This window comes from Alnus glutinosa, chromosome 3 (assembly GCF_958979055.1).
Source record: "Alnus glutinosa chromosome 3, dhAlnGlut1.1, whole genome shotgun sequence".
In the NCBI taxonomy this organism is placed as follows: Eukaryota; Viridiplantae; Streptophyta; class Magnoliopsida; order Fagales; family Betulaceae; genus Alnus; species Alnus glutinosa.
Genome location: NC_084888.1, coordinates 18,452,087 through 18,596,265, shown reverse-complemented (window position 1 = coordinate 18,596,265; position 144,179 = coordinate 18,452,087). Strand labels below are relative to the sequence as shown.

At 39.9% G+C, this 144,179-nt stretch overlaps 2 protein-coding genes across 6 annotated transcripts; both read left to right on the top strand.

Moving 5' to 3' along the window:
• Nucleotides 1-1,724: 1,724 nt before the first annotated feature.
• On the top strand, nt 1,725-10,983 carry LOC133862413 (beta-amyrin synthase-like). Its single transcript, XM_062298217.1, has 18 exons — nt 1,725-2,011; nt 4,969-5,154; nt 6,281-6,370; nt 6,440-6,637; nt 6,722-6,797; nt 7,231-7,397; nt 7,539-7,727; nt 7,914-8,027; nt 8,295-8,414; nt 8,619-8,741; nt 8,840-8,938; nt 9,074-9,130; nt 9,428-9,474; nt 9,552-9,695; nt 9,850-10,027; nt 10,178-10,258; nt 10,376-10,459; nt 10,567-10,983. Exons 1-18 carry the CDS (start codon nt 1,811-1,813, stop codon nt 10,687-10,689), a joined length of 2,277 nt encoding a protein of 758 aa, XP_062154201.1. The 5' UTR covers nt 1,725-1,810; the 3' UTR covers nt 10,690-10,983.
• Nucleotides 10,984-32,838: 21,855 nt separating this feature from the next.
• On the top strand, nt 32,839-101,686 carry LOC133862416 (cycloartenol synthase-like). 5 transcript variants are annotated; one of them, XM_062298222.1, is made up of 16 exons: nt 32,840-33,274; nt 34,928-35,113; nt 35,439-35,528; nt 35,835-36,026; nt 36,121-36,205; nt 36,476-36,642; nt 37,700-37,888; nt 38,145-38,258; nt 38,477-38,599; nt 43,872-43,994; nt 44,067-44,165; nt 67,583-67,639; nt 71,791-71,837; nt 71,925-72,068; nt 72,236-72,413; nt 101,406-101,686. In XM_062298222.1, the coding sequence occupies exons 1-16, from the start codon at nt 33,044-33,046 to the stop codon at nt 101,442-101,444; spliced, it is 2,064 nt and encodes a 687-aa protein (XP_062154206.1). In that variant the 5' UTR covers nt 32,840-33,043; the 3' UTR covers nt 101,445-101,686. The 5 variants fall into 5 exon arrangements, 4 of the variants coding, with proteins under 4 accessions (XP_062154205.1, XP_062154207.1, XP_062154206.1 ...); XM_062298221.1 differs by lacking the exon at nt 101,406-101,686 and having other exon boundaries at nt 32,839-33,274; nt 72,236-72,643; XM_062298223.1 differs by lacking the exons at nt 36,476-36,642; nt 101,406-101,686 and having other exon boundaries at nt 32,839-33,274; nt 36,121-36,168; nt 72,236-72,643.
• The last annotated feature ends 42,493 nt before the right edge of the window (nt 101,687-144,179 follow it).

The window sequence follows — 144,179 nt, the reverse complement described above, 5'->3', positions numbered from 1 at the left end:
GGGAGGCGGCTCTCAACTCTCAGGTAGTGCTTGGCGGCTCTCATAAGTGAATGAACTTTAATTTAATGACTAATTAGTCAACATATATATATATATATATATATATAACCTAGCTACGTACGTAGGTAAGATTAATAGTGTACGTACTTACTTTAAGATCAAAGGAAGTGTATATAAATAAGTTTTAATAAAATTGATAATATTAAATAATAGAATTAAATAATGTTAAAAATATTCATAAATAAAACACATTCTCTAACTTTAAAAGTTACGTTCTTGAAAATAATAACAATAATATTCGATTACGTTTTGGGTAGAGATTTTTTAGGCCTTGTAACAAGCATTGAGCAACAAAAATACAAATCAAATTTAAGTTTCTTAAATTGTAAAACATTTTCCCCCCAAAATAAACAAATGACGTGGGTGTGTGATGTGGAGGTGTTTGGGTGATTTGGAATTTAAGTGGATGCTGATGTATCTGACTGGACAGATGTCGAGTTTCTAGTGGTGCTAAGTGTCAGTGGCGTGGCGGGCCGTTAGTTTTTGGACAGAGAAGTTAACCGATATACTAATTTGATCATTTCACAAAACTTATGTATCATCTGTGATGCATATTGAAACTCATGGATTAAAAAATAAAGTTTCCAAAACTCAGGGACTAGAAAGGTGCGTAACCCAAAATTTAATGACTAATTTTCTAAAAATATTGTATAAAAGAAGAACAGGAGAATAGAAGGACATTTAAACTATCTCTTTTTTTCTTTTTCTTTTCTTTCTTTTTTTTTTTTCGATCAGGGTATCGCACAGTACCTATAGCTATGATGTACCTCGTTCACTGAACGACTGGCCCACACAAAGTGGTAGTCGAACCTTCCGAGCGTAGTGACCACCTACCAGGAACTACAAACTAATCACCGGCTCAATGTCCGACGCCATTTCTGGCATTGGGCCTTAAATCGCAGGCAGATGGTCAGAGGACCGAAGACCCCCCCCACACAACCTCAGTGGTTGGCCCCAAAAGGAAGTTTGCACCTACAAAGTTTCGAACTATCTCTTCTTTTAATTACCTTTAGTACAATTAGTTTTTTGACATACTCACGTTCAATCATTTTATCGATCGATTTGGTACAGCCAAGAAGAATAGTTGTGCCTGCAAGTGTTGGTACAACCAAGAACAATTTTTAACCCCATTGGTTGTCACGTCTATACTAATGGACGTTAAATGTGTGCATAACTCGATCATCCTAGCTATCTAAAAACTACTAATTTTTTATTAATTTTTTTTGTAAAGAAAGAAAAAAAAAAAAAAAAAAAAAAAAAAAAAAAAAAAAACTACTACTTTATTAAAATGCAACCATAATTTATAGACTTGCTCCACCAGTTAGTTACCAGCTAATTTACATCAATTACTGGAAAAATAACTATAGCAAAAAAAATTAAAAAAAAAAATGGTAATGGTGTTAATAAGTTGGTAGCTGGCTAGCTAGCTAGTTTCCCTCCAAAGCAAGCAAGATAATCAGCATTAGGAGAGGCGGCTCTCAACTCTCAGGTAGTGCTTGGCGGCTCTCATAAGTGAATGAACTTTAATTTAATGACTAATTAGTCAACATATATATATATATATATATATATATATATATATATATATATATATATATATATATATATATATATATATATAACTTAGCTACGTACGTAGGTAAGATTAATAGTGTACTTACTTACTTTAAGATCGAAGGAAGTGTATATAAATAGAAGAGCAATATTTTGTGAGTGATAGGAGGGGAGATCGAGTAGTGCATGCTAAAGAATGTGGAGGGTGAAGATTGGGGAGGGTGCGAACAACCCTTACCTCTTTAGCACAAACAACTTCGTGGGGAGGCAAATATGGGAGTTCGACCCTAATGCCGGTACGTCTGAGGAGCGAGCCGAGGTTGAAGATGCTCGTCGACATTTTTCCGATAACCGCCATAACAACAGGAACAGCAGCGACCTCCTCTGGCGATTGCAGGTCTCTCACCTTCATCGATCTTCTACATCTTCTTTATATAATTTGTGTTTTCCAACCAACCTATAATCTTAATTAATTATAATGTTGGTGTTAATTATATGGAAAAAAAAAAAAAAAAAATTGCATGCATGAGCTAGCTAGCTTTAAAATTAACTAAAATTCTGTTAATTTGTGAATTGAATCATTTAAAAGATCATAAATAATAATGATTTAAACACATTATGTAATTTATTTTGAAATATTAAGTATATGTAATGCATATATGTAATTATATGATAAGTGCTATATACTGTAACTTAATCCAACAATGTTAACATGATCGTAGGACGGACGATCCATTCTAATCATTCCCGTCTTTTGTTTTTTTTTTTTTTTTTAGAGGAATCTATCTCTTGTAAGATTGCAAACAATTCAAGCCAAAATTCTTGGACACCTCAAATCTCAATTCATTAATTCAAGCTGAAAGTTAAAACAAATGAAGCCCGGCCGATTGAACAATCTAACACCAAAGTATAAAAATGTTTTAATTGAGAGTCTCATGTGGTATTCAAAAATAACAAATAGATGTACCCAACTTCTGTTTACTTTTTTAACCGAAAGTATTAAATGTCACATTAGAACCACTTAGATTATGAAACATGTCACCCATCATAATATATATATATGTGTGTGTGTGTGTGTGAAAATTACATTTAAGCCCCCCAAACTACCTACCGTTTTTAAAAGTAGCCCTCCAAACTACCAACTCTTGAACTCTAGCAACCCAAACCACAAAAAAGTTTCAAAAGTACCCATTTTTACCGAAATATTCCTATAATACCCCTATCACGTGTCATTTGTCAATTAAAAAAATAATAAAAATTAAATTTTAAAAAATAAAAAATAAAAAAATTAGGGGTGGCTGGCCACCCCCATTTTGGCCTCAACCACCCCCAAGACCGGTTTCGGGGTGACCGAACCACCCCCAAGGGCCATGGGGGTGATTCAGCCACCCCCAAAGGCCAGAAAGAAATAAAGAAAAGAAAAGGAAAAAAAAAAAACACAAAACAAAAAATGTTAGGGTTTGGCCGAACCACCCCCAGGCCTAACGGGGGTGGCCGAGCCATCCCCAAGGCTCTTGGGGGTGGTTTCGGCCACCCCCATTTTGCTCCTTGGGGGTGGCCAAACCACCCCCCAAGGGCCATGGGGGTAGTTCGATCACCCCCAAACCGGCCTTGGGCCACCCCTTGGCCAAAATGGAGTGGTCGGCCACCCCCATATTTTTTATTTTTGGTTTTTTTTTTTTTTAGTTTTTTTTTTCTTTTAATATATATATATTTTTTTTGAATTTTTTTTTTAATTGAAAAATGACACATGGCAGGGGTATTATAAGCATATTTTGACAAAATAGGTTTTTTTAAAACTTTTTGATAGTTTGGGGGGCTAAAGTCCAAGGGTTGGTAGTTTGAGGGCCTACTTCCAAAACGGTTGGTAGTTTGAGGGTTAAAATGTAATTTTTCCAAAAAAATATTTATAAATATATTAAAACTATAAAAATTGTTATGTATAATGTTAAAAATTGATATGTGAACCTCCAAGAAGAGAATGGACTTCTCTGAGTCCATTTGGCAACCCACTTTTTTTTCCTTCATTAAAAAGTCAAACTCATTTCTTCACGTTACCAAATAACTTTTTTCACTTTTTTCTCACAAAAAATTCATAGCTCTTTTCACATTTACATCACATCAATCAATTCTTACTATTTTTTAAAAGAAAGTCAAATTTCTTTTTTCTCATTTACAAACAACTTTCTTTACTTTTTTTTTTTTTTTCATATTTATATCATATCAATCAATTTTTATTAATATTTTTTAAAAAAAAAAAACAAAAAAAAAAATAGAATGGTTTGCTATACACACCCAATATTTATCCCTCTCTCTCTCTCTCAGGTGTGTTTGAGATTATGATTTTGTAAACAAAAAGAAAAAAAATGCAATTTTAAATCAAATCACAAAAAAAATGAATCGTTTGGAATTGTGTTTTTAAAAATTACGATTTGAAAACTTAGAAAATTTACTTTTTTAAATCACAGACAATTGGGTAATTTTTTCAAAACATGTAATTTTTAAAGGCTAAACTACAATTTCAAATGCCAAAACACTTAACAGCGTTTTTATAAATTATTTTTTCAAATCGTACTTTTTAAAATTGCAAATCTAAACAGTCCTTCAATCTCCTGTACGATGATCAAGTCAATTTTGTCGTTAGCATTTAATCGGGCTTCAGTGTTTCACTTATAATACCCTTGAGCTCCATACGACATGAAGTCCAAAAGAGTGTGGTTCCAAAACTGGACCCCAAGAGTTTATTAGCCCACCAGCTCCAAACCCAGAGGATAAATTCTCTTTATTCTATAGCAAATTTACATCTATCTCTCTCTCTCTCTCTCTCTCTCTTTGTGCATCAAGAGTCAAGACATTTACATCAGACATAAGATTCAGAGAAACATATAGACACAATGTGGTCAGATAGCCGGACAAGCACATCCATGATCCAAATTTCCTTTCCTTAATTCTAGGGTTTCAGAGAAACAATCCAAACACTAGGGCTAACGACTGTGTCGTTACTAAAAACTGTATGAGATACGACATTGATGACAATGACTAGGGTTGTAATCTAGTTGAACCCAGTTAAGTATCGAATGTTCAAGTTTAATTCGATTAATTTATTTTTTTAACACGAGTCGAACTCGATCTTATCACCGAACTAGATAATCTGTTCAAACTCTGTTCATTTATTTTTCGAACGAGCTTCTTAATTAGTTTAGTCATTCCATATATAATATGTCGTGATTGTTTAATGTTTTTTAATTACGGTTAAGATTTATACTATATCACCACAATCTTCCAAATTTGTTCGTCAATTAATTAAGGATGTCCTTTTTGTTACGATTAAATATTCTATGATTTATAATGCAGTTTTTAAGAGAGAAAAATTTCAAACAAACGATTCCCCAAGTGAAGGTCAAGGATGGTGAGCAAATTTCAAATGAAACCGCCACAATCGCGATGAGGAGGGCCGTCAACATCTTTACAGCCTTGCAGGCCAGCGACGGCCATTGGCCTGCTGAAAATACTTGTGGAATCTATTCCCTTCCTTGCATGGTATCTTCTTTTCATCTCCATTATCAGAAATAAATAATGGAGTACGTCGTTTTTAAGTTTTATTAATTAATTAGGTTATTAGTAGGGGTACGTGTACATGTGGACCGATCGATATTAACCCACAAATGCGGATACGGTTAGTAAAAATTATTATCCGCATATGCGAAATGCGGATGACAGTTTTAGAAACTGCGTGCATCCTCGTACTTATTATATTTAATAAATTCACTAAAATAATGTTGTTTTGGAATAGCCTTACATTGGTTTAATTGGTTGGTTGTGTTGCTTTCTAGCTCATGTAATACTTGGGCAAAAAGGTAAAAGTAATGTGAAATCAATATATTTTCAAAAGATTAGGGCTTTTAAAAAATAATTAAAACAATCCCAAAAAATACTAAAAATTAACCTAAATTATTTTTAAAATCGTTTAAAATATGCTATAATAGAGATCTAAAGAAGGCTCAAAAGACTAAAATAGGTCACTTACTCAATATGCGGATACCGGATAACAACTGCACGGATGCGGTTAGTAAGCCCATAATGCGGATGCGGATATCTAAAATTGGTATCCACATTTTGCGGATGTGGCTACAAATATTGCAAATATCTGCATCCGCATGTACATTATATAGACCTCTAGTTATTAGTAGTATTTAATTTTATTATTATTTAAAATATAAATGTTATTTTGTAATTCCAATAGTTGACTTATATAGCCAAAAATGATCAGTCAAATTAAGTTAGAATTTTGTGGGTGTATATTTAAGTAAATAAAAGACAATATTTAAGTAACTAGTATATATGATAACATAATTAATATTTTCCTTTTAGCTCTAGCATATATAATTAATAGGCTTAGTGATTTTTTTTTTTTTTTTTTTTTTTTACGTGTCCACACAAGAGAGAGAATGAGAATTCAAACTAGTGACCTCCACTTCATGAGGCGTGATACCCAGACGATTGAGTTACCCTTTAAAGACCTTAGTAATCATTGCTCAATGTTCATGTTTGCTCAAATATTTTGTTCTGGGTTAAATCGGCATAACTTTTAATTTTATCCAGTTGATATTGCAATAATTTAATTAATTGTAACTAGTATTAATTAATAAAAAAACAAAAAATGCAGATCATGTGTCTATACCTTACAGGGCATCTTGATGCTGTGTTCTCTGCAGAACATCGTAAAGAAATCCTTCGATATATATACAATCAACAGGTACATTAATTATACGATTGATTTGGAGTTGCTTAATTAATTTAAAGTTAATAACGTCCGTACGTACAGCACGAAGACGGTGGGTGGGGGCTGCATTTAGAGGGTGAGAGCAGCATGTTTAGCACAGTTATGTGCTACGTTGCTATGCGCATACTTGGAGAAGGAGCGGACGGCGGTCAAGACAATGCTTGTGCCAGGTCCCGAAACTGGATTAGAGACCACGGTGGTGCAACTCATATACTCTCTTGGGGAAAGATTTGGCTTTCGGTACATATATATATTTTGTGTTTAATTATTTCTTACTCATTAATAATTACCAATTAATTCTAATTAATTACCATTTTCTTCTAGTTGCTTGGTGTCTATGAATGGTCTGGATGCAAGCCGATGCCCCCAGAGTTTTGGCTGTTCCCTCCGATTAATCCTGGTTAATTTGCACCCCATCTTGATCCTTTTATATATATATATTGTGGAACCATTTTTTTTTTCTCCTTTTATCTTCTTAAAGTTCATCTGGCTTTTAAAATTATTATTCGGTTTGAGATATATGGGTTATTATTGAATTTTGATTCAATCATATATAATTTTAAAAGCCACATCAACTTTATGAAAATAAAAAGATAGTAAAAATATGATTTTTAAATCGCTATTTTTAGATTATAAGTTTTGAAATCGCAAACTCAAACGGATTCTTAACAGAAAATTCGGAGGGAAAGAAGACATTGTAAATTTTTTTGGAAATTAAATTTGACGTTGTAACTTTTTAAACTTAAGAATATGATTACAAAAGTGTCGAAACATAAAAGAGGCAAGTGAAGTTTCCATTGATAATTATACATTTATCCCATGTATACATGCAGCAACACTTTGGTGCTATCTTCGAGTAACTTATTTTTCAATTTCATATTTGTACGGGAAGAGGTTTGTTGGGCCGATAACACCTCTCATTTTAGAGTTGAGAGAAGAGCTGTATGTTGAACCTTACCATACTATTAATTGGAGGACAGCACGCCACTTATGTGCGAAGGTGATGATCGATTTTTGCATATATATACCATTTAATTTTTACAACAATATTTATTAATTAATTTGATTATACATATATATAGAAGAAAATGAAATGATTTTTGTAAAATTAATTAATTAATTAATTGTTGTACGTACGTAGGAGGATATGTATTGTCCTCATCATTGGATACAAGATTTGGTTTGGGATGGTGTTTACATGCTCACGGAGCCTCTTCTAACTCGTTGGCCTTTTAACAAGCTAAGAAATAAGGCTCTTCAACTAGTGATGAAACACATTCATTATGAAGATGAGAGTAGTCGCTACATTGTCATTGGAGGGGTGGACAAGGTAATAAATAAATAAATAAATACACTATTCATTTTTATATACAAGGAATACATAGAGATCGATCAAGGATATATATATATACATATACACCGCACGCATACACTCCTCATATATATATATATATGATCAAGTTATATATGCCTACTCCTCAACTTGAGAGACTCTTATGCCCCTTCAATTGGACAGCCATTTTTTACGCTAGCTACTTGGATCGAAGATCCACATGGGGTTTACTTTAAGAAGCATCTTCATAGGATACATGATATCTTATGGGTTGGAGAAGATGGAATGAAGTTGCAGGTTAGTAGACATATATATTAGTCACAACTATCATATATAGAATCTTGAGAGTTTACAGCTTTTATTTATTCTTGTTTCTCAAATTGAAAATAAATAAAAAAAAAAAAAATTTACTTAATTTTCAATCACATTGGAAATGCTTCCCAAGTTATACTTTTCATTCTATATTCAGCCAGGCCTTCTCTTTAAGTAATAATTTTTGTTTTGAAATTACTAGTTGTACGTACGTCTACCCAATTTTCATACTTCCTGTTCATATATATGCAGACTTATGGTAGCCAGGTTTGGGATGCTAGCTTTGCCATCCAAGCTTTGCTCGCTACTAATCTCAATGATGAAATTGGACCTACCCTTATGAAAGGACACGACTTTCTAAAGAAATCCCAGGTTTTTCTCATTTACATTCTCCAATTACGGAGTGTCAAAGCTAGCAATTTATAAATTATTTTGTAGTAAAAGTTATATAGTACCTCAAGCATTTTTCATATGTATTAATAAACGTATGTCTCTTCAGGCAGTTTATACACATGGGTTTATATCCTTTTCATTAACATTTTGCCTTGCTTTGTCAACTAACGTAAACTTGGGAAGGTCAAGGATAATCCTCTTGGCGACTTTAGAAGGATGTTTCGTCACATTACTAAAGGGGGATGGCCCTTCTCTGACCAAGATCATGGATGGACTGTTTCTGATTGCACTGCAGAAGCTTTAAAGGTAACTCATTATGTTCAACTACAATTAATTTGAGACTTGAACCTCACCTCATCCACATTTAAAGGGGTTAATGATCATTGAGCTATCTTATATGCCAGTGTATACTGTTGCTCTCTATGCTGCCACCAGAAATTGTCGGTGAGAAAATGGAACCTGAAAGGTTATATGATGCAGTCAATTTCATAATTTCTCTGCAGGTGAGAATTAGACTGTACTGGAATTGTGTATTCCAACTACTTTATGTTTGCACAAAGTAGATAAACTTGTGTTTCCTTTTGTCTCTCCAACATATTACTGTAATAAGAAGCTCCATCTTATGAGTACTATTGCAGAGTAAAAATGGTGGTCTACCAGGCTGGGAGCCAGCAGCCGGCTCGTCATGGTTGGAGGTAAATGCTTCAACATTTTGAATTAACTTATTGTTTGAACCAGTGGAAGCCATCGACACCACAATCTAACAGCAAAATGATAATAAATGATATTCAGAGACTGGAAAAAAAAAAAAAAAAAAAAAAAAAAAAAAATCCATATTTCATTTTCCCCTATCTGCTTTAATTTCCATTTCCACTTTAGAGATACTTCCAATCACATATAGTGTTAGTGGAAACCTTGTACAGTATTATTGTTTTGATGGCATCTTTAGCAATAATTGACCAAAGGTATTCTTTTTCTGTGTTGTTCTTCAGCTGGTTAATCCTGTAGAATTTCTTGAGGACACTATGGTTGAGCATGAGTAAGACTTGGCACCTTTTCTTTCTAACAATTGTTTATGTTGTAAATTACTTAAGGACTAAAAAGCAGGTAATTCAGGTATGTTGAGTGCACTTCATCAACAATACAGGCATTGGTTTTGTTCAAGAAATTATATCCAGGGCACAGGAAGAAAGAGATCGAAATTTTCATCACAAAAGCTGCAGGGTACCTTGAAGACACACAAGAGCCTAATGGTTCATGGTATGTTTCTTGAGTTAATTAGATTCGTTTGAATCGTCAAAGTTCGAACTCATGACCTTTGTTTTGATACCAAGTTAAATCATCCCTTATTCTAAAAGCTTAAGCTGATAAAAACTGAAAAATTTAATCATTTAATTTATATTCTAACATGCAGGTACGGAATTTGGGGAATTTGCTTCATATATGCAACCTGGTTTGCACTTGTAGGGTTAGAAGCTGCTGGCAAGACTTATCAGAATTGTCTAGCAATGCGAAAAGGTGTGGAATTTTTACTCAAAACACAAAACGATGATGGGGGTTGGGGAGAGAGCTATCTTTCATGCACAAACAAGGTAATTTCTTTCCTTCAAATAATCTTTCTTATGCCCTCATTGATGCCTAAATTTAGTTAGTTAGTGCAGTAACAAAGAGCTGATCTTGATTAGTTGCTGACTATCTCCAAAAGCAAAAATAGAAAAATATTTTTTGTCCATGGTTTACAGGAATATACGCCTCTTGAGGGAAATCGATCAAATTTGGTGCAGACTGCAATGGCTTTGATGGGCCTAATTCATGCTCAGCAGGTGACTTCATGATTTAAGCACTCTGTACTTAACTCATTCATAAATCATTTTAATTTTCCATATACTTTTTTCAAAAGATTTGAAGTATAAAATTTTATGTCATATATATAATAATAGGCAGAGAGAGACCCTAGTCCTCTTCATCGTGCAGCAAAGCTATTGATCAATTCTCAAATGGAGAATGGTGATTTCCCCCAACAGGTACCACTCCTTGTCTTAATTAAAAATTACACCAAAAGTAGCTTTTATTTATATTAGAAAATGATTTTGTCATATAACCATTTACTGCATATATATTTTTATTGCAGGAGCTTATTGGAGCTTTTATGAAGAATGACATGTTGCACTACGCGCTTTTCAGGAGTACCTTCCCGTTGTGGGCACTTGCAGAATATCGCAATCATGTTTCATTGCCTAGCAAATCTGTTTAAACTATACATTGTGGATTATAGAATACAGCAATTCTATATACCCATTTCTCGCCTCACCTTCATATCATTAGATTGATGTGGCACTGTCTATCAGCTCTTTAATTTTTTCCATTTTTAATAAAGACGGTTGATGAAAACTGTCACTTCTACCCAATGATACGGAAGTGTAATGAGAGATGAGTATTGAGACACAGCTTGAAAACAATGAACTAGCTTCAAAAACATGTATTCTTATTGAATTGTTATATTCTAGTTTTTAGCATGTTTTATTATAAAGTTTTACAATTAATATCATATTATCCTCCATGCTAGGACTAGCTAGCATGCATTTTCATGTACGATGTTGTTGCAAAAGTGCGGGTGCATGCCTTAAAGAAAGAGTCGACATTAGCAAATTTTCTATCATTTGTAATTATTTCAATGCTGTTTTAGTTTAGCTTGGGTCTACTATTGGAAAGTCTATAAAATTTATGATTGTTTGATGTTTCTGCCTTCCTTAACCGTAGTTCAGTGATCTTCATATATAGCAAATAAGAGTTAGTCCTTTAATAGGACTTTACAAGATGGAAGCTCAGTAAGACTAGAGGTAGAAACCTATACAACGACTATCAAGATAGTTTAGATAAACTAGAACTCATATTCAAATCTAGATAGATTAATCTTTATCAGCTGATAAAGATTTATCTAGTCTAATACACCCCCTCAAACTCGACGTAGGTGGCCTAACGTTGAGGTTGGAAGCAAGGAGAAGAAACCAGCTGGCAGGTAGAGGCTTTGCGAGGACATCAACAATCTGATCTTTTCCAAAGATGAACCAAACATTTAATAACTTATCTGTAACTTGGTCACGAACAAAATGATAGTCTATCTCTATGTGCTTTGTACGCGCATAATAGATAGGATTGGAAGTGAGATAGGTGGCACCTATATTGTCACAAAATAAAGTTGGTGCACATGGAGGTGAGATCCGAAGTTCATTTAGTAGAGTCTGAATCCAAACCAGTTCTGCAGAAGCATTTGCAAGGACCTTATACTCCGATTATGTACTAGAACGTGACACAGTGGGCTGCTTTTTGGAACTCCAAGATATCAGATTTTTACCCAAGAAGACGCAATACCCAGATGTAGATTTGCGGTCATCCAGGCAGCCAGCCCAATCTGAATTCGAGAAGGCTATTAGTTGATGAGATGAGAGCTTGTGGATGCAAAAAGTGTACTCAATTGTGGCCTTCAAGTAACGCAAGATGCATTTAATAGCAGTCCAGTGAGGTTCTTGGGGATCTTGCATAAACTAAGAGACCTTGTTGACAGCAAACGCTATATCTGGACGTGTGAGAGATAGGTATTGAAGAGACCCAACCGTGCTGCGATAGAGTGTAGGGTCTGTAATGGTTGATCCTTCAAACTTGCTAAGTTTAGTAGATGAGGACATTGGAGTAGAGACAGGCTTAACAAGCTCCATATTAGTCTTTTTGAGGATACCCAGAATATACCTTTGCTGAGATAGGTGAAGTCCATTCGATTTCCAAGAAGCTTCAACACCTAAAAAGAAGTTTAAAGGACCCAGATCTTTTAGAGCAAAAGAGGAGTGTAAATCTTGTCTAAGTTTAGATATAGCTCCTCGATGCGAACTAGTGATGATGATATCATCAACGTAGATTAACACAAAAATTTGAATGCCATTAGCCTTGTAGATGAAGAGTGATGAATCAGCCTTGGAGCCCTTGAAGTTGAGTTCTGTAAGCCAAGCACTAAGTCTTGAAAACCATGCCCTTGGTGCTTGTTTTAGTTCTCTCTCTCAGTCTGTCTAGCACAAGAAAGGTAGAAGAAGATCAGAAGAAGCAGCAAGGAAGATCTCTTTCTCGTGGGTAATCTCTCTAGTTCTCTTTCTCTCTTTCTCTCCCTCTCTCGGTTACTTGCAGTGAAGAAGAAGAAGAAACAAAAAGAAAGAAAAGAAAAAGAAAAAGAATAAAAGAAGGAAAATGATATTTAGTTTTAAATAAGGGGTAATTACTTTTTCTCCCCATTAACTACCAGTCATTGTCAACATGCCCCCATGAACTGACACCTCGACCAAAAGAGAGTATCCAACTACCAACTTTACACACTTTGCCCCCTTCCGTCAAGGAATTCCGTTAACTTGGACGGAATATTCCATTTTTGGGCGTTAATTTTGGTTTAAAGACCAAAATGCCCTCCAACAGTAATTAATAAAAAAAAAATATTAAAATTAATATGTTTAAAAAAGTTGAGGTCATTTATGTCTTTTTACGAATTAAACTGACGGAAGGGGGCAAAGTGTGTAAAGTTGGTAGTTGGATGCTCTCTTTTGGTCGATGTGTCAGTTCATGGGGGCATGTTGACAATGGCTGGTAACTGATGGGGGAAAAAAGGTAATTACCCCTTTAAATAAAGTGTTATTTTAATATTTTGGTGATTTTATAGTTTTTATTATTTTAAGTACCTAATGATTTTAAGATGTGTTTTAAACATGGTATTTCAAGCGGAGTATTGAAATATAAAAATACGCCGTTATGATGCCCGAGTGAAAATATAATATTTTACAAAAGCGTCGTTATGCTGCCCAAATACTTTTAAAGTATTTTAAGCGTTATTAACACTAATGCCGTTATGCTGCCCAGATTTTATAGGAATAAAATAAGGTTATTATTCTGAAACATAAAGCTCATTATTTATATTTGGTAAGTTGTTACGTTTATTTGATATAAAAATAAATATATATGATTTTTAATGTTAAAGCTTTTATAATGCTATTTTAACTAAAATGGGTATTTTGGTTATTATTTATAAATGCTATTATAATGCCCGCGTGAAATATGTGGCATTATAATTAATCAATTTTATATGCCGTTATAATGTCCAAATGACATTATATTTATTAAAGATAAAAAACAAAGGCAAGAATATTATGCTTAAGGATCTTAATAAATGCCGTAATAAATCCCGCATAAAATATTAGAAATAAAATGTAATTGGACCGATTTTATATGTCGGGGTTATGCTCAAGCGAAAATAGGAAATTATGGTAAGGTTTAAAGGTTAGAAATGAGAATAGAGTTAAAGGTATTTTTAGTGAATTATATTAATCTATTATTGTTTGTATTAAATTATATTGCAGAGAATATTTATTTGTAAACGCTTTTCCTGAAACCAGAAGAATTATTGTTAGTATTTCTTACTTACTGAGGATGATACGTGTGGTTTAGTCTTTAATGACTAGTGATTGCTGTTTTTATTTAATTGTATGCATATGGTCTGGCATTTGATATGGTTATCATGTTTTGGTTGGAATTATGCATATGATGTGGTTTACATGATTATATTGTAGTAAAGTTATGAGTTATGAATGGGTTAATAAAAAGACCGGAGGTTTAGGTACCAAGGCGTCAGTGATTGAGGAGACCAACGGATGAACTGAGGTTTACAAACCAAGGCGTCAAGCAATTGACTAGACCAACGGGTAAACCGAAGTTTAGGTACCAAGGCATCAATTCATTGATAAGACCGACGGATAAACCAAAGGTTGAAGGAATGAAGATAATAAGCTGGCGGGCACAAGGCTCACAGTGGGAGCTCAAGGCTCCGTAGTAGACTGGCGGGCATGAGGCTCACAGTCGAGACACAAGGCCCTAAGAACCAATATGCAAGTATATAACTTAAGTAAATAAAGAATTAAAGCAGATAAATAAATGTGATTAAATGTATGTGAATATAACTATCATCATTTGATTGCATTGCATATGGTTAAATAAATTAGTGTATCACTGTGGTTGAGGACTGTTGACTCACTCGACCATAGCATGAGATTGTGGTGTTAACCACAATCACATGCGAGTTTTGCAGGTATAAAGGAAGCAGGTTAAGGAGGAGGCTTTTAGCATATAATCATTATTTGGAGAAAGCAGTAATTATGTATTTATTAAGTGCCGCATGAGGCACATATGTTATTATTTTGGATGTAATTATTATATCAGAACAAAAGGTTATTATTTTTATATTAAGGTTATTCAGTCAGCTCTAATGTGTCATTATAAAGAAAGAAAAATATATTCCGCTGCCAATATTTACAACTCTGATGAGTTAGTAATGTCACGTGGAAATCGAAAAAATTTCACTTACGCTTTTTGTAAAAGCGAAGTGTTACAACAGGGACTTCATGAGGCTTGAGCAGAGCAAGCAATTGTTGACACTGCTCTTGAGTCACAGAAAGTTGAACAGAATCGGATGATTGAACCGCATTCTAAACCTGATGAGCAGAAGCAGGTCACGGCTTAGGTTTATAACTTGGAGGAAAGCCGTGTAATTTGTAACACTTGTCAATATTGTGGCCAAGAAGACCACAATGAGTGCAGGTGGGACGTTGCTTGCGGAAATGTGGCTGTTTGGGATATGAAGTTGAAGAAGACGAATCAGTCTTGGATAGTAGAGCTGCTGTATCGTGAACAAAGGAAGAATAGGCACATAGCTCACGTTGCCTCTCTTCTTGGATTACCAGGGAAAACACCTTATTTATAGGTGGTAAGGATCTACCAGAAGAATCTACCCTCTAACATTAACAAAAAATTCATTTAAGCCCATAAGAAAGTGAAACACATACTCTTGGTGATGATGATCAACGAGAACCTTTGATCCTCCAAAAGTGCATTTTGAAACTGGACGAAAGTTCAGCAATTCATCCCAAAGGCCCTTCAATTGAGTATAATACACACTAACAAAATTGTTTCCTTGTGCAAGAACATAAATCTTCTTCTGTAACTGGAAAATTCTAGGGCTATTGCTTTGTGAAAAGCGTTCTTGCAAGCCGGACCACATAGCAGTAGCAGAATCAATGAAAATCACGCGCTTGCTATCTCAGTGGAAACCGAATTGAGAATCCACGATAAAACCTTCGTGTTACAACGCATCCAAGCGTGAAAAGAAGAATCAGTAGGAGATGGTTTAGGAATAGTGCCATCGATGAAACCTACCTTATTCTTGGCAATCAAGGCCATTTCCATGGTACGAGGCCATGTGCTAAAATTATCTCCATTCAGCATATGAGAAATGAGCACTACTTCGGGACTGTCGCCATGGTGGAGAAAAGACAGACTTGAGAAATTCTCATTTGAGAATGGAGGAGGTGGAGTGGAAGAATCATTCATGGATGAATGCTCTGATACCATATCAGATTTTGATTATGTAGAAATTCAACAGATGAAGAAGAGAGAAAATAAGATGAACTTTGAGAGAGAGAGAATCCAGAGAGTGAAACCTTATCTCATTAGAGTTAAGAATGAATTATTAGAGTTGAATCTGTATTTATACAAGCTAGAAACCAATAACATAATTACACATGTTTAACTAAGATAACAAACTGAACTAATTCGTAACAGATTAAAACTAATCTAACTAATCTGTAGTATGATATTTTTAGACCATTAAGAAAGAATTATAAAATTGGGTCAAATTTTAGCTTGGGATTTGGTGATAAATTGAATATATTTTCCGTCGTATCCCCAATCCCTCCTAACACCATAAGGAGAAAATTGGAAGTGTGGCTGTAATGCCCAGCCAAAACATGTGGCAAAAATCGTCTATGGAAATAATTTGTTAATAAACAAAGCAATAAAACTGAGATAGATTAATATTGTTGATTTTCTAAATCACCCAAAATAGATGGTTGAAATGCAAAGAACACCCAAAATTATAAATGCTTGGCCTTAGAGAGTACATAGAATTTGGGAATCAGGAAAAAGTTTGGACTATCTGTGAACTATTTGAACGATGCAACATCAACACTAAAGAACGTTCGGACGATGCCACGAAGGAGGTAACAAAATTTTAGGAACATCGTCTGAACGGTTTGAGATAGCTGTTCGAATGGTCATAGTGTTGCATGCAATAATAATACATCAAAAAGCTTAGAAATGTGGGAACACTCTATTTAAGGGCTAGGAAACCCTAGCAAAACCTCCCAGCTAGCCACCCATCAACCCTAGAGTGAGAGAGAGAGAGAAGTAGATAGAGAAAGATAAAGAGCTTGCTTGGCTTGGAAACCAAAAATTGTCTAAAGTTTCTTCTTTGAGATAAGAATAATTGACTCTAGTCTTGTATTTTGTGGTTTGTTCTAAGGGTGAAAATGCAGGCGGATAATAACCACTAGCTGTCCGCTATTCGGATGTGGTTAGCAAAAAACACTATCCGCATATGCGGATAGCAGTTTTAAGATATGCAAATATCATTATTAACTGCATATGCATACCCTTAATAATATATTAAATTAATTAAACAAAGTCGTTTAGGTATCATCTCATATTCGAATAGCGGTTTTCCAATTTTTTTTATCATTACCAACTATAAATAGATTATGCAGGAAGCTGAATAATCTATGAAGTTAAAATTTTATGGCAAAATGATTAGCAAGTGTGATTTGAATAATAATGTCCAACTATAGATAATGTCTTTTTGTATTTACTAGAAGCGGGAATTGCAATTTCAATGCCTAAAACGCTCATTACCTCATATGCAGATAGCGGATAATAACTGTACAGATGCGGATAATATTCACATGATATGGATGCAGATTCGGATATGTAAAAGTGATAACCGCATTATGCAGATACAGACATTACTAATAACCACATCTACATCAGCATTTTCAACCCTAGTTTGTTCTATACTAGCCTTTATAAAATATGATCATTAAAACAACCAATAATTGTGTTGTTTGTAGATCCTTAAGCCTTAGTGTTTTAATATCTTGTTTTTCCTTAATTTAAGCTATATTTTGCCAACCAAATAATTAATTGTTGCAATTTATCTTTAATTCAATTTTATTGTTTTAATTTAATTATGTGTTCTAGATTCTTGGATTCGATCTCGAATTGATTGAGGTATTACTTTGCGACAATCTTGTACTTTGGAGCATTATTAAAGTTGCAGCAAACATCTCATTATCTCCAAGGCCCAATTAATAAAAGAGTAAGTGCATTATAAATTCCTAAATAAATGCGCGATTTGAATTAACTCCTTCGCTTTTTAATTTTGGAAATTAAATGCATGAGTTTTCAATTATTCGCAATAGATCTCTCTATGTTTGATGTCCAAGTTTATTGTAGACCGTTAGTGTCACTTGGCAAATCAAATTAAAATAATATTTTTTTATTCAAAATTAAAATATAAAAAATAAAAGCTAAAAATATAATGTTTGGTTTAGATTTGAGCGCGGGTGATGATCTCTATTTCCATCATCTTCTCACACAACGAAATTATCAGTAAACAACGATAGATTTGAGATACAATACCCTTTTCGATTCTCTTGGTTTTCCCTATTCCAAACCCTAACCCTAGATATTCATTACCAAACTCTGCAACTGCAACGCTCCAAATTTGAACCAGCAAATTTGTAAGCAGAAACCTTTGGTTTCCACATGACATTACTACTACATTATAAATGAATTATCGCAGCGGAATATATTTTTTTTCTCTAAAGATTTAAGAATTGATAACACAATACATAAGAACTGACTAAATTACCTCAATATATTAATTAGACACGTAGTTTTCTCTTACACGTATTAAGTACTCTAAGTACATCAAAACAAGTGCCACAAACGGCACATACACATACATAAAAACCTACCGAAATACAAACGTCTTTCTAAACATGTTATATACAACAATGGTTGTAACACAATTAATTACAAATAAATATAACTGGCTATACAAATGTTAGCTTAAAATATTAAAGTCATCAAAAGTAATCTATAGATATCAGGATCAACATATGAGTCCTAGCCAACCTGATCTCCTTTCTTTAGACCTGCATGTTCATCAATCCTATACCGTAATTAAGTGAGTCAACTATTTCAATAAGATAATAATTATTTATTTATTTAGAAGCACATAATACAATGATGTAACATTATGTCTCTCACACACACACACACACAAACACACACATATATATAAAGCAATGATATAATGACAGTTTTATGCAAAGTCTTATTTATTTTCTTTCTTTCACTCTACTTGTTTAGAGCCATTACTCAGTTAACGGTTATCCTTAGAGCTATTACTCCTTCCACACAAAGTTTATTTGTTTGCTGCTAGAAACCTACGGTCTCAGTCTTATTATTATTAAATCTTTCACGGGAGCCTAAGGTTCCGTTGGTAGCTGTTGCCTCTTGCTACTTACCAGCTTTGTTATTAACAAATTCATTAGTCACAACAGTATAATATGCAATGTTCCATTCACACACATACAATTTAAACAAATCTACAATCATTATATTATGGAATTCAATATCATGCTCAGTAAGTAATTTATACTTACTCCATTTTCCACTTTCAGAGAATATCCACACAAGTGATCACTGCAATACAGTTTTGTACATGTGATAGTGAATTAGTACAAATCACTAAAAACCTATTTTAACACTTTCGTCACTTCTGACTTCTAAAGAACTTAATATAGGTTCCTAATGTCGCTTGATATTATGACAGGATATAAAAATAGATAAGTTACATGACCACATATTTTCATATGGTCATTACCACGGCATTTGTCTAGCTAATGCCTAAAATACTTATAAAGTAAAACAGACATTATAAGAGCATTATTATGCTAAAAGTGTAATACTTTCTGTATAAAAAAGGGACATAATAACCCATTAATATAAATAATGGGTATTATATTTTAAAAATATATGGACGATATAACGACATAAATATAAATAATTATTTTTATCATTTTGTGAAATTTGGGCAGAATAACGACATTAGTGTAACTAATGCTTAAAAACATTTTAAAAAATTTGAGCAGCGTAACAACGCATTTACAGAATATTAAAATAATTTGGGCATTATAAATATAACACTTTTTGAACATAGATTTTTAAAATACCCTTTAAACATAAAATTAATCTTTAAACTAAAATCAAAGCTTTAGGGACTTACCCAAAATATCTTCAAAATGTTATTGGGATATTTTTGAAAAGATCCAAGCTTAAAAATATCCTTCTGGCCGAGAGAGACAGCGAGTGAAAGAGAGAGAGAGAGAGCTTTGAGAGAGAGTCTTCCATTTTTCTTTAAAAGCAGGTGGGCTGACCGAGAGAGAAGGAGAGGAGGTTATGTTTTTCTTTGGTAATTGATGAACGCCAAATATTGTATATTTGGATACCTTAATTTGCATTTATTAAACCTTTAATTATGTTATTTTTTGATATTTTTGAATAGTTTTAGTGTTTTAGTGTTTTGTAGGTCATTGAGAGAAAATAACGATATTTATGTGAAATTGCAAAGAAGTGGAAAAACCGGTCACATAAATGTACCTCAAGAGTTTGATCTTCTCTCAGAAACTCTTACTCTCAAATGTGGAATATATATATATATATGGGAAAGACAAAAAGAAGGAGACACACGTTGGACCTTTGAGCTGGCAGCAAAAAGAGACAGCACCGAAGAAGAGGCACGATTTTTCATCCAGGATCATAGCAGAGAATCACGCCTGACTCCTTTCCATACCTGAAACACGCCCGATTCTTTACAAAGAAGGAGCAGCTGGCAGCACCAAATTCTTTCCAAGTCTGGACGTGTGATCATGCGGCGCAAGGAGGACCTAAAAACTAGACCACATCTTTCCAAATCCTGGCAGCAACATGTGAGGTGGAGGCGCCAATTGATGAAGGGCAGGACATGCAGCTATTTTACACGTTTCTTCTCACACGTTCTTTTCCTGTTTTGGCAACAGACGAGCTTAGCACAAAAATGAAGACACGTTCATTTGAGTTTTGCCAGCACCGAGACCTAGAGCTGCGTGTAAATTATTGAAGTATTTTCTTTCCTCAAGAGGGAGCAGCACGCGTCTTCATCCAGGAAACCAAGCTCCACGATAGACCAACACAAGTCTTGATTTCTTCCCAAAAAGGACAAGGCAGCAAATGATTTCTTTCCAAAGCAGCAAAAAGGAGACAACCGATTTATCTCCATAACTGGCGCACCGAATCCAATGCAAAGAAGGAGCAGCAGCTAGCGATAGACACGCATGATTCTTTCCAAATAAAAGACCTAGCAGTGCACTAAAACGTGAAAGTGCAGAGGGCAATTAGATTTTTTATATATTTCCTTTAAGGGAGAGGGGCCGAAACTAGGGTATTAGCACTATATATTTTAGTGCTTTTCTCGTGTAAGTCAGGCTGAACGGAACTGAGGAGAAAACGTGAGTGGGCGGAATTGTTTAAGTCCTGTTCTCGCACCTGTAGCCTATTTTGTTCTTCCTATATATATAATGCTCAGGGGATCTTCAAACTTGAGAGGGATTCTTCCCATCCTTAGTTCTGCAGCATAATCATTAACTGAAGGATTAATGAGAATGCAATGTTTAGCAGGCTTAACTTCCATGAAATTACTTGGATCAAATTCTGGAACTGTACTCCAGATTCTTAGAATAATATGACTGTTGGTGTTCAGTCTTCTTCTCAGATGCTCATCCTAGATGCTTTTGACAGTATTACGGACTATATCAGGAAAGTCACGTAATTCTTCCAGGTGCTTAACTGGGTAGTAAGACAGAAATCCTTCTTCAAAGAGCTGAGTTCCTAATTTAGGACATCCAATCTCGAAGTGATCCTAGTCACCATTCCAAATTTGCCTTGAGAGGCCATATTCTTTGTCAGGGACATAAATTAATCCTGGAAACTCACAATGTGGCTCAAAAACTCGAAGAGTCTTTATCCCAAAGACTTTCTTGTACTCAAAATCCTTTCCATTAGTAATCAGCATCATTCTCTAAATCCACCTGTCAAAGTATTCAGTGTATGCTGGACTTAGGAAAATTAGGTTTTGGATCTCGCCAGGAAGGTCAAGAACCCTTTGTCGGATTTTTCCCATTTCCTTAGGACTGACCCTTTGGATCGGGTAGATCTCAGTGGGAGATCGAATCCGCTTAGAACTTGAGGATGCAATAGATTGTAGCAAAATCTTATTGCAGCTTAAATGATACTCAGTGGCTTTCATAGACTTATCATGAAGACTCTTATGATTTTTTAAGAAAGCTTGAGTTAAATTATCTAATAGTATTTGAATATGAAGAGGGTAATTGTTGAGATCACCCTTTGAATATTTGGTTGAAGTCTGAAGGACTTCTTCCAGGATAATACTATTAGTCTTTTCCAGATTGAAGAACTTAATCTGTTGAGGAACTTTCTGTTTAATCTCTGCTGGAAATTCTTCGTACTCATTCACCTTAGCTTTCCCCTTCTCCGCTGGAGTCAGGCGCTTAGGATTTACCAGATTGAAGGGATCAATCTGTTGAGGTTTTTTCTGCAGACGTTCCGCTGGTCTTTCTGCATACTCAATCACCTTAGCTATTCCTTCCTCCGCTGGAGTCAGGTGCTTAGGATTTTCCAGATTGAAAAATTCAATCTGTTGGGAGACTTTCTGCAGACTTTCCGCTGGTCTTTCTGCATAGTCTACCTTAGCTTTCCCTTTCCCTGTTAGGGTTAGGTGCCCAGGATTTTGAATTTCCGGTGGGAAATTCCATTTCTTAAGAATCTTAGCTGGTTTAGCTTTTCTTTCTTTTGTGGAAGAAAGAAACTTAGGAGGGGTCATTTTATCCTGAAAAATGAAGATGTTAGAAACAATCCAGAATTCAGAAATGACATTATGCTTAAAAACCATTTTTGAAATATACTTAGATATATCTTTCAAATGATCAAAGCATATCCAATAAATGGAGTGTTTACTGGAAAAGTTATTACTTAGATCAAAGTGTATGACAAAAGCAATTTTATGCTTACAAATTTGGATTTGCCAAAATTCACTTTTCATGTCAAACTTAGAGAAGATCATGGATCCGCTTAACCTATTGATTAGGTCTCTCTTATTTGGAATCGGATATCTTATCCATTCCAGGACTTTGTTGAGGGGCTTATAGTTAATGACTAACCTGGGGGCTCCTCTCTCAAGTTCAGCGTTTTTCTGGACATAAAAGGCTAAACATGACCAGGGGGACTTACTCTTACGAATTATGCCTTTGTGTAATAGGTCTTCTATTTCTCTTCGGTAGAATTCAGTAACTTCTGCACGCCTAACAAGCCTAAGCTCGCTGGCATCCCGTGATTCCAGCCCTAAGCCCTTCTGAAGCCTATTTAAGGAGCAGAAGTCTGAAGTTCAAGGCAGAGCTCATTTTCGGAGTTTACTCCTTTTGTAATCTCACCTGAACCTCTCATAAGCCAAACACTTGTAATGTTTCATTCCACTGTTGCTAAGTCTAAGATTGTAATCGCCAGTTGCATTCTGGCCTAAGTTCATTTGTAAGTTTTACATTCAAGTTATTTTGAATCTAAGCATTACTTTTAAGTTCATTTCATGATCATTGTTGAATACTCTCTTATTTTGTGTTCAGATTTTGATATTGAAATCATTATGCATATTACTCTCTTCTCTTATGCTCACCATCACTCTATCCACACTAGCCTCACCACATACTACTATTAAGCCCCCACTCTCTGCTTCCGCCCCCCTTTTTGGTATCAGAGCCATAAGTGTTGTTGAGTTGATTCCTGCTTGATCTGATCATCCGCCCAAGTGGCTAGTTATTAAGCTTGTTCTGCTATTGTTTCAGTCTGTTTGTTACACCACTCTCTGTTAAGATTCTAGGGTGAATAGGAATAGGACACTAGTTGAGAGTCGAGGGAAGGCCAGGTAAGTCGGGAGGACACACGGATAGGACATAGACGTATGACCTAGGAAACCTAGTTGGAGAACAGAGATGAAGTGTAATGGAGAGATGTCTTGCGGTAGAGAGACCGAAACAGTAGAAGTCTAAGCCAGGTAACCCTAAACTTGCAAAGATGAATAGATTGTTCAGATCTAACTCATCTGTAAGCTCTAGATCCACTCGGATCCCTGAGATTCCAGAGGTAGTCAACGAAGAACATGTTGAATACCACGATGAGGATTCCTTCATTGATGTCAATGATTGGAATATACCTAAGGTTCCCAGTAGAGAAATCTACAGAAAGAAGTGGTCCATGACATCGTTCAAGACTGAACAGCATGTCAAGACTGTAGAGCAAGTCTATGCTCTCAATAAGGAGCATGAGTTATGCCAGCTTTTTAGCCCAGAAGCCATTAAGCGACATAGAAGAGAAGGAACCCTTTGTCGGATTTTTCCCATTTCCTTAGGACTGACCCTTTGGATCGGGTAGATCTCAGTGGGAGATCGAATCCGCTTAGAACTTGAGGATGCAATAGATTGCCAACTGGTCAAACCATGTTGATTCAAAGTAGCCAGAGTAATGCGAGTATTCACGTTCCTCGAACTATTAATTGGTCTGACATTGAGTTACCCAAAGAATGGAGTTTGACCAATGAAAGTTTTAAGCCCGATCTCATAAGGCATAATCTAGGAGATCTAGATTATATCCAGCAGTACTTGGATGGTACTGTTAAGATCAATTTCGATCGAGGTTCTCAGTCGACCCCTAAGACAAATCTTCTCATAGAAGAAGTTGCAAGATCTAGTACATCTAGATCTGAAGTGCCAAGGTCTAGATCTTCAAGACAACCTAAGGATAAGACTCCAGCTAGGCATTCGTTTGCTGGTTCTACCTCGACGGAAGAACTAAAGCGACGAGATCTAGAGTTGGAAAAAGAACTAAGAAAGCTTAAGTTAAAGGGAGTTCAGACAACTTCCCAAGTGAGTCATCCATGTTATACAGCTGACACACAACTAGAAGATGAAGAATCCCAGGAAGGAAATGCCTCTCCCACGGAATCTGATTTTATAGTTGAAACAGTTGTAGACCCCCAACTATGTACCCTAAGGAAACCTTTTGAGATAGATTTCGATTTGCTCAACAAGGATTTTGAGTTAGAAGCAAATCTCGAAAGAAGAAAAGCCTATAAGGAAAGATGAAAAGCCTATAAGGAAAGATTCAATCTTGAGCAAAAGAAAGGAATCTTAAGTCACTTTAAGAAACACATAAGTGAAATAGAGATGCATATCTCTTATTTCGATTTTGTTGATGAGTTTTACCCTGTAGAAAACCAGATCCAAACCATCTCTAAAGAAAAATGGGTAAAAGAAGACAACACAGTTGTCTCTTCTAGCCACCCTCCATAAGAAACCATAGTGTTCCAACATAGAACCACTACAGTTAAAGCCTCGCCTTTTAAGGTTGCATCTGAGAACACAGATGTAAAGAAAGTCATTGAGCAAGCCAATTACACCAACCAGTACCTAAACTCCATAGGAAACCAGTTGGATAAGATTGAGGAAAAAATCGATAATAAGCCTCTTTCAAAAGAGAAACATAAGCCTTTTAAGCAAGAGAAACCAATAATCAAGTTTCCTGACCTAAAATCAGGAACTAGTTTAAAGTTTAATAAGGAAAAGCCCTTTATTGATAAAATAGAGGATATGCTTAAGGATTTGGTTAAAACAAAACAAGAACAGCCTAGTAGTTCCAAGACTCTGTCTGCTACTAGGATCCCTGAGTCTTCTGAAAATTCATCCGAAACAGAATCCTCTTCGGAGTTTGAATCTGATGAAAATATCAGAAAAGTTGAAAAAGCCCTTTCAGCTCTAGAGTTGAATAGGATCCATAAGCCTAAGTTTTCACCAACAAGTTTCACTAAGAATTGGTATCCCAAACCTACCCCTCCAGATATCCAATTTGAGGAAAGAAACTTCCAAAGTCAATTTGCAGTTTCTGCTGATAAACTATACGAGTGGAACATCGATGGTTTAGCAAAGCAGCAAATCCTTGATAAGTTAACCCATATGACCATGGTCTCTAGCAGTTATGTTATGAACCATGATTTGAGCCAACCAGAGGTTGTTGACCTCTTAGTTGCGGGTTTCACAGGAACCTTTCAATCGTGGTGGGAAAAGCATCTCACCGATGAGTCTAGAGCCAGCATAAGAAGTGCTGTCAAAACCAATGAAGAAGGAATCCCCATATTCAATGAGCAAATTGGATTAGGAGATTCTGATGCTGTCAACACTTTGTTCTATACAATTGTAGAACATTTTATTGGCACGCCAAGTCACCTTGCGTCTAAGGTTCATGATTAGTTGAGTAACCTTAGATGTCCAACCCTGAGCGACTTTAGATGGTATAAGAATGTATTCCTTTCTAGAGTCATGCTAAGAGATGATAACAACCAACCGTTTTGGAAAGAAAAATTCATTGTTGAAGATGATGTATGGGGTTCTCCTACCCATTATGATCCCTATGATGATGAGTACGTCGATGATGATTAAACTGTAAAATCTGCATTTTTCACCATCGGTATAATAAGTCAGAAGTAAATAGTGTCGCCGACACTAAAAGACAAAAGTGAACAGTACTCGGTCGGCCACCTAACATGGTACTATTCATATATATATATATATATATATATATATATATATATATATTTTCTCTTTTTTTTTGCAACCGGGACGAACTGGACGTGATTGTGGGGGTTTCTTCATGCACGTTTTGGTAAGTTTTTCTTTAGTAAGTGATTCAATTTTTATATTTGTAATTTAAGTGAGTATGTTGTCTTTAGCCTTGAAAGGCTAAATCTTTGACTAAGGTTGAAGATGAAACCTCGCATTTGATATCACTTTCATTCTTGTTATTTTAGTTTATGCAATTCCGATATTTATCAAAGTATTGTTCAAGTCCAATATTCAATTAATTGATTTATGTCTTTTGATTGAATGATTGTTTATTAAAAGTTGGATATTTAATGTGTTTTAACCGATGGACACATCAAATGATTTGGTTGAAAAAGAATATCCATTGTGATTTGTTTGTTAAAACGGATACATTAGATGATTTGATTTTAGTTGAGTATTCGTTGTGATTTGTTATTGAGTTGAATTCATTGAATAATTTAATATATTTTTTACGGAACCTTGAACAATGAATAAGACTTAATTGTTTATCAGGTGTATGAATAAAATACAAGAATGTGTTGTTTGACTTGGCGAGGTGGATTCTAAAACCTTAGTGCCTTTTTTTTTAATTGTTCTTATTCAGTTTTAATTTAGTTTATTATTTTGCTTGATAAAAATCCCAAAAGTTCAACACTAGGTTAAAATATGATTAATTTAATTAGAAATTAATTTTTGCAACGTAATTCTTATGGATTCGACTTCACACTTGCACATACTATATTGCAAACAATACGTGCGCTTATGAGTAATTTAAAACTCACAACATTACTGACCGAGACATACATGGAGAGTTTTTCTTTTAGTTTTTTGCTGTAAAGGACTGAGAGAGAGAGAGAGAGAGAGAGAGAGAGAGAGAGGTTGCTACTATTTAAGAAGAAACCACTGCTGCTGGCTAAGAGAAAGAGAAGGAAGAGAACTTTTAAAGGAAGGAACCTGCTAGAATAACTGATGCAAATCCACGCAGTAGAGATAGGAAAATAACATAAAATAAACATAAATCTTACGTTAAGTTAGAATCTCACCAAAATAACGCAGATGATAGGATGAATCAGAATCTCACTGGCCTTGGGTAGCCTCTCACCACCAAATGAACAGAGGAATCACACCTCAAAGAAACAATCATATGTTTTCATCAAAAATCAACTATCTATTACAATAGAATATTATGTTTAAATAGCTTCTAACTCTAACCCTAACCCTAATGTGACTAACTTTGGGCCAAGGGCCAAGCCCATTAAATTACAAATAAAACTAATAAACTAAATAAAACTATAGACCAATTTATTGTATCTCATTATGCATCAATAACATACCCAGAACTTACGCCTCTGATCGAGAGACACATAGAGGAAGATTTTTGCTCTGTTTAAGTGCTGGTCGAGAGGAAAAAACATGGAAAGGGAGAGAGTTTCTATTTACAAAGAAAACGGGATGAAACGTGAAAAGGGTTTCACTTCCTTGTATAATGGTTTGAAGGGTTGAGATTACTTTGGCGAAAACTGATCCACGGCTAAGGAGGTTGCAGCCTTGACAAAGGCCAAAGTGATTTGACCAAAAATCAAACCCATAAACTCAATCAACAATAGCAACCCAAATGAGCAAACCAAAATCACACTCAGGCCAACATCTACCCACAAACACCAATTTCAATTGCCACACACACAGATTTTAACATAAGAAATCCACAAACACTAACCCGTTGAACCTGAAAACTTTAAATCCATACTGTAGGAAGCCAAAGCCATTGAAAATGAACCTTAACTCGGTAGAATATAAGCCTCAAATCACCACGATCAGCCACGCACAGGGGTTTTCTGATGGGTCACGGAACAGAGCACCACCCATGGCATCTCTCTCTGTTACGGGTTCTCATCCCTCTCTCATGAAGACCCGAACCAACAAAGGGGAAAGAAGGGATGGGAAGAAGCTTCGTGACAGGAATTGATAAATCTTTTAAAGCAGGAAAATTCACAATCCAACTGAAAAAGAAACAAAAATGAATAAACATACCGAACTTTTTGGGTCGTGGATTACTGCCACTGGAGAGATGCTTGAACCACGGCCCACCATTGAATAGAGGCTTGAAGACGTTGAAGAAGAAGATGAAGGAGTAGAAATTGGGATCTGACCTGATATTATTTTTTAGGACAAAATTTTCTTCCGACCTGGTTAGAGAACTTCCTCCAAACTAGTCTCTAAAAAATTCGTGTGTCTCTTTTATGTCTTTTATATGTGGGAAATACAAGCTTTTTAAATAGCAAGGACATAGTTACTATTTTTTTTTTTTTTTTTATTGAAAAAAGCATGTGTATCTTCCAACTTTATCATTTTTATTTAAAAAACATTTGCTTATTTCATGCAAAGTAGACGCATGTTATTTTTATAGATTGGGTCGGAAGAAGTTCCGACAGCCCAGTTTGAAAGAAATATTTGTCATTTTTTAACATTTTTCCTTTTAAGATTTATTTTTAGTTTTTATTTTTCAGATTTTAATAAAATAAAATAAAAAAATATTTTAAGATGATTCGACAAGTGGCTCTAAGGGTGCGTTCGAGATTGCGATTCATAGACAATAAATTCGATTTTAAACCAAATCGCAGAACATAAATCATTTAGAAACTGCGTTTTTAAAAATTATAATTTGAAAACGCAGAAAATATGTTTTTTCAAATCGCAGGTAAGATGGTGTTTTTTTGAAAACGCATAATTTTAAAGGCTAAATTACGATTTTGCCAAACACTTAAGTGCGCTTTTAAGTCCCCAAGTGATAGTTCAATCAGCTGGGGACCATGGATCATGAAGCGAAGGTCATTAGTTCAAATCTCCCCTTCCCCCTCTTCTGTAGACATGTCCCAAAAAAATAGTGCGTTTTTAAAAACCATTTTTTCAAATCGCATATTTTGAAATCATAAACCGAAACGAATCCTAAGGGTCTATAGTTTTACTTGGACTGCAAACTCAGATAAGGATCTATTGCGAATAATGGAAAGCTCAGGAATCTAATTTTCAAAATAAAAAAAAATGAGGGGGAGTGAATTCAAATCGCTTATTAAAAAATTTATGATGAATTTATCCTTAATAAAATGAATTATGAACTTTTATGGTGTTAAGTTCTGTCTTGGATTTATTTAGTTTAGAAAACTGTGTATACCCATTAGAAACACGTAAAGTTATTTTCGGTATGCATAGAAAAAAAAAAAAGAAGGTTAATTTGGGATTTTGTAAGACATATATAATATATCAAAGACAATTTTGGTATACTTAGAAGTTATCACACATACACATATACATATACAGTTATGGGTACGTGTGTGTTATGTATGTGTACTTTGAAATTGTCATGAGTTGTGTCATACAACACATGAAGGATTGCCCATGTTTGTCGCACACCATGGCTGTAACACCCCATATTTTAAGATATTAAATAAAATATTTTAAAATATGATTTATGACCTATTAATAAGGTAAAAGAATAAATATGAATATCTATGAAGTTAAATATTCATTTATTAAAAAGTGTTTATAGTTTTAGTTTAATAAAAGTTCAAACGAACCTTAAACTTTGGAATAACGGAAACAGGGTCAAACGAACTCCGTTTTGGTCGATTCAAAAGCCAGAACGCTCGTCTCGGAGTCCTCTATCTACATATAAAATTTCATAAAAATCAGAGTTTTCTAGATTTGCCAAAAGTGACCGTGACTCTACTGCCCCTAGACTGGGTAGCATGCATGTGTAGATTCTGTCACGTCATCGCCGCGTCACCCTATTGATTTTGTGATATTTTGTAACCAATTAGTCCTATTTATAACTTAGTTTCATTTCTTAGTAAACCCATGTGCCAAATCTAGTTAGGATAGAAATATTTGCTATAATTGGATTTGATTTTATTTGATTTGTGATGATTGAGATTTTAAGATATTTTGTGGGGTGTCAAATTTAGTTAGAATAGAATTTATTAGATTAGATATTATTTGATTTTATTTGATTTAAGTATTGATGAAACTCATGTGCCAAAATTCACATGAAATGCAAATTCATATGAAATGCAAATGCATGTAGATATTTATCTAAGTAATGATGACACCCATGTGCCTTGGAGGATAAGGCTAACTCCCATCCATTAGATCGAAAAGTGTCTACTTGATCCTAACCATTCATTCCCTTATAAATAGAACTAAAGAAGGATTCAAAAACCCATCAAGCTTCACACACACACACTCATGGCAAAGAGAGAGAAAAGTGTGCTTTTGTGTGCTTTTGTGTAGTTCAAGGCTTGGAGTGTGTTCTAGGAAGTCTTTTGGTAAGCTTCCAATTATCAATTTCATTGATTTTATGCTTTAAATTTTGATTTCATTAGTTTAAGCTTGATTATGTTCATTATGTGTTTATGTTCAAAGTTGATCACTTATTTACCAAATATGCCATTATGATGCCCAAATTCAATTGGGTATTCCTTAAATGTGCCGTTATGCTGTCAAAAGTTTTAAAAGGTTTTTTTTAAGCACTAGTTATAAAAGCGTCGTTGTTCTGCCAAATTTTATAAAGGGAATTATTCATAATTATGCCGTTATGCCGCCAAATATTCTAAAAATATTTTTAGACATTACTAATACTAATGTTGTTACTCAGCTCAATTGGAATTGGTTATGTTATATAAATATATAGCTTTTATGATTAAAAGTGTTGGTAAAACGATTCTTATGTTCATAAGTATTTTAAAAAATGCAAAAGGGTATTTTGGTCATTATTTATAAATGTGGTTATAATGCCCATATGGAATATGTGGCATTATAATTAAACCATTTTTTATATGTTGTTATTATGTTTAAATGATTTTAGCAATTATGTTAAGGTTTAAAAGGTTAAAAATAAAAATAGTGTTAATATGAGTTTATAAGTGAATTGTACTAATTCACTATTATTGGTATTAAATTATATTGCAGCTAATATTTATGTGAACACTTTTCTGAAGCAAAAAAAGAACTGTAAGTATTTATTACTTACTGAGGGTGAAGCTGAATTTCCATAATGTTGTGGTTTCTGTTTTATTTAATTGTTTGCGCATGTGGATTTTGCATATTTTGTTATTTTAATTAATGAATTTAATTATAACAAAGTTGGGAGTGACGTCTGCCAACGGATCAGGGAGTGACGTTTGCATGAGCCAAAAATATTAATAAACAATAAAGTAAGGAGTTACGTCTGCCTACGGAACAGGGAGTAACGTCTGCCTGTGCCAAAAAGATAATAAATTGTTAGAGAAGTGACGTCTCCTTAGAACTCGCTAAACAGGAGTTACGTCTCCTATAACTCGATAAGCGGGAGTTACGTCTCCTATAACATGTTAGACAGGAGTTACGTCTCCTATAACACGTTAGACAGGAGTTACGTCTCTTAGACTTTATTAAATGGAATTACGTTTCCTTAAATCTATGTGTTAGAGTTACGTCTCTATAAGATTGAATACAAGAAGCTCATGATTCATTTTATAACAAAACTGTGCATATAAAACTGTCATTACTTTATATTATTGCATTGTGTTGTATTTACTTAAATAAATCAGTAATCATATTAATATTGAAAATAGCGGACTCATTTTAGTATTTTGTGTTGTTGTTTTCCTCTCCGTATTGTGTGATAATACAGGATATGAAGAAGAAGAATATCAAGACTATCCAGACTCTTAGATGGTTCCTGATACTAGTTTTTGAGGCGAGACTGCCTCCCTTTTTGGGAACTACCATGTTGTAGTTCAATAACTTAGTTTAAAGACAATATTTATAATTCTGCTGTTATGTAGTCATTAAACCTTAGATATTTTGGCTTGTATGACTATTTATGCCCTGTGAGGCATGACTACTACTACTTTGTATAATTATTCTGACTAACTTATTATATCAATCTTGAGGTATTTCAGTAGAAGCTCTGAAGTGTTACTTAATTCCTAAGTCTGTATTATATTTATATATATTCCGTTGTCAATATTTAACTCTGATAAGTTAGTAATGTCACATGAAAATTCAAAAATTTTCACTTACGCTTTTTGTAAAAGCGGGGCGTTACAATGGCAAACCCTTCAATCTTGCCGTTATAGGTTGTAGTGTTTTTTTATTTTTTTTTCTTTTAAATATATTTTGGAATAATATTCTAAATTACGAATCACTCACATTAGTATAAAAAGTTTATGGAGAGTCTTTGTGGTAAACTATAATTACAAATAACTCCCTGAACCCGTTTTTCATTCGTTAAATTAATAGAGTCCGTTAATGGATTATGATACAAATAATATTTAAATGTTATCTCATTATTTATAAGACGTGATAAATTAACGGATTCTGTTAACTTAGTAGACGAAAAATGAGTTTAGAGATTGATTCGTAATTATAGTTTACAACAATGATCATTTATAAACTTTTTGTATCACAAAAAATAATTCGTAATTTAGGCCAATTACAAAAACCAGTAATTCAATTATCCCATACATTTTTATAAGCATAACTCCTTTACGACACACCCTAGGAGATATTATTCCCTTTCTCGTTGACACCAACCGACCAATTTTTTTTTTTTTAATGAAAACCAAACAAAGATAATTTTTTTTTTTAGATCAAATAAAATAAAATAAAAATTCCGGTGCTAGCCCATCAGACATAGCATCCAACGATGCAGTATTGTAAATGTTGTTGTTGTTGGTTTTTTTTTAATTTTTTTTTTTTTTTAATAATAATACCCTAATCCATGCAGTATTGTGCTTAGTTGACAGCCTCTTCTGTTTTGTGAAAGCGACAAGGAGAGAAAACAAAGCTGTCAAGCTCCTCTTCCTCTGTGTCTCCAACGTGCTACTATTTCTTAACCATTTAAGCTCATCGTATCCGCGAAAAGAATTAAACAACTGTGCAATGTGGAAGTTGAAGATCGGCGCAGAGACAGTCAGAGGAGATGGTGGTGGCGGCGGCGGCAGTGAAAGATGGCTGAGGAGTTTGAACAATCACATGGGACGCCAAGTGTGGGAGTTCCATCCAGAGCTCGGCACCCAAGAAGAGCTTCACCAGATCGACAATGCTCGCCGGGGTTTCTGGGAGCGCCGCTTCGAGAAGCGGCACAGCTCCGACCTCCTCATGCGGATTCAGGTCGCCCCAGAATCCCAAACATTGGAATTCTTTGTTGGTTCTTGTTTGGTTCTATGATTTGTGGTCTGTGATCATCAAGAAAAGAAAGCAATAGACGAGGTGTAAATTGGGTTTTCTTCATTTTCTCGTTTAATTCTTTGTTAGTCAGTTAGTGACATTTCTCAATTTTGTTGAAGATAATGCTTAAGAAAGGATATATGGTTTTAATATTTTTTTTTCTAAGAATTTATTTACATGGGTATGTATTGAGAATTGAATTAAGATCATTTTCTTCTTCTTAGGCGCTTGGACATTTTCTATTTGATAACAATTCCAATCTTTATTATGTATTAACATTCTGAAACATCAACTCTTGAATGAGTCTGCGAAGGTTAAGAAGGGAAAGAATTGTTCTTGGTATTATTGAGTGCTCTACTGTTGTATTATTGTTAACAATTACAATCTTTATTGGCGGCATAATGTCCCCTTTGAGAGCAGCGTTTTTTGCTTGGACAACCGCCTGAGGAAGATCATGTGTATGAGGAGTGGGGAGGCTGTGGATTATCTTCTTCTCCATTGTGAGATCGCCAATGCTTTGTGGAGTGCTATCTTTAGTCATCTTGGGTTATGCCTAGAAGAGTAGTAGATCTTTTTGCTTGTTGGAGAAGGTCAGGAGGTAGTCTTCAGAGGGCCGTTGTGTGGGAAATGGTTCCGTCCTGCCTTTTGTGATGTCTTCAGAGAGCGAGAGGATGGTGGTGGAACTAAAGCTTTTCTTTTCCAAAACACTTGACCACTGCCTTAGGTCATAATTTGCTAAGTTTTCATGATTTTCTTGACTTGTTTTCTCGTTCTAGGTAGGTGTATATCTAGTCTACTCCCTGTGTACTTGGGTTATGCCTTTGTACTTTTCAATGATATTTCCATTACTGATTATTGTTCTTTTTTCTCATTCTATTTAGCTAAGTGTTTTCTCTTGTATACTTTCTATGTACCTAGGTGCACCTTACGTTTTTAATGATATTTTGGCTACTTATAAAAAAAGAAGAAGATCTCTACTATTGCTGAAACCTATTTCGATTTAAAATTTAGAGTGCTTTCTGAGCTAGGATCTGCATTGAGATCTCCATCCTGTCTTTTGGTTTCATTACTAGATTTGTATAGTAAATATTCCGTTATTTAAAACCCCATGAAAGTGATGCTAAACTTGTGTATTTATATATATATATATATATATATATATATATATATATATATATATATATTTATATTTATATATATATGTTCATAGCTGCTGACTTTTCACATTTTGCTGATTTCAGTAGGCTTATTATTAATCAGTATTGATTGTTATAAGATTCCGAATTCCTTTTCCCCTTTCTCTTTTTTCATGAGTTGTCTTGGCTTCAAGGGACCATTAAGGTTTATCTATAATAGTTTCTTGAAGAATGGCCACATTAAGCAACATTTGTTATCATTCTCTCGCATAAAGACTTTGTCTTTAATTAAACATGTACTGATAACAACATGAGCAAGGGAAATTTCTGTGCTTTAAGTTCAAATAATTAAATGCTTGAATTTTGTTAGTCTTTTTTGTTTTTTGTTTTGTTTTTTTTAAACTCGCTCTCTGTAATAATTGATTCTCAATATGTTACTTTAATTTTCTCTCTGATATAGTTTGCAAAGGAGAACCCATCTTTTGTAAATATACCGCAAGTCAAAATTAACGATACAGAAGAGGTCAGAGAGGAGGCAGTAAGAATGACCTTACGAAGGGCCATCAATTTCTACTCAACAATCCAGGCAGATGATGGTCATTGGCCGGGGGATTATGGGGGTCCCATGTTTCTAATTCCTGGTTTGGTAAGACTGAGAAAAAGAAGTCATTTCGATATGTTTTGTTTTGTGCAACGAAAACTGACTAATCTATCAATTTGATAGCATAGCATTCCATGCTATAAAATTTGCATAGTTTATTTGGAATTTTGCGGCATTCATTAAAATGAACTGGATGACATCTTTTGAGGCTTTGATTAAAAAAAAAAAAAAACTGAAGAAAGAAAAAATAAAAATAAAAAAGAAGAAGAAGAAGAAGAAGAGTGAGGTGCTTTCACTCACTTTATCATTTGTTCCAGTAAAATTATCATGAACTGACATGAAGTGTAATCCTTCTTATCAATTGGAACAGATGATTACCCTTTCAATTACTGGAACTCTGAATGGCGTCTTATCAAAAGAACATCAATGCGAGATCTGCAGATATCTCTACAATCATCAGGCAAGAATTTTCTTGCAACATTAATTGTTTTATGCATGAGACTCCTTTTCCACTTTGAATTTCAATGTTTGTCTCTTTGTGTTAAAGGAAAAAGGAAAAAGATAACTGCACAACTAATAATTTATTCTCTTCGGCTTCAATCTGGTGGGAACTTTTTTAATGATTGATTCCTTTTACCTGGTTAGTTGCTCATATCACTGTTGAAAGTGTTACGAATTAGAGCCTTATTCTATTTTCTTTGGGTCTCGTAGTATTAATATTGCTGATGAACACAAAACTTTGAAACGGTGATCCATCTAATTGCAGAATGAAGATGGGGGTTGGGGTCTACATATTGAAGGCCCAAGCACCATGTTTGGTACTGCACTAAATTATGTTACTTTGAGATTGCTTGGTGAACCTGAGGATGGACTGGGGGCAGTGGAGAAAGCACGGAAGTGGATCTTGGATCATGGTGGTGCAACTGCAATCACTTCATGGGGGAAAATGTGGCTTTCAGTATGAACTCTGTCTAAATTTTGTTATATTGTGCTGAAAAAGCCAATGCCTTCAAAATATTAGCTAAGTTGTGGTTGATTTTCACCGGTTTCAGGTACTTGGTGTGTATGAATGGTCTGGGAATAATCCACTGCTGCCAGAAGTATGGCTTTGCCCTTACCTTCTCCCATGTCATCCAGGTCTCTAACTTTTTAGTCATTCTTATACCACGAACACAATATATGCTCTGCATGTACGAAAAGTATTTTATATTGCTTACATTTTAAAACTAATTAAATATTTTGGGAAAAAAGATATATACCACCATTGCAATTTGTTAAATCTGCATATTTTCACTGTTACAGTTGAGGAAGAACTTTAGTCCATTAGTGGAATGTAGGGGTTGTCAATTACAGTGGTATGGGTTTGTCCTAAACTTCTTGCTGTTGAATTTCCATATTTTCTTATAGGAAGGATGTGGTGTCATTGCCGGATGGTGTATTTGCCCATGTCATATTTATATGGTAAAAGGTTTGCTGGTCCTATCACATCCACAATCCAATCTTTGAGAAAGGAGCTTTATACAGTCCCTTATCATGAAATCGATTGGAATAAGGCTCGTAGTGATTGTGCAAAGGTTGGTGAGAAATCTAGCTTTTTTTCACCTTTTAAGTATTATAGATTTCACTTTTACCTTCCATATTATAGTTCTTTTTTCTTCTTTTCTTGTTCTCTTCTTCCTTCCGCACTTAGAAATAAGTTTCAGCTAACATTCTTTTGTAAACTCATGTATTTTATTTTAGGAAGCGTAGATTCTTCAAAATAGCTGTTGTATGCTATTTAATACTTATTTGATTCAAATACTTCGGGATATGTATTGGGCACATAACCTGCCCTATTGCCATCCCTAGTATTTTTTTACATGGTTCTACTCTTAATTGTCACTAGTGTTTTTTTATTTTTTATTTTTGATAACTAAAATTTGTTAAAAGAGCACAATAAGGGGTGCAATCCTACTTCATATGATGTATTTCAAGAAATTCAAAAAGGATAGTGACGTCGTAGCTTTGATCCAATCATAGAGAGAACTCAATAAGAATAGCTTTAGCCTCACAGTTGGTAATTCCATTCCCCAAATCCTTTTTCTCTACACATACACCACATTTAAAACACAATAGACTTACCTTTCAAAATACAATCAAAATATAATGTCCCTTCCTGAGGGTTACTACATGAAAACCAGAGCCTTATAATATATTTTAACTTGAAGGTCATGACTTTTAGGAGGAGACCAAATTAATTATTTTTCACTAGCTGTAGAGTCTAGCAACAAATATTATCATCTTCTTTCATAGTTATATGTCAAAATCCCATAGTGCTTATCAGCTCAGAGTCTCATTATTGCTTATCTGCAATTTTGCTTTCTTCTTTTTTTTTTTTTTTCTTCTTTTCATCACTTGCCAACACTTTCTAGGTTTCATTTTTATTTTTTCATTACTTTTGTTAATTTAAATTACATCTTACATTTGTTGTCTATTGATTGTAAGCTAACTTCAAGTGTTGTTCTTTTCATGGACATAATTTGAGTTCATAATTAGCTACAGTTGTGTGCAAGAGCAGTTGTAATTCATAAATAAGAGTTCATATGCTACTTCTATCGTGTTTCATGCTATCTTTTGTTGTAATATTGTTAGGAAGATCTATACTACCCACATCCGCTGGTTCAGGATATCCTCTGGGCATCTCTTTACTATGCATATGAACCTATTTTTATGTGTTGGCCTGCAAAAAGATTGAGAGAGAAAGCTCTGCACACTGTGATGCAACATATCCACTATGAAGATGAAAATACACGGTATATATGCATAGGGCCTGTCAATAAGGTACACATTATGAATTGTTGATTTTGCACTTCCTTTTTGTTTTACTTTTGAAAGTGAGAACTAGTGAGCAACATTTGACACTACAAAAGTTAAATTTAAAGCTATAAGCAAAAATTGTTGATAGTATTTAAAGCATAATATGAGTTAAAGAGTCAAATCATCTAGCTTCTTAGCTCTACGCTTCTCTCAGAGGCACTCACTGCAGTTATTGTTAGTTTGATGGAGCTCTTGATTGTGTAATTTGTGGATTATGCAGGTGTTAAATATGCTTTGTTGTTGGGCAGAGGATCCCAACTCAGAGGAATTCAAATTGCATCTTCCAAGAATCTTTGATTATTTGTGGATTGCCGAGGATGGCATGAAAATGCAGGTCCAGAAAGAGTTTTAGACAGTCTTTGACTGACTTAATGAGCCTCTCTCTCTCTATCTCTCTCCCCACCCTTGTGATCTTATGTTAGTTCGAATTTGGTACACTTTTGGATTTTTTAGTTATTTAATGACCTATTGTACAGGTTACATTCATGTTTCACTACCTCAGATATTTGAATCTAATACATACCATGTGTGTTGATAATAATTGTGATGTAGGGATATAATGGAAGTCAATTATGGGATACTGCTTTTGCTGTTCAAGCGATTATATCAACTAATCTTGCTGAAGAATATGGACAAACTTTAAGAAAAGCACACGAGTACATAAAGGATTCTCAGGTTCTCATTGGCAGAAATGTTTTTTTTTTTACTATATCTTAAAAACTGTTCTTATCATCAATTAGAAAGGGTATTATTAATAAAGGGAAAAGAGTATTTTAGCCATTTATTGTATTCTCTTTTCCCCTATATATATATATATAATAAAATAGTTAGAGGGCCACATTATGTTTTGAACCTCTCTTTTGTGCAAACTCTAGTTTGACATAGTATCAAAACATGTCTTAGGTTTAGTGCTTTCCAATTCATTTATTCTTTCTCGTTTTTCAAGCCTTCTTTTCCAGATTTTTTTTGTCTGCCTTGGTATGTTAACAGTGCTGCCAGCGCAGGCTTCAAGTATCCTAGATGCTCATGGTTGGAGGGGGATGGCACCATCACCACCATAACAGTTGGAATGTCATTGACGTGATCCTCCTTAGTGAAGCCCTTACCATCATGTCGTGTGTACTGAAGAGTAGAACCACACAACGCTGCTATGGTAGTGAGTGAACCTTGAGAAACCTAGTTATGCAGGGTTGTTTGGTGCTGTTCGTGGTGGTTGGCCATGTTTGTACGAGTGGCCAGTAGTTTCTTTGGTGGTTGTGCATGTGTTAGCATTGGTTGGTTTCTTTGTTGTCGGTGGTTTGTTGCATCAGTTAGAGGTGGTTGACAATGGTTCGTGAGTGGCGAATCTATCTGTGGTGGTTGCCAATGGTGAGTGTTAGTCGCCGCCAGCGAATATGTGGTTCATTTGGAAATGAAGAGTGGAGTTTGATTAGAGGCATAAACCTATTCTTATCTGGGTTAGAACACTAGCAGCAGATTCCCAACCATTTTCCCTATATTTAAAGAACAAAACTACTTTTTGCTTCCCTATAAAAAAATACACCACAATAGATTCCCTTACATTTCCCTATATCAATTAAATATTATTTTTTTACTCTTATTTTATTATTTTTCTCTCTTTCCTACTTTTTCTCTTTTCCCTATATCAATTAATTATCCTTCTTTTATATTAAAATAATACATAGGGAAGGAATAGTAGACATGTATACATAGGGAATTACTATTCATTCCCAACCCCCTCATCTAAATATAGGGTATCTGCTGTGGGAGGTTTTTTGATGTTTTTCATGAAATTTTCCCTAAATATAGGGAAGGGAACCAATATAGGGTAACTGCTACTAGTGCTCTTAGGGTTAGGGATAGGGATATCCGTGCTTGGTTTGGATTTGACTTCGGATACGTTTAGTCCAAGTTAAATTCTAAGTTGGGTGATCGGTCCAATCCATGCATTTGGATCAAATCATACCGGGTCAAATGGACCCATCAAACCTAGTTCCAATCTGTCAAATAGGGTCAAACCCAACTGACCCAAATCCAATTGGCCAGTCAACCTAGTTTGCACTTTTTGGTTGGGTTAGTTGAATTTCATTTGATTCCGATCGGTTTTGATGACTTTTCAGTTAATGTACTCTTTGTTTCAGCCGATTTTTGTGTTTTTCCAGTGTCTTGTCAAATTGTTTTGGCCAGATTTAGTGGATTTCGGACATTTTCAGTTACTATTTGGCTGGTACAGTACGTTTTCAGCAAGTTTCAATGAGTTCAGGGACGGCTCAGTGGTGTTTCGGCTGGTTTAGTTGATTTTGGTTTGTTCTGATCAGTTTTTAGCCAGTTCAGTGGTTTTTTGGCCGGTTCAGGTCCAGTTTTAGTTGATTCAGTGGTTTTTCGGCTGGTTCTGATCATTTTCAGCCAATTTTGTGGGTTTTGAGCTCGCCTCTTGCATTTTCGGCCTTATGCCAGCAGGTTATGACTATCCAGGTTGGATTTTACATTGATTGTGTTCCAGGACAGTATTATTCTCTTTATTTCAGTAGTTTTTGCTTGTTTGTTGATTTTCTTGGGTTACTTGCTCTTGTTTGGGTATTGTCTGGACGAGTATCATGGCTGCTAAACCTGCACTTTCGGCTTTGGTGTTTAATGCTTTGATGACTTCTGTTAACAGAAATAGTTATGTTTATTGGGCTAGATCCGTGGATGTGCTTTTGAAGGGCAAAGACCTGTATCATCAACCAGTATCAGAGAGCCCTAGAAACATTGGTTCATCTATTCTTTGGGATCAAGAAAATAACCAAATCATGTCCCTCGTGCTAACTAGTGTTGAACGCAATATCGGATTACTCTATTGTATCTTTCTACTGCTAAGGTTATAAAAAAAAAAGGTTATTTTGGGAGCATCTTGAGCATATGTATTTTGGTTCTAGGAATGTTACTCGGATTCATGGGGTGTAAACAGTGTTTTAGGCTCGAGTAGGGAACTCAAAGTTTGGAGTATTATTATCAGATTATGGGTGTTTGTGTGGAAAGAATTATGTATCAACCACTCTCATCTGATTTCCCATATGGAAAATTAACGTTAGGAGGCAAATGTTGTTCGCTTTGTTATTGGCTTGAAGCCAGAGTAAGAGCCTGTTCATGCGCAAATTTTGGACAGTTCTGAGCTTCCATCTCTTCTTGAGGTATTTTCTAGGTTTTAGCATTCTACACTATCAGATAGTGGTTCTCACAGTTGAGTTCTGATTGCTGTGAGGACTGCTTAGCCTTTGTTGTCTCTCGTGGTAGTTCTGGTAGTTTATGTAGGGAACATGGAGGTAGAGGCGGCCGTTGTCCATGTGGCGGTTGTGACTCATGGGGAGGTAGTCGTACCAGAGGTCATGATTCTTGTAAATGTACTCATTGTGGCCGTACTAATCACATAGTCGATTATTTTTGAGATTTTCATGGATGCCATCTGAGTCTCCCAATCTAGTCTCATATCTTGAGGATATTCCTTCACCATTTGGATCACCTGCTAGCTCTGGCCAGACTCTTGATTCCAATTTGATTTCTCTACCGAGAGATGAATATGCTCAATTTTTAGCCAATAATCAGGTCACTCATATTCGGTTACCCTTGCTCGGTCAGGTGCAATGTACTAATCACATAGTCGATTATTTTTGAGATTTTCATGGATGCCATCTGAGTCTCCCAATCTAGTCTCATATCTTGAGGATATTCCTTCACCATTTGGATCACCTTCTAGCTCTGGCCAGACTCTTGATTCCAATTTGATTTCTCTACCGAGAGATGAATATGCTCAATTTTTAGCCAATAATCAGGTCACTCATATTTGGTTACCCTTGCTCGGTCAGGCATTGCACCTCATTGTCTTTTCTCCTCCATTCATGTTCCAATAGTTATTGATTCTTGCACATTTGACTATATGACTGGTTTGTCTAACACGTTATCTGATTATCATATTCTTGTAGACTCACCTCAGAGTGTTAAAACTTATTAATAGTTTCCCATCTAAAGTTGATAGAAGCTTGGAAAATGCACTTCTTAGTCCTGATCTTGAATTATTATTTGTGTTATATGTTCTCGGTTTTGGTTTTAATTTATTATGGGCCATGGAGTCGGTGGCCTTTATTATCTGGACTTCACACTTATCTCTCCACCAGAAGCACTCAAGTTCTCATTGTCCTGGTTCTAGTGGCATTGTCATTTCAGTCATCTTGTTTCTTCCTGTCTTGAACCACCAAGTTGTGAATCTTTGTTGTGTTGTCTTTGAATTGCGAGGCTTGTCAACTTAGCAAGCATTATCGTGTCATTTTTGTCTCAGTCTCGAGTTACTAGTCCTTTTTAGTTAGTTAATTCTAATGTATAGGGACCAACAAATATTGATTCAAAGAAATTCTACTATTATGTGATATTTGGGGAATATCGCTCTTGCATGACATGGTTATTTTTGATGAAAAATTGATACGAGGTATTCTCTATCTTTCAAATTTTTGGTAGCAAAATTGAACTCAATTTGGATTAAAAATTCGTATTTTGCATTCTAATGATGCCTATTTGTTGAATTTGAATCCAGCTCTTTTTTTATTTTTTTATTTTATTATTTTTATTTGTCATTGTTCATCAAACATCTTGCATTCACACTCTAGAGCAAATTGTCATTGTTCATCAAACATCTTGCATTCACACTCTAGAGCAAAATGATGTGAGTGAATGTTAGAATCATTATTTGTTGGAGGCTACTTGAGCTCTCTTGTTTCACATGGATGTCTCCAAACGTTTTGGACTGATGCAATTCTTACTGCTTGCTCTCTAATCGATAGCATGCCTTCGTTTGTCTCAAGCGAGCATCCCCTCATTCCACATTGTTTTATTTTTTTTGATAGGTAAGAGATCAATTTTATAGAAAAAGCATAAGGCGCCCCTTAGTACACTGACAGTATACATTGTTTTATTTTTCTCTTTCATTTTCTTTACCATTGAATTTTTTTGGGTTTGCCTATTATGATCACAACCTCGGTCTGATTTTCATAAACTTGATCTTCATAGTACTAAATGTGTCCTTTTTGATTATTCTTGAACCCAAAAAGGTTATCATTGTTATAGTCCGTTTATCTTGTATACTCATCGTGTAACTGGGCCTTACACTTTTATGATATCTCGATTACTTATCAAAAAAGAGAGGACGGTGGTGGAATTAAAAGCTTTTTTCTTCAAAACTCTTTACCACTAGATGACTGCTTATGATTGTTTTTCATATTTTTAGTTTTCGTGACTTTCTTTTTCTTTTTTTGGTTAGGTGTTTCTTTTGTATACATCATGTGTGTACTTGGATGCGCTCTTTTTCGTTTCAATGAATTTTGATTGCTTATAAAAGAAGGGCAATAATTTGGTCACGTAGAAGTGTAAGAAGCAAATGGTAGTAGCGCGATCTAGGGCAGAAACTAGAGCAATGGCTCATATTGCTAGTTAGCTAACACGGTTACGACATTTTTTCTTCAAGAATTGGTTTTATAGGTCCTACTCCCATCTCATTATCTTGTGACAATCAGACTGCACTACATATTGTTTCTAATGTGGTATTTCATGAAAGAACTAAAATATATTGAGGCTGATTGTCATTTCATTTGAGATAAGATATTGAGTGGAGATATATCTACATTATTTGTAAAGTTTAAAGACCAACTTGCCGATTTGTGTATAAAGTTGTTGTATCGTAATCGGTTAGATTTTATTTCTTTTAAGCTGCGCTTATATATATATATGCTCTGGAGGAGAGTGTTAGAAATGGTATTATTGTTATAAAGGAAAAATGGTATTTCTGCAATTTATTGCATCTTCCGTGATATAAAAAATAAAATAGTGAGAGGGCCACATTATGTTTTGAGCCCCTCTCTTTTGTGCAAACCCTAGTTTGACATCATCCTTGCTTGACCAATTGTGCTTTTCTTTGAAGGTCATAGAAGATTGTCCAGGAGATCTAAATTTCTGGTATCGTCACATTTCAAAGGGTGCTTGGCCATTCTCAACTGCGGATCATGGATGGCCTATTTCGGACAGTACAGCGGAAGGATTGAAGGTCAAGTGTGAACAGACAGTACACAGACTTCATCTACAAACCTAAATTTCTGATATCTATTTCCTTGTGCAGGCTGTTATATTACTATCAAAATTTCCATCAGAAACAGTCGGGAAATCGGTAGATGTGAAGCGGTTATATGATGCTGTATATGTTATCCTTTCCTTACAGGTAACCATCATATATGTTGCATTATTAGTGGGAAGTTAGAATCTACATAGGAACATAAACAATGATTTTTGAGCATATTAAGCAAAAACAATTCTGGTTGATGGCTTGAGAAAAGACATGGTGGCTAGACTGTATAATGGCATTGATGTATAATAGTAGGATTCTCATAATTGACGTCAGCTAGTCAACTCAAGGCTTTATGTTGTTTCATTGCTATTGCCAGAAACATACATCTGAAATTGTGAAGCAAACACAAGAGTGGCATGATGCACTGTAAAGTTTAATATAACTCATAAAAGAAAAGAGTTCTCTATAGGAACATTTCTGAATGAGATGTGCCTGCCCATTTCCCTTTCAGTTCTGCAATTTTTTGATTCTTTGTGCAGCTGGCAGATCATGCATCCAATTGGAGTAGATGACTATAGAAATTCAGAGTAGTTTTGATTGACTGCCTACCTCAACCGTAGGGCAGTGAGTTCTTTTTATAATATCAATAGTGTTAGTCCTTTAGTAGGACTGTACAATATTTGAATTTAAGCTTTATCACTTAAGCTTATCAATAACAGAGAATTATAAACCTAATGCTATACAACTTCTAGCCTAGATAATAGGATAAAACAAATCCTTTTAAATCTGGACAGATTTGTCTTTATCAGAAGATCTAATACGCCCCCTCAAACTCGACGTAGGCACCCTGACGTTGAGGTTGAAACTGAGCTGGAGAAATCGGCTTGAAGGAAGTGGTTTTGTTAGGACATCCGCAAGCTGATCTTTTCCAGAAATAAACCGAACTTCTAGATACTTATCTGCAACTTGATCTCGAACAGAATGGTAGTCTATCTCAATGTGCTTTGTACGCGCATGATAGATTGGATTGGAAGTGAGATAAGTCGCACCAATGTTATCACAGTATAAGATTGGTGCACGTGGTAGGGAGACTCGAAGATCACGTAAGAGAGTCTGAATCCATATCAATTCAGCAGAGGCATTTGCAAGAGCTTTGTACTTGGATTCCATGCTTGAACGTGACACAGTGGGCTGCTTCTTGGAGCTCCATGAGATCAAGTTTTTACCCAGAAAAACACAATAGCCAGACGTCGATTTCCAGTCATCGGGACAGCCAGCCCAGCCAGAATCCAAGAAAGCAAGAAGCTAATGTGATGAGCGTTTGTGAATGCAAAGAGTGTAGTCAATTGTTGCCTTTATGTAGCGCAGAATGCGCTTGACAGCAGTCCAGTGAGGGTCTCGTGGATCTTGCATAAACTAAGATACCTTGTTGACAGCAAAGGCAATGTCCGGACGAGTGAAAGACAAATATTGAAGTGATCCAATGGTGCTTTGGTATAGTGTAGGATCCGTAATTGTAGAGCCTTCAAACTTGATGAGAATAGAAGAGGAAGACATTGGAGTGGCAACCGGTTTGGCAAGCTCCATATTGGTCTTCTTTAGGATATCAAGGATATACCGTTGTTGAGAGAGGTGGAGACCATTTGAGGACCAAGTAGCTTCAACACCTAAAAAGAAATGTAAAGGTCCAAGGTCTTTGAGAGCAAATGATAATTTCAGATCCTGAATAAGCCTAGAAATAGCGCCAGTGTGTGAACTTGTGATGATTATATCATCAACATATATTAACACAAACATTTGAATCCCATGAGCAGTGTAGATAAAAAGGGATGAATCAGCCTTGGAGCTTTTGAATTGTAGTTCTAGAAGACGAGTGCTTAGTCTAGAAAACCATGCTCTTGGCGCCTGCTTCAAGCCATATAAGGCTTTGTGCAACTTACAAACAGCCGTAGGATGGGAAGGATGCTGAAACCCAGGAGGTTGTGCCATATACACGGTTTCTTGTTGATTGCCATGGAGAAAGGCATTGCTGACATCGACTTGATGGATAGCCCAGCCTGCAGAAACAGCAATGGAGAGCACCGTTCGAATAGTTATAGGCTTAACTACAGGGCTGTAAGTTTCTGAAAAATCGATCCCGGGTTGTTGGTGGAACCCTTTGGCTACTAACCGAGCCTTATACCGTTCTATTTGCCTATCAGCCTTTCTTTTGATCCGAAAGACCCATTTGCACCCAACTACGTTCATGGCTGGAGAGGGAGAGACCAGGGACCTGGTTCCATTTTGAAGGAGAGCATCGAACTCTTCATTCATGGCCTTTCGCCATTGAGTATGCTGACTTGCTTGAGTGTAGCAGGCTGGTTCAGCTTCTTGACCGTGTAGGAGAGCTGTGAGTGCTTGAGGAGGTGGATACCTGACTCTGCCATCCGTGAATGTTGTAGTTTTGAAAATTTTATTCTGTGATCGTGTTATCATACCATGTACCCGTGAGGGAGGAGGTGGCTCGGATGCAGGAGAAGAGGCTAAGATTTGTGTCATTCTTGTGTCCTTCCAAGAATGATATGGCCATTTTTTTTTCTGTAGGCAATGCAACAAGATTCTATGTGTTATTTTTGTAAAGGGTCTTCATTCCTACATTGCTTCCCTCTACTTTCGAATCCCTAAATGCCTCCCATAAATTTTGAGGATATTGTATACTTCCGGTGTAGTTAGGGGCGCCTTACGCTATCAATAAGACTTGATTATTATTGAGTTATGGTGAGTTCGTCCCGTTGGTGGTCAGTAGAGTCCAAGGAGTTCGCTTTGTCGATAGTGGGTGGTTTCACAGGTATTAGGATTCATGAACGTCGAAAAGGAGTGTCGAGGTCCATTCTTATTGACAAAGATGAGGCTGCATGGTTGCTTAAGTCGTATCATGATCTGGTTACGGCTCAGGACTGTAGAGTGTTCTAGAATCAATCCGTCTCGGGTTTTCCGCGGATTCTTGCGCAACAACGTGCAAATAGGCATGGTTACTTTCTCACCTTAGAAGAATATGAGGGAAGAAGAAGGAAAGGATCTGTCTTGGTGCCAAAAGGAAGGTTTGGAGAAGGGTGGAAGCGCTTTGGGGAGGAGATTCGGTTAGCTCTCAATTGTCTGCTCGCTGGCAGTTTCCCGAAGCATGCCAAAGGTAAGGAAGAGCCACAGTATCATTCTGAGAGGAGGAGGAGTTACGCTGATGTGCTGAGAGCTTCCATGCCGAAAGATACGACTTCTTTTTATGCTACGGAGGAAGATTCCCGGATCCGGGCAACGGTTCTGGCGAAGGGTTGTCGTGATCAGGCGGTTTTAACGGCAAATTTGGATTCGGCGAATCAGGCTGGGCTGGAGTTAGATATGTTGGAGAAGGAATTTCCGGCGTATCCTGCCGGGATGAAGATTCAAAATTCACTCTCTGCTTCGTCGAGCAGTGAGATTGAGTCAGACCTAAAGGGTAGGGGGGCGGGCTCTAGTCCCGCTATGTTGGCCACTGCAGCACGCAAGTCTCACGTCGATGATTGCCTCGAGTTGCGCAGTATCAGGAAGACGTTAGAGACGTTGTACGTGGAAGTCGGGCAGTGCCTGGATCGTGTGCATTTGTGGGAAGAAGAGTTGATGGGCAGGTCCAATTCTTTGGGCTCCAGCTTCTCTCGGCCCAATTTCTCGATACCCGATAGACCCTCCTCGACCCATGGTCCTTCAAAGCTCGCTCAACCTTCTAAAGGGAAAGCACCTCTGCAGTTTCCAATCAAAAGGCCCAAGTTTTTATTTAAGCCCAAGGCAGGGTCGGTTCTGCGCCCCATTCCAGCTCGCCAGTTCTCGTTGGACGCCGGTGCTTCCACTTCTGCGGTGCAGTCGAAGTCGTTGGGTTTGGGGTCGGCCGTCTCGCGGTCTGCGTGCAGACCAGGATTCACTGGCCGGGTCTATCAGCGTCGGAAGAGGCCGATCCAGCGTTCTTCGGCAGTCTGGAGAGTTAAGACAGGGCAGCCCATCCAGGATGCAGGAACTAACCAGGACAGGGAGAAGGAGGCGAGTTCTTCGAAGATTGGGGATCAGGAATCATCTCCGGCGTCCGAGGTGGTGCTGGGTGGTGGGGCTGGAGTGCCGAAAGTCTTGCAGCTAGCAGATAGACAGTCGGAGGAGTCTGTCGCTTCTTTACCTGGGCTGGATTCTGACGGCTCTCGGCAGTCTGGGTTCGACCCAACGGCAGTTTCAGTGACTTCCGATCCAGGAGAGAGGGGTACTGTCGTTGGCAATGATCTCAGCTTGGCTGTGTCGGCAGAGGGTGGAGGTCTTCTGGTGACTCCTCAGGTGAGAACTTCACAGCCGAGTGTTGGAATGGGTATCTCTGGGCGTGATGTGGACCCAGTGTCTCAGAGGCAGGGAGTAGGTAGTCTTGAGTTGGTGATGGTTTCCGCTGTAGAAGGAGAAGTGGGTATCGTTTCAGAAGCTTTTTTAAGGGGTCCTCCGATGGATATTTGCCTCTGGAAAGGATTAGGAGACATAATGGAGAGTGGGGCTTCTGTTGAATGTGTGGTGGATGAGAAGTGTGCTCAATTTGAATGTTCTTCGACGCTGCTTGAGCATTTTCATGAAGGACTCCTGCTGCAAGAAAATTCCAGAGACGGTGAGGGGGAATTTCAGAGCTATGAGCCGTTAGTTATTGCTCCACTGGCAATGGAAGATGCAGACAGGCAGAGAGTATCACCTAGATGGGTGTTGGAAAGAATTAAGAGGTATTATCCAAGCATTGGGCTTTCTTGTGGTCACTTTGAGGACAGATTGTTGGCTTTGTTTGAGGAAATTGAAGTGGCTAGAGACCTCTCTTTGGCAAATTCCAAGTCTAAGTTTACGCCTGCTAAAGTGGTGAAGGGGAAGAGAGAATTAAATAGGCTGACTTGGTCTGTTAATTATGAGAAGAAAGGGGCTCAGTCTGAGAGAGGTAGGCAGAAGGGTAGGGGCACATCTCGATATTATGACGCCTAAAATTTTGTCGTGGAATGTTAGAGGGCTTAATGCGATCGAGAAAAGATTGGAGATTAGAGGGTTTCTAAAGGTTTGGAAGGCGGATATTGTTTGCTTGGTGGAGACGAAGATGGCAGTTATTTCTAGAGAGGTGGTGCAAAGTCTTTGGGGCTGCATTCACGTTGATTGGTGTTATTTAGGTGCCAACGGAGCATCGGGTGGGATTCTGCTAATGTGGGATAGAAGGGTGGTGGAGAAAGTGGAGGAGTGTATAGGTAGATACTCTGTTGCTTGTTCTTTGCGCAACACTGGTGATAATGTAATTTGGGCGTTTGGGGGTGTTTATGGTCCAAATGATGACAGGGAGAGGAGGGTGTTGTGGGATGAGTTAGCTGGATTGATGAGTTGGTGGGAGATGCCTTGGTGTATTGGGGGGGATTTTAATGTGGTTCGCTTTCTCAGTGAGAGATCTAGTGGTGCTAGCTTCTCGGCAGCTATGGAAGAGTTCTCAGACTTCATTTTCTTGCATAATCTGGTGGACTTACCCCTGGAGGATGGTCAGTTTACTTGGTCTAATGGTCAGGAAGATCTTATTTGGTCTAGAATTGATAGATTCTTAATTTCTTCGGAGTGGGAGGAACGCTATCCTGATTTGTCTCAGAAGAGATTGACAAGGCTTTTCTCTGATCATTTTCCCTTGTTATTGGATTGTGGGACAAATAGAGGAGGAAACAGGTATTTTAAGTTTGAAAACATGTGGCTGAAATACGAGGGTTTTGTTGAGCAGGTTCAAAAGTGGTGGATGTCTTATGATTTTTCTGGTTTGCCAAGCTTCGTTTTGGCCAATAAATTGAAGGCTTTGAAAGCTGACTTGAGGAAATGGAATGAAGAAGTGTTTGGTGATCTAGGGAAAAAGAAGAAAGAATTATTGGAGGGTATTCGAGAGCTGGATTTAATCGAAGAATGCCGCTGTCTTGAGGAGGACGAAAAAATTCGTAGGGTGGATATGGCGAGAGAGATGGAGAAGACCCTTCTTTTTGAGGAAATGAGCTGGAGGCAAAAGTCTAGAGCGTTGTGGTTAAAGGAGGGGGATAAGAATACAAAATTTTTTCACAGGGTGGCCAACTCACATCGCAAATTCAATCAAGTGGATTCTTTGAATATTAACGGTATAATTTCAAGAAATCCTACGGAGATTAAGGAGCATTTAGTTAACTTTTACAACAAGCTGTACTCAGAGAACTGTTCCTGGCGGCCTAGGGTGGAGGGCCTATCTTTTTTATCCATTGATGAGGAGGAGAGCACTTGACTAGAAAGAGCTTTTGAGGAGAAGGAGGTGTGGGATGTTATCAGGGACTTGAATGGAGATAAGGCGCCGGGCCCTGACAGATTCACTGCGGCTTTCTTTCAAAAGTGTTGGGGCTTTTTAAAATCTGACATTATGAATGTTTTTGCAGAATTTCATGCTCGAGGCAAGCTTGAAAAGAGTCTGAATACTACTTTTGTCACTTTGATTCCCAAGAAGACTGGTGCCATGGATGTGAGAGATTTTCGCCCTATTAGCTTGATTGGGGGGATTTACAAGATTATTTCAAAGGTTCTTGCAAACAGATTTAAGTCCGTTGTGGGCAAGATTATCTCCAACACTCAGAATGCGTTTATTGGTGGTAGACAAATATTAGACTCTGTGCTTATTGCAAATGAATGTGTGGATAGTCATATTCGATCGGGGGAACCTGGACTTCTGTGTAAGCTGGATTTGGAGAAGGCTTATGATCATGTGAACTGGGACTTCTTGCTTTATTTGTTGCAGAGATGTGGTTTGGGGGAAAAATGGAGGAAGTGGATACGCTTTTGTATTTCTACAGTGAGATTTTCTATTCTTGTAAATGGAACCCCAGCTGGTTTTTTTAGTAGCTCTCGTGGGTTGCGACAAGGAGATCCTCTTTCTCCTCTGTTGTTTGTGGTGGTTATGGAGGCTTTGAGTCGGATGTTGACTGCCGCTTTGGATCAGGGTAATTTGACTGGGTTCTCAGTGGGCTCCAGGGATTCCGAGGCCGTAGTTGTGAATCACCTGCTGTTTGCGGATGACACTTTGATCTTTTGTGGCGCTCAAGAAGAACAGATTCGACATCTGAGATGTATTTTCTTATGCTTTGAGGCAGTTTCTGGCTTGAGAATTAATTTAGAAAAATCAGAAATCGTCCCTATTGGTGGAGTAGAGGATGTCGAAAGGCTGGCTAATCTTCTTGGATGTAGGGTTGCTTCTCTGCCTATGACTTATTTGGGTTTGCCGTTGGGTGCTTCTTACAAGTCCACCTCTATTTGGAATGGTGTTATTGAAAAAATGGAAAGGAGGTTGGCGGGTTGGAAGCGGATGTACTTGTCGAAGGGTGCTCGGTTGACTCTTATTAATAGTACGCTCTTCAACATCCCCATTTATTATTTATCATTGTTTCCTATTCCAGTGAGGGTGGCTAATCGGCTTGATAAAATTCGAAAGGATTTTCTTTGGGGTGGCATTGGTGACGAGACCAAATTTCATCTAGTTAATTGGAACATGATTTGCACACCTTTGCCTACAGGTGGGTTGGGAGTTCACAATTTCATCCAGCTCAATCGAGCTCTCTTGGGTAAGTGGCTGTGGAGATATGGTAGGGAGAGAGAGGCTTTATGGCGTTTGGTGATTGATGCCAAGTTTGAGAGTTTAAAGGGGGGGTGGTGTTCGAAAGAGGCTTCGGGTTCATTTGGAGTAGGTGTATGGAAGCATATTAGGAGGGGGTGGGAGGAATTTCGTAATTTTGTTCGGTTTGAACTGGGGAATGGATCAAATATTAGCTTTTGGCAAGATTGGTGGTGTGGGGATAGATCCTTGGAGCAATGCTTTCCAGCTCTTTTTAGTATAGCAAGGAATAAAGACGCGACGGTAGAAGATAATTTGGTGGTTCATAATGGTGCTATTCAGTGGAATGTTCTATTCACGCGACATATTCAGGATTGGGAGTTGGATATGGTCATTTCTTTCTTCGATCGTCTATACTCCAGTTCGGCTCGACATGGGGAGGGTGACAGGTTAGTGTGGAATCCCTCTAGAAAAGGTCTATTTGAGGTGAGATCCTTCTACAAAGAGCTTATTAGGAAAGGTGGCCCTGTTGTCCCGTGTTTTCCTTGGAAGAATATTTGGCGTGTTAAGGCTCCAACTAGGGTGGCCTTCTTCGTTTGGTTAGCTGCTTTGGGCAAAATTTTGACGCATGATAACTTGCGTAAGAGGAAGGTGATAGTAACTGAGTGGTGTTGTTTATGTAAGAAGAGTGGGGAGTTTATTGATCACTTGTTGCTTCACTGCGAGGTAGCCCAGGCTCTTTGGAGCTTTGTCCTTACTTTATTTGGGGTCGAGTGGGTTATGCCACGTACGGTGTTGGAGTTGCTGAATAGTTGGGGGGCGGCGCTTGGGGGTGGTCTTGCTATTGAGGCTTGGCGGTTAGCTCCTTTATGCTTGCTGTGGTGTATCTGGAGGGAGCGGAATGCTAGGCTGTTTGAAGATGTAGAGACATCCATGGTGGAGCTTCGGAAGCGGTTGCTCAATACTTTATATTTTTGGATAGCGCCCCATCATAGTTTGAGTTCTTTTACTTATGTAGAATTTTTAAATTTATTCTCTGTTCGTCCCTGTTAGGGGTTCTCTTGTATACTTCCCGTGTATAAGGGTTGCGCCCCTCTGCGCTTTTTATATAATTGCAATTACTTATCAAAAAAAAAAAATTATTTGAGTATGGGAATCAGTGGCTGTGTCTGTGGGAGGTGACGGGGGTGGAGATGGAGATGGTTGTATGAGAGGAATGCTGGGTGCATCATTGGTTGCTGGATGTGATGGTGGCAGAATGGGGACAGATACTGAGTTTGGAATGGAGGAAGGAGAAGAGGGGCTGCTGGGAGTGGATGTGAGGAATGGAAACTTGGTTTCATTAAAAATGACATGTCGGGCAATGTAGACTTTGCCTGTTGGAAGGTGAAGACACTTGTATCCAAGATGGTTTTTGCTGTACCCTATAAAAACATAAGAAGTGGATCGGAAGGCAAGTTTGGTGGAATTATAGGGACGCAAGAATGGCCAACATTCACAGCCAAATGTCTTTAGAAACTTATAATCGGGTGAAATTTGGAATAAGCACTCATAAGGAGACTTGTGCTTAGTGACTTTGGAAGGGAGTCTATTGATTAGATAAGTTGCAGTTTCAAAGGCCGAGTCCCAAAGGGTGAAGGCAACACTGGCAATGGCAAGAAGAGTGAGCCCTGTTTCAACAATATGTCGGTGTTTCCTTTCTACGGATCCCATTTGATGATGGGTATGTGGACAGCTTAAACAATAAGACACTCCCAATGCATTTAGAGATGTTTGAAGGGGACGAAATTCGTCACCATTGTCACTTTGGACTGAAAGGATTTTGGAACCAAAATAAGTTTCAACAAGATGTTTGAAACGAAGAAAAATTGCACACACATCAGACTTTAATTCAAGAGGATAAAACCAAGTGTATTTACTGAAATCATCCATAATACTTAAGTAATAACGATTGTTGTTTACAGAAGTGAGGGGGGTTGGGCCCCAGACATGAAGAAATAACAATTGTAAGGGAGCACTGGAAATAGAAGGACTGATGCTGAAATGAAGACGATGACTCTTGCCCTGCTGACATGAAGAACAGATTGTGGAGAGCTTTGAGGAAACCACGGGCAACTTATTGGATTGAATAACACGGTTGATAATAGGGGAAGCTGGATGACCTAACCGGAGATGCCATTGATCCAGGGAGACCTTTTCACCTATGAAGGCAGCAAGGGACTTGGAAGAAGGAGCATGAGAGGAGGGCCAAGGACAGAGACCGAGTTTACTCGGGCCTTGGAGGAGCAGCTAGCGGGTTTTGAGGTCCTTAACACAGAAAAAATTTGGGTGAAATTCAATAAACACATGATTGTCACGGGTGAATTGATTTACAGAAATGAGATTTTTTTTTGTATTTCAGGAACATGTAAGAGGGAGAATAATTGAAAGTTATGTGAGGGTGTAGGTAAGAGACCACGACCAGAGTGTAAAATTTCCAAACCTTGGCCATTTCCGACACGGATTTTGTCCATACCAGTGTAGTCCTCAGCATGCAAGTTGAAGTTGGAGAGATCATTTGTCAAATGAATGTTGGCACCGGTGTCCGGGTACCAAGAAGAGTTGGTGGCAGGAGAGGTGGAAGCCATGTTGGCATGCAGTGAAGGAGAGGCAAGCTGATAATCCTGCTCAAACCGGAACCAGCAGGTGGCTGCTGTGTGGCCTTGTTTGTGACATACTTGACAAGTGGGGCGTTGGAAGGAACTAGGACCAGATGAAGGGAACTGCTTAGGTGGCCCTCTACCACGGCCATGGCCCCTACCTCGGGGAAAATTGTTGCGATAGCCTGGATTGGAGCCACGGTTGTAGCGTGGATGGGAGAGACTTTGACGTTGGGCAGTGTTGGCAGTAGAGATGTTCAAATCAATAGCAGATTTGTGTTGTTCCAGCCGTAACTCATAAGATAACATATAGCCATAAAGATCATTAAGAGAGATGGAGTCTTGCCTTGTAGTCACAGATGTGACAAGAGGATCATAATCTGGTCCAAGGCCAGCAAGGATGTTGGAGACGAGTTCCGAGGCGTCGACAGGCTTGCCAATGGCAGCTAATAGATGAGAAAATCCCTGCGCTTTTTGGAAGTAAGCGGAGATTGATTGAGCACCTTTCTTCAAGGTGGCTAATTGCTGCTTGAGCTGCAGGATGCGTGATTGGGATTGAGTGGAGAATAGTGTCTCCAAAGTGAGCCAGACTTCTCGGGAAGTAGAGAGGCCAATGACATGAGGTAAAGCTTCTACGGATAGCGTTGATATGATGGCGTTGAAGATCATTCGATCTTGATGGTACCAGGTTTGATAACCGGGATTGGCAATAAGGAGACCAAAGGTTGTGTCTGGGACGAGCTGAGGGGGTCGTGGTGTTGAACCATCGACATGCCCGAATAGATTTTGGCCTTCTAGGAAAGGGATCATGAGGAATCGCCACAAGATGTAGTTTTCTTGGGTAAGCTTCTCGGAAATATGATGATGTACATTCTGAAGGGGTGTTGGGGCGGAAGAGGTAAGGATAGAAAGAGGGGGTTAGGTTAGGGTGGACGAGTCGGTTTCAGTAGTTGGAATAGCCATAGACGTTAGTCTTGGTTGGCTCTGATACCATATAGAAATTCAGAGTAGTTTTGATTGACTGCCTACCTCAACCGTAGGGCAGTGAGTTCTTTATATAATATCAATAGTGTTAGTCCTTTAGTAGGATTGTACAATATTTGAATTTAAGCTTTATCACTTAAGCTTATCAATAATAGAGAATTATAAACCTAATGCTATACAACTTCTAGCCTAGATAATAGGATAAAACAAATCCTTTTAAATCTGGACAGATTTGTCTTTATCAGAAGATCTAATAATGACTGCTTATGATTCTCAAAAGAGGTTGCACACAGGCTGCAATTTTTTAATCTTGGCGTGTGAGGGTAAGTGTCGGCGTGTGAGATTGGTATCGGAGGTGTATCATCGCAATTCTATTTGTTTTAGTTTCATTTGAGTTGAGAGATGGGATACTTGAGATTTTTCTATGTTGAAGCAAAATCATTTGAGATTCGTTCTGAGATTGGTTTAGGAGGGAGAAGTAGGGGAAATTTCCAAGTGGTGGTCTTGGGAAGGTTGAGCGAGCATAGGTTGGCTGAGGACTTTGATGGAGGCTTTGATAAAAGCAGGAGATTTGAGCGAGTTTTGTCAAACCGATTGAGTGGGAAATACAGTGCATATTTTGCAGTGGTGACGAAATCATCACGGAAGATTCTTAGAGTTATTAGAATATGGTGGTGGAAGGCGACGTAGTTTTGTTATAGTACTAGAGGGGAGAGAAGGAAGTGGATGGGCTAGCTGCATATCTCAGATGAGGTGGCTGGAGAAGTATAGTGAGAAGAAAGATGTTGGGGGGAACAAAAATGGGGAGAAACACGGTGTTGCCACGGACTGTGGATCAGGGAGGGTAGTCATTCGTGGAGGTGCTGGAAGGGAAGGGGCAGTCCCAGAAAAGAGCCTTGTCGAGCAGGGGCAATACATGCTTTTTTGGAAAACAATCAATGCTGAATATGGAAAACCTTGGAAGGAAGGTGACGCATTCATCGGCCGGAGATCACTGGGTAAAGATGGAGAGGTTGTATTGATGAAGCCTGTTTTGGAAGGAGCTTTAAAGTTGCAGCTGTTGAAGAATATGTTGATGTCGATTAAAAGGAAGTTGATAGATGGTTGGGTTTGTTAGGGATGGTCTCTGTGCTAAATAGTGCCGGGGAGATAGAAGGCCCAATAAAAAACAATTTAAAGGATTTGAAAGGCAAGACAGTGGTTTTGTCGGGAAAGAAAGAAGGCTCAGTGATGGGCCAAAAGGAGTTTGGGTTTCTAAAGAATAAAGAAATGGGCTCGAAGGGGGCAATTGGGAAGGAGCATTTCAAAGCCCAACGATTAAATGAAAAAAAGTCGAACTTGAGACGAGTAACTTCTGGGTATATAGTTGTCTAGTACAACCTAAGTAGAAAGATCAATGGGGTGCGAATGTGTGGGGTGCTTAGCTCGACAACGGGGACTTACCGGAGTATGGAGATGACAACGACGAAGTTCGTATCTGACTCAGAGGGTTCCGATGTAGTCTTTGGGTGCACCCCTGGTTTTGTTGACGGTATGGCATTGAGTGTCCCTCCTTTGGCCTGGAGTTCAAAGCTCGATATGGTGGAGGAAAATAATGGGTCTATGGTAGATGATGTTTTTTTTTTTTTGATAAGTAAGAATTCATTAAAAAGTGCAGAGGGGCGCAACCTTAGTACACAGGAAGTATACAAAGGAGCCCCTAAAAAGAGGACTGAAACGAACAAGAAAGTAAAAAATCAGCGTACGGCATACTACCCAAGCTATGCGCCGACACCCAAAGATATAACATATTAAGCACATTTCTACAAAGAGCCCCAACCTGTACCTCCACATCCTTAAAAAGCCTAGAATTTCTCTCACGCCACAAGCCCCACAAGACACATAGAGGAACCTGCTTCCAAATACGGTGAACAGGACCATGACCCAGCAAAGTGCCCCAAGCACTCAATAAATCCACAACACTACTAGGCATAACCCACTCCACCCCAAACAATCTATAAAAAGAACTCCAAACAATCCAAGCCACGTCACAATGAAGAAGAAGATGATCAACGGATTCCCCATGCTTCTTACACATAACACACCACTCTACCACCACAATACCACGCCTACGTAAATTGTCATGAGTTAAAATCTTCCTTAAAGCCACTGTCCAGACAAAGAACGCAACCCGCTTCGGAGCTTTGACACGCCATATACTCTTCCAAGGAAAGGAAGTCGTCTCGTGACAAACTAAAGCTTTATAAAAAGACTTCACTTCAAAATTCCTCCTCTTGGAAAGAGTCCACACCGCCCTATCAACCTCCCCATGCCGAACCCTAGTAGAGTATAACTGTTTGAAGAAGGACATCACCATCTCCACCTCCCAATCTTGAACATTGCGCGTAAAGAGAACATTCCAATGAGCCACGCCTCCTACCACAGACAAATTATCCACCACCCAAGCATCAGGAAAACGCGCAATAGAAAATAAAGCTGGAAAACCAAGCTTGAGAGGCCTATCCCCACACCATAAATCATGCTAGAAGCGAATATGAGACCCATCACCCACCTCAAAACGCAAAAATTTGGCAACATTATCCCACCCCTTTCGAATAAACTTCCAAACACCGACTCCAAAAGGCCCCGTCACCGGCAAAGAACACCAACCTCCCCTCACACTCCCATACTTCACTTCAATCACCGATCTCCATAAAGCATCGTGCTCCTGAGAAAACCTCCAGATCCACTTCCCCAATAAGTCATGATTAAAATTGATAACATTACGAACTCCCAGTCCACCAGCCTTGATTGGAGTACAAATACGATGCCAATTGACTAGATGAAATTTAGTCTCATCACCCATACCACTCCACAGAAATTCCCTTTGAAGCCGCTCCAGTTTCTTAGCTACACTCACAGGAATAGGGAACAAAGATAAATAATAAGAAGGAATGCTAGAGAGAGTAGTGTGAATCAACGTCACCCTACCACCCTTGGATAAATAAAGTTTCTTCCAACTAGCCAGCCTTCGTTCCCCCTTCTCAATAACCCCATTCCAAATAGAAATAGACTTGAAAGACGCCCCCAACGGCATACCCAAATAAGTCATCGGCAGAGACCCAATTTTACAACCCAGAATATGTGCCAAAGACTCCACATCTTCCACCTCGCCAATAGGGACCAATTCGGACTTGCCTAAATTGATCCTCAACTCTGACACCGCTTCGAAACATAAGAAAGTACACCTCCAATTTCGAACGTGCTTGGCCTGTGCTCCACAAAAAATTAAGGTATCATCCGCAAACAGTAAGTGATTCACCACTAAAGCTTCATTACCCCCAAGACCCACTGAGAAACCTGACAGCAAGCCTTGGCGCATAGATGCATACAACATCCTGCTGAGCGCTTGCATAACCACCACAAACAGCAAAGGAGAAAGAGGATCACCTTGCCTAATCCCCCGCGAGCTCTGAAAGAAACCAGAAGAGGTACCATTAACCAAAATGGAAAATTTTACTGACGATATGCAAAATTTAATCCATTTCCTCCACCTCTCCCCAAACCCACACCTCTGAAGCATGTAAAGAAGGAAATCCCAATTCACGTGATCATAAACTTCTCCAAATCCAGTTTGCACAATAACCCGACCTCCCCTAATCGCAATTGGCTATCCAAACATTCATTGGCTATAAGAACCGAATCCAAGATTTGCCTTCCACCAATAAAAGCATTCTGAGAGCTCGAAATAATTTTTCCCAACACTGATTTGAGCCTGTTAGCAAGGACCTTAGAAATAATTTTGTAGACCCCTCCCACCAAACTAATAGGCCTAAAATCCTTAACCTCCAACGCATCTGCCTTCTTAGGAATAAGGGAAACAAAAGTTGCATTCAAGCTCCTCTCAAACTGGCAACTATTATGAAATTATGAAAATATCGCCATAATATCTTTTTTGAGGACCCCCCAACATTGCTGAAAGAACGCTATAGAAAAACCATCTGGACCCGGAGCCTTATCCCCGTTCATCTCCCGCACCACCTCCCACACCTCAAGTTCCTCAAAACCTCGTTCTAACCAGAGACACTCGTCCGCATCAATGGAGGAGAATGAAATCCCATCCACCCTTGGCCGCCATGAACTCTGCTCAGTGTACAGTGAGTCATAATAATTCACAATATGATCCTTAATTTCCATTGGATCCGAAGACAAAGCCCCATTGATCCTTAAGACTCCCACATGGTTGAACCTCCGATGCGAATTAGCCACCCTGTGAAAGAATTTAGTATTATTATCTCCTTCCTTTAGCCACAGAACCCGAGATTTTTGCCTCCAATTAACCTCCTCACATAGGAGAGTTTTTTCCAGCGCCCTGATCATGTCTGATTTCTGAACCCGCTCCTCCTTCACTAGCCCCCGAGCTTCTTCAAAACACTCCAGCTCATTTATACCTTCCAATAATTCCTTCTTCTTCCTCCCCACATCCCCGAAAACTTCCGCATTCCATTTCTTCAAATCCACCTTTAAAGCTTTCAACTTGTTAGGGATGGTCTCTGTGCTAAATAGTGCCGGGGAGATAGAAGGCCCAATAAAAAACAATTTAAAGGATTCGAAAGGCAAGACAGTGGTTTTGTCGGGAAAGAAAGAAGACTTAGTGATGGGCCAAAAGGAGTTTGGGTTTCTAAAGAATAAGGAAATGGGCTCGAAGGGGGCAATTGGGAAGGAGCATTTCAAAGCCCAACGATTAAATGAAAAAAAGTCGAACTTGAGACGTTATCTATGGTAGATAACGTTGAAAAGCACAAAACAGATGGAGGTGAGAGTAGTATAGTTGGGGAGTCATCTTTGGCTTTGATTTCTTGATTTCAAGTGGGTGAGGGAGTTGATGCGGAGGAGGTTAAGGGTGGTTGGGTATTAAAGGGGTGTAGTTCTGGTGGGGGGTTGTGGCAGTGCATTGCAGAGAATGGGGTGGGTGTCAATTGGTAGTTGGAAATTGGGATGTGTATGGACTCTTGAGCAGAGGGTGGTGTTTGAGTTGGGTAACCAGATATTGTATCAGGGTGTAGAATGGTGTTAGTTTTATAGGACTTCACTTGCACTTGTGGAGAATGAGGAGGGAGTAGGGGCTTTGTGGGTAGTACATATAGTTTATGCTGTGGGGTTGTGGTTGATCCTGCACGTGCTGTGGTGACATGTACAGAAGAGGAAAGTAAGGGAAGTGAGATGTTTGATATTCATCCACTAGCTGTATTTGGGGAAAAAGGAGGGTCTTATTTGGTTCTCCAGATTGGTTGGTGTAGAGGGTAAATTTTTTTTGTCATGAAGTTGGATTATCTTGCGAAGGTTTTGAGGATCAACTTATGGCTTTGTTCGTTTTGATTGAAGCTAGTCGACCTCAAAGTAGAGTGGGTAGTGTCTCAAACTTGAGTGGAAAATATGGGAATAAAGGAAATCATGAATTAAAGAGATTGGTATGTTCGGTGAAAGAATTATGATGTTAAGGGAGGTCAATCTCATAGAGTGACAGGCAAGGGGAGGGGTAGCAAATGTTCTTTATGAAACCTAAGACCATATCATGGAATGTGAGAGGCTTGAATGATAATGAGAAAATGATGGGGATTAGAGGGCTTCTAAGGGATTGGAAAGTTGATATTGTGTGTCTGTAAGAGACAAAAATGGAGGTTATTGGTAGGGAGGTGGTTCATAGTTTATGGGGTTGCAATCATGTGGATTGTTTGTATTTGGGGTCAAGAGGGGCCTTAGGAGGCATTCTGTTAATGCGGGATAGGCGAGTGGTGTAGAAAATTGAGGAATGTGTGGGTAGGTTTGTGGTAGCGTGTTCTTTTAGATGTGTAATGGAGAATTTTGAATGGGCATTTATTGGTATTTATGGGCCAAATGGTGATGTGGAAACAAGATGTCTTTGGGATGAGTTATTAAAATAGGACATTATTGCAGTCCTCAAGGAGTTCTATAGCCAAGGGAAGTTTGAGAAGCGTTTCAATGCTACTTTTGTATCTCTTATTCCGAAGAAAGCCGGGGATGTGGAAATTAAGTATTTTTCGTCCTATCAGCTTAGTGGGCGGGTGTACAAAATTATTTCTAAAATATTGGCAAATAGGTTGAAGTCGGTATTGGAAAAGATTGTCTTAAGTTCTCAGAATGCGTTTACCAGGGGTAGACAAATTTTGGATTCTGTCTTGGTGGCGAATGAATGTTTGGATAGTTGGATTCGCTCTAGGGAGCCGGGAATATTATACAAATTGGATTTGGAGAAGGCCTATGTGGGAAAAATATTGCACAGCAGAATAGGATCCCTATGGGATCGAACTTTATGAAGACATGGAAAAGTACATGCCTTTATAAAATTAAACAAACAACCATGTAAGAACACCTACTTGCTTGTATGGCCACTCCTTTGCTATGAGCAAAAATTTCTTTTATTGCTTCTCCAATGAAGAACATCTAGCTTGGGATTTATTGTGACCTTCAAGTCTTCTCCCCAATGACTGAATATAACCAAAGAGAATGGACTCTCGAATTACTCTCACAATAGTATTCTTGAGAATGTTCAAGAATAATAATAATAGTGTTAGAAGAGTTATTAGGGTTTAGAGTTATTAGGGTTTGTGGGTATGTAACATGAAGAATAAGAGAGTAACGTGCCTCCACCTTTTTTGTTTAAACCGTTCATGTAAACTATAAGTCTATAACATGGTATAAGAGCTTTAGGGTTTAGATAATTGGTCCCTTTGTTTGTAATATTAGTTTTCCTCTCTATTTTTGATTTTCTATCTAATCCCTTCGTGTCTTGGTGAGTCTTCTTTGTTGGAAGCACCGCCCATGTGGGGGCAGTGGCTTGATAAAGCTCTAAAAGGGCTCTACTTCGTGATCGGGAAAATCTCTGGTGTGAAAAAGAAAAAAAAAAAGGAAATCGATTTGGTGTTCTATTGGCGGTAAAGTTTGGTTTTCTTTGAAGTTCGGGGGTTTTGTGGGGTTTCTTAGTAGTTTTCTTGGTCTCCGGCATTCTCTGTCGTGTTTACCTGTGATGTCTAGCCATACGGTGGTTTTTTACGGCTGTTGTGGTGTTTTCCGGCAAGTTTCAAGGGGATTTGTGGTTTTAATGGTGTTTTTTGTGTTCTCCAGCAGCTTTTGAAGTGTTATGAGGTGCCTATGGCGAGTTGTGGGCGTTTCCAGCTTAGACTGGTTGTCGCTGGCAAGTTTCCGGCACATTTGGTGAAGAAGACGACCCCTGTTTGATTCTGGTTGCTTGGCTGTTCCCTATCCTAGACAAGGATAGCTGAAATAGTGTTTGACTGGTTTGCTGGTTCAGTGTTTTTTTGACCGGTTAAGCAGTTTTTGCACAGGGTCAGTGTGTTTTTTGACCGGTTCAGTGGTGTTCTGTCCAATTACATGCATTTTCTTGCTGATTCAGTGGTGTTTTAGCTCGTTTTGTGTTGGTTTGGCCTACATGGAGCTACCATTGGGTTTGTTGCTCGAGGGGAATAGTTCTCGTTGTTGTTGGTTTATCACGGGAAACGTGATCGTCGTTGGTTATCGAGATCTGACCGGCCTTGGTGTTTTGCGGTGTTTTTCGACTGGTTATTGGTGTTTTTTTGGCAATATTCAACCGAACTTGGTGTTTTCCAGTGAGATCCGACCAGCCTTGGTGTTTTGTGGTGGGTTCAGACTAGTCCTTGGCGAGATCCTACCGGCCTTGGTGTTTTGGGATGAGATCCGACCGCCCGTTGTAGTTTTACGACGAGTTTTCGAACGACGTTGAAGTTTTTAGCGAATTTTCTTGTTATTTTAATTTAGCGAGTTTTCGGGTGCTCGTTCTAGTGGTCGAGTCCGTCAATGAGGTTGCCGTCCCTTCCTCTCTTCCGGCGCTGGTGTTGCGTCCGCCGATGTTTCTGAGTGATTTTCCTTCTGGGGTGCGGTCTTCTTTAGTTTCAAGTTTTTCCGAATCAGGGCTCATCCTCGGCAGGCAGGGGTTCTTCCGTCAGTTGGGGTGGGGTCGGGCGTTGAGGTTTTTCAGTTTGGGGAGATTGGTGACTCGCCTGTCGGTGCTGGGCTTGACCACGTCGGCGTTGCTTTTAGTGCGCCTTCTGGAAATACTATGTATCGAACCTCGTTTCTCAGTCGGCAGGCAGGGATGCTTTCGGATGTCCCTGCCTTGGGAAGGAGTTTTGGTGGGGTTAATCTCTTGGGTCTTCCCGGGGTTTCGGTTTCCATTCCCTCTTGTCAGTGGGTCTTGTTTCCTCAATGGCCAAGGCCGGTCTCCTTTGTGTTTGGGTACCCCCAATTAACTGGTTTGTCGTCTAGGGTCGTTGAGGTGGGGGAATCTTCAAAGGGGGTTGAGCCAAAGGGAAGTGTTGTTGGGTGCCCCTCGGTTCCTGGTTTGCCGTCTGGGATTGTTGAGGTGGGGGAATCTTCTAAGGGGGTTGATCCAAAGGATAGTGTTGTTGTTTACCCCAGGGTAGTGGAAGATAGTAAGTCGTGTTTTCGCACGATGGGGGTTTCATTCGTGGGATCTGATCAGAAGGGATTTCTAGATTTTTTGGCTTTGATCGAGGATGAGCGCTTTGACTTTGAATCCCCTTCTAAGAAGGATAAGGAGATAAAAAGGAAAAAGGGGAAAAGAGAGGTCAAGAATTTAGAATGTTCTATTAATTTCGATGTTAGGGGAATGGGTTCTAGTCGGGATAGGGGCAAGAAGATGGGGGTTTGATGTAATTTTCTTCTATTGGGTTTTTCGGGTGTTTTTTTTTTTTTTTTTTTTTTTTTTTTGTGTCCTTTTTGTATACTTCCTGTATGCTTAGGGGCGCCTTTTACGCTTTTTTAATAATATTTTGTTCATTACCTATCAAAAAAAAAAAATGTTCTTGCTTGAGGGGTGGTGTTAGAAGAGTTATTAGGTTTTGTGGGTATTTTGGTCATTGTTATATTTATCTAAACCTATATAATAAGATGTGTTGGTAGGCTATGTAACAAGAAGAATAAGATAGCAACGTGCCTCCATCTTTTCTGTCTAAACCGTTCATGCAAACTTCAACAAACAGCATAAACTACTAGAGTGTAAAGACTCAATTGTGAAGCCTGCAGGTACCTCTATTTATGGGCTAGGAATACTTGGAGAGGTGGAAAACTAATTCCAAAAGGAGACTGCAAGGGTGGACAGCCAGGGTTAGGAAAAACGCTAGCCTCCATGCTCCACATAGGTGCCTATAGCTGGTGTTATGGGCTTGAGTTTCATCCCAAGCGCAGTCTCCTATTCATGCATCTCTATGCACTGTCTCTCTAGCCCATGTTTTAACAACTTAAAACAAGTAGCCCAATAAATAAGAGCCTGGCAAGGATTAATTTACATTAGCTCAGAGTGGGACTCAAAGGAAAAAAATAAAAACTAGCTTCAAATAGGCCTGTGACCTTGTCATTTCATGACTTGTCACAAGTTACTATTTAATTACAGTTGATTCCACTAAACAATTGTAATTGTATTCTAGTTTATATTTTTTATTAAACCAATTAATCCGTTCGACAATTCTTAATATTGACTTTTGATTCCTCCATGTAATGTTCCGTAATTGAAATAAAGTAAGTGAGATTGTTACTTTACTTAACTACCTCTTTATCCTTGAGTACTTAATTTAATCACAGAATTATTCTCGTACTTGTGAAAACTCATTTCACTATGTACATAAGTATTTTAGTAACTCTTACAAAAATGCTTTGGCCAGGGACTGGGAAAATTGCTATATTAAATCTATCTCAAGGGAAATTTTTCTTATCCTTAAAATAAAGAACTTGAATTCCTTCTTTAGAAAGGTGTTCCCACAATGCTACATGTGATCATCTAACGCACCGAGAATTTTAACCGCGTAAAGGTCTTACTGCTAAATGCATCAAAGTGATTTACATTTCATATCTGAGTTCACAATTCTCTCAAAATTATAAATCAATATCATAAGAAGTCTTTGGAGTTACAATCATTCATTTCGATAGTGTTTTAAAGGAATGACAACTCCCATGATCCGTTCAGTGTATTGCATCTTTATGCTTCCGAACCAACATATCAATCTGAAGTCTCTACCTCACATGATTAAAATAGATCATCATGATTAATGTGTAATAGCTTTTGCAAATGGAATGCCCAATTCCATTACCGACTGCAAACATAAGATTATGAATTTGCAAGGTTTATGGTTTAAGATCTTCTGTGCGATAATTTCATTACTTACACTATAAACCATATTCAATACAATACATTGAACAGTTACATGCACATGATAAATAAGCAATAAAGATAAACATGTAAATAGGTTATATGCCATATGCTCAAGTAAATAAATAAGTGAATAACAACTTTATTCAATATAAATTAAAATGTCTTATAAAAAAAATTGGAGTTTAGGGCACCATCCCCAACACTATGACCACGTCAATTGGGAGTTTCTATTCTATTTGTTGAAGAGATCGCTGCATATCTACGGTGCAATTTTCCATTCTCATTAATGAGTTGCTTTCAGGCTTTTTTAGTAATTTGCGTAGATTAAGACAGGGGGATCCACTGTGTCCATTATTGTTTGTGGTTATTATAGAGGCATTCAGCATGATGATGTTTGCTACGATGTATAGTGGGCTTTTATCTGTCCTTTTTGTGGGATTGAGGAATCATGAGCAGATGCTAGTGTCGCATTTATTGTTTGCAAATGATATGTTAATCATTTTTGAGCCTAGTGGTGAACAACTTCGTAATTTGAGATGCCTTCTCTTATGTTTTGAAGTGGTGTTGGGGTTGAAGATAAACTTGTCTAAGTCAGAGATTGTTTCCCTAGGCTATATGGGGGATGTGGAGGGTTTGGCTAGCATTCTTGGTGTAGAGTGGCTTTGTTGCCGATGAAGTATTTGGGTCTTCCTTGAAGAGGCATAATTTATCAAAGGGAGGCAGGTTAACTTTGATAAAAAGTACTCTTCTAATTTATCGACGTATTATTTGTCCTTTTTCCCTATTCCGGTAGGAGTTGCAAATCGACTGGAAAAACTTAGGAGGGACTTTCTTTTGGGGGGTATTGGTGATGAGTTTAAGTTTCAGCTAGTGAAGTGGTCGAAAATATTGACTCCATTAATTTCAGGGGGTCCAGGGGTGAAAAATCTCATTCAGTTTAATCGAGTCCTTTTGAGTAAGTGGTTGTTGAGGTATGCTATGGAGAAAGAGGCTCTGTGGAGAACGGTGGTGGACATTAAACATGATAATATGAGGGGATGTTGATGTTCTAAGGAAGTTGGGGGGCCATATGGTGTGGGAGTGTGGAAATGTATAAAGAGGGAGTGGGAAGGTTTTTCTAAACATGTGAGGTATAAGATAGGAGATGGATTTAAAGTGTGGTTTTGGCATGATGTTTGATGTGGGGAGTAGCCTTTGAAGTTCTCCGAAATTATTCACTATTCATTGTGGTAAGAATGTGTGGGTGGCAGATCATATGCAAATTCGGAATGAAAGCATTTATTGGAATATTATCTTTACAAGACCTGTGTATAATTGGGAGGTGGAAGTGGTCTTTGGTTTCTTTGAGTTGTATTCTCAAAGAGTAAGGCATGGAGGCAAGGATTAAATTTGCTGGATTCCTTTTAAAAGGAAATCATTTGAAATTAAGCCTTACTATCACGAGTTATCTACTCCAGTAAGGTTCCCTTTTTCTTGGAAGAGTATTATGAATGTTAAGGATCACTCGAGAGTGGCGTTCTTTGTGTGGACAGCGGCTTTAGGAAAAATCCTAACTTTGGATAATTTACGAAAGATGAATGTTAGTGGCGGAGTAGTGCTGTATGTGTAAGAAATGTGGGGAGTTTATTGATCATCTTTTCCTTCATTGTGAGGTTGCAACAGAATTCTGTAATGCACTTTTTCAATTGTTTAGTGTTGCTTGGGTTATGCCTCAAAGGGTGAGCGAGTTGTTGGTAAGTTGGAGGAGACAATTGGGAAATCGTAATGCTTTGAAAATATGGAGGTTGGCTCCTTTGTGTTTAAAGTGGTGTCTTTGGAGAGAGCGGAGCGCAAGGAGCTTTGAAGATCGTGAGAATGGATTGTTAGAGATTACGAAGATGATATTACAATCCCTTTATACATGAAGAATGGTATGGAATAACTTGCATGTTTCTAATTTTCCTCAGTTTTTGGAATTTTGTTCCCTTTTTTTTTTTTTTTTTTTTGTACTTTAGGGGTTATCTTGTATATTTCCTTTGTACTAGGGTTGCACCCCTCATCGCTTTGAATGAATTTCCATTACTTATAACAAAATAATAATAATAATAATAATAATGATTCTCTAATGGTTGACTTTTATCTGAAACCACTGCAGAATACTGATGGTGACTTTGCAACTTATGAATTGACCAGATCCTACCACTGGTTGGAGGTAACTACTATAAGTGCTCAAGACCTTTAATTTTAATTTTATTGTTAGTTTTAATTACCATTGGTTGGAGGTTCCAATGAGCTTTAGCTCAATTTTGACTTCCTCCCTTTCTAGCAAGGTGGAGGGTGAGGTTGTGGGTTCTAGTCCCACCGGGTGCATGTGTAACTTGGCAGCAGTAAAAAAAAAAGTTTTTCTGCTTTTATGAAAGTTTAAATTAATTCCAATTATGTACATATGGAGAGTTTCATATTGTGAGCTGGCTTGGTTGTCCTAATGATGTTTGCAGTAATTAACATGAACATTTTCACGTATGCCTTCCTACCATCAAAAAGTTTCATTTTAAGCCAAAATGATCAATATGCAAAATCTGAAAAACTTACTACAGAGATTTGCACGGGGAAATTTAGAAAATATTAGTTCTTCATTATTTTTTCCTTGTTTATGTTCATACACATATCTTATATTACTAGGCCGTAGAACCTTTTGTGACTTTGATCAGACCAACTTGTAATGCTTGCTAGGTCATTAGAAGAAAACCATCAGAGTGCGTTTGGAATGGCATTTTATAAGCTAATTTGACCTTAACTCTCATTGTATGGAATACCCTTGAATTGCTTGTCCCTTTTTTACCGGATGGTGAGATGATAAACCAATAGTTGGAAGACAGAAATTTTTTGGTGAGATGGCTAAAATACATTGTTAATCCTTTTGTAATTTGAATTAGGTCAAGTTTCTGATTTGGGTCCATAGAAATATTACAAGGCCTCTCCCGCTCTCTCCCTCTCTCGGCGCGTGAGAGCGCGTCAACCGGGAGTTCGCTCTTTCCTTTCCGTCAATTAGCCTCTCGTTTGTTCTTCGGGGCTAGAACTTTGTTTTGTCCCATTTTTTGGGTCGCGCTTTTCCGTAGAGGCATAAGCCGGTTACCATTCTGGTTGGGTGGGTTTTTCTTCTGGTGACGATGTGATGCCTTGACGTGGCCGTTTTGTGTTTGGGTGTGTCGCGAGATGGATAAGTGATTTATAGTAGAAGCCAAGACTTTTGCCTTTTCGGTTTTGGATGGGGCGTCGGTGTTGAGGGTGGAGGAGAAAAGAAAAAACTTCTCCGATGAGGTCATCTTGAGCTTTCAGTGTTCCGAGTGGCTTGTGTTGACGATGGAAGGGCTTTTGGGTTCCCCGGTAGAGCAAGATTTTGTCAAGTCATTCAAGGAAGGGCCGAAAGTCTTGATTGCTCGGATAGGTGGCAACAAAGCTAGCTATTTTTTAGAGGCGATAGTTTTAGGGATGGGTGGCCGGAAAGGTTTCATTCTGATCCCTGAGGGTAGTGGAGGATGGGGATGGCACAAGTTCTCCTGCGAACTGAGAAAGGCGGTAGATTACCTCTCAGCCATGGTGGGATGCGGGATCGGGTCATCGTTTGCGTTGGAACAGAAGGCTGGGAAGGTAGAAGGGACAAGTTTGGGTTTGGCTACGAAGTGGACTGGGCTCTCTTTTGCGGAGGTGTTGAAGTCGAACCCGATCACTGCCGGGAAGAAGGTGTCCAGCGTGGGGGTTCTTCCTTCCAGATTGAGGGATTCGCCGGTGGAGTCGTGTGATTTTCTTCCGGTGGTGAGGTTTGCAAAAGAAGACCAGAGAACGGCGGTAGACTGCTATTCCTTGGAATCTCCCCCGCTGGATCCTCTGGACAAAGTCCTGAATCACCGACCGCTGGGCAAGAAGTCTCTCCCAAGTTCGAATTTGAATTTCAAATTCTTGAACTTGCTTACGTGGAAACAGTTGGTAATCAGTTTCAAATTGGCCATGGGCCGAGCTGCTGGGAAGTTTATGGGCCGGTTTTTCGGGTCTGGCCTGGGTTGGAAACACATAGGTATTGGCTTGGGCCAGTTTCTGCCAAGACCCAGAGCCTCCCATTCGAAGTCAGCCTCTGGGAAGATGTTGGGTTTGCATTTTATTGGGGGTGGGTCGACAAGGCGTTTGAGGACTGGCCCAGGCTTGGATCGGAAATGCTCAGGTTATCGTTTGGGCCGGTTTCTACCGAACTCCAAAACCATCTGTCCGGCGAAATCATTCTGGAGATGTTGCTGGAATCAGCTTCTGGGGAGTTGTTGGGGTTGCATTTTACTGGGAGTGGGTCGACAAGGCGTTCGAGGACTAGCCCAATGGGAGTGGGTCCGGTGTCGCTGGTCCCTTTGGGGTGTTCTCTTCGGCAGATACCCTCGTCGTCGACAACTAGTGGGATGGCTCCTTTTGTCTTCTTCCGGGGGTGGGTCTAGTGGATTGCAGGTGACTCCGGTTCCTTCAAGTCCAGCCACTACGGTCTTCGGGTTTCCTCCATCGCCGGCTCTGGATCCTAATTTTCCAGCAGTTCTGACCCTTTCTCTGGCTGCTGTCTTTAAGTTCATTCCGTTGAGGCCACTTCAGATTCTTCAACCCGGTTTTGCCCCTTCGTCACTTGATGGAGCGGCTGGATTGGGTGAGAAGTTGCGATCATCCCTCTATATGGTGGTTTCTAAGCCTTTTCAATGTTACTACCGGAGGGCGAAGGAACTAAGGGAAGGGCATTCTATGATTTGGAACGATGAGCTATTTTCGGATTCCCTGGAAGCCATGAAGATGTCTGCTGGCTGTGCTGTTAAAAAAGTTGTGGTTGCAGAGCCGCCAGAGAAGAAGGTTACAGAGCCTCTAGTGAAGCAGGGTCTTAGAAGGGGATTTCTCAATCCTCGCCCGAAGGTGCTTGTTATTTTCACATCGCCGCAGAAGGTTGTCGAGGTCGGGATGGTTGGACCTTCCTCCCCCACAAGCATTTTCGGATTCCCTGGAAGCCATGAAGATGTCTGCTGGCTGTGCTGTTAAAAAGGTTGTGGTTGCAGAGCCGCCAGAGAAGAAGGTTACAGAGCCTCCAGTGAAGCAGGGTCTTAGAAGGGGATTTCTCAATCCTCGCCCGAAGGTGTCAGTTATTTTCACATCGCTGCAGAAGGTTGTCGAGGTCGGGATGGTTGGACCTTCCTCCCCCACAAGCATTTTTGGATTCCCTGGAAGCCATGAAGATGTCTGCTGGCTGTGCTGTTAAAAAGGTTGTGGTTGCAGAGCCGCCAGAGAAGAAGGTTACAGAGCCTCCAGTGAAGCAGGGTCTTAGAAGGGGATTTCTTAATCCTCGCCCGAAGGTGCCAGTTATTTTCACATCGCCGCAGAAGGTCGTCGAGGTCGGGATGGTTGGACCTTCCTCCCCCCCAAGAGGTTGCCTATCTCCTTTTTCTGCTGAAGGAAATGGATTTTCCCAATCTCGAAATTGGCCTGTCGGTTTTGATCATAATGGGGAGATTGTGGTTTGGGAGGAGGACGATGATTATTGGGATGGTTTACCCTTGGATTGGGCTTTGAATGGTTCTTTTGAGGAGGAGGCCTTGGTTATTCAGGACGCCATGGAAGAAGATTTTTTGTAAGAGAAGATGATAGCACGCCAAAAGTCAAAAGGAAAGAGGGAGCTTCTGAATTTGCAAAGCTCCATAAATTATGGCGATGCGTCAGTCTCCTCTAGGCGTAGTAAAGGGAAGGCCCGCGTGTTGTAGGGTCGTGTGCTTTGGTGGATCTGTGGGTTTTTTCTCGTGTGCGGTTGAGCTCTTTTGTGGGTTGTTTTGGGCTTTCTTTCTTGGGTCCTGGGGTTCTTTTTCCGTTTTTAGTCAGTTGTTGTGGGTTAGCTTTTGGTGTTTCTTGTGTATATTTACTGTGTACCAAGGGGCGCCTTTACGCTTTTTTAATAAATCATTTCTTACCTATCAAAAAAAAAAAATTAGGTTAAGTTCCTAAAGTTCAGTTTTTCAATAGAGTCCATTTTTTGTTTCTGTTTTTTGTGCGCCAATATCATCCTTATCTGCAGATATTAATTGAAATTGATGGAATGCATCATTTTGGAACTTCTTTCTTTAATCTGTGTGGCTCATGCCATATCAACAAATAATAGAATTCTTCAACTTTAATTTCCCTTTTATTTTTTAGTTTAGTCTTAGAACAAGTAGCTAGCAGCAATTGTGTTTCTTTCTTTTCTCTCTGGAATGTCTCTCTCTATCTCTCTCTCGACAGCACGTGTAGGCACGTCCTGTCGGGATGATACTAAGACTATATTTGCTTTGTTTGTTGTTTCTTTTTTATTTTCAGCTAATCAATCCTGCTGAAACTTTTGGTGATATTGTCATTGATTACCCGTAAGATATTGTCACACTTCATTTTCTATGTTTATAATTCTATTACTTTCATTAGAAAAACTCGAATATGATGTTGAATGGATGTAGATATGTTGAATGTACATCAGCAGCAATTCAAGCACTGACATTATTCAAGAAATTATATCCTGGGCATAGGAGGGAAGAAATAGAAAATTGTATTGCTAAAGCTGCAGAGTTTATTGAAAAAATACAAGCACCAGATGGCTCTTGGTTTGCTTCACATTGTTTCTCGATTTATATTTTGCATTTTTGCGTGAATATAATTCTTCCTGTCCTAGCCTCAGATTAGCCCCAATTCCTCACTCATATTTCATGGAATTGTTGTGGACAGTCATTACGAAATTACTTCCACCAATTAATATAAATAATTTAAATAGGTATGGATCCTGGGGTGTCTGTTTCACCTATGCTGGGTGGTTTGGGATAAAGGGGTTGGTTGCTGCCGGAAGGACTTACAATAATTGTTCTAGCATCCACAAGGCATGCGATTATCTGTTGTCCAAAGAGCTTGCTTCAGGTGGTTGGGGAGAAAGTTACCTATCCTGTCAGGACAAGGTTTGTGATTCTATGATATTTGAAATATCTTTCATTTTCTTGTCCAGGCATAGAGCTTGTAGTTTTCCTTTTGATATAGTTTACCTTTAAAGTTTGCTGGTTCTGCTTATATGAGAACTTTGATCAGTTTATTTATGTATAATGGGTTCCAAATCATGAAACCATGCCATAGATGAATTAACTCGTGTAGTTAGACCTCATCTATCTGAATTATATTTACCTTTGTCTTATGACTTTGATCCACAAGCTACTCGTTGTTCATGCTTGCACTGTCTTATGACTTTGATCCACAAGCTACTCGTTGTTCATGCTTGCACAAGGACATGAAACCAAGATAATCAAGTAATCAACTATAAGGAAAGTGCATGGAACTAAGTCTGATCAATTGCTATGAAGAGCATTATCAGATGTATCTGTAAAGAGCTAAAAAACACTAGAGAGATTTCAGATAGACTACTGTTCTAAACAGGAAGTCAAAATTATGACTAGGAACACCGTGTTGATGGAGGCAGCAGGAGGAAGAACGTCAATAAGGAACTTGCAACTACAATTCGCTCTTGATAAGTAAATTGTAGGTACGATTCATCAAATCCAAAAGATTTCTTAAAACAGGTAGAACTAAAACGTTTCTGGAGAAATAGGAATTATGCAGTTGTCTGTGAGATAGTCGCCAATGATTATCTGTTGGAATGAAGAACCTTGATTGAAAACTTGAGGTCTAGAAATAATTACGCTGTAATATTATGCCAAGTAATAGGAAATAATTCAAGAGTGAGAAGAAAACAGATATTCTGAAATATATAATCTAATTTTATCCGGCTGTAATCGACTCTAAGCAGATAATGACCACCCATGACATTGGTTAAGATATAAAGACCTATAGAACTAGGGAGAAACCTAATTCGCAACCCACATTTTAATGCAAGATGTAGTCAATATCTTCATTCGCACACTGTTTCTCCTTATCCATATCACCAAAGAATATAATTGAACTGCAAGAATGATCACATGCCTTCTCCACAGCAAATTTACCTTATACCATAGGACTCAGCTCCTAAAATCAGATTTAGTTCAATTCAGATGATGCAAACTTTTTTTTTCTTCATCCTTTTTTTTTTTTTTTTTCTCGATATGTTTAGACAAAAACAAAGTTGGATGCAGTTATATTCAACAAGTAGTTAAACTTGTGGGCCTTGCCACTATTACCACTCAATGATCTCGATCTCAGTTACTTATCCAAAATAGTAGTAGTAGTGATAAGAACAACAACAATAATGGTAATCATATTGTTGAAAGATGGAAACTAGATTTTATTCTCTTTAAGTTATTCTTATTGTAATATTGCCTTTATTTCTTTCCATATTAGTCTATAGGTTTCTTCTATTTAGACCTATGTAATCGTAGCCGGGCTGTTGAGACGTCCGGACGGATGCAAGCTGGATAAAAACTTCTCGACACAGTGGAGGGTCTGGACGGAAATGCACGTCGTCCGGACAGATGATGCTTGGTCTGACTGGCGTCCAGACAATATGGCACGTCATCCGGAAGGTTGGAACAGTGGTCAGATCAGCGTCCGGACGGGATGGCTCGATCGTCCGGACGGCTGACAGGGAACCGAAATCTTCACAGTGTAAAGTCTTCTGAGAGTGCTCTAAATAGTGGAATCCCTGTTTACAGCATCTTTACACACATAAGTGATTTTGTCCAAACGCAGAATGAGGCCAAAATACTAACAGATTCCAATTTCGAGAAAATAAGCTATGCGTGCCTAACTGTTCTATGAGGGAGTTATTAGTGCAGGAATCACATGGTGGGGGATTAATGGGACATTTTGGAGTTGCAAAGACTTTAGCTATTTTGCAGGAACACTTCTATTGGCCTCACATGAAACGAGATGTCGAATAGATTTGTGGTAGATGTGTCACATGTAGGCAAGCTAAATCTAAAGTACAGCCCAACGGTTTGTATTCTCCTTTACCAATTCCTAGTGAGCCTTGGATTGATATTTCAATGGATTTTGTGTTAGGATTGCCTAGGACTAAACATGGAAGAGATTCAATTTTTTGTGGTCGTGGATAGATTTTCTAAAATGGCACATTTTATTCCATGTCACAAAACGGATGACGCTACGCATGTTGTTGATTTGTTCTTTAGAGAGATTGTGAGATTACATGGCATGCCTAGGACAATTGTTTCGGATAGAGATGCTAAGTTCTTGAGCTATTTTCGGAAGACTTTGTGGTGTAAGCTAGGTACTAAGCTATTGTTTTCCACTACTTGTCATCTACAAACTGATGGTCAAACTGAAGTAGTAAATAGGACTTTGTCTACTCTATTGAGGGCAATCATTAGAAAGAACATCAAAACATGGAAAGAATGTTTACCACATGTTGAGTCTGCATATAATAGAGCTGTTCATTTTGCTACCAAATTTTCGCCATTTGAAATTGTGTATGGGTTTAATCCTTTAACTCCAATGGATTTATCTCCTTTACCTTTGAGGGAGCACGTTAATTTAGATGGCAAAAAGAAAGCTGACTTTGTGAAGCAGATTCATGAGAAAGCAAGACTCAACATTGAGCGAAGAACGGAACAATATACCACACAAGCCAACAAGGGATGTCGTAACCTGGTTTTTGAACCCGGAGATTGGGTTTGGCTGCATATGCGAAAAGAAAGATTCCCGGCGAAAAGACGTTCCAAATTGCTCCCAAGAGGAGATGGTCCTTTCCAAGTCCTCGAGCGTATCAATGACAACGCTTACAAGCTAGATTTACCTAGTGAGTACAATGTAAGTGCCATTGTAAGTGGGGAACAGTTTGAACCAAAGCTGCCACCAAAACTCCACCATTATCGCGAATGACAACCCCTAGCCCGATCAGCTTCTTCGTTCCATCCCAAGCTGCATCTCAATTCAGCTTCATTATGTCCTCCAGGGGCTTCATCTACCTAGAAACGGTATGCACCCCGGTAGCGTCGTCAGAAGCAATTGAACTTCTTAAATGACCCTTAAAAATAATAATAATAGAAAATGAAGGTCGAGGGTTGGTCAAACCACCCCTTTACCTTGAGGAGGTGGTTCAGCCACCTGTTACCAATGTGAGGGTTGGTTGAACCATCCCCATCGGCTATATGGATGGTTTAGCCTTTTTTATTTTTATGTTTTAATAATTTTTAAGGGTAATTTCAGTGGTTCAAGTTTAAAAAAACAGTCAGATGCACATTGCTAGTTGCATTTTTCGTCAATTTAATTGTATATACTAACAAAGGTTGTAATTTGCATCAAAGTAATAGTTGAAGGGGTCAAGTGCTATTGTAACTGATGGAGATCAAGGCACCGCTTCAAAGGATCTCGTTCAAGTACCAATTGGGCCGGTTACGAGAGCACGAGCAAATAAGTTCAAGGATGTACTCAACGGACTCATCCAAGAGTTATGGGCTCAAGCAAATTCGTGGAGGCCCATTGAGCATGATCCACGTGGGCAACAAAAAATCGTCACCTTGATTCAAGTTCTAGAAAGATCCGATCAAGGCTAAGAATTGGCAAGAAATATTTTGGGTCTATTCTAGAAGGATCGGATTGCATGGCTATTCTAGGCGCCACTTTCTTTCCTTTTATGTTGTCTTTTGTTTCCTTCTATATGACTCTAGGCGTCCAGCTCTTCTTTCTTATTCCAGCTCTTTTTTTTTTAGGCAAGTAGGAATTTATTTTAGCTTTGATTAGGAGGGTGGGTGTCCAGCCTTTATTGCCTTATATGTCGTGTGTGTTTTAGGAAGGTAAGGATTTCTTTTCTTACCCATTTTCGGCTTTAATTAGGTTTTCTATCTTAGAGTTTTTTTTTTTTTTTTTTTTTTTTTTTTTTTTTTTTTTTTTTTTTTTTTCTCTTGTAATGTTCAACCCTTTAAATAGGTGCATAAGCAATGGAAAATGCAGACATTGATTATTCATAAAACTTGTGAGGTTTATTCTCTTTGGTTCTTTGAAGAACTATGCGAACTTATCGGGATTTCCCGTGGCGTTCTTCTCGACTTATCAAACGGAGTTTCCACCACCGTTTGTGGCGTCTTCCTTATACCGAGGTTCTTGTTTGTCATAAACATTGGGTCGAGGTCTTCCATTCAAATCTGTCCATAGAACGATCTTGGGTTCCCTTTCGTTGTTGGGTCTTGTTATTCTTGACGGGGTTCACATCAGTAACACCCCATCTTTATTTTTATGAGTGCTACGTCCTACATTGCTTAGTTATTATTTGAAAATAGGATTTATAAGGAATTCTAAGAAAACGCCAAATTGAGTAATCCTTTTGGGGTGATAGCACAGATTTGGCTAACGCTTTTCTTTGTATCGTTACAAATGGTATCAGAGCCACTTAGTAATGGCAGGCTATGTGGTACTGGAGCTGCATGATGTGGCCCTGACGAGGACGTTAGGAATTTAAGAGGGGGAGTTTGTAACACCCTGGTCCCATATTGGGAAGATGAATAGCCCATATAGAGTGTGTGGTTTATAAAGATAGTCATGAGTCCTAAGTCTCACATTGCCTAGTTATTAGGTGAAACTGGATTTTATAAGGAATTTTAGAGAAACTCCAAATTGACTAGTCCTTTTGGGGTGATAGCGCAGATCTGGCTAGCGCTTTTTCTTGGGTCTTTACAATGTGTTTCTTTATGAGGTTGTTACGAAAGACTATTAAGTTTTAATTGGCAAATTCCAATGGTATTAAAAGGATTGGAAATTGATCTTTTAACATAAAGAAAGCATGATAGATAGTAGAGGTTCCTAATGTGATTAGGAAGTGTGTTTTCTTTTAGAAACAGAAAAGGCAAGGTCTCAATTGTAATGAGATTAAAATTGTTTTAAAACCCATGTGTTTCTAAATATCAAGTGGAGAGAGGTTCAAGATTTTGAATCTTGCAGCTTCCATCATAAGTCTATAGTAATGATGAAGTAAAGGCATCTCGCCTTGGCCATGAGTCTTGTTCTCTTCAGAGGGTGTCTTTGCTTTGCGGATTACAATTGTAGATTTCCTGTAAGGGATAGAGGAGATGTGGTTATGTATCGAGAGCGACCACGCTTCCGTAGGGTTACTTGACAATCATATCAAATCTACTTGATGGTATACACTTGACTAATGTGGGATATTAATCTCCCTTCGAAGCTCTGTTATCTCAAAGATTAGAGACTAAAGATAAAGTGGCAAATTATTAATGTCTAGTAACATTAATAATGAGAAATAACTCCCCTAATCAAGGTAGTTAAAAGTAACTCGCCTTGACCGTGGGCCCTGCTCCCTTTGGAGGGTGTTTTCTAAATTACAGGATTAGGTTGTCGTTGCATTTACAAATATTATGTGTTTTCAATTGAGTTATACACATATATATTATATTTAATGCTAAATGATATGCCTAGTATATGCTCAATTTAATATTGCAGAATTATAATGTCTTCATTTAGTCATTTCTCAACTATCTTGAATTAGAATAAGTTGACAGGTCCAAATTACGTGGATTGGAAACGTAATTTGGACATTGTTCTTATAGTTGAGGGCACAAATATTTGTTGACTGAAGCTAGTCTTGTTGAACCAGCTATTATTAAAGCATTTGAGGTTTTTAGACAGTGATTTGATTGCTGGAAAAAGCCACATGAAATGAAAAAATGTTATGTTTTGGCCTCTGTATCCAATGTACTCCAACATCAACTTCAAGATATAGATCATGCCACTAGCATGATGACCATCCTAAAGGAAATGTTTCGAGCAGAAAATTGTGTTGCTAAGTCAGGGACGATGAGATCTTTATTAAACACAAAGATGGTTGAAGGTACGGGGAGCATTGTCTGTCTATCATAGCAATGCTCAATTCACTGGAAGTTCTGGGTGCTAAGACTGATGGTGAATCTCAAGTGGACATAATACACCAATCCTTGCCTAGCTCCTTTAATTAGTTCATATTAAATATGATAATGAACAAACAAGATTTCACATTGTCTGAACTGATGAATGAGTTAATTGCAATGGAAAGCATCCTGAAGACTAAGGTGTAAACATGGCATAAGCTTCATCTTCTAAACCGAAAGGCAAGAAGAAAAAGAAGCAGGTTAAACAAGTTGGCAAAGTGTTTGTCAAGAGGTTTAACAAAGCTGAAAAAGGGACAAAGGGCAAAACTGGTGGTAATTATTACCACAGTGATAAGCCAGAGAACTAGAAGAGGAACTGCATTAAGTTTCTTGCATCCTTAAGTCAAGGTGAGACATCTTCCTTATTAGTTGAAAAATGTTTAGCTGCGAATCCCACTAAGTCTTGGTGTGTGGATTCATGATCAATCATGTCTGTAATTCGTTGCACGGATTCCAGGTAACCAGGCAACTGAATGAAGAAGATATGCACTTGACGCTTGGAGATGGGACGATGGTTCTGGTCCAGTCCATTGGAATTGTTGAACTTTGAAAAATGAAATTGACTTCTAAAAATAAAGTGTGTGCGTAAGTGTCAACAAAAATTAAAGCACAGCGGAAAGTAAATGACACACAGATTTTTGTTGACGAAGTGGAAATTCAGTTAAGAGAAAAACCACTCCGGGGTAGCCAAACCCAGGAATTCCACTATTCAGAAGACATAGTTAGATACAAGACAGTAACACTCACATGTACCGATGCAGTGGTCGTACCTTGATCTCTGACGTGTAACCCAACACGAACGCTTCCCAACCAGGTTCTCCTACTTGAAGGGGTCTTCAATGGAACTCCTTACCTTAGAGCCGACCTCTAAGATAGACTTCGGTTTATAGCACAACACACTTGTAAAACGGCTTAAGAGGGATTGATGACTTCTCTGAGCTCTAATGGAATTCACACCGAATTCTTGCAGTTCTCAGTGCCCAGGGACCTCTATTTATAGGCTGGGGGCTCAAATGAGCGTCAGGCAAAATATACCTGGGAACCGTCCGGACGGTGGACATGGGCCGTCCGGACGGACAACTGTGCGACAAGATTTTCTGAAAAATTCGGGGGAAATCTTTCCTGTTTAAGGGCATCGTCTGAACAGGATGGCACATCGTCCGGACGGTCGCACGTCCGCTGCAAGTAATTTCCTTATAAGGCTCTCGAGCGTCCGGACCATGGGGGATGAGCGTCCTGACGGTTATTCTTCAACACGCAATTTCCATATCGGCAATGCGCGCGTCCGGACCATGATAGGTAGTCGTCCGGACGGTTGAAGTCGAATCGGCAATTTCCTTCTTTGATGCACTCGCGTCCGGACCATAGTTGTCAGACGTCCGGAAGGTCATATTTGAATTGCGATTCTTGCCTTAAGGAGACGCGCGTCCGGAGGGGATACTACATCATCCGGATGGTTGATTGATCTTCCCTTTCTTGGAACTTGGAAAGAAATTAGAAACTGATCGAGTACTGGGAGGTGTCTGGATGTGCTGCTGAAACGTCCAGACGGATGCAAGCTGGCACAGAAACTTCTCGATACAGTATGGGGTCCGGACGGGATGAACACTTCGTCCAGACGAATGATGCTGGTTTGTCTTGGAGGTCCGGACGGGATGACACGTCGTCCGGACGGAAAGTGGACAGATGAGCGTCCAGACGGAATGGCTCGATCGTCCGGACGGCTGACAGGGAACTTGAATTCTTCTGACTTCCAGACTCTGAATAGTGGAATCTCTGTTTGCAGCATCTTTACACATAAATGATTTTGTCCAAACACAGAATGAGGCCAAAATACTAACAAACTCCCCATTTGGCCATTCTGGGACAAAAATCACTTGACCAGTTTGGAAATACATTCCTGGTCCAAAAAATAAAAATTAGTCCCCCTTTTTGTCACAAAGGGACAAAGGGTAAAACATAGTAATAAAAACTAACTGTCATAAAAATTACTCCCCCTGGGAAGTAGAGTAATATATATCCAAATGTTTTAACAAAGCAAAAAAAATTGTCTCAAAATAACAAAAAGACACTAAAAAGTCAACAAACACAAGAGGGAATCAAACATCCTCAGGCATGGGTAAAATCCCGTCTGCATCATCCTCATCATCACTGCCGCTAGGATGATGATACTTCAGGCACTCCTGAAGGTCTAGCTGGTTCTGCTCCACGTGCCTGTCGATGGAGTGCACAGCTAGCTGCATGGATGAGATGGACTGCTGCATAGAACACATAGACTGCTGCATGGAGGATATAGACACCTGCATGCTTCTCATTCTCCCTGAAGTGCAGCAAGAGCCTCCATAATCTGAGCATAATTGACCTCCGACTCAGATGGCGGAATAGTATGTGAGGATGAACCCATATCTAGAAAGCCGACTGGCATAGCAGCAGGTGGGGGCACCTCATCATCGGAGTCATCTCTCCGCAGCTGTGCATTAGACTTCATTAATGTCTGCTTGCTGATGGGCTGCTAGATTTTCATCTTCGGTTCGCCATTGACATTGATGCCCGACTGAAGAATAATCTGAGTGAGGAGGCAGCCAAATGGAAGACCAGCATTCCCTCATCATGGGCCTCTAACATAACCCCCAAAATGTGCTTGCACAGGCAGAAGGGCAAGCGGAGGTGGACTGCATAGACAAACTGGGCCCGTTTCAGGATCAGATCACTGTGTCGGGCAACAGGCCAGATGTTCTGCTGAATGATCTTGGCCAGCATGTGGTGGGAGGATGACAGGGCTCCAATTCGGATGGCAGTAGAGCGCTCCTCACCTTGGGGAACGGCACGGAAGAAGTCCCTGAGATCATCCAGGGATGGAGGAAGCACCACCTCATTGTATGGGCTGGCCGAAATCTCGAGCACTGGGACTCGGATGATGTGACTGATGACCTGAGGATCAACAGTGATGAGATGGCCTGCAAAAGAGGACTGAAGCACCACTCTGTGATCATCATTCTGCACCACCTCCAGGTTGGCGTAGAACAGCTTGACCAATCTGGTGTACACCACACAAGCACAGCTGTGGAGATATCCCCAATTGTATGTCTGGATAATGGCAAGAATATTGTCCAGCGGTGGCACCATGATATCAGTCCGAAGGACGTTCCACTCAGTAATGACAGTGCGGTCCATAATCTTGGCTTGAATTGCATCCCTATCTTCCACAAGCCTCTGACGGACCCTGCGGGGTGGACTACCAGCAGACATGATTCTGCAAAAGATCCAACAAGAATTTTCCAAAAAAATATGCCAAAAATATTCTTGTTAGGATAACAAAAATTTGGCAGAATAACAGCAGTAAAAAGGACTTGTGAATAAATTACAAAATAATATCACAATTAAGTCCAAGGAATTCCAACATGGTAGATATATGCATCTCATATTCCAAAAATAAATAACATTCTAACAGTTTTTTTAAAAAAAATGAAGAGATAAGGGCTGAAAAACAATACCTGGAATATGAGAAAAATGCAAAAAGCCAAAAACTCACAAAAGAGAACTCACAAACAGCCAAAAGTGAGATTGAGTGGGGTATAGTGAGAATGCGGCGAGAAGGGAAATTTATAGCCTTTGTGGGGTCCCCTTTCAGACGGTGGATTGATGACGTCCGGTCGCTCGCTGCCTCAGAAAGGAGCAGACTGGTCGCCCGCGTCCGGACGATATAAAGAGACCGTTCGGACAATGATGACAGCGCGCGTCCGGACTCCATCATGTCCTGTCCGGACATGTGGGCTCCATCCCCGTCCGGACTCCAAGAGAGTGCCGTCCGAACGTCAATGTAGACCGTCCGGACGCTCCACACTGAAACACCAGAAAAACTGAGGAAAATTTACAGAGATCAAATTTTCTTAGATCAGTGTTAGAACACGCATGTATAATCAACTGATAACACAATTAGAAAGCATCTCAAAACTTAACAGAGATATAAAAGAGAGTTGAGATTTCAATTAGCAAAAGTAATTTTCCTAATCATAGAAAAGTCAAATAGACAACTCAACTCAAGCAATGCGTGTGTGTGTGGAGACTGAACCGACAAGGTTTGAAAAATCATGACAAGAGCAATCGGATTTCCTAAAGAAGAGAGAGAATTCGTGACAGATTAGCCAAAAGTCAAACCTTACTTTTACTAGAGCCTAGCCATCCTCATTTGATACACTCCCCCTGAGATACAGCACCGAATTGTTTTACTTGTACCATGAAGGACAAGATAAATTTTTACTTGCTCATAGAGGGCAATGTATATTGCAAATTCAGTACAGAAGCAGTGAATAGACAATTTTAAAGCACAAAATTCATACGAATAAATGCTCAATTCTTATGGTGCTGCAAGCTAGAGGAAATGCCAGAATTTATAGATGCTAGGTTCAACTAGCCTGTGGTCAATTTGACCATCTTATCACAAACCTCTCTCTAATTTAGAAATTCTAGAAGAAACTAGTCAGAGAAGGAAATATGTACCTTTAGGGAGTCTCGGATAGTGCACTTTTTCATCGCATGAGGAAATGAGCTATCCTACTTTTGTAAAAACATGAAAATCACTTGGCCAAAATAGTCATAAAACTCTCAAATACATCTAAGCAAAGTATTAATGCTCACAGAATTGAGATATCAGGTGAAGATACATGCAATATCTAATAAGCCAAGAGAAGGATTAATCCTGCAAATTCTCCCAAGTTTTTTTTATTTTTTTATTTTTTATTTTTTATTTTTATTTATTTAAAACAAACAAAACATGCAATATGGAAATGACATCATATGCAAAGGTAAGATCACACTTGTAAATGCTCAAAGATGTCAGTACAGAAAAACAGTCGCTCGACCTGCTTTTTCTGTCTTCCCCAATAGATACCTGCAAAGTTCTCTCAAGAGAAACATGGGGCACAACAAACTAGTTCCTAGATTGCATAACAAGCACATAAATATAACATAAAAAGTGCAAGCAATCAAACCTGATGCCATGATGCTTGTCCCCATGGTACTTGATAGGATGCCTGATGCCAAGAAGTCTGATGCTGAGCCGCAGGTCTAGCGCCATAATGAGCTTGTCTGGGCGCTTCTTTCTTGGCTTTGGCCTTTTGAGCTTTCAAGAGGGAGCACTGAGGTCGAACATGCCCACTGAGACCGCAGTGATGGCAAATAGGAGGTCTTCTGATGGAATGAGGCTGCTGAGTGCCTGGAACATCATCATTAACCTTTTCCTTCTGTTATCTTCAACAGCGGGAGGAAGCTCTGGGACTGTAGGCTTCACAAATACAGTCCTTGAGGAAGAAGGAACATCAGAAGAGGAAGCTACATACCCGAGACCAGTCTTGTCATTTGGGCTCTTCTGGATGGACAGCATGCGAGTCAACTTCTCATCAGTGACTCTCTCTAGCTGGAGCTGTGTCTCTAGTAGCTTTTCCTCGAGCTCTTGCACTTTGAGCAGCAATGAACTCGTCTTGGTCGGCAAACTGTTCAGATCATTCAGGTGCTGCTTTCGGCCTTCCCTCAGCTTATCAAACTCTTTGTAGAGTGTCTTGTAAGCCTCTTTGAGCTCTTCCTCATTTTCACTATGCTCCGAGTAATATGAGTCTTCTTCTTCAATATGTGGGGCTACAAAGGCCAGAAAATTTTCAGACTCTGGAGCTTCTTCTTCTGACTCATCACTGAGAGTCATATTGTATGCCTTCCCCTTGCCCTTTTTGAGATTTCCACAATCCGCCCGGATATGCCCAAAGCCTGAGCATTCAAAACATCGGGGTCCTCTGGGATCTCTCTTCTCCTCTTCCTCTGGTTCAGCTTCTCCGAGAGGTTTCTTTATTTTATCAGAAAACTTCTTCTTGAACCGATCATCTTTCATTAGTCTTCTGAAATTCTTGGCTAACATAGCCACAGCTTTGTCTTCATCCTCAGAGTCATCTTCAGAGGAGGCTTCTACCTTCTTCTTGGAAGCCTTTAGGGCAATGGTTTTCAACTTCTTGACCGGGGGCAGAGACAGCTCATATGTTTGAAGAGATCCAACTAGCTCTTCAATCTTCATCTCTTCAAGATCCTTGCTTTCCTCGATTGTCGTTACCTTGATCCTGAAACGCTCGGGCAAAGATCTTAGAATTTTTCGGATGAGTTTTACATCCGAGATAGATTTCCCAAGACTCACCATAGAGTTTCTAAGGTCACTTATCTTGGAGTAAAACTCTCCAAAAGTCTCTTCTTCCAACATCTTAATTTTTTCAAATCTTGAAGTCAACATTTGAAGTTTGGCAGATTTAACTAACTTCGTGCCTTCATATGTTGTTTTCAAGATTTGCCATACTTCTTTTGCTGATTCGCAGTTTGAAATTTTGGCGAATTCAGAGGGAGAAAGTGCTTGGCATAGAGCATGGAGGGCTTTATCATTGGAAAGTCGGGCGTTTTTCAGAGGGACTATTTCGGGAGTTGCATCCTCTGGTCTAGTCCAACCAGAGTCAACAATACTCCAATAGTCAATAGATTTTAAAAAGAATCGCATCCGAGCTTTCCAATAGCCATAGTTCGTACCATCGAAGGTAGGAACATAATTAAGAGTTTGAGACATCAAAATATAGAAGTCAAATATAATAACACTCAAGAAATTAATCTTCTCAGAGTGTACCAAGCTCTGATACCAATTGAAAAATGAAATTGACTTCTAAAAATAAAGTGTGTGCATAAGTGTCAACAAAAATTAAAGTACAACGGAAAGTAAATGACACACAGATTTTTGTTGACGAAGTGGAAACTCAGTTAAGAGAAAAATCACTCCGGGGCAGCCAAACCCAGGAATTCCACTATTCAAAAGACATAGCTAGATACAAGACAGTAACACTCACATGTACCGATGCAGTGGTCGTACCTTGATCTTTGACGTGTAACCCAACACGAACGCTTCCCAACCAGGTTCTCCTACCTGAAGGGGTCTTCAATGGAACTCCTTACCTTATAGCCGACCTCTAAGATAGACTTCGGTTTATAGCACAGCACACTTGTAAAACGGCTTAAGAGGGATTGATGACTTCTCTGAGCTCTAATGGAATTCACACCGAATTCTTGCAGTTCTCAGTGCCTAGGGGCCTCTATTTATAGGCTTGGGGCTCAAATGAGCGTCAGGCAAAATATACCTGGGCACCTACCGGACGGTGGACATGGGCCGTCTAGACGGACAACTGTGCGACAAGATTTTTCGAAAAATTCGCAGGAAAATCTTTCCTGTTTAAGGGCATCGTCCGAACGGGATGGCACATCGTCCGGACGGTCGCACGTCCGCTGCAAGTAATTTCCTTATAAGGTTCTCGAGCGTCCGGACCATGGGGGATGAGCGTCCGGACAGTTATTCTTCAACAAGCAATTTCCATATCGGCAATGCGCGCGTCCGGACGGTTGATGTCGAATCGGCGATTTCCTTCTTTGATGCACGCGTGTCCGGACCATAGCTGTCAGACGTCAGGACGGTCATATTTGAATTGCGATTCTTGCCTTAAGGAGACGCGTGTCCAGACGAGATACTACATCGTCCGGACGGTTGATTGATCTTCCCTTTCTTGGAACTTGGAAAGAAATCAGAAACTGATCGAGTACTGGGAGGCGTCCGAACGTGCTGCTGAAACGTCTCGATAGATGCAAGCTGGCACAGAAACTTCTCGATATAGTATGGGGTCCAGACGGGATGAACACTTCGTCCGGACGGATGATACTGGTCTGTCTTGGAGGTTTGGACGAGATGACACGTCGTCTGGACGAAAAGTGGACAGACGAGCATCCAGACAGGATGGCTCGATTGTCTGGACGGCTGACAGGGAACTTGAATTCTTCTGACTTGTAGACTCTGAATAGTGGAATCCTTGTTTGCAGCATCTTTACACATAAGTGATTTTGTCCAAACACAGTATGAGGCCAAAATACTAACAAACTTCATTTTGAATCAAGAGTTTTAATTTTAACAAACTGTTTGTGTGTACCCAACATGCATAGTGAAAATTGAAATTGACTTCTAAATAAAAGACAAGTGTGTACGCAAAGTGTCAACAAAAATAAGCACAGCGGAAAGTAAAAGACAGAGATTTTTGTTGACGAAGTGAAAACTCAATTAAGAGAAAAACCACTCCAGGGCAGCCAAACCTAGGATATCCACTATTCAGAAGACAGAGCTAGATACAAGATAGTAACACTCACCTATACCCGATGCAGTGGTCGTACCTTGCTCTCTGACGTGTAACCTAACACGAACGCTTCCCAACCAGGTCTCCTACCTGAAGGGGTCTTCAACGAAATCCTTTACCTTAGGGCCAACCCCTAAGATAGACTTCAGATGTAGCGCATCAACAAAACACTTGTAATGGTTTCAGAGGAAAAATCACGTCTTTGAGCAGTTGTGGAATTCAATACCGAATTCTTGCAGTTCTAAATGCCAAAGGGCCTCTATTTATAGGCTGGGGGCTCAAATGAGCGTCAGGCAAAATATAGCTGGGCGCCGTCCGGAAAGTGGACAAAGGCCGTCCAGACGGACAACTGTGCGACAGGGTTTTTTGAAAATTTCCCTGGGAAATCTTTCCTGTTTAAGAGCCACGTCCGGATGGGATGGCACATCGTCCGGACGGTTGCACATCCGCTGCAAGTAATTTCATTATAAGGCTTCGCGCGTCCCGGCCATGGGGTATGAGCGTCCGGACGGCTTAACATCAACACTCAATTTCCATATCTGCTATGCGCACGTCCGGACATTGAGAGGCAGTCGTCCGGACGGTTGAAGTCGAATCGGCAATTTCCATATTAGTTGCACGCGCGTTCGGACCAAGACTGACAGAAGTCCAGACGGTGATATTTGAATTACGATTCTTGCCTTAAGGAGACGCGCGTCCGAACGGGATACTACATCGTCCGGACGGTTGAACGATCTTTCCTTTATCCGAACTTGGAAAGAATCTGAGACTGGTCGAGTACCGAGAGGCATCCGGACGGGCTGCTGAGACGTCCGGACGGATGCAAGCTGGATAGAAACTTCTCGACACAGTGGAGGGTCCGGACGAAAATGCACGTCGTCGGGACGGATGATGCTTGGTCTGATTTGCGTCTGGACGGTATGACACGTCGTCTGGACGGATGGAACAGCGGTCAGATGGGGGTCTGGACTGGATGGCTCGATCGACCGGACGGCTGACAGGGAACTGAAATCTTCACAGTGTAAAGTCTTCTGATAGTACTCTGAATAGTGGAATCCCTGTTTACAGCATCTTTACACACACAACTGATTTTGCCCAAACACAGAATTAGGCCAAAATACTAACAAACTCCCCATTTGGCCATTCTGGGACAAAAATCACTTGACTGGTTTGGAAATACATTCCTGGTCCAAAAATTACTCCCATTTTTTGTCACAAAGGGACAAAGGGTAAAACAGAGTAATAAAAACCAATTGTAATAAAAATTACTCCCCCTAATGGTCTCAGAAGGGCCCGGGAAACAGAGTAATATAAGTCAAACAGTTTAACATAAGTCAAAAGTCTTAAACAAAAAGAAAACAAAACAAGACAAGAGGGAATCAAACATCTTCAGGCAGGGGTATAGTCCTATCTGCATCATCCTCATCATCACTGCTGCTAGAATGATGAAACTTCAGGCCCTCCTGAAGGTCCAGCTGGTTTTACTCTACACGTAGGTTGATGGAGTGTATCTCCTGCTGCATGGAGGACATAGTCACCTGCATACTGCTCATCCCCCCTGAATGGCAGCAAGGGCCTCCATGATCTGGGAATAGTTGACCTCCGGCTCAGAGGGCGGGACGGTCTGGGAGGATGAAGCCATCTCTGGAAATCCAACAGGCATGGTAGCAACTATGGGCACCTCATCATCGGAGTCATTTCTCCGCAGCTTCGCATTGGACTTCATCAGTGTCTGCTTGCTGATGGGCTGCTGGATCTTCATCTTCGGTTCGCCAGTGACATTGACTCCCGACTGAAGGTTAATCTGAGTGAGTAGGCAGCCAAACGGGAGACTGGCATTTCCCTCATCACGGGCCTCCAACATAACACCCAGAATATGCTTGCACAGGCAGAAAGGCAAGCAAAGGTGAACTGCATAGACAAACTGGTCCCGTTTCAGGATCAGACCACTGCACCGAGCATCAGGCCAGATGTTCTGCTGAATGATATTGGCCAGCATGCGGTGGGAGGGAGACCAGGCACCAATCCTTATGGAGGTAGAGCGCTCCTCGCCTTGGGGAATGGCATGGAAGAATTCCCTCAGATCATCCAGGGAAGGAGGAAGCACCACCTCATTGTATGGGCTGGCAAAAATCTCGAGCACTGGGACTCAGATGATGTGATTGATGACCTGAGGATCAACAGTGATGATATGGCCTGCAACGGTGGACTAAAGCACCAATCCACGATCATTGTTCTGCACCACTTCCAGGTTGGCGTAGAAAAGTTTGACCAATCTGGTGTACACCACACAGGCACAGCTATGGAGATATCCCCAATTATACGTCTGGATAATGGCATGAATGCTGTCCAGCGGTGGCACCATGATATCAGACCGGATGACGTTCCGCTCGGCAATGACAGTGCGGTCCATAGTCTTGGCCTGGATTTAGCCCTATCTTCCACAGTCCTCTAACGGACCCTGTGCGGTGGACTTCCTACAGACATGATCCTGCACAAAAAACCAACAAGATTTTGCCAAATAGAATCCAAAAAAAAATTCTAGTTAGGTTTAAAAAAACATTTTGCCAGAATAACAGCAGTAGGAAGGACTTTTGCAAAAATATAGGCATAATTTATCACAATTTTAGTCCTAAAAACATCATCACAAATAATCCCAATATAGCAGATATGCATCACATAATTTCAAACTCATTCCAAAATTAAATCTCTAACAGTTTTAAAAAAAAATGAAAAAAAAAGAGACTAGAAAAATACTTGGAATGGGGTGAGAATGCACAAAAGACAAGTAGGGATGAAATTACTCCAAAAACACAAAAAACAATCACTCACAAAATGCCAAAGAGGAGATTTAGTGGGGTATGGTGGAGAGAGCGGCGATTTTGGGGTATATATAGCCTCTGTGGGGTCCCCATCCGGATGGTGCAATAACTTCGTCCGGACGCGCGCATTCGGACGATTTTACTAACTGTTCGCCCGGTGGTTGCCACGCGAGTCTGGACGCAAGAAGGTCCAGTCCGGACGATTGGGCTCCATTCCTGTTCGGACTCCTAAGAGAGTACCGTCCGAACGACTTATCCGTCTGGACGCCAATAGAGACCGTCCGGACGCTCCACACTGAAACATCAGAAAACTAAGGAAAATTCACAGACATCAAATTTTTCCAAGTCAGTTTCAGAACACGCATGTATAAACCACTGATAACACAATCAAAGAGCATCTCAATACTAAACAGAGATATAAAAGAGAGTTGAGAAATCAATCAGCACAAATAAGTTCCTACACAATCAAAATTCAACCAGTCAACTCAACTCATGCAATGCGTGTGCGTGTGAAGACTTAACCCACAAGGTATGACTATCATGACAAAGAGCAACCAGATTTTGTAGACAAAAGAGAAAATCTGTGACAGATTAGCCAAAAGTCAAACCTTATAACTTACTAGGGCCTAGCCACCCTCATCTGATACACTCCCCATGAGATGCAGCACCTAATTGTTTTCCTTGTACCATGAAGGACAAGGTAAATGTTATACTTGTACATAGAGGGAAAGGCATAAATCAAATTCAACACATAAGCAGTGAATAATTAAAGCACATAATTCATATGATTTACTGCTTGATTCTTATGATGCTGCAATCTAGAGGGAATGCCAGAGTTTTTAGGTTCTAGGTAAAACTAGCATGTGGTTAATTTGACCATCTTATCAAAAATCTCTTCTCTTATCCAGAATTTCTAGAAGCAAAAAGTCAGAGAAGGAAAGATGTACCTTTAGGGGAGTCGTGGATAGTGCACATTTTTCATCGCATGAGAAAAGAAGCTATCCAATTTTTGCATATACAGGAAAACACTTGGCAAATTATAGTCAGAAACTGTCAATTATATCTAAGCAAAGTAAATTAATACCCAAAAAATTGAGATATCCGGAGAAAATACATGCAATTATCTGATATGCCAAGAGAAAAAAAATATCTTGCAAATTCTCCCCAATTTTTTTTTTTTTTTTGTTAACATATTTCAAATGCAATATGGAAAAGACATCATATGCAAGGCAAGATCAAACCTGATGATGCCAATACAGAAAAACAGTCGCTCGACCTGCTTTTTCTGTCTTCCCCAACAACTACTTGCAATGCTCTCTCAAGAGAATAGGGGGCACAATAAACTGGTTCCTCGATTGCATAGTAAGCACACAAATATAACAAGTAAAAGTGCAAGCAATCAAACCTGATGCCTTAGGATTAGGAACCGAATCCTAGGCATGAACACCTTCTCCTGCTAGGTGCGTTCATTCCCCCTCATGGGGTGAATGGTCTCATCCTTCTTGACCCATACCTGCTTAACCCATGGAGATGGTTTGCGGGTCATGTCCATATTGGCCATACTCCTTAGCATATCTTGCATCAGGCTCAACAACCCTTCATAGCCATGGTTGCTAGTGGGCTTCTGAGGCTTCCTCTTGTAGCGCCTTGGTTTGTTCTTCTTTGATTTGCCATTCTAATAGGCAGGAACAAACTGCTGCTGATGCTGTGAAGCCTGAAGTGCCGTAGGAGGTAGAGTGCCTGATGTAGCTCTTGTTGGCAGCTTCTTTGGCTTTTGAGCCTGGAGGTGTGGACACTTGAGTCGGATGTGACTGGTGATGCTGCAGTGATGGCAGGTGGGCAAGCTTCTTTTGTTTGAATGTTTCTTGACATTCTCTGCAGAATTATAGTTAGCATTCTTACAAATAACATTGCCCTTACCTTTTATATGTCTCCTATGCGGGGGGACATATTTTGCTGAGGAAGAATCTTCAACTTCACTTTTCCTCAGAGCATCCTGCTTAATCCAAGGCCTGTGGGATTTCAACAAATAACAATTTGGCCTAATATGACCAATCTTCCCACAATTATGACAAGTAGGGACAAACTTACCATGAGCTTGTGTACCTGTATCTTTGGATTTTGGCATCACATGATTAGTTAAGCAAGAATTTTCTAAACAAGTTGTATCTACTATCACAGGTTTAATATCAATAGAATCTATTTCAGAATCAGAAGCATATGAAGTAGAAGTACTCATATCATCAACAATTGAAGCAGGCTTGTTAGAAATATCTGAATGAATACAAAGCATGCTTTTCGAATTATCACTTGAGAATTTTTTCAAGAGATCCTTAGATTCTTTTAATTTATTCTCAAGTGTATCAATAATGTTAAATAGCATGGTATTCTCAGATCTCAAAGAGTCAATCAAAGCATGTGATTCAGATAATTGAACAATCAAAGACTCTTTTTCTTGCTTTACCTTTTTGAGCTCTTTTGGAGAAACAATTTTATCTATTTTAGCAAAAATTTTAGGGAGCTCAATATCATGATTTTCTTCAGATAACTGAGAGAAATCCATGATAAAAGGTGTAATCAAAAAAATAGAAGTCACAAGAGATGAGGATCACACTCAGGAAATAAATCCTTTCAACGGAGTGTGCCTGCTCTGATACCAATTGAAAATTGAAATTGACTTCTAAATAAAAGACTAGTGTGCACAAAGTGTCAACAAAAATAAGCATAGCGGAAAGTAAAAGACACATAGATTTTTGTTGACGAAACGAAAACTCAATTAAGAGAAAAACTACTCCGGGGCAGCCAAACCCAGGATATCCACTATTCAGAAGACAAAGCTAGATACAAAGCAGTAACACTCACATACCCCTGATGCAGTGGTCGTACCTTGCTCTCTGATGTGTAACCCAACATGAATGCTTCCCAACTAGGTCTCCTACCTAAAGGGGTCTACAATGGAATCCTTTACCTTAGGGCCAACCCCTAAGATAGACTTCAGATGTAGCACAGCAACAAAACACTTGCAATGGCTTCAGAGGAAAAATCACGTCTCTGAGCAGTTATGGAATTCAATACCAAATTCTTGCAGTAAATATAGCTGGGCGCCGTCCGGACGGTGGACAAGGGCCGTCCGGACGGACAACTGTGCGACAGGATTTTCTGAAAATTTCACTTAGAAATCTTTCCTGTTTAAGAGCCGTGTCCGGACGGGATGGCATATCGTCTGGACGGTCGTACATCTACTGCAAGTAATTTCATTATAAGGCTTCGAGCGTCCGGACCGTGGGGAATGAGTGTCCGGATGGCTGAACTTCAACACGCAATTTCCATATCTGCTATGCGCTCGTCCGGACCAGGAGAGGCAGTTGTTCGGACGGTTGAAGTCGAATCAGCAATTTTCGTATTAGTTGCACGCCCGTCCGGACCAAGATTGACAAACGTCCAGACTGTGATATTTGAATTGCGATTCTTGCCTTAAGGAGACACGCGTCTGGTCGGGATACTACATCATCTGGACGGTTGAACGATCTTTCCGTTATCGGAACTTGGAAAGAATCTGAGACTGGTCGTGTACCGAGAGACGTTCGGACGGGCTGCTGAGACGTCCGAATGGATGCAAGCTGGATAGAAACTTCTCGACACAGTGGAGGGTCCAGATGGAAATGCACGTCGTCTGGACGGATAATGCTTGGTCTGACTGGCGTCCGAACAATATGGCACGTCGTCCGGACGGATGGAACAGTGGTCAGATGGGCGTCCAGATGGGATGGCTTGATCGTCCGGACTGCTGACAGGGAACCAAAATCTTCACAGTGTAAAGTCTTCTGAGAGTGCTCTGAATAGTGGAATCCCTATTTACAGCATCTTTCCACACACAAGTGATTTTGTCCAAACACAGAATGAGGCCAAAATACTAACACATAGAAATTTGATTTCTGTGACTTTTTTGGGTAAGTGTGGTTATACCTTTGATTTGAGGGGTACAATGATAATAAAGAAGGGTAATTTATTTATCTGTTCTAGCATCATTGTAGATGTTTGTATATTATTACTCCTGATTTATATGTTGTTAACAATTTTGTTTTAGAACCAACTCACAATGCTTTCTCATTAAAAAGAAAGATTCATTCTACTAATGAAGCATACCTTCAGCATTGTCTTGGTCACATTAACTCAAAGGGGATTCAAAGACTGGTTAATGATGGGTTTTTGAGCCCATTGGATTTCCAAGATTACCTAGTCTATGAAACATGTTTGGAGGGTAAAATGACCAAGAGACCATTTTTTGCGAAGGGTATAGAGCCAAAGATTTGCTTAAGCTAGTGCACATTGATGTATGTGGTCCTATGAGTGTCCCAACATGAGGTGGTTATGAATATTTCATCACGTTTACTAATGACTATTAAAGGTATGGTTATGTTAACCTAATGCGTAAGAAGTCTGAAGCTTTTGAAAGGTCCAAAGAGTTTCAGGCTGAAGCCGAGAAACAATTGGGTTAACATATTAAAGCCCTTTGATCATGAAGACTTCCTCGGGGACTTTATAGACCATTTGCCAGCAGCAGAGATTTTATCCCAGTTTACTGCACCAGGCAATCCCTAGCAAAATGGTGTATGTGACGGCCCATTTTTTTTTTTTTGATACAAAATTAATTCATCACAGTGGCATGCCGATTTGTCATTAAGCCAATATATATCATTTAGTAATACCATAAAACCTCAAAACTTAGTATCTTATTTCAGTGAGTTAAATACTCACTTTGGCTGCTTGACAATTCGGCTATGAAGAAATCCTCCTCGTAAGCCCCGCAATGTGTCACTTTACAATACATTGTGATGACATATTAATATCAACACATAATGTTTTCTAACTCTAAATTCCCACTTAGCTCTTGAATTGCACAAGAACTAAGACCTATGGAAAACCCATAAATTTTTAGGGCTCCATTTGACAACCCATTAACTAACAGTATTAACTCATAAGATCATCTTAGGGTTAGATACAAAATTCAATAACTTCAAATGCTTAGACAAAAACTAAGATTTCTCACCAAAAGTGATACCCAATGCTTGGAGATATCTTAGAACACTTCAAAATACACAATACCTAAACAATATTGAGAGATCAAACTTAAACTCTCAAAAATAACACAAAATGTAGAGGAACTAAAATTTTCGGATTTATCTCAAACCAATAAGTGACAACAATGATTCTACCTAGGTCACGTTTCTAGCGTCGCATTTGAGTTTGGAAGTTTCAAAATACTAGGATCTAGGGTTTAGTATCAAACCCTAGGAGAGAGTAGAGAGGTTTTTCGGAAAAATGGGAGAAGATGGGAGAAAATGAGCTGAAAAACTCGCTAAGCCAATTTTTACCCAGGCCTGTCTGGACATGTTAGTCGGCTGTCTGGACACATGCTAAAGAAGGAACTTTCTGCCAAGCCTGCCCGGACATAGATTCGGCCCATCCGGACACTTGCTGAGAAGTGAATCTACTGACTAACCTGTCCGGACACCAAATGGGTCTGTCTGGACACGCAACCTTGAAAATCACCCATATGCTTTTGTAAGTGTTTTTTCTCTATACTTTACCTAATTTCTCCCTTAATTAATCTAATTTGTGTTTTAAACTATTAACTAATATCTTTGACATTACAATGTAGCAGAGAGAAGAAATAAAAACTCTTTTAGAAATGGTAAGAGCAATGATGAGTTATGCTACTCTACCTATGTCATTATGGGGATTTGATTTAGAAACAACAACACACTTGCTAAATTTGGCTCCATCTAAAACTGTTTCTAAGATACCTGCTAAATTGTGGACAGGGTGAAAGCCCAGTATGAGATACATCCACATTTGGGGTTGCCCAGCACACGTGCTAAAAGAAAAGACTGATAAGTTGGAATAAAAAACAGAAGTATGTTTGTTTGTTGGATATCCAAAAGAGACAATGAGTTGTTTGTTTTATAGTCCTAAAGAAATGAAAGTATTTGTTACCACAAATACGAGATTTCTTTAGGAGGACTATGTAAACAATTACAGACTAAAGAGCAAGGCGGTTCTAGATGAGATGTTAGATGCAAGAGAAACTACATCTTCAGAAGTTCCTGAAGATGAGGTGGTTGTATTAGATACTATTAACGCACATACCTTATCATCACAAGACTCATGGGTCAAGAACAATTTCATCCAATCCGTAAGACTAGAGATTTTAACGTCCAAGATATTAATTAAGTGTTAAAAACATAAAATAGATTAATTAAGTGATTAATTAGGTAAAATTTGCAAGAAAAACACATAGAAAACACTTAAAATTGAATTTCTGGGTTGTGCGTCCGGACGGACCATTCCTGTTTCTAGATGGATGGATGGATAAGTGAGTCATTGGTGACTTTCTGTGTATTACGTTTGGATGGACCAAGACGCGTGTCCGGATGGACTTGACAGAAAGTCCGAGTCTGTTGCCGTGTCTGAACAGCCAATGGACGGGACTCCCAGTGAGTCCCGATTTCTTTGTGTCCGGACGGGCCTTACAGTAGGTCCAAATCTGCGATTCCTTATGCGCGTGTTTGGACGGGTTACTTATGTGTCCAGACAAGTCTCATTTTAAAACACAAATGAGCTTATTTCAGCTCATTTTCTCTGAAAGTTCTCTCCCTCACCCCTGCTCTTTCTCTCTCCTAGGGTTTTGAGACAAAACTCAAGAGCCTAGTGTATTGAAGCCTCTAAACTTAAATCTGACGCCGGAATTGTGATCCTTGAAGCATGATCTATGTTTTTACTGATTGGTTTGAGGTAAATCCGAAAAGCCAAGTTCCTCTAGATTTTGTGTTATTTTTGAGAGTTTGAGTTTAATCTCTGAATTTTCTTTTGGTATTGTGTTTTGGAGTGTTCTTGATCATTTCAAAGCGTTGGGCTTCACTTTTGGTGAGAAATCAAGGTAAGATCCAAAACCCTAGTTTTTATCTAATGTTCCGTTTGTTTCGGCGTAAAATGGTTTTTGAAAAATGATTTCAGCATTTTTCAGTGTTTGGTAGGGGCAAAAATAATGGTCAACCGAAAAATGATTTTCGTTTGACCAAAAATACTTAGTAAATTTTAAAAAATGATTTACGCTTTTGAAAGCATAAATCATTTTCCGTAGATGGCAGACGCAGTCGACCCTCTTTTAAACGACGTAGTCGACTATCGCCGGATTCTGACAAGCCAAATTCCAGCACCGGTCGGTTTATGAATTTGAAAAATTATGCTGGAATCCGGCGACGTCCGGCTATCGTCGCTAGATTCTTGCAGTATTGTGCTTCCAAGCAATTGGCCAGGATCTGGCCGTTTTGTGCCGAATTCTGGCCTTTTTTGCCGGAATCCGTATGCGTCAAATATAAAAAAAATATTTTTATATTTTTTTACATTAATATTTTTTATGTCATGAATAAAATTTGATTTTTATAAATTAATATGATTGAATAAAAACATAAAAAATATTTGTAATTTTCCGTACGCGCCAAACATCGAAAAAATGATTTCAACGAAAAATATATTTATGAAAAATGACTTTCCTGAAAATATTTTATGACGGAAACCATTTTACACCGAAACAAACGGAGCATAAGTGTTCTAAGTTGTATTTTTGGTGTCTAACCCTAAGATAATCTTATGGGTTAATATTGTTAGTTAATGGGTTGTCAAATGGAACCCTAGAAATTCTATGGGTTTTTCATTGGTTTATTTCTTGAGCAATTCAAGAGTTAAGTGGAGAGTTTAGAGTTAGAAAATATTATGTATTAGTTTTGATGTATCGTGCAATGTGATAATGCAGTAGTACATTGCAAGGCTTACGAGGAAGATTCCTACGTAGCCAAATTACCAAACAGCCAAAGTGAGTATTCTACTCACTGAGAAATGATATTAAACTTCCTATGATTTTGCTACCACAAAATGATATTGTGTTCTAAATTCGAGCCAATGTTATTTTAGAAGGATATACGCTTGTGAATGTTTTCAATTATGTTGAGATATGTTTTGATGATGGTTTATGAGTTTTCAAGTATATTTATGAGATTAAGATAAGAAATGTGTATTACGAGCTTTATGTTGAGTTAAAGAGTTTGCGAAGTGTTGAAAGGATCATGTTGAGAATGTGATGTTAAAATGATGCATAAATGTATGAAAGCATGAGCATGATGGGTATGAGATACGATGAGCATGAGTGTGGAACGAAATCATTAACGCTAAACGTAAGACCAAGGTTGAAAGATATCTTGGCAGAGCAAGTGTAAGACCATTGGGTATAAAGCCCCAAGGCATCAAAAATAAGACCGGGGGTTTGAGTCCCACGACAACTAGCAATCAGAGTAAGTGTAAAACTACTGGGCATAAAGCCCCAGGGCATCAAAAACAGAAAACAAATAAACAGATGTTTGGCAAGCATGACATGATGTGCGGCATGATTTACGTTTTAAGATGTTTTCATAGCAAGATGTATCAGTATGCCTATGAGTTTGAATGTGACAGAATATATGTATACAGTTACAGCTAAATTGCATAAAATGTTTTAGATAGGCTATCATGCTAGACGTATCGATATGTCTATGAGTTTGAATGGAACAGAGCATATGTATATGGTTAGCTAAAGTGCATATGATGTTTTATAACGCACTATGTGTAATTGTGCTTAGATACTTGTATTTCCCAAAGGTTGGGAAATGCCCGTATCTCTGTATAGCGGAGTATGATGCCACTCATTTTCTACTTAGTCATACCTGTATGCTTGTGTACCCCGAAGTTGAGGGATGCTTGTATACGAGTATAGTTGAGTCACATGATATATATTTACTGATGTGTATAATGTATGTAATTGATTTATGAACCAAACGCCATGGTTTACTCTATCGGCTAAGAAACCTTTTATGCAAAAATTATCAATCTACAAGTAGCCGTTATGGTAAATATATGGTAGAATCATAATGATTGCCTCATTATACTACTGAGTTGGTGAACTTATTCTTTTACCTATGCGTACGTGGCTACCACCATGATCGTGTAGACATTAATGCTTTGGCTGCAAGTACTGCAGACGTCGATGAGGACCTTGTGGCTTTGTACTTGGGATACTACGACTGAAGCCTATTGCGACGGTTGTATGTGTTGGACTTATGGACAGTCTGTAGTTTGTATAGACGTTAGATATATGGCTTGTGTCGCATATGGCATTCTTTTTTGCATAGCCATTCTTAATGTGTATAATATTTGATTAAGCTTTAAACTAATAGACAAATGTATGGCTATGATGTTGTAATTAACCCTAGTTAGTTTTTTGATATTAGTTTCCGCTGCATAGATATTTATCTTTGATGTATCAAGTGCATATTATGGGATGTGTACAGTAAGCTGGCTTAATGACTAATCGTCATGCACTGTGGTGATTCTATTTTCTATAAAAAAAGAAAAATAAATGGGTCATCATAGCTTATGGTGTCAGAGTAGTTAGCTCTGGGGGTCATGGGAAAGCAGAGTCTAGAGTTGTGTTAGAGTCTAAGGGTGACACAAGAGCCTTAGGATTCTAAAAGCTTATAACAAAGACTGAAGATACAAAAACTTTAGGTTTTTGTTGGTTGCATTTCATGTTCATTGTAATGCATTTGATATGGTTTATGCTTGTCTATGTGGCACCTCTTCCACTCTCAGACTAGTAGGCTAACTTCAATGTTGTTAGTTTGTAATTGGCCACATTTTGTTGGACAAAATCACATATTTGTAAAGATGCTTTTTAACAAGGATTCCGCTATTCAGAAGTGCTTCCAAAAGATTCTGCATAGTTTGCAAGGCAGAAAATTCGATTCCCAGCTAGCCGTCCAGACGATGTGTCATTCCGTCCGGATGCCCCTTTGTCCAAAGCACCAGGCGTCCGGACAACGTGTCATACCGTCCGGACCTTCCTCTGTTTCGAGAAATTTCAAACTGCTCCAGCTTGCATCCGCCTGGACGTTTCAGTAGCACGTCTGGACGACTCTTAGTGTTCGACAAGCTTCAGGATTTCTTTCCAAAACACAGTTATGGGAAGATTACTGTAGCTGTCCGGACGACGTGGATTCCCATCCGGAAGTGCTCATCCATAAGGTGAGTATCGCATTCAAAATCCAGATGTCTGGACTCCAGTCAGCATGGTCCGGACGCGACTCAAAAACAGGAAAGAATTTCAGTGAAAATCTCAGGAAGTCGATCGCACAATTGTTCGTCCGAATGACCCTTGTTTACCGTCCGGACGGCGCCTATGTTTTATCAAGCCAGATGCTCATTTACAGCAAGAATTCGGTATTGAATTCCATTAGTGCTTAGAGAGCTATATTGTGAGATTATTGAGTTGAATTGATCTCTCTAAAGTCATTGCCGTGTGTGCTGTTGCTGCGCTTAATCTAAAGTCTATCTCAGGAGTTGGCCCTAAGGTAATGGATTCAATTGAAGACCCCTTCAGGTAGGAGACCTAGTTGGGAGGCGTTCGTATTGGGTTATGAAAATTGAAATTGACTTCTAAAAATAAAGTGTGTGCAACAAGTGTTAACAAAAATCAAGCACAGCTGAAAATAAAAGACACAGTTTTTTGTTGACGAAGTGGAAACTCAATCAAGAGAAAAACCACTCCGGGGCAGCCAAACCCAGGAATTCTACTATTCAGAAGACGAAGCTAGATACAAGATAGTAACACTCACATGTACCGATGCAGTGGTCGTACCTTGCTCTCTGACATGTAACCCAACACGAATGCTACCAGGTCTCCTACCTGAAGGGGTCTTCAATGGAATTCCTTACCTTAGAGCCGACCTCTAAGATAGACTTCAGTTGTAGCGCAGCACACTTGAAACGGCTTCAGATGGATCTTGAACTTCTCTGAGCTCTTGTGGAATTCAATACCGAATTCTTGCAGTTCTCAATGCCCAGAGGCCTCTATTTATAGGCTGAGGTGCAGAATGGGCGACTGCTATAATATGTACGGACGCCGTTCGGATGGTGAACTTGCACCGTCCGGACGGACAACTGTGCAACAGGATTTTCCAAAAATTTCTCTGAAAATCTTTCCTGTTTAAGACCTGCATCCGGACGGTGAGATACTGACGTCCAGATGGTCGCACGTTCGTTGCAAGTAATTTCCATATAAGGCTTAGCGCGTCCGGACCAAGGGGGATGAACGTCCGGACGGCAATTCTTCAACACGCAATTTCCATATCTGCTATGGGTGCGTTCGGACCATGAGAGGTAGACGTCCGGACAGTTGAAGTCAAATCAGTAATTTCCTTAACTGATGAGCGCGCGTCTGGACCAAGGCTGACTGACGTCCGGACGGTGATATTTGAATTACGATTCTTGCCTTAAGGAGACCCGCGTCCGGACAGGATACCACATCATCCGGACAGTTGATCGATCTTCCCTTATTGGAACTTGGAAAGAATCTGAGACTGTTCAAGTACTGATAGGCGTTCGGACGGGCTGCTAGATGTCCGAACGGATGCAAGCTGGAACAGAAGCTTCTCTATACAGTGTAGGGTCCGGACGGAAAAGATACGTCATCCGGACGGATGGTACTGGTTTGTCTGGCGTCCGGTCGGGATAAACACGTCGTCTGGACGGATGGAACAATGGACAGATGGGCGTCCGGACGGGATGACACGTCGTCCGGACGGCTGACAGGGAATCTAAAATCTTCTATCTTTTTCGCAGTGCAGAGTCTTCTGAAAATGCTCTGTCAAGTGGAATCCTTGTTTACAGCATCTTTACACATAAGTGATTTTGTCCAAACACAGAATGAGGCCAAAATACTAACAGGTTACACGTTAGAGTTCAAGGTACAACCACTGCATTAAGGGTATGTGAGTGCTACTACTTTGTAACTAGTCTTGTCTTCTGAATAGTGGATATCCTGGGTTTGGCTGCCGTAGAGTGGTTTTTCTCATATTGAGTTTCCCCTTCGTTAACAAAAATTCTTGTGTCTTTTAATTTCCTCATTTTTATTTTGTTAACACTTTGTGCACACACACACTTACCTTTTTAGAAGTCATTTCAATTTTTCAAATTTGATTGCGCAGAGCTATGCCGCCGAGACAAAAACCACTTCTACAACATGAGGATGATGAATCGGTGAATGAAGGGGACCGCGTCTAGACATATCGATATATGCCTATGAGGTTAAATGAGATAGCACATATGTATATGTTTATGTCATTAGAAATCTGAATACTTTGACTCATTTGCTGGATTGGAGAGACTTCACTTGTTTGAGTATTTTGACACATTAGCATAGGATCTGTGCGTTATGAGATTTGAATTGAGGAGTGTGTGTCTTGAGATTCGTAGGATGATTTGTTGATGAAACTGATAAGTGCCAAAAAATGTTGCACATTCAAGCTCCTTAACTTGCATATGTTAATTCCTTAGCATTGTTATTTGTTTGATTTTGTGTTGTTTTATTGTTTTCAGGTTTTAAATAAACATGCAATTAATTCCATTGATTTGGGGCTTAAAGAACACTTTGAGAAGACTTAGAAGATATGGTTAAGCTTAACCAATCCTAATAGAAGACCTACATGATGTGGATTCTGTACATGTCTTAGTGTTTTGATCATAAATTTCTTCTCAGATCTCAGATTGCAATGACTATGGTGGCATGGGAAAGCTAATAAAAATGAAACAAATATGTAAGAAATTTATTTTTTTTAATTTGGACGTTTACTATGCCAAAACTGCCCCGCAATAAAAGACCGCAAATCCGGACGAATTTGAAATCCTTTTCCTACTTGGATTGAATTTTCAATCTCCTACTTGGACTAAGAGACTAAGTTCCAATTTTTCTTTAATTCATAGGGCTTGTAGGCCTCTCCTAGTCTCTATAAATAGACCCCTAAGCTTTAAGAGAAGGTGTGCGTAACTTTAGACATAAAATTCTTCTTGGAGGCTTGACAAGTTGAAGAGGAAAAGAACATGGCAGGAGGCTATCTCGCACCACGATGAGAGGCTAAATTCGTACTAGGGTGTTGATGTAGCCATTTCCAAGTAACAATGGTTTAATTGTATTTTAGTTTAGTATTTTCTATATGCATGATGGTTGTATAACTATGAGAATTGATCTTAATGTTTATATTCAATCATTATGAATTTCTTATCTTGTCTTAGAAAATCTTTTATATTGATTGAACTTTATCCTTCATATTTTCTGTGATTATGTAAATGATTGTTATACAACGGTTTTAATTGATATATGATCAAGAGGGTTAGATAGACCATGCCTAGGTAAGACGGATCGTATTGCACCCTAGTTTAATGTAATTTAGGTAGACAATTCGTATCAACCGAAGATGGATTATTTATACTTATTCTTTAGAGGTTATTTCTTGAATACTCGAGTGAGACGAGCCTTATATCATGCATAGTATAAATTCCCTTGTTAATTTATGATTGACCATTGTTACGCGGTGAGTGGTTAAATCAATCCCCTATTCTTTCTCTCATCACTACAATATTTATTTTTATGTCTTTAGTTTTTTGCATTTAACTTAGTTATAAACAAAATCAAATCAAACTTCTTTTAAATTAAGTTATATTCAATTTTCAAAAGCTTGATAACAATACCTACGCAGTCCTTGAGGTTCGACACCCTCAATATAGCCCTATCCTACAAGGATTCATACTATTGCGAGTGATAGTTTTATTCAAGATATTTTTGTACACAAAACGACCACATCAGAAACCTTGGCTAAAAAAATGATAAAAAGATAAAAAAAAAAAAAAAAAAAAAAAAAAAAATGATCATAGTTTGAGTTTCTCATTGAGTAACCGGACCTCTTGCCTCAATACCATATCAGATTCTTGATATGTAGAGGAATGAAAATGAAGATGAAGAAAGGAAAACAAAAGAGAGATGGAATGATCTCGAGAGAGAAGATTGAATCAGAAAATGTAGAACTGATTGTATTGAATGAATTATGAAATATTACAACTAGAACTGTATTTATACAAGAGAAAGCTATAAACCAAAATCAAACTAACTAATGAACACGTGTTAAACTATCTAACAGGAATTGACAACTCATATATGCACGTGTTAAACATTGATGTTAACTTAACTGCATTGAGTGTTCGCATAAAAAGATGAGATATTCAATTTGGTTGATTGTATGGCTAGTTTAGCTTCGTAGCCTTTTTGACTTGAGTAATTTATCCCTTAGGGATGTTTCTACATCTAGTGCCCTAAAACCATTTGGTTTGAGAGTCATTAGCCCAACACTCATTACATAGGTCAATTAGAAAGCTTAAGGGAGTCATGCATTGCACAGCCTACACACAAAAAAGAAAAAAAATGCACATTTTCATTTAAGCCTTGGTTGTTTTTATTTGATAGGATTCCTATGAATTTTGGGGTACACAAGCTTTGAGAAAAATTGAAATCCCATGAGTCTATGTTAATCTCACTTTGCACTTATTGGAGCATGTGTTGTCTCCATTTTCCAGCTATGAGTTGAATGATTTTTGTTGTCCTGATGATGTGGTTGTAGAGTTCACCGTGTTAAACCTGCTCATAATGTATGAACCATGTGTTGTGTGAAAATCCTTGTTTGTAAATAACATAGTGCTTTAAAATGTTTGTGAGTATCATTGCTGTTAAACCCTCACGAGACTTCACTCGTCCTCTAGGGATGCCTAGAGGTTTAAAAGGCTTGTTGCATATGTTAAATGCAATCGTCTCTCCCACGACAGTGGACTTATGTTTCATGCTTTGATTCGTTTTTCATTTTGCTTTGCTAAGGGACTAGCAAAATGTAAGCTTGGGAGTATTTGGTGATCGCCAAATATTGTATATTTGGATATATTAGTATTTTATGTTGGCTACATTCTGGATGGCAAAACACTTTATGTAATGGTTGCTATTTAAACAGGATTATCGGTCTTATTCAAAATCTTCATGTTATATGGATAGTGTGTATTTCAAGCCATGTGCCTTGTCACAAGTTTCTAGAAGATGTTCATGAAGATTCCATCCAAATTCGAAGTCAGCTAGCTGGTTACTGTGCAACCGTCCTGACGGGCCTTTGAAGGCGTCCGGACGCCCAGCAGTGTCTAGAAGCTTCAGCGTTTAAGACGTCCGGATGTCAGGGCAACACTGTCCGGACGGTAGGTCTAGCTTCTCCAATTTCTACACGGAGTTGGATTTCAGTCGACACTATTTTGGAAGTTTCTGCAAGACGTCTAGACGTTATTCAGTATTCTAGAATATTCTGAGTTTCCTTTACAAGCGCGGAAAGGAGTTACAGTTGATGAGTGCAAAATATTGTATATTTGGACCCCATAATTTGCATATGCTAAACCTTTAACATATGTTTTTATTTAGTTTTGGTATTTTAGTGTTTTACAGAACATTAAGAGAAAACGATAGCTTTAAGGTGAAAAAAATGCAAAGCTTGGAAGAAAGCACACTTTGAGAAGACCTAGATGATGTAGTTATGTTTAACCAAATCAGTGAAAGGATTAAATCGGAATTTCTCTAATTGGAGTCAAAACCGGATTGGATTGAATTTTAGATTCTGCACATACCATAGTATTTTGGCCATAACTTTCCGTTCAAATATCGGCGTAAGATGAAACTAGCGGAGTTGGAAATCTAACTCAAAATACTACAAATCATTATGAAATAGGATTTTTCAAATTCGGATGTCTGTTATGCCAAAAGTGTCGCGAAATCTAAGAACGCAAATTTGGACGAATTCTATTCCGATTTGTACTATGACTGCTTCTAAATTTGACTAGGAGATTGAAGTCCAATTTTTCTAGAAATTCTAGGACTTCTAGGATTTGTTTTCTCCCTATAAATAGACCTCTAAGCCTCAAGAAGAGGAGGGGAAGCTAGAGACCAAATATATTTTCTTCTTTTTAGTTTAGTTTTTCTTTAGGTTAGTTTTTTTTTTTTTTTTCAAAAATCATGTCTAGCTAATTTCTCAACTAAGATTGAGGATGAAGCCTCATCAATGAATAACAACAGCACATTCATGTAAGTTTTTATTGTCCGATTCTTTTGTGTTTAGTATTTCAATTGTTTTACTTCTTTTCAATGTGTGGAATGATTCTTAGATATCTTTTGTGAAAATTGAAATTGACTTCTAAATAAAAGGCAAGTGTGTGTGCAAAGTGTCAACAAAAATAAGCGTAGCGGAAAATAAATGACACAGAGATTTTTGTTGACGAAGTGGAAACTCAATCAAGAGAAAAACCATTCCGGGGCAGCCAAACCCAGGAATTCCACTATTCAGAAGACAAAGCTAGATACAAGATAGTAACACTCCCATATACCCGATGCAGTGGTCGTACCTTGCTCTCTGACGTGTAACCCAACACGAACGCTTCCCAACCAGGTCTTCTACCTGAAGGTGTCTTCAATAGAATCCTTTACCTTAGGGCCAACCCCTAAGATAGACTTCAGATGTAGCGCAGCAACAACACACTTGCAATGGCTTCAGAGGAAAAATAACGTCTCTGAGCAGTTGTGGAATTCAATACCGAATTCTTGCAGTTCTCAATGCCCAGGGGCCTCTATTTATAGGCTAGGGGCTCAAATGAGCGTCAGGAAAAATATAGCTGGGCGTCGTCTGGACGGTGGTCATGGCCGTCCGGACGGACAACTGTGCGACAGGATTTTCCAAAAATTTCGATGAGAAATCTTTCCTGTTTAAGAGCCACGTCCAGACGGGATGGCACATCGTCCGGACAGTCGCACGTTCGCTGCAAGTAATTTCCTTATAAGGCTTCGCGAATCCGGACCATGGGGGATGAGCGTCCGGACGGCTGAACTTCAACACGCAATTTCCATATCTGCTATGCACGCGTCCGGACCATGAGAGGCAGTCGTCCGGACGGTTGAAGTCGAATCGGCAATTTCCATATTAGTTGCACGCGCGTCCGGACCAAGGATGACTGACGTCCGGACGGTTGAACGATCTTTCCTTTATCGGAACTTGGAAAGAATCTAAGACTGGTCGAGTACTGAGAGGCGTCTGGACGTGCTGCTGAGTTGTCCAGACGAATGTGTTAGTATTTTTGGCCTCATCTGAAGATGACTCTGAGGATGAAGAAAAAGCTGTGGCTATGTTAGCCAAGAATTTTAGAAGACTAATGAAAGATGATCGGTTCAAGAAGAAGTTTTCTGAAAGAATAAAGAAACCTCCTAGAGAAGCTGAACCAGAGGAAGAGGAGAAGAAAGATCCAAGAGGTCCCCAATGTTTTGAATGCTCAGGCTTTGGGCATATCCAGGCTGATTGTGGGATCTTAAGAAGGGAAAAGGGAAGGCATACAACGTGACTCTCAGTGATGAGTCAGAAGAAGGCGCTCCAGAGTCTGAAAAATTTCTGGCCTTTGTAGCCCCACATGTTGAAGAAGAAGACTCGTATTACTCGGAGCATAGTGATAATGGGAAAGAGCACAAGACACTCTACCTTTTTCTTCATCTTCAGATGAGGCCAAAAATACTAAGACATCCGTCCGAACGTCTTAGCAGCACGTTCGGACTCTCGGTACTCGACCAGTCTCAGATTCTTTCTAAGTTCCGATAAAGGAAAGATCGTTCAACCGTCTGGACGATGTGATATCCCGTCCGAACGCACGTCTCCTTAAGGCAAGAATCGCAATTCAAATATCACCGTCCTGACGTCAGTCAGCCTTAGTCCGGAAGCGCGTGCAACTAATATGAAAACTGCCGATTCGACTTCAACCGTCCGGACGACTGCCTCTCATGGTCCGGACGCGCACATAGCAGATATGGAAATTGCTTGTTGAAGTTCAGCCGTCCAAACGCTCATCCCCCATGGTCTGGGCGCGCGACGCCTTATAAGGAAATTACTTGCAGTGGACGTGCGACCGTCTGGACGATGTGCCATCCCGTCTGGACGTGGCTCTTAAACAGGAAAGATTTCTCAGCGAAATTTTCGAAAAATCCTGTCGCACAGTTGTCCGTCCGGACGGCCATGACCACCGTCCGGACGGCGCCCTGCTATATTTTTCCTGACGCTCATTTGAGCCCCCAGCCTATAAATAGAGGCCCCTGGGTAATGAATTCGGTATTGAATTCCACAACTGCTCAGAGACGTTATTTTTCCTCCTAAGCCATTGTAAGTGTGATGTTGCTGCGCTACATCTGAAGTCTATCTTAGGGGTTGGCCCTAAGGTAAAGGATTCCATTGAAGACACCTTCAGGTAGGAGACCTGGTTGGGAAGCGTTCGTATTGGGTTACACGTCAGAGAGCAAGGTACGACCACTGCATCGGGTATATGTGAGTGTTACTATCTTGTATCTAGCTTTGTCTTCTGAATAGTGGAATTCCTGGGTTTGGCTGCCCCGGAGTGGTTTTTCTCTTGATTGAGTTTCTTCGTAAACAAAAATCTCTATGTCATTTACTTTCCGCTTTGGTTATTTTTGTTGACACTTTGCGCACACATTTGCCTCTTATTTAGAAGTCAATTTCAATTTTCAATTGGTTTCGGCGCTTGGTACACTCTGTGTAGATTTAATTCTTGAGTGTTATTTTTGTTCACTTCTATATTATGTCTCAAACTCTTAGTTCTGTTCCTGCCTTCGATGGTACTAACTATGGCTATTGGAATGCACGTATGCGTTTCTTTTTTAAATCTATTGATTGTTGGGGTATTGTTGAAACTGGTTGGACTAAACCAGAGGATGCAACACCTGAACTAGTCCCTCAAAAGAACGCACACCTTTCAAATGGTAAAGCCCTCCATGCTCTATGCCAGACACTTTCTCCATCTGAATTCGTAAAAATTTCAAATTGTGAATCAGCCCAAGAAGCATGGCAAATCTTGGAAACAACATATGAAGGCACGAAACTTGTTAAATCTGCCAAACTTCAAATGTTGATTTCGAGATTTGAAGAAATTAAGATGTTGGAAGAAGAGACTTTTGGAGAGTTTTACTCCTAGATGAGTGACCTGAGGAACTCCATGGAGAGTCTTGGGAAACCTATCTCTGATGTAAAACTCATCCGAAAGATTCTAAGATCTTTGCCTGAGCGTTTCATGATCAAGGTGACCACCATTGAGGAAAGCAAGGATCTTGAGGAAATGAAGATTGAAGAGCTGGTAGGATCTCTTCAAACATATGAGTTGTCTCTACCCCCGGTCAAGAAGTTGAAGACCATTGCCCTAAAGGCTTCCAAGAAGAAGGTAGAAGCCTCATCTGAAGATGACTCTGAGGATGAAGAAAAAGCTGTGGCTATGCTAGCCAAGAATTTTAGAAGACTAATGAAAGATGATCGGTTCAAGAAGAAGTTTTCTGAAAGAGTAAAGAAACCTCCCAGAGAAGCTGAACCTAAGGAAGAAGAGAAGAAAGATCCTAGAGGACCCCGATGTTTTGAATGCTCTGGCTTTGGGAATATCCAGGCTGATTGTGGGAACCTTAAGATGGGCAAGGGGAAGGCATACAACGTGACTCTCAGTGATGAGTCAGAAGAAGATGCTCCAGAGTCTGAAAAATTTCTGGCCTTTATAGCACAACATGTTGAAGAAGAAGACTCGTATTACTCGGAGCATAGTGATAATGAGGAAGAGCTCAAGGAAACCTACAAGACACTCTATTTAGAGTATGAGAAGATGAAGGACAAGGTCAACGATGATGTTCCAGGCACTCAGGAGCCTCATTCCATCAGAAGACCTCCTATATGCCATCACTGCGGTCTAAGTGGGCATGTTCATCCTCAGTTCTCCCTTCTGAAAGCTCAAAAGGCCAAAGCCAAGAAAGAAGTGCCTAGGCAAGCTCATCATGACACTAGACCTGCAGCCCAACATCAGACTCCATGGCATTAGGCACCTTATCAAGCACCATGGAGACAAGCACCAAGGCATCAAGCTCATCAATATCAAGCACCTTGGTCTCATGCTCCTTAGGTCCAGGCATCTCAGGATCAATGGCCTCAGCAAAGGTCTACACCGGCCAAGTACCTTAGAAGGCCACAGAAGGTGGAAGCAGATCAACACCATAATGAGCCACCTATCTGGATGCAGAATATGATGGAGTGGATGATGACGTCATACCAGCAACTACTCACAGGAAGTCAGGCTTGGATCAAGAAGGACCGTCACCCCATGAGGGGGAACAGACGCACCAAGCAGGTTCGGGTGTTCATACCTAGGATTTGGTTCCTAATCCTATGGCATCAGGTTTGATTGTTTATTTTGCTGTTATATTTTATTTTCAATCTAGGAACCAGTGGTACTTTGTTTTTTCCCCCTATATTTTGTTTGGAGATCTTTGCAGGTGTTTATTTGGGAAGACAGAAAAAGCAGGTCGAGCGACTGTTTTTCTGTATTGGCATCATCAGGTTTGATCTTGCCTTGCATATGATGTTTTGTTTTTTCCATATTGCATTTTTTTTAATAAAAAAAAAAAAAAAAATTGGGGAGAATTTGCAGGATATTTTTTCTCTTGGCTTATCAGATAATTGCATGTATTTTCTCCTGATATCTCAATTCTTTGGGTATTAATTTACTTTGCTTAGATATAATTGAGAGTTTCTGACTATAATTTGCCAAGTGTTTTCTTGTATATGCAAAAATTGGATAGCTTCTTTTCTCATGCGATGAAAAATGTGCACTATCCACGGCTCCCCTATAAGGTACATCTTTCCTTCTCTGACTTTTTGTTTCTAGAAATTCTGGATAAGAGAAGAAGTTTTTGATAAGATGACCAAATTGATCACATGCTAGTTGAACCTAGCACCTATAAACTCTGGCATTCCCTTTAGTTTGCAGCACTGTAAGAAACAAGCAGTTAATCATATGATTTATGTGCTTTAAAGTGTATATTCACTGCTTATGTGCTACATTTGCTTTATGCCTTGCCCTCTACATGCAAGTAAAACATTTACGTTGTCCTTTATGGTACAAGTAAATCATTTAGGTGCTGCATCTTAGGGGGAGTGTATCAAATGAGGGTGGCTAGGCCCTAGTAAGTTATAAGGTTTGACTTTTGGCTTATCTTCCATTTATTTTCTCTCCTGTCTAGGAAATCTGGTTACTCTTTGTCATGTCATCGAAAGTCTTACCTTGAGGGTTTTTGTCTTCACACACACACGCATTGCATGAGTTGAGTTGGCTGGTTGAATTTTGCATGTTTAGGAACTTATTTGTGCTAATTGATTTCTCAGCTCTCTTTTATATCTCTGTTTAGTCTTGAGATGCTCTCTGATTGTGTTATCATTGTTTTATACATGCGTGTTCTGAAACTGACTTGGGAAAAATTTGATTTCTATGAATTTTCCTCAGTTTTCTGATGTTTCAGTGTGGAGCGTCCGGATGGTCTCTCTTGGTGTCCGAAAGGATCAACAGTCCGGACTGTACTCTCTTGGAGTCCGGACGGGTATGGAGCCCAATCGTTCGGACAGGACCTGCTTGCGTCCGGACTCTCGTGGCAACCTTCGTCCGGACGGTGATGTTACCCGTCCGAACGTGCACGACCTATCCGCATATTCCCAATGCAACACACGTCTGGACGACGTTATTGCACAGTCCGGACGGGGACCCCACAGAGGCTATATATACCCCAGAGTGCCGCATTCGTTCCCATACCCCACACAATCTCCTTTTTGGCCTTTGTGAGTAATTTCTTGAGTCTTTGGAGTTATCTCTGCTTGTCTTTTTGTGCATTCTCATTCTCATACCAGGTATTTCTCCATTCCTTTTCTCTTCAGTTTATTTAGTTTATTTAAACTGTTAGAAATTTAAGTTGTCTTTAGGAATGTTGTTGAAATTATGAGATGCATATATGTGCCATATTGGGGTTATCTGTGATGATATTTTGAGGAATAAATTGTGATAATTTTTACTGCTGTTATTCTGCCAAATTTTCTTTACCTAACAAGAATTTTTTTTGGATTCTATTTGGCAAATTCTTGTTGGGTTTCTATGCAGAATCATGTCTGCAGGAAGTCCACCGCCCAGGGTCTGTCAGAGGACTGTGGAAGATAGGGCTGCAATCCAGGCCAAGACTATGGACCGCACAGTCATTGCTGAGCGGAACGTCATCCGGTCTGATATCATGGTGCCACCGCTGGACAGCATTCATGCCATTATCCAAACGTACAATTGGGGATATCTACATAGTTGTGCTTGTGTGGTGTATACCAGACTGGTAAAACTTTCCTACGCCAACTTGGAAGTGGTGCAGAACGATGATCGTGGATTGGTGCTTCAGTCCACCATTGCAAGCCATATCATCACAGTTGATCCTCAGGTCATTAGTCACATCATCCGAGTCCCAGTGCTCAAGATTTCTGCCAGCCCATACAATGAGGTGGTACTTCCTCCTTCCCTGGATGATCTCATGGAATTCTTCCATGCTATTCCCCAAGGCGAGGAGCGTTCTACCTCCATCAGGATTGGTGCCTTATCCCCCTCCCACTGCATGCTGGCCAAGATCATTCAACAGAACATCTGGCCTGTTGCTCGGCTCAGTGATCTGATCCTAAAACGGGCCCAGTTTGTCTATGCAGTTCACCTTTGCTTGCCTTTCTGCCTGTGGACTCCAAGCATATTCTGGGTGTTATGTTGGAGGCCCGTGATGAGGGAAATGCCGGTCTCCCGTTTGGCTGCCTACTCACTCAGATTATCCTTTAGTCGGGAGTCAATGTCACTGGCGAACCGAAGATGAAGATCCAGCAACCCATCAGCAAGCAGACATTGATGAAGTCCAATGCGCAGTTGCGGAGGGATGACTCCGATGATGAGGTACCCATAGCTGCTACCATGCCTGTTGGTTTTTTGGATATGGCTTCATCCTCCAAGACTGTCCCGCCATCTGAGCTGGAGGTCAATTATTTACAGATCATAGAGGCCCTTGTTGCCATTCAGGGGGGGATAAGCGCTATGCAGGTGACTATGTCCTCCATGCAGCAGGAGATACACTCCATCAACCTACATGTAGAGCAAAACCAGCTGGACCTTCAGGAATGCCTGAAGTTTCATCATCCTAGCAGCAGTGATGATGAGGATGATGCAGATAGGACTGTACCCCTGCTTGAGGATGTTTGATTTTGATTCCTTCTTGTTTTGTTTTGTTGTCTTTTTGTTTAAGACTTTTGACTTATGTTAAACTTTTTGACTTATATTACTCTGTTTCCCGAGTCCTTCTGAGACCGTTAGGGAGAGTAATTTTTATTACAGTTGGTTTTTATTACTCTGTTTTACCCTTTGTGACAAAAAGGGGGAGTAATTTTTGTGTTTGGACCGGAAATGTAATTTCAAACCGGTCAAGTGATTTTTGTCCCAGAATGGCCAAAGGGGGAGTTTGTTAGTATTTTTGGCCTCATTCTGGACAAAATCACTTGTGTGTGTAAAGATGTTGTAAATAGGGATTCCACTATTCAAAGCACTCTTAGATGACTTTGTACTGCGTGAAAGATTGAAGATTTCGGTTCACTGTCAGCCGTCCGGACGATCGAGCCATCCCGTCCGGACGCACATCTGATCACTGTTCCATCCATCCGGACGACGTGCCATACTGTCCGAACGCCAGTCAGACCAAGCATCATTCGTCCAGACAACGTGCATTTTCGTCCGGACCCTCCACTGTGTCGAGAAGTTTCTATCCAGCTTCCATCCATCTGGACGTCTCAGCAGCACATCCGAACGCCTCTCAGTACTCGACCAGTCTCAAATTCTTTCCAAGTTCCGATAAAGGAAAGATCGATCAACCGTCCGGACGATGTAGTATCCCGTCCGGACGCTCGTCACCTTAAGGCAAGAATCGCAATTCAAATATCACCGTCCGGATGTCAATCAGCCTTGGTCCGGACGTGCGTGCAACTAATATGGAAATTGCCAATTCGACTTCAACCGTCCGGACGAGCGCATAGCAGATATGGAAATTGTGTTGAAGTTCAGCCTTCCGGACATTCATCCCATTTGGTCCGGATGCACGATGCCTTATAAGGAAATTACTTGCAGCGGACGTGCGACCGTCTAGATGATGTGCCATTTCGTCCGGATGCGGCTCTTAAACAGGAAAGATTTCTCAGTGAAATTTTCGAAAAATCCTGTCACACAGTTGTCCGTCCAGACGGCCATGACCACCGTCCCGACGGCGCCCAGCTATATTTTGCCTGACGCTCATTTTAGCCCCCAGCCTATAAATAGAGGCCCCTGGGCATTGAGAACTGCAAGAATTCGGTATTGAATTCCACAATTGCTCAGAGACGTTATTTTTCCTCTTAAGCCATTGCAAGTGTGCTGTTGCTGCGCTACATCTGAAGTCTATCTTAGGGGTTGGCCCTAAGGTAAAGGATTCCATTGAAGACCCCTTCAGGTAGGAGACCTGGTTGGGAAGCGTTCGTGTTGGGTTACACGTCAGAGAGCAAGGTACGACCACTGCATCGAGTATATGTGAGTGTTACTATCTTGTATCTAGCTTTGTCTTCTGAATAGTGGAATTCCTGGGTTTGGCTGTCCCGGAGTGGTTTTTCTCTTGATTGAGTTTCCACTTCGTCAACAAAAATCTCTGTGTCATTTACTTTCCGCTGTGCTTATTTTTGTTGACATTTGTGCACACACTTGTCTTTTATTTAGAAGTCAATTTTCAGGATGCAAGCTGGATAGAAACTTCTTGACACAGTGGAGGGTCCGAACGGAAGTGCACGTCGTCCGGACGGATGATGCTTGGTCTGACTGGCGCCCGGACGGTATGGCACGTCATCCGGACTGATGGAACAGTGGTCAGATGGGCGTCCAGACGTGATGGCTCGATCGTCCGGACGGCTGACAAGGAACTGAAATCTTCAATCTTTCACGCAATGCAAAGTCTTCAGAGAGTGCTATGAATAGTGGAATCCCTGTTTACAGTATCTTTACACACACAAGTGATTTTGTCCAGAATGAGGCCAAAATACTAACAAACTCCTCCTTTTGCCATTCTGGGACAAAAATCACTTGACCGGTTTGGAAATACATTCCTGGTCCAAACACAAAACATTACTCCCCCTTTTTGTCTCAAAGGGACAAAGGGACAAAGGGTAAAACAGAGTAATAAAAAAAAACCAACTGTAATAAAAATTACTCCCCCTAATAGTCTCAGAAGGACCCGAGAAACAGAGTAATATAAGTCAAAATGTTTAATATAAGTCAAATGTCTCAAACAAAAAGATAACAAAACAAAAACAAGAGGGAATCAAAATCAAACATCCTCAGGCATGGGTACAGTCCCAGCTGCATCATCCTCATCATCACTACTACTAGGATGATGATACTTTAGGCACTCTTGAAGGTTCAGCTGGTTTTACTCTACACGCAGGTTGATGGAGTGTATCTCTTGCTGCATGGAGGAGATAGTCACCTGCATAGCGCTTATTATAAGTCAAATGTTATGCTGAATGATTTGCTGAATGATCTGCATAGCGCTCATTATAAGTCAAATGTTCTGCTGAGTTTAATATAAGTCAAATGTTCTGCTGAATGATCTTGGCCAGCATGCGGTGGAAGGGAGATAAGGCACCAATCCTGATGGAGGTAGGACGCTCCTCGCCTTGGGGAATAGCATGGAAGAATTCCCTGAGATCATCTAGGGAAGGAGGAAGCACCACCTCATTGTATGGGCTGGCAAAAATCTCGAGCACTGGGACTCGGATGATGTGACTGATGACCTGAGGATCAACAGTGATGATATGACCGGCAACGGTAGACTGAAGCACCAATCCATGATCATCGTTCTGCACCACTTCCAGGTTGGCGTAGAAAAGTTTTACCAGTCTGGTGTACACCACACAGGCACAGCTGTGTAGATATCCTCAATTGTACGTCTAGATAATGGCATGGATGCTATCCAGAGGCGGCACCATAATATCAGAACGGATGACATTCCGCTCAGCAATGACTGTACGGTCCATAGTCTTGGCCTAGAGTGTAGCCCTATCTTCCACAGTCCTCTGGCGGACCCTGCGTTGTGGACTACCTGCAGACATGATTCTACACAAGAAACTAACAAGATTTGCAAAAAAAAAAAATCCAAAATAACAGTCTTGTTAGGTCATGAAAAACATTGGGCAGAATAACAGCAGTACAAAGGAAAAAAAAAGTGTGGAAGTCCTACAAAATCACCACAACTATTCTTAATATAGCAGATATGCATCACATAATTTCAACATCATTCCAAAAATAAATCTCTAACAGTTTAAGATAAATAAATTGAAAAAGAAGAAGACTAGAAAAATACCTGGAATGGGGTGAGAAAGCACAAAAGACAAGTAGGGATGAATTCACTCCAAAAACACCAAAGAAATTACTCACAAAATGCCAAAGAGAAGATTTTGCGGGGTATGAGAAGGAATGCAATAGCCAGGGGTATAAATAGCCTATGTGGGGTCCCCGTCCGGACGGTGCAATAACGTCGTCCAGACACGCGCTGCATTGGGAACATGTGGACAGGTCGCGTGCGTCCGGACGGGTAACATCACCGTCCGGCCGAAGGTTACCACGCGCATCCGGACGCAAGTAGGTCTCGTCCGGACGTTTAGCCTCCATTCCCGTCTGGACTCCAAGAGAGTACCGTCCGGACTGCTGATCCGTCTAGACGCCAAGAGAGACTGTCCGGACGCTCCATACTGAAATATCAGAAAAACTGAGAAAAATTCACAGAAATCAAATTTTTCCTTAGTCAGTTTCAGAACACGCATTTACAAACCACTGATAACACAATCAGAGAGCATCTCAATACTTAACAGAGATATAAAAGAGAGATGAGAAATCAATCAGCACAAATAAGTTCCTAAACATGCAAAATTCAACCAGCCAACTCAACTCATGCAATACGTGTGTGTGAAAAAACCCTCAAGGTAAGACTTTCGATGACATGACAAAGAGTAACCAGATTTCCTAGACAAGAGAGATAATTAGTGACAGATTAGTTAAAAGTCAAACCTTATATCTTACTAGGGCCTAGTCACCCTCATCTGATACACTCCCCCTCAGATGCAGCACCAAAATGTTTTACTTGTACCATGAAGGACAAAGTAAATGTTTTACTTGCACGTAGAGGGCAAGGCATATAGCAAAATCAGCACATAAGCAGTGAACATACAATTAAAGCACAAAATTCATATGATTGACTGCTTGATTCTTATGGTGCTGCAACCTAGAGAGGATGCCAGAGTTTTTAGGTTCTAGGTTCAACTAGCGTGTGGTCAATTTGGCCATCTTATCAAAAACTTCTTCTCTTATCCAGAGTTTCTAGAAACAAAAAGTCAGAGAAGGAAAGATGTAACTTTTAGGGGAGTCGTGGATAGTGCACATTTTTCATCGCATGAGAAAAAAAGCTATCCAATTTTTGCATATACAGGAAAACACTACGCAAATTATAGTCAAAAACTCTCAATTATATCTAAGTAAAGTAAATTAATACCCAAAGAATTGAGATATCAGGAGAAAATACATGCGATTATCTGATAAGCCAAGAGAAAAAAAATATCCTGCAAATTCTCCCCAATTTTTTTTTTTTATTATTACAGAAAATACAATTTGGAAAAACATCATATGTAAGGCAAGATCAAACATGATGATGCCAATACAGAAAAACAGTCGCTCGACCTGCTTTTTCTGTCTTCCCCAAAAAACACCTGCAAAGATCTCCAAACAAAATATAGGGGGGGAAACAAAGTACCACTGGTTCCTAGATTGCAAATAAAATATAACAACAAAATAAGCATTCAAACCTGATGCCATAGGATTAGGAACCAAATCCTAGGCATGAACACCCGAACCTGCTAGGTGCGTCTGTTCATGGGGTGACGGTCCTTCTTGATCCAAGCCTGCCTTCCTATGGGTGGTTGCTGGTATGAAGTCATCATCCACTCCATCATATTCTGCATCCAGATAGGCGGCTCATTGTGGTGTTGATCTGCTTCCACCTTCTGTGGCCTTCTAAGGTGCTTGGCTGGTGCAAACCGTTGTTGAGGCCACTGATGCTGAGATGCTTGGACCCAAGGAGCATGAGACCAAGGTGTTTGATATTGATGAGCTTGATGCCTTGGTGCTTGTCTCCATGGTGCTTGATAAGGTGCCTGATGCCATGGAGTCTGATACTGGTCCGCAGGTCTAGTGCCATGATGAGCTTGTCTGGGCACTTCTTTCTTGGCTTTGGCCTTTTGTACTTTCAGGAGGGAGCACTGAGGACTAACATGCCCACTTAGACCGCAGTGATGGCATATAGGAGGTCTTCTGATGGAATGAGGCTCCTGAGTGCCTGGAACATCATCGTTGACCTTGTCCTTCCCTTTATCTTCAACAGTGGGAGGAGGCTCTGGGACTATAGGCTTCACAAACATAGTCTTTGAGGAAGAGGGAGCATCAGAAGAGGAAGCTACATACCCTAGACCAGTCTTGTCAGTTGGGCTCTTTTGGATAGATAACATACGAGCCAGCTTCTCATCAGTGACTCTCTCTAGCGGGAGCTGTGTCTCTAGTATCTTTTCCTCGAGCTCTTGTATTCTAAGCAATAATGAACTCTTTTCAGTTTGTAGGCTGTTTAGATCATAGAGGTGCTCCTTACGACCTTCCCTCAGCTTCTCATACTCTAAGTAGTTTTTCTTGTAGGCTTCCTTGAGCTCTTCCCATTATCACTATGCTCCGAGTAATACAAGTCTTCTTCTTCAACATGTGGGGCTACAAAGGCCAGAAATTTTTCAGACTCTGGAGCGTCTTCTTCTGACTCATCACTGAGAGTCACGTTGTATGCCTTCTCTTTTCCCTTCTTAAGATTCCCACAATAAGCCCGGATATGCCCAAAGCCTGAGCATTCAAAACATCGGGGACCTCTGGGATCTTTCTTCTCTTCTTCCTCAGGTTCAACTTCTCTAGGAGGTTTCTTTATTCTTTCAGAAAACTTCTTCTTGAACCGATCATCTTTCATTAGTCTTCTAAAATTCTTGGCTAACATAGCAACAACTTTTTCTTCATCCTCAGAGTCATCTTCAGATGAGGCTTCTACCTTCTTCGTGGAAGCCTTTAGGGCAATGGTCTTCAACTTCTTGACCGGGGGTAGAGACAGCTCATATGTTTGAATAGATCCTACCAGCTCTTCAATCTTCATTTCCTCAAGATCCTTGCTTTCCTCAATGGTGGTCACCTTGATCTTGAAATGCTCAGGGAAAGATCTTAGAATCTTTCAAATGAGTTTTACATCCGAGATAGGTTTCCCAAGACTCACCATGGAGTTCCTCAAGTCACTCATCTTGGAGTAAAACTCTCCAAAGGCATCTTCTTCCAACATCTTAATTTCTTCAAATCTCGAGATCAACATTTGAAGTTTGGCAGATTTAACAAGTTTCGTGCCTTCATATGTTGTTTCCAAGATTTGCCATACTTCTTGGGCTGATTCACAATTTGAAATTTTTGCGAATTCAGATGGAGAAAGTGCCTGGCATAGAGCATGGAGGGCTTTATCATTTGAAAGGCGTGTGTTCTTTTGAGGAACTAGTTCAAGTGTTGCATCCTCTGGTTTAGTCCAACCAATTTCAACAATACTCCAACAGTCAATAGATTTCAAAAAGAAACGCATACGTGCCTTCCAATAGCCATAGTTCATACCATCAAAGGCAGGAACTGAATTAAGAGTTTGAGACATAATATAGAAGTCAACAAAAATAACACTCAAGAATTTAATCTACACAGAGTGTACCAAGCTCTGATACCAATTGAAAATTGAAATTGACTTCTAAGTAAAAGGTAAGTGTGTGTGCAAAGTGTCAACAAAAATAAGCACAGCGGAAAATAAATGACACAGAGATTTTTGTTGACGAAGTGGAAACTCAATCAAGAGAAAAACCACTCCGGGGCAGCCAAACCCAGAAATTCCACTATTCGTAAGACAAAGCTAGATACAAGATAGTAACACTCACATATACCCGATGCAGTGGTTGTACCTTGCTCTCTAATGTGTAACCCCAACACGAACGCTTCCCAACCAGGTCTCCTACCTGAAAGGATCTTCAATGGAATCCTTTACCTTAGGGCCAACCCCTAAGATAGACTTCAGATGTAGCGCAGCAACAACACACTTGCAATGGCTTCAGAGGAAAAATAACGTCTCTGAGCAGTTGTGGAATTCAATATCAAATTCTTACAGTTCTCAATGCCTAGGGGCCTCTATTTATAGGCTGGGGGCTCAAATGAGCGTCAGGCAAAATATAGCTGGGGGCCGTCCGGACGGACAATTGTGCGACAGGATTTTCCGAAAATTTCGATGAGAAATCTTTCCTGTTTAAGAGCCGCGTCCGGACGGGATGGCACATCGTTTGGACGGTCGCACGTCTGCTGCAAGTAATTTCCTTATAAGGTTTCGCGCATCCGGACCATGGGGGATGAGCGACCGGACGGCTGAACTTCAACATGCAATTTCCATATCTGCTATACGCGCGTCTGGACCATGAGAGGCAGTCGTCCGGACGGTTGAAGTCGAATCGACAATTTCCATATTAGTTGCACGCGCGTCCGGAGCAAGGCTGACTGACATCCGGACGGTGATATTTGAATTGCGATTCTTGCCTTAAGGAGACGCGCATCCGGACAGGATACTACATCGTCCGGACGGTTGATCGATCTTTCCTTTATCGGAACTTGGAAAGAATTTGAGACTGGTTGAGTACCGAGAGGCGTCTGGACGTGCTGCTGAGTTGTCCGGACGGATGCAAGCTGGATAGAAACTTCTCGACACAGTGGAGGGTCCGGATGGAAGTCCACGTCGTCCAGACGGATGATGCTTGGTCTGACTGGCGTCTGGACGGTATGGCACGTCGTCCGGACAGATGAACAGTGGTCAGATGGGCGTCTGGACAGGATGGCTCGATCGTCCGGACGGCTGACAGGGAACCAAAATCTTCAATCTTTCACGCAGTGCAAAGTCTTCTGAGAGTGCTCTGAATAGTGGAATCCCTGTTTATAGCATCTTTACACACACAAGTGATTTTGTCCAGAATGAGGCCAAAATTCTAACATTTTGTGATTCAAGGATACATTTGATGATTTGAGATAATTTCACATAATTGATTGCTTGGTTTTTATTTACAAAATAATTGGATATCTCTTGTGATTTATTCTACGGATACATTTGATGATTTGGTTTAAACCGGATATCTTTTGTGATTTGTGTAAAGAATGGATACATGGGATGTTTTTATTAACTGTTTGAAGCATATATAGTAAAACATACTTAAGATTTTAATTGTGAGAACTTCGGATTGATATTTGAAAAATGAAATTTGACTTCTAAAATAAATAGCAAGTGTGTGAGCAAAGTGTCAACAAAAATAACTATGTGGAAAATAATTGACACAAGGATTTTTGTTAACAAAGTGGAAACTCGATTAAGAGAAAAACCACTCCGGGGCAGCCAAACCCAGGATATCCACTCTTTAGAAGACAAAGCTAGATACAAGTTAGTAACACTCACATAAACCTGATGCAGTGGTCGTACCTTGCTCTCTAACGTGTAACCCAACACGAAGGCTTCCCAACCAGGTCTCCTACCTGAATGGGTCTTCAATGGAATCCATTACCTAAGGGCCAACCCCTAAGATAGACTTAAGTTGTAGCGCAGCAACAGCACACTTGCAATGGCTTCAGAGGAAACTTAATCAGCTCAATGATCTTTCAAAATAACTTTTTTCAGCACTTGTGGAATTCAATACCAAATTCGTGGAATTCAATACTAAATTCTTGCAATTCTCAATGCCCAGGGGCCTCTATTTATAGGTTGAGGAACAGAATGGGCGACTGTAGTGATATATCCGGGTGTCGTCCGGACGGTGGACATGAGCCGTCCGGACAGACAACTAAGCGACAGATTTTCCAAAAATTTCGCTGAGAAATCTTTCCTGTTTAAGAGCCGCATCCGGACAATGAGACACTGTCGTCCGGATGGTCGCACGTCCACTACAAGTAATTTCCTTATAAGGCTTCGCGCGTCTGGACCATGGAGGATAAGCGTCCGGACTGCTGAACTTCAACACGCAATTTCCATATCTACTATGCACGTGTCCGGACCATGATAGGCAGTCGTCCAGACGATTGAAGTCGAATCGGCAATTTCCTTAATTGTTGAACGCAGGTCCGGACCAAGGCTGACTGTCGTCCGGACGGTGATATTTGAATTGCGATTCTTGCCTTATGTATGAGTGCGCTCGGACGGGAATCCATGTCGTCAGGACGGTTGAAGCAATCTTCCCTTAAACTGAACTTGGAAAGAATCTGAAGCTGATCGATCACTGAGAGGCGTCCGGACAGGCTGCTAATACGTCCGGACGGATGCATGCTGGAACAGTAGCTTCTCGAAATAGTGAAGGTCCAAACGGAAATATACGTCTTCCGGACGGATGATGCTTGGTCTGTCGGGCGTCCGGACGGTATGCCACGTCGTCTGGATGGATGGAATAATGGATAGATGGTACGATCGTCCGGACGGCTGGCAGGGAATCAACTTTTCTGACTACAGAATCTTCTAAAACTCTTCTGAATAGTGGAATCCCTTGAAAAACAGCATCTTTACATACAAGTGATTTTGTCCAAACAGAATGAGGCCAATAATACTAACAAACTCCCCCTTTGGACATTCTGGGACAAAAATCACTTGACCAGTTTGGAAATACATTCCCGGTCCAAATAAAAATTACTCTTCATTTCTGTCACAAAGGGACAAAGGGTAAAATAGAGTACTAAAATAAACAACACATCCCAATAAAAATTACTCCCCCTAACGGTCTCAGAAGGACGAGGGTAAACAGAGTAATATCAGTCAAAGAGTTTAGGAAAACATAGACAAGAAGAAAAATTTTGCTGACAAGAGAGAAAGCAACAAGGTTAGATTCTTCACAAGTATAGTAGCTCACGCATGTATATCCGTCTGAAAAATCATTCAAGGAGGAAGTCAGAATTATGCAAACATGGAGTTGATAGATAAGTATAGCATATACAAAGATTACCCTGCCAACATAATAATGAAAATAGCTTGCTCAACTCATGCAATGTGGGTGTGTGTGTGAAGACTCTGTTCCCACAAGGTTTGATTTCTACAAATATGACAAGAAGCAACCAAATTTTCTAGATGAGAGAGAAAATCAATGCAAGATTAGTCAAAAGTCACACCTTATGATTTACTAGGGCATAGCCACCCTCATCTGATACACTCCCCCTGAGATGCAGCACCTAATTGTTTTACTTGTACCATGAAGGACAAAGTAAATGTTTTACTTGCACGTAGAGGGAAAGGCATAAATCAAATTCAGCACATAAGCAGTGAATAATTAAAGCACAGAATTCATATGATTTACTGCTTGATTCTTATGATGCTACAATCTAGAGGGAATGCCAGAGTTTTTAGGTGCTAGGTTCAACTAGCCTGTGGTCAATTTGACTATCTTATCAAAAACCTCTTCTCTTATTCAGAATTTCCAAGAGCAAAAAGTCAGAGAAGGAAAAATACGCACCTTTGGGGAGTCTAGGATAGTGTACGAAGTCATCACATGAGACAAGCAACTATCAAACACAACAATGAGCAGGAAAAACTTTGCATATGTTAAACTTATGTTCTCAGCCACATGTAAGCATAATACATCAAAGCTCAATGAACTAGTAAACCAGAAGGGATACATGAGATAGTTGACATACCTTGCGAAAGACTACCCTGCTACAAACACCCCTCCCTTTTTTTTTACAACATCATGCTATCAGAGGACAAGACAAAGTGCTCATCCTAGCATGGAACATCATGTCTAGGACATGGCACAAACACCAATGGCTTTCTGAAGGGACTCAAACCTGCTACCATCTAGAGGTTTGGTAAGAATGTCAGCCAATTGGTTTTCAGTGGGGATGAACGAGAGAGAAACTACCTAGGATTCCACAAGATCACGTAAGAAGTGATGTCTGATGTCGATGTGCTTGGTCCGAGAGTGCTGAACGGGATTCTTGGAGATATTGATAGCACTAGTATTATCACAGTTGATAACCATAGTATCTCCACTGCCGAAGCTTGTTTCTTGCTCATCCACGCTATAAGATTGTTCCCACATAGAAAAATCCTCCCGAGGTGCTCTTTCTATCATCAGCATTTCCAGCCCAATCTGCATCAGAGTATCCTGCAACAACAAGATTTGTTTCTTTAGAATACCAAATGCCATAAAGAAGGGTATCATTTACATACCTGATGATACGCTTGACTACAATGAGGTGAGATTCCTTAGGATTTGCCTGAAAACAAGCACAAACTCCCACACTAAAGGCAATATCTGGTCAGCTGGCTATAAGATGCAGGAGACTTCCTATTATACTTCTGTACAGGGATGGATCAACAGATTTTCCTGCAAGATCACTACTGATCTTGACGCTGGTGCTCATGGGAGTTCGAGCACGACTCTTTCCATCCAAACCAAACCTTTTGACCAGATCCTTAGCATACTTGGTCTGAGAGATGAAGATGCCTTCAGTAGTTTGCTTGACTTGAAGGCCAAGAAAATAGTTCAGCCCTCCAATCATGCTCAACTCAAATTCCTGCTTCATTTCTTCAGAAAACTCATGGGTAAGAGAATCTAAGGTCGCTCAAAAAATGATGTCATCAACATAGATCTGAGCAATGAGTTTGTGAGTACCTTGATTTCTGATGAACAAGGTCCGGTCAGCTTGTCCCCTTGTAAATCCCTTAGCCAAGAGATAAGTGGTGATGCTCGTACCATGCCCGAGGAGCCTGCTTAAGCCCATATAAAGCTTTCTTCAGCTTGTACACGTGATGGGGATGATGAGGATCTTGAAAACCCTTTGACTGTTTTACATAAACTTCTTCTTGAAGAACACTGTTCAGAATGGCACTCTTTACAACCATCTGGTATAGCTTGAACCCAAGATGACAAGTAATGGAGAGAAGAATTCTGATGGATTCTAACCTGGCAACTGGAGCAAAGGTTTCATCAAAGTCTACTCCCTCTATCTGAGTGTATCCCTGGGCAACAAGGCGACCTTTATTCCGAATCACAGTGCCAGCTCATCTGTTTTATTCTTGAAAATCCACTTAGTACCAATGATATTATGTTCTGCAGGATGGGGAACCAAGGTCCAAACATCATTTCTAGTGAATTGATGGAGCTCATCATGCATGGCAGACACCCAGCCTTCATCCTGTAGGGCTTCATCAACTTTCTTGGGTTCTGACTGAGCAAGGTAGCAGCTGTAGGAGACTTGATTGGCTACTTCATTGTTAGGCTGAATGACTCTGCTTCTTAGCCTACGCCCTTCATCTATGGTTCCAAGGAGTTGCTGTGGAGGATGATTGTGCTTCACCCATGACCGCTTGGGAGGATTTGCAGGAGCATCTTCATCTTCATCTTCATCTTCAGAAGTACTGGACGTTGTGATAAGCGTCAAATGTTGCACATTCAAGCCCCTTAACTTATATATGTTAATTCCTTAGCATTGTTATTTGTTTGATTTTGTGTTGTTTTATTGTTTTCAGGTTTTAAATAAAGATGCAATTAATTCCATTAATTTTGGGCTTAAAGCACACTTTGAGCACTTTGAGAAGACCTAGAAGATATGTTTAAGCTTAACCAATCATAACAGAATACCTATATGATGTGGTGAAGGATTAAATCAGAATTTCTCTACTAAGAGTCAAAATCGGATTGGATTCAAATTTGGATTCTGCATATGTCTCAGTGTTTGGATCATAACTTTTGCGTCAGATATCGGATTATAATAAAATTGGTGGGGTTGGAAAGATAATAAAAAATTCAACAAATATGTTAGAAATAGGGTTTCCCAAATTCGGACGTTTACTATATCAAAATCGCCTCGCAATAAAGGACCGCAATTCTGGCCGAATTTGGAATCCTTTTCCTACTTGGATTGAAGTTTCAATCTCCTACTTGGACAAGAAGACTCAAGAGACGATTTTTCTAGAATTACAAGAGCTTCTAGGCCTCTCCTAATCTCTATAAATAGGCCTCTAAACATTGAAGAAAGACACACTGCTACCTAGAGCAAATTCAGAGAAAAAACTTCTTGAAGGCTTAAAGAGTTGAAGAGAAGTAATCATGGCAAGAGGCCATTGCAGCAACTTCATGAGCAGCTAAAAACCTTTGTAGGGTATTGATGTAGCCCTATCCAAGCACAATGGTTTGATTGTATTTTAATTTAGAGAATTTTAGTTTATGCATGTTGGTTGTATAATTATGAGAATTGCTACAATTTGATATTGTTCTTCATCTTTTAATGCAATTGTTCTTCAATTCATAATCAATATTGGTAGAATTCTTCTCTTGTCTTAGAAAGCTTTTTACCTTTATTGAACTCAAATCATTCTTATTTTCTGTGATTATGAGAATGATGATTATACAACGGGTTTAATTGACATATGATCAAGAGGATTAGATAGGCCATGCCTAGGGAAGACGAATCGTACTACACCCTAGTTTAGTGTAATTTAGGTAGACGATTCGTGCCAACCGAAGATGGGTTATACTTTTTCATTGATTGTATGTATCCTATTAAAGACGTAGCTAATCCATGCCTAGGGAAGACGAATCGTACTACACCCTAGTTTAGTGTAATTTAGGTAGACGATCCGTGCCAACCGAAGATGGATTATACTTATGCTTTAATATGGTAATTTCTTGTTTATTTATAGCATGCATAGAATGAATTTTTCTAATTAAATATGATTAACCATTGATGTGCGGATAGCGGTGCAGTCAATACTCTACTCTTTTTCTCTCTCTTATATTTCAATTCTCTTTTATGTTTATTTTATGCACTTTAGTTAATTACAAATTCAACAATCTTTTCATTAGTTATTTTTAATCTTCATAAACTTGATAGCAATACCCCTGCAGTCCTTGAGGTTCGACACGCTCTCTATAGCCTTATCCTACAAGGATTCGTCCTATTGCGAGTGGTTATTTATTATTGATATATTTTGGTAAACAAAAGACCACATCACGTTGTATCTGAAACCGTGAGAGGGGAAGGAGGCTCATCTGGAGACATACTTGGAGATGCCTTGTCATTATCAGTTGTTTCATCAGTAACTTCCACTGGAGTGAGCTGATTTTCTTCCCCGCTATTTGGTCTATCAATTTCTTCATCATCAATGACGACATTTATGGATTCCATCACAGTCTCTGTTCTTTTATTGAAAACTCTGTAAGCACGACTGGTAGAGGAATAACCCAAAAATATGCCTTCATCGCTATTTGGATCAAATTTCCCTAGATTCTCCATGTCACGAAGGATATAGCATGTACTTCCAAAGGTTCTGAAATACTTTACCGTGGGCTTTTTATCTCGCCAGATTTCATAGGGAGTCTTGCTTGTTTCAGGCCTCAGATAGACTATGTTGATAATATGACATGCAGTGTTTACAACTTCTCCCCAGAAATGTTGAGTAAAATTCTTCGAGTGGATCATCACACGAGCCATCTCCTAAATTACCATGTTCTTTCTTTCAACTACTCCATTCTGCTGAGGAGTGATAGGAGGGGAAAATTCCTGCTTGAATCCATATGAGAGACAAAACTCTTCGAACTTGGAATTTTCGAATTCTCTTCCATGATCACTGCGGATTCTCATGATTTGGCAGTTTTGCTCAACCTAAATCTTCTTGAATAAATGCTGAGCTGCATCAAAAGCATCAGATTTTTCCCGAATAGGAATAGCCCATGTGTATCGAGAGAAATCATCCACAATTACCAGAATATACCTTTTCCCACCTAGACTAGCAGTTCTAGTGGGACCCATGAGATCCATGTGCAATAATTCTAAATTTCTGGAAGTTTGAATACCTGAGGTCTTCTTATGAGCTGCTCGAGTCTGTTTCCCTAGTTGACAAGAACCACAGATTCCTTTTCCAGTCTTTTCCATTTTGGACAGGCCTTTAACAATGTCTTTGCCTGCAATTTTCATCATATAAGTGAAATTCAGATGCCCTAACCGTTGGTGCCACAGCTCACTATCATCTATGGTTACCTTGTTGCAGAAAATCTGAGAATCAGTAGTAAGGCCAAGAGGACCATAGCAATTGTCAGCAGTTCTTTTTCCCCCCATAAGCCATTTGCCACTGCTGTCAAATATGTTACATTCCTTCTTGGAGAATTGCACCACCAAATCATTGTTGCAGAATTGGCTGATGCTGAGGAGATTTGCCTTGAGCCCTTCTACATATAGAGCTTCCTGAGATGTTCCGAGGCCTGGAATGTCGATGATTCCTTTTCCGATGACTTTGGACTGCCTTCCATCTCCATAGGTGATCCGTCCACCTTTGCCCATCTGAACTTCTTTTAGTAAGGTCTTGTCACCTGTCATGTGTTTAGAACAACCACTATCCAAATACCACAAACAAGTATCAAGAATTTTCAGTGCAGTATGAGAAACTAAACACAGATTATCTTCCTGTTTGACCCAGACTTGTTTGGAAACTTTCTTATGATTATTGACTAGTACAGATCTTCGCTCATCAGGGGTGAGGTATGCTAACTTCTCACTAATGAGCTTAACTTGATCACTTAACATTTCAACTTGTTCTTCAAATCCTAATTCATCTTTTCTAGGGACAAGAGTTTTGTTCCAGGGTTTTTGAGACCTAATCTAGAAACAATTTGGGCGAATATGACCAGTAATACCACAGTGGTGACATGTAGGTATAGACTGATTTACCCCTTTACCCCCACAAATAGATTGAGTATGATTATCAGACATGATAGGCTTAATGAACATGGTTCTATGAATAGACATATCATGAGAAATAGAAGCAACTTTATCCATACTCAAATTTGACATGATAGAAGTCAAACAAAATAACACTCAAGAAATTAATCTTCTCAGAGTGTACCAAGCTCTGATACCAACTGAAAAATGAAATTTGACTTCTAAAATAAATAGCAAGTGTGTGCACAAAGTGTCAACAAAAATAACTATGTGGAAAATAATTGACACAAGGATTTTTGTTAACGAAGTGGAAACTCGATTAAGAGAAAAACCACTCAGGGGCAGCCAAACCCAGGACATCCACTATTCAGAAGACAAAGCTAGATACAAGATAGTAACACTCACATATACCTGAAGTAGTGGTCGTACCTTGCTCTCTAACATGTAACCCAACACAAACGCTTCCCAACCAGGTCTCCTACCAGAAGGGGTCTTCAATGGAATCATTTACCTTAGGGCCAACCCCTAAGATAGACTTCAGTTGTACCGCAGCAACAGCACACTTGCAATGGCTTCAGAGGAAACTTAATCAGCTCAACGATCTCTCAAAATAACTTCTCTGAGCACTTGTGGAATTCAATACGGAATTCTTGTAGTTCTCAATGCCTAGGGGCCTCTATTTATAGGCTGAGGAATAGAATGGGCGACTGCTGTGATATATCCGGGTGCCGTCCAGACGGTGGACATGACCCGTCCGAACGGACAACTGTGCGACAGATTTTTTTGAAAATTTCATTGAGAAATCTTTCTTGTTTAAGAGCCGGGTCCGGACGGTGAGACACTGTCGTATGAATGGTCGCATGTCCGCTGCAAGTAATTTCCTTATAAGGCTTCGCGTGTCCGGACCATGGGGGATGAGCGTCCGAACGGCTGAACTTCAACACGCAATTTCCATATCTGCTATGCGCATGTCCGGACCACGATAGGCAGTCGTCCGGACTGTTGAAGTCGAATCGACAATTTCCTTAATTGTTGAACACGCGTCCGGACCAAGGCTGACTGTCGTCCGGACGGTGATATTTGAATTTCGATTCTTGCCTTATGTATGAGTGCGTCCGAACAAGAATCCACGTCGTCCGGACAGTTGAAGCAATCTTCCCTTAAATTGAACTTGGAAAGAATCTGAAGCTGATGGATCACTGAGAGGTGTCTGGACGGGCTACTGATACGTCCGAACGAATGCAAGCTTGAACAGTAGCTTCTCGAAATAGTGAAGGTCCGGACAGAAATATACGTCGTCCGGATGGATGATGCTTGGTTTGTCGGGCGTCCGAATGGTATGGCACGTCGTCCGGACATATGGAATAGTGGACAGATGGGCGTCTGAACGGGATGGCATGATCGTCCTGACGGCTGGCAGGGAACCGACTTTTCTGACTGCAGAATCTTCTAAAACTCTTCTAAATAGCGGAATCCCTTGAAAAACAGCATCTTTACATACAAGTGATTTTTTCCAAACAAAATGAGGCCAATAATACTAACAATATTGATTAACATGGAGTATGTTGTTATGATTAGATGAGTGTGGATTCCAAAACCTTAGTATCTTTCTTTTGTTTTCTTTTGGTTTTATTTTATTTATGCTTTATTTTATTTATCAAAATCAAACCTTTTTTGAAACTAGGTTAAGATTTAATTAGTTCAAAAACAAAATTGTTCTTAAAAAACATAATTCCTTGTGGGATCAACCTCGCAATTGCAATCCATTAACTGCAAACGATTTGTGCACCTGAGAGTACAATAAAAATTCACATCAAGTTTTTGGCGAAGACCCTCTGGACACTTGGCCAGGCCGTCCGGACGCGGTCTTCTTTTAGGAAGAATCATGCTATTCTGGAAAGGCAGTTGCAGAAGACCGTCCGGGGCAAGGCTATCTTCCTTCCAGACGCTCTACAGACAGAGTCTGAATTTGTCTAGAATTAGGTTTTCTGAAGCCTATATAAAGAGGGCTCTAGGCTTGTTATTTGTAAGAATTCAGTATAGAATTCCATAGTGCTTAGAGAGGGTGTTTTGGGAGAATTGAAGATCCGGTAGCTCTCTAGCCGTTGCTGGTGTGTGCTATCTTTGTTCGTGTGAAGTCTATCTTAGGGGTTGGCCCTAAGATAAAGCTATTCATCAAAGACCCTTTCAAGTAGGAAATTTGGTTGGGAAGCGTTTATGATGGGCTTCGTGTTATAGTTAAAGGTATGACTATAACAATAGTTTTTGTGAGTACGAGTGCTTTGTAACTTGCTTTGTCTTTGGATAGTGAATTTCTTGGGTTTGACTGCCTGAAGTGGTTTTTCTCTTCACAGAGTTTCCACTTCATCAACAAATATCTTGTCTCTTTTATTTTCTGCATTTAAGATATTTTGTTGCACACAAACACACACTTGGTATTTAGAAGTCATATATTTATTTTTCAATTGGTGTCAGAGTAGGTACACTTCGTTTAAAGGATTTAATTCCTGAGTGTGATCCTTATCTCTTTGTGACTTGTACTTTTTAATTACACCTTTTATCATGGATTTCTCTCAGTTATCTGAAGAAAATTATGATATTGAGCTCTCCAAAGTTTTTGCTAAATTGGATAAAATGGTTTCTCCAAAAGAGCTCAAAAATGTGAAGCAAGAAAAAGAGTCTTTATTTATACAATTGTCTGAATCACATGTTTTGATTGACTCTTTGAAAATCAGAGAATACCTAGTTGCTTAACACTTTTAATGAACTTGAGAATAAATTGGAAAAATTCATAAGTGATAATTTGAAAAGCATGCTTTGTATTCACTCAAATGTTTCTAACGAGCCTGATTTAACTGTTGATGATTTAAGTACTTCTACTTCACATGCTTCTAATTCTGAATTAGATTCTATTGATATTAAGCCTGTGGTAGAAGATACAGCTTGTTTAGATAATTCTTGCTTAACTAATCATATGATGCCTAAATCTAAGGAATCAGGAATACAAGGTATGTTTATTCCTAAGTGTCATAATTGTGGAAAGATTGGTTATATTAGGCCAAATTGTTATTTGTTGAAATTCCACAGGCCCTGGATTAAGCAGGATGCTCTGAGGAAAAGTGAAGTTGAAAATTCTTCCTCATCTAAATATGTCCCTCCTCATAGGAGACATATAAAAGGTAAGAGCAGTGTTATTTTTAAGAATGCTAACCATAATTCTGCAGAGAATGTCCATAAGCATTCAAACAAAAGAAGCCTACCCCCTGTCATCACTGCAGCATCACCGGTCACATGCGACCCAAATGTCCACAGCTCCAAAATTCGAAGGTTCAAAGGGAGTTGCCAACAAGAGCTACATCAGGCACTCTACCTCCGATAGGCTCCACCACATCAGCTAAAGTTTGTTCTTGCCAATTAGAGTGGTAAACCAAAGAAGAACAAATCAAGGCACTACAAGAGAAAGCCACAGAAGCCCAATAGCTGCCTTGACTATGAAAGGTTTCTGAGCCTGATACAAGGTATGCTAAGGAGAATGGACAGTATGAGCAATACCCAATCACATCTACCGCGGGTACATGGCTCAGAAAGGAAAAGACCATTCACCCCTTGAAGGGGAGTGGACTCACCTAGTATATGTGCAGTCTCACCATACCAGGTATGTTTGCATTACAATGATTGTCATATCTTATATATCCTATTTTTGCCTTGCATTCTGTTTGAGGAACCACCTTTTCTATCACTAGATTTTCTCATGGTTGCTTTGAGAAGTTTCTATAGGCACATTCTAGGGATGATAGAGAAAGCATGTCATTGCTTTTCTGTCTTGGTATAGTCAAACCTCTCTCCCCGAGGTCAGGTTTGCTTTTAGCTACATGCTTTATCTAGACATATGTTCTTGAAAAATGAAATTGACTTCTAAAAATAAAAGGCACGTGTGTGCAATAGTGTGCAACAAAATATCACAATGCGCAATTAAAAGAGACAGATACTTTGTTGATGAAGTGGAAACTCAATTAAGAGAAAAACCACTCTGGGGCAGTCAAACCCAGGATTTCCACTATTCAGAAGACAAAGCTAGATACAAAGTAGTAACACTCACATACCCCTGATACAGTGGTCGTACCTTGCTCTCTAATGCGTAACCCAACACGAACGCTTCCCAACCAGGTCTCCTACCTGAAGGGGTCTTCAATGAAATCCTTTATCTTAGGGCTGTCCCCTAAGATAGACTTCAGTTGTAGCGCAGCAACAACACACTTGCAATGGCTTGAGAGAGAACAAATCAGCTCCGATAACTTCACAAAATAACTCTCTAAGCTCTGAAGAAATTCAATACCGAATTCTTGCAATTCTCAATGCCCAGAGGCCTCTATTTATAGGCTGAGGGTTCAAATGGGCTACTGCTATAATATGTACGGACGCCGTCCGGACGGTGAACCTGAGCCATTCGGGCAGACAACAGTGCGACCAGAATTTTCGAGATTTTTGCAAAAACTCTTTCCTGTTTGAGAGCCGCATCCGGACGGTGAGGCACTTTCGTCCGGACGGTCGCATGTCCGCTGCAAGTAATTTCCATATAAGGCTTTCACGCATCCGGACCATGGGGGATGGCCTTCCAGACGGTTGATCTTCAACACTCAATTTCCATATCTGTGGTGCGCGCGTTCGGACCATGATAGGCAGGCGTTCAGACGGTTGAAGTTGAATACGTAATCTCCATATTAGATGCACGCGCGTCCGGACGATGGCAGACTGGCATCCGGACGGTTGAATTTGAATTACGATTCTTGCCTTAAGGATAAGCGCGTCCGGACGGGAATTCACGTCGTCCTGACGGTTGCATCAATCTTCCCATAACTGAACATGGAAGGAATCTAAAGTTTTGTCAAATACTGAGAGGCGTCCGGACGGGCTGTTGAGATGTCCGGAAGGATGCAAACTGGAACAGAAGCTTCTCGATCCAGTGAAGGGTTCGAACAAAAATCTACGTCATCCGGATGAATGATGATAGGTCTGTCTGGGTGTCCGGACGGTATGGCACGTTGTCCAAACGGATGGAACAGTGGACAGATGAGCGTCCGGACGGGATGACAAGTCGTCCGGACGGTTGGCAGGGAACCGACTTTTCTGACTGCAGAATCTTCTGAAACACTTATGAATAGCGGAATCCCTTGTAAAACAACATCTTTACATACAAGTGATTTTTTCCTAACAGAATGAGGCCAATCACAAACTAACAAACTCCCCCTTTGGCCATTCTAGGACAAAAATCACTTGACCGGTTTGGAAATACATTCCCAGTCTAAAAATTACTCCCCTTTTTGTCACAAAGGGACAAAGGGTAAAACAGAGTAATAAAAATTATAACACACTGCAATAAAAATTACTCCCCCTAACGGTCTTAGAAGGACCAGGGTAAACAAAGTAATATAAGTCAAAGAGTTTTAACATAGCAAAATAGAAATTAAATGTCTAAAAAAAAAACAACAAAAACACAGTAAAACAAAACTCAATCATCCTCTACCATAGGTGCAGTCCTCGGCGCATCATCCTCATCATCACTACTGCTAGGATGATGATACTTGAGGCACTCCTTGATCTCCAGCTGGTTCTGCTCCACCCGCTTGTTGATGGAGTGCACCTCCTGCTGCAAAGAGGTGATGGACTGCTGCATGGTGCTCATGCCTCCCTGAATGGCAGCTAAGGCCTCCATTATCTGTAAAATTTGATCTCCGGCTCTGAAGGTGGGACTGTCTGAGAGGATGAAGCCATGTCTGGAAAGCTTACTGGCATGGTAGGAGGGATGGGCACCTCATCATCGGAGTCATCTCTCCGCAGCTGTGCATTAGACTTCATCAAAGTCTGCTTGCTAATGGGCTACTGAATCTTCATCTTCGGTTCTCCAGTAACGTTGATGCCTGACTGAAGAATGATCTGAGTGAGTAGGCAGCCAAAGGGGAGATCGGTATTACCCTCATCACGGGCTTCCAACATAACGATACTAATATGCTTGCACAGGTAGAAAGGCAAGTGGAGGTGGATGGCCTAAATGAACTAGGCCTTCTTCAGAATTAGGTCACTGTGCCAGACAACTAGCCATAGGTTGTGCTGCACAATCTTGGCCAACAAGTGATGAGAGGGAGACAGTGCGCCGATCCGGATGGTGGTAGCACGCTCATCTCCCTGTGGAACTGCATGAAAGAACTCTCGGAGATCGTCCATAGAGGGAGGAAACACCACCTCATTATAAGGATTGCCGGGCAGCTCAAGGATTGGTACGCCAATGAAGTGAATGATGATCTGGGGATCAACAGTGATGATATGCCTGTCAACAGTGGACTGCAGTACCAACCCACGATCATCGTCCAGCGCCACCTCTAGGTTGGCATAGAAGAGTCTGACCAGCTTGGTGAGGACAATGCAGGCACAGGTGTAGAGGTATCCCCAATGGTAAGTCTGGATAGTCTCATAAATACTATCCAGCGGAGGCACCATGATGTCAGATCGGACCACATTACCCTCAGCAATGACTGTGTGATCCATGATTTTGGCTTGGAGTGCGCTCCTCTCTTCCTCAGTCCTCTAGCGGACCCTGCGCTGGGAACTGATTGCAGACATGATGCTGTAACAAGAAGGAAACCAACAAGATTTGCCAGAAATAATCCAAAAATATTCTTGTTAGGTCACACAAAAATTAGAACAGCAGTAAACAGAAAACAACATTATACAATCAGGCCCAACACAACAGATATATGTATCTCATTATCTCAAAAACATTCAAAAAATAAAATTCTAACAGTTTAAAGATAACTAAACTGAAAAGAAAAAGAAAAAGATTGGAAAATACCTAGAATGTGAGAGTAATGCACAAAAAGACAAAAAGGGCTGAGATAAAGCCAAAAGCACATCAAGAAATAACTCACTAAAAGCCAAAAAGTGAGATTTTGGTGGGGTAGGGAGGAGATATGGCGACTAGAGGTATATATAGCTCCTGTGGGGTCCCCGTCCGGACAGTGAATTAATGACTTCCGGAAATTGCTTGCCGCGCGCGTCCGGACGTAACCTGATCTCGTCCGGATGACTAAGCTCCGCCCGTCCGGACCCCAAAACATATTGTCCGGATTGCAAAAATCAACCCGTCCTGACGCTAAGAGAGATCGTCCGGACGCTTCACACTGAAAAATAGAAAACTGAGGAAAATTTACAAAAATCAGTTTTTCTCAAGTCAGTTTCAGAACACGCATGTATAATCTATTGATAACACAATCAGAGAGCATCTCAAAACTAAGCAGAGATAAAAAGGAGAGTTGAGATGTTAATCAGCACAAACATTTTCCTGGACATAGAAAATTCAAATAGTCAGCTAAACTCATGCAATGCGTGTGTGTGTGAAGACTTTAACCCACAAGATATGACTATCATAGATATGACAAAGAGCAACTAGATTTTCTAGACAAGAGAGAAAATCAATGTAAGATTAGTCAAAAGCAAACCTTATAACTTACTAAGGCCTAGCCACCCTCATCTGATACACTCCCCCCGAGATGCAGCACCTAATTGTTTTACTTGTACCATGAAGGACAAAGTAAATGTTTTACTTGCACGTAGAGGGCAAGGTGTTAGTATTATTGGCCTCATTATGTGTTTGGACAAAATCAATTGTTTGTAAAGATGCTGTCTTACAAGGGATTCCGCTATTTAGAAGAATTTCAGAAGATTCTGTCTACAAGTCAGAAAATCTCCGGTTCCCTGTCAGCCGTCTGGACGATTGAGCCATCCCGTCCGGACGCCCATCTGTCTACTACTCCATCTGTCCGGACGAAGTGCCTTACCGTCTGGACGCCAGTCAGACCAAGCATCATCCGTCCGAATGACGTGTATTTTCCGTCCGGACCTCTACTGTATCGAGAAGCTATTGTTCCAACCTGTATCTGTCCGGACGTATCAACAGCCCGTCTGGATGCCTCTCAGTGATCGATCAGCTTCAGATTCTTTCCAAGTTCAGAATAAGGGAAGATTGATATACCCGTCCGGACGATGTGGTTTTCCTTCCGGACGCACTTATACATAAGGCAAGAATTGCAATTCAAATATCAACGTCCGGACGTCAGTCAGCCTTGGTCCGGATGCGCGTGCAACTAATATGGAAATTGCTGATTCGACTTCAACCATCCAGACGACTGCCTATCATGGTCCGGACGCGCACATAGCAGATATGGAAAATACGTGTTGAAGTTCAGCCGTCCGGACGCTCATCCCCCATGGTCCGAATGCGCGAAGCCTTCTATGGAAATTACTTGCAGCGGACTTGCAACCGTCCGGACGACAGTGTCTCACCGTCCGGACTCGGCTCTCAAACAGAAAAAAATTTCAGCGAAATTCTCGAAAAATCCTGTCGCTGAGTTGTTTGTCCGGAAGGCCCAGGTTCACCGTCCGGACTGCGTCCGTACATATTTCAGCAGTCGCCCATTATGCACCTCAGCCTATAAATAGAGGCCCCTAGGCATTGAGAACTGCAAGAATTTGGTATTGAATTCCATAACTGCTCAGAGACGTTATTTTTCTTTTGAAGCCATTGCAAGTGTGCTGTTGCTGCGCTACATCTGAAGTCTATCTTAGGGGTCAGCCCTAAGATAAAAGATTCCATTGAAGACCCCTTCGGGTAGGAGACCTGGTTGGGAAGCGTTCGTGTTGGGTTACACGATAGAGAGCAAGGTACGACCACTGCATCGGGTATATGTGAGTGTTACTATCTTGTATCTAGCTTTGTCTTCTGAATAGTGGATATCCTGGGTTTGGCTGCCCCGGAGTATTTTTTCTCTTAATTGAGTTTCCACTTCGTCAACAAAAATCTCTGTGTATTTATTTTCCGGTGTGCTTATTTTTGTTGACACTTTGTGCACACCCTTGCTATTTATTTAACAAGTCAATTTCAATTTTCAATTGGTATCAGAGCTTGGTACACTCTGTGAAGATTAATTTCTTGAGTTTTTTTTTTTTTACTTCTTTTTATAATGTCTCAAACTCTTAATTATGTTCCTGCCTTTGATGGTACAAACTATGGCTATTAGAAGGCACGTATGCCTTTCTTTTTGAAATCTATTGACTGTTGGAGTATTGTTGAAACTGGTTGGACTAAACCAGAGGATGCAACACTTGAACTAGTCCCTCAAAATAATGAACGCCTTTCAAATGATAAAGCCCTCCAAGCTCTATGCCAAGCACTTTCTCCATCTGAATTCACAAAAATTTCAAATTGTGAATCAGCCCAAGAAGCATGGCAAATCTTGGAAACAACATATGAAGGCACGAAACTTGTTAAATCTGCCAAACTTCAAATGTTGATTTCAAGATTTGAAAAAATTAAGATGTTGGAAGAAGAGACCTTTGGAGAGTTTTACTCCAAGATGAGTGACCTGAGGAACTCCGTGGTGAGTCTTGGGAAACCTATCTCAGATGTAAAACTCATCCGAAAGATTCTAAGATCTTTGCCTGAGCGTTTCAAGATCAAGGTGACCACCATTGAGGAAAGCAAGGATCTTGAGGAAATGAAGATTGAAGAGCTGGTAGGATCTCTTCAAACATATGAGCTGTCTCTGCCCCCGGTCAAGAAGTTGAAGACCATTGCCCTAAAGGCTTCCAAGAAGAAGGTAGAAGCCTTGTCTGAAGATGACTCTGAGGATGAAGAAAAAGTTGTGGCTATGTTAGCCAAGAATTTCAGAAGACTAATGAAAGATGATCGGTTCAAGAAGAAGTTTTCTGAAAGAGTAACGAAACCTCCCAGAGAAGCTGAACCTAAGGAAGAAGAGAAGAAAGATCCCAGAGGACCCCGATGTTTTGAATGCTCAGGCTTTGGGCATATCCGGGCTGATTGTGGGAATCTTAAGAAGGGCAAGGGGAAGGCATACAACATGACTCTCAATGATGAGTCAGAAGAAGACGCTCCAGAGTCTAAAAAATTTCTGGCCTTTGTAGCCCCACATGTTGAAGAAGAAGGCTCGTATTACTCGGAGCATAGTGATAATGGGGAAGAGCTCAAGGAGGCCTACAAGACACTCTACTTAGAGTATGAGAAGCTGAGGGAAGGTCGTAAGCAGCACCTCTATGATCTGAATAGTCTGCAAACTAAAAAGAGTTCATTGCTGCTTAGAATACAAGAGCTCGAGGAAAAGCTACTAGAGACACAGCTCTAGCTAGAGACAGTCACTGATGAGAAGCTGACTCGTATGCTGTCTATCCAGAAGAGCCCAACTGACAAGATTGGTCTCGGGTATGTAGCTTCCTCTTCTGATGCTCCCTCTTCCTCAAAGACTGTGTTTGTGAAGCCTACAGTCCCAGAGCCTCCTCCCACTGTTGAAGATAAAGGGAAGGACAAGGTCAACGATGATGTTCCAAGCACTGAGGAGCCTCATTCCATCAGAAGACCTCCTATATGCTATCACTGCGGTCTAAGTGGGCATGTTCCTCCTCAGTGCTCCCTCTTGAAAGCACAAAAGGCCAAAGCCAAGAAAGAAGTGCCCAGACAAGCTCACTATGGCACTAGACCTACGGCTCAGCATCAGAATCCATGGCATCAAGCACCTTATCAAGCACCATGGAGACAAGCACCAAGGCATCAAGCTCATTCATATCAAGTACCTTGGTCTCATGCCCCTAGGGTCCAAATATCTCAGCATCAGCAGTCTCACCAACAGTTTGCACCGGCCAAGCACCTTAGAAGGCCACAGAAGGTGGAAGCGGATCAACACCACAATGAGCCACCTATCTGGATGCAGAATATGATGAAGTGGATGATGACATCATACCAGCAACCACCCACAAGAAGGCAGGCTTGGATCAAGAAGGACCGTCACCCCATGAGGGGGAACAGACGCATCTAGCAGGTTTGGGTGTTCATGCCTAGGATTTGGTTCCTAATCCTATGGCATCAGGTTTGATTGCTTATTTTGCTATTATATTTCATATGCAATCTAGGAACCAGTGGTATTGTGTTTTTGCCCCCTATATTCTATTTGGAGACCTTTGCAGGTATTTATTGGGGAAGACAGAAAAAACAGGTCGAGCGACTGTTTTTCTGTAAAGGGATCATCAGGTTTGATCTTACTTTGCATACGATGTCATTTCCATATTGCATGTTTTTTTAAAAAAAAAAAAAAAAATTGTTTTTGGGGAGAATTGGCAGGATATTTTTTTCTCTTGGCATATCAGATATTGCATGAATCTTCTCCTGATATCTCAATTCCTTGGGTATTAATTTACTGTACTTAGATATAATTGAGAGTTTCTGACTATAATTTGCCAAGTGTTTTCCTGTATATGCAAAAGTAGGATAGCTTCTTTTCTCATGCGATGAAAAATGTGCACTATCCATGACTCCCCTAAAAGGTACTTCTTCCCTTCTTTGACTTTGTGTTGCTAGAAATTTTGGATAAGAGAAGAGGTCGTTGATAAGTTGGTTAAATTGACCACATGCTAGTTGAACCTAGAACCTAAAAACTCTGGCATCCTCTTTAGTTTGCAGCACCATAAGAATCAAGCAGTCAATCATATGAATTATGTGCTTTAATTGTATGTTCACTACTTCTTTGCTGATTTTGCTATATGCCTTGCCCTCTACGTGTAAGTAAAACATTTACTTTGTCCTTCATGGTACAAGTAAAACATTTAGGTGCTGCATCTTAGGGGGAGTGTATCAGATGAGGGTGGCTAGGCCTTAGTAAGATATAAGGTTTGACTTTTGACTAATCTGTCATTGATTTTCTCTCTTGTCTAGGAAATTTGGTTGCTCTTTGTCATGTCATCCAAAAGCCTTACCTTGTGGGATTTTGTCTTCACACACACACACGCATTGCATGAGTTGAGTTGGCTGTTTGAATTTTGCATGTTTAGGAACTTATTTGTGCTGATTGATTTCTCAACTCTCTTCTATATCTCTGTTTAGTATTGAGATGCTCTCTGATTGTGTTATCAGTGGTTTATACATGCGTGTTCTGAAACCGACTTGGGAAAAATTTGATTTCTGTGAATTTTCCTCAGTTTTTTGATGTTTCAGTGTGGAGCGTCCGAACGGTAGTTTCTTGGCGTCCGGACGGAGATGGAACACAGTCATCCAGACAGGAATTGACTAATATCCGGACGCGCGCGGCCAATATTGGGTGGACGGTTAAGAATAATCGTCCAGACGCGCACGACCTGTCTGTTTATTTCCGAGGCAGCGCGCGTCCGGACGACATTAATACACCGTCCGGACGGGGACCCCACAGAGGCTATAAATGGCCCAGACTGCCGCATTCCTTCTCATTCCCCATAAAATCTTTTCTTTGGCATTTTGTGAGTAAAATTTTTGAGGTTTTGGATTTTTCTTTGCTCATCTTTTTGTCTTGTTGCATCTCTCTCCCATTTCCAGGTATTCTTCTTCACCCTTTCTCTTCAGTTTATTTTGAACTGTTAGAATGTTATTTATTTCGGCATATTTTTGGAATTATGCTATGTAGATATTTATCATGTTGGGATTGTCTGTGGAACTATAATAAATTCTGTCTTTATTTTTGAAATAGTCCTTTTTATTGCTGTTATTCTGCCCAATTTTTATCCTGACCTAACAAGCCCATCTCTGGACTATTCTTGGCAAAATCTTGTTGGTCTTTTTGTGCAGAATCATGCCTGCAATCAGTTCCCAGCGCAGAGTCCGCCAGAGGACAGAGGAAGGGAGAAACGCATTTCAGGCCAAAATCATGGACCGCAACGTCATCACTGAGCGGAATGTGGTCCGCGCCGACATCATGGTGCCTCCTCTGGAGAGCATTTATGAGACTATCCAGACCTATCATTTGGAATATCTCTATACCTGTGCCTGTATTGTCCTCGCCAGGCTCGTCAGACTCTTCTATGCCAACCTTGAGGTGGCTCAGGACGATAAGCGTGGGATGGTTCTCCAGTCCAATGTTGACGGGCATATCATCACAGTGGATCCCCAGGTCATCAGTCGCTTCATTGGGGTAGCAGTTCTTGATCTCCCTGCCAGTCCTTACAATGAGGTGGTGCTATCTCCCTCTATGGACGAGCTCAGAGAATTCTTCCATGCTATTCCACAAGGCGAGGAGCGTCCCACCACCATCCGGATAGGGGCACTATCTCCCGCCCATTGCATGTTGGCCAAAATTATTCAGTACAATCTATGGCCAGTTGCCAGGCGCAATGATCTGATCCTAAGAAGGCCTAGTTTGTTTACGCCGTTCACCTCTGCTTGCCTTTCTGCCTATGCAAGCATATTATGGGCGTGATGCTGGAGGCCCGTGATGAGAGTCATATCGGTCTCCCTTTTGGCTGCCTGCTCACTCAGATCATTCTTCAGTCAGGCATCAACATTAATGGAGAACCGAAGATGAAGATTCAGCAGCCCCTCAGCAAACAGACTTTGATGAAGTCTAATGCACAGCTGCGAAGAGATGACTCCGATGATGAGGTGCCCATTCCTACTGCCATGCCAGTCGGCTTTCCAGACATGGCCTCATCCTCTCAGACAGTCCCGCCTTCAGAGCTAGAGATCAATGTTTCCCAGATCATGGAGGCCTTAGCTGCTATTCAGGGAGGCATGAGCACCATGCAGCAGTCTATCACGTCTATACAGCAGGAGGTGCATTCCATAAACAAACGGGTAGAGCAGAATCAGCTGGATCTCTAAGAGTGCCTCAAGTACCATCATCCAGGTAGTAGTGATGATGAGGAGGATGCACCTATGGCAGCCGATGATTGAGTCTCTTTGGCTGTATTTTTTTTGTAGCTTTCTTTTCAATTTTCTTTTGTGACTTCAGTATTATATTTACCTACTTTTGTCTGTAAAACTGTTGAACTTATATTACTCTTTTTCCTGGGTCCTTCTGAGATCGTTAGGGGGAGTAATTTTTATTTCAGTTGTGTATTTTTATTTACTTTGTTTTACCTTTTGTCCCTTTGTGACAAAAAGGGGGAGTAATTTTTATTTGGACCGAGAATGTATTTCCAAACCGGTCAAGTGATTTTTGTCCCAGAATGGCCAAAAGGGGAGTTTGTTAGTATTATTGGTCTCATTCTATGTTTGGACAAAATCACTAGTTTGTAAAGATGCTGTCTTACAAGGGATTCCGCTATTCTAAAGAATTTCAGAAGATTCTGTCTACATGTTAGAAAATCTCTGGTTCCCTGTCAGCCGTCTAGACGATCGAGCCATCCCGTCTGGACGCCCATCTGTCTACTGTTCCATCCGTCCGGACGACGTAACATACCGTCCGGACGCCAGTCAGACCAAGCATCATCCGTCTGAACCACGTGTATTTTCCGTCCAGACCTCTACTGTATCGAGAAGCTACTATTCCAGCCTGTATCCGTCCGGATGTATCAGCAACCCATCCGGACACCTCTCAGTGATCGATCAGCTTCAGATTCTTTCCAAGTTCAGAATAAGGGAAGATTGATATACCCTTCCGGACGACATGGTTCCCCATCTGGACACGCTCATACATAAGGCAAGAATCATAATTCAAATATCACCGTCCGGACGTCAGTCAGCCTTGGTCCGGACGCGCGTGCAACTAATATGGAAATTGCCGATTCGACTTCAACCATCCGGACGACTGCCTATCATGGTCCGGACGCACGCATAGCAAATATGGAAATTACGTGTTGAGGTTCAGCCGTCTGGACGCTCATCCCCCATGGTCCGGACGACAGTGTCTCACCGTTCGGACACGGCTCTCAAATAGGAAAGATTTTTAGCGAAATTCTCAGAAAATCCTGTCGCACAGTTGTCCATCCGGACAGCCCAGGTTCACCGTCCGGACGGTGTCCGTACATATTTCAGCAGTCGCCCATTCTGCACCTCAACCTATAAATAGACCCTGGGCATTGAGAACTGCAAGAATTCGGTATTGAATTCCACAACTGCTCAAAGACGTTATTTTTCCTCTAAAGCCATTGCAAGTGTGTTGTTGCTACGCTACATCTGAAGTCTATCTTAGGGGTCGGCCCTAAGATAAAGGATTCCATTGAAGACCCCTTCGAGTAGGAGACCTAGTTGGGAAGCGTTCATGTTGGGTTACACGTTAGAGAGCAAGGTACGACCACTGCATCGGGTATATGTGAGTGTTACTATCTTGTATCTAGCTTTGTCTTCTGAATAGTGGATATCCAGGGTTTGGCTGCCCCGGAGTGGTTTTTCTCTTAATTGAGTTTCCACTTCGTCAACAAAAATCTCTGTGTCATTTATTTTCCGCCGTGCTTATTTTTGTTAACACTTTGTGCACACACTTGCTATTTATTTAAGAAGTCAATTTCAATTTTCACAAGGCATAAAGCAAATTCAGCACATAAGCAGTGAATAATTAAAGCACAGAATTCAAATGATTTACTGCTTGATTCTTATGATGCTGCAATCTTGAGGGAATGCCAGAGTTTTTAGGTTCTAGGTTTAACTAGTATGTGGTCAATTTGGCCATCTTATCAAAGACCTCTTCCCTTATCCAAAAATTCTAGAAACACAAAGTCAGAGAAGGAAAGATGTACCTTTAGGGGAGTCGTGGATAGTGCACATTTTTTCATCGCATGAGAAAAGAAGCTATCCTACTTTCGCATATACAAGAAAACACTTGGCAAATTATAGTCAGAAACTCTCAATTATATCTAAGCAAAGTAAATTAATATCCAATGAATTGAGATATCAAGAGAAAATACGTGCAATTATCTATTATGCCAAGAGAAAAGAAAAATCCTGCAAATTCTCCAAAAATTTATTTTTTTTTTATTTTTTTATAAAAAAATGCAATATGGAAAAACATCAAATGCAAGGCAAGATCAAACTTGATGATGCCAATACAGAAAAGCAGTCGCTCGACTTGCTTTTTCTGTCTTCCCCAAAAAGTACCTGCAAAATTCTCTCAAGAGAAATAAGGGGCAAAACACAACTAGTTCCTAGATTGCATACAAAATATAACAAGCAAGATAAGCAATCAAACCTGATGCCGTAGGATTAGGAACCAAATCCTAGGCATGAACACCCGAACCTGCTAGGTGCGTCTGTTCCCCCTCATGGGGTGACTGTCCTTCTTAACCCAAGCATGCCTTCCTGTAGGTGGTTGCTGGCAGGACTACATCATCCACTCCATCAT

Bases quoted from the DNA above. Each gene is read 5' to 3' on its own strand.
- LOC133862413 (XM_062298217.1), top strand. From the start codon at position 1,811: ATGTGGAGGGTGAAGATTGGGGAGGGTGCGAACAACCCTTACCTCTTT. The intron at 5,155-6,280 runs GTATCTTCTTTT...CAAAAAATGCAG, and splicing joins TCTATTCCCTTCCTTGCATG to ATCATGTGTCTATACCTTAC. The intron at 6,638-6,721 runs GTACATATATAT...ATTTTCTTCTAG, and splicing joins GGGGAAAGATTTGGCTTTCG to TTGCTTGGTGTCTATGAATG.
- LOC133862416 (XM_062298221.1), top strand. From the start codon at position 33,044: ATGTGGAAGTTGAAGATCGGCGCAGAGACAGTCAGAGGAGATGGTGGT. The intron at 35,114-35,438 runs GTAAGACTGAGA...CAATTGGAACAG, and splicing joins TGTTTCTAATTCCTGGTTTG to ATGATTACCCTTTCAATTAC. The intron at 36,027-36,120 runs GTATGAACTCTG...CACCGGTTTCAG, and splicing joins GGGGGAAAATGTGGCTTTCA to GTACTTGGTGTGTATGAATG.